Source organism: Oncorhynchus nerka, linkage group LG4, assembly GCF_034236695.1.
Source record: "Oncorhynchus nerka isolate Pitt River linkage group LG4, Oner_Uvic_2.0, whole genome shotgun sequence".
Lineage (NCBI taxonomy): Eukaryota > Metazoa > Chordata > Actinopteri > Salmoniformes > Salmonidae > Oncorhynchus > Oncorhynchus nerka.
This window is the reverse complement of record NC_088399.1, coordinates 42,271,269-42,415,447: the sequence shown is the minus strand read 5'-3', so window position 1 is coordinate 42,415,447 and position 144,179 is coordinate 42,271,269. Positions and strand designations below refer to the sequence as shown.

The 144,179-nt window shown below is 43.7% G+C and overlaps 2 protein-coding genes across 2 annotated transcripts in view; both read right to left on the bottom strand.

The window, feature by feature from the left end:
• The window catches only part of pdlim5b (PDZ and LIM domain 5b), a 66,727-nt gene extending 19,262 nt beyond the window's left edge, over positions 1–47,465 (bottom strand). Inside the window, 3 exon segments of the mRNA XM_029654906.2 lie at positions 12,958–13,109; positions 47,369–47,450; positions 47,452–47,465. Of these exon segments, the coding sequence (XP_029510766.2) occupies positions 12,958–13,109; positions 47,369–47,450; positions 47,452–47,465 (248 nt within the window).
• Positions 47,466–76,347: 28,882 nt separating this feature from the next.
• Positions 76,348–125,053, bottom strand: opn4xa (opsin 4xa). Its single transcript, XM_029654897.2, has 9 exons — positions 124,908–125,053; positions 92,979–93,112; positions 92,568–92,771; positions 92,210–92,381; positions 90,700–90,861; positions 87,375–87,482; positions 85,433–85,607; positions 79,839–79,988; positions 76,348–79,463 (listed from the first exon to the last, which is right to left on the bottom strand). The coding sequence occupies exons 1-9, from the start codon at positions 125,051–125,053 to the stop codon at positions 79,077–79,079; spliced, it is 1,638 nt and encodes a 545-aa protein (XP_029510757.2). The 3' UTR covers positions 76,348–79,076.
• Positions 125,054–144,179: the final 19,126 nt, after the last annotated feature.

Here is a 144,179-nt window from a genome sequence, read left to right as displayed (position 1 = left end):
TCTGGGCCACAAAGTCATGTTTTGAACATATGGCCAAATCCTCAGCTGTTCAGTCATAAAAATAGACAATGGACGCAGTAGTTGGAGCTTGACGTATTGGAAACAACCCAGGATCCCCACATGCCAGTATTTTCAGAGTCCTCTGTCTGTATCCTGTCAGTACGCCTCACAGAGAGCCACCCCACCACACTAAAGCTTCTGGCTTGTCCTGCACTTGGGTTCAATGGAAAAAACTAACAAAAACTGCTCAACAAAGCTATCCTCCATTTGGTGGCCACCACAGACAGAGCAGCAGCCCAAGGCACAACAAGCACTATGTATATCTCCCCTCAGTGTGCGAGTCTCTACCTCTGTGTACAGGGCTACACGCCGGAACGGTGTAGAAGACCTCAGATTTATACTCATGATCAAACCAGCTGCAGGACCTTTATCGCCTCAGGAAGAGGAGGGTGGTCCTGTTGTCCATACTGCTGCAAACAAACACACTATTCAGAGGAAGTGGTTACCAGGATGTGAACCATCAACTCTCTATCCACAAGGATAGTATATTCTGTATATTCCTTCCCGATTCTTTCACTCTGAGGAGTAGAGACAGTCGCAAACGCCAAAGAACGTAGCCTAATGAAGGAAACGACTAAATGCACATCAAGTACACACAGCACCATTCCAAGAAAACACACTCTCCCTCCTCCCCCTCCAGCTCTTCTTGCCCTTCTTCCATGGCGTGAGCTATTCATGACCTCAGTCTGCTGGACACAGTCTAGATTCCGTCTGGTTCGTGTTCTCTCATTAATTAATGCAATTCTGAATAAAGTTCCTGCCCCAGCCTATCATCTGGCTTCATAAACAACGGTGTCTGACAGCCTCCGAGGCCCAGACAATGTGTCCCTTTTCCCCATAAAGACAGTGACTCAGCAAGACAGAATAGTCTCTTCCAGAACATGGGGCATGTTCTCTGTTCTCTGGCATTCGGTCTGTCACATTGTGCCATTTTAGGAAGAGTTGAGGACAGTCTCACAGGTCCTTTTTCTAACAGAGTCGAAGCTGACCGACTAATGGCTCTCTCGCTGGGTGGTTATCGAGGCCCACTGTTACGGATACAGTTATCCTGTGTGTGTGTGTATCCTGTGTGTTTCTTTTCTCTCCTTCTCCCCTCACAGGTGAAAACCATCACTCCCCAATCAGTCAACAATCAATCAGAAGACACACCTCCTCCTATTTCCTACCCTATCACAGTTCCTTCCCCATGGTTTAAAAACCCCATCATTTGTTTGTTCTAGAGCAATCTCTAGCGCAATCTCTAGCGCAATCTCTAGCGCAATCTCTAGCGCAATCTCTAGCGCAATCTCTAGCGCAATCTCTAGCGCAATCTCTCTGTAAAGGCCATGTCTGTAGGTCTCTGTGTTTCACTCTCGCTTTGTGTCTTAACCTCTCTTTTGTTTAAGCACCTCATAGCACTTTGTCATCACCTGTGAGTATTGTTTTTGGTTATGGTGTTTGTGTGTTGCTGGTGGGAAAAGGGGGAAACCAAGACAAGTCGCCCATGGGCATACACTACCCGTAGGTGAACTTTGTTAAATACACTAGTTAGAACTGGGCGGACCACCCACTGTATTTTTGGTTAGTTAGTTAGCTGTTGTTAAAGTAGGCTAGTCTAGCTTAGGGGTGTTTTTGAATACTTATTGTTTCTTTCCTTGGGTCCAGCTCAGCCCCTTTTCCAGCTCCCCCCATTACCGTGTGTTTATAAATAAACCTAGAGTTTGACGGTAGATTTCTGTTGTCGTGGTTATTTCGTGCACACTTTTACTTTGTCACAATAATAATTTGCATGAGTTATGTTACGGGTCTCATTACCATCCCCCCTAGACTGTCGGGCCAAAAGGGATTCGTAACACCCACCCTGCCACACGTTGATGGAATTCATATTGAAAAGTACTGTACCCACACTTGCGGGTGCATATTTTCCAATGCATTCTCCAATGTACTTGTACTATTGTATACACTTCAGGAACGCAGCGTGGGATTGGGCTAAATCCAAACAACCTGTGCCATTACAAACAAGATAGACTCCATAACACCGTGCGTCTGCCATCATTGGGTCTGGGGGAGGCCCCATCCTCCGTTCTCTGTTCCCAGAGCTGACTGAACAAACACAGGCCAGGGTGGTCCTGTGAACATCTGCCCTCTCCCCTCGGTCCTCTCTCTCTAGCCAGATCGCGTGCTGTGCTGTTCAGACTGATGGACAGTGTGCGTGTGTCATTTGACAGCTGTGTGCGGGAGAAAAGGGGGAAAACGGAGTAGCAGGGCAGTGTAGTCTGGTCTGGGGGTAGGCCCGGGGGACACTAACTGGTTCAAACTGAACCATCCAGCTGTTGTCCTGGACCTCAATTGATTCATCATGCACATACAGATGTAGGATCTTAATTTGAGCCCGTTTTCTACAGCAGGAAAATAATCCTGCCGGGTTCGGGAAATGTGACCTCTAAACCTCAAATACACTACACGTTTTAAATGTCCTGCATTGTTCTTTATTCAACAGGGTTATCAACTGAAGATCCTACATCTCTAACCTATAAGTCATCTCGGTATATATGAGCCAGCTAGACGGATCGATGATATATGTCATCCAATTAAGTCAGATGACAGATGATACGGATCAAGAAGTCACGCATTTCTGATTGATGGGGATCCTTCCCAGAAAATACAAAAGTCTGTATACCAAATCAAATCTTCCAGGGCTATCCTTTGAATGTCGTGTCACGTAGGCCTCAAAAGTCAATAGCTCACTGAGAAAAACAACCATTGAATCTTAAACAAATTCCTGTTAAATTCAAGGTGTATGATCCAATTTTGTCTGCGGATATTGCACATAACCACAATATAAATTCTGTCCTGTATATTGTCCATAGGGATGACTTCCCCCTGCTGAGAGGAGCATGGTTGTAGTCAGACAGAGGAGGCCTTTAGATGTACCCTTCCTGCTCACATAGAGAGCCTTCTTCAGCCTGCCTGCATCCCTGTTCCACTCACTTGAACAAAGTCAAGGTCACATTAGCATGGTTATAAATGGTGGGATTTAGATAACGTGTCCTTTACATACTACTGAAGCTAATGTAGTTTAATATGGTGCTCTATTCTTTGCAGGCTAAGTATGAGAGAGATGGGGAGAGGGAGGCATGTGAATAAATAGGCTGGTAGGAAACTGAAACACAAAAACACACTATTGCAGAATAAGGAGTCTGGAAGAACGGGCCTGAGGGCAAAGTAGAGACATATTTCCCCCTCCTGTCTGTCTGAGCCAAGAGCAACAGTCTGGCACATGGCATCTGACTGAGTGATGGAGAGACTGCTAACGCAAGGCCCAGCTCGCTCAGCACCAGGACACAACATGACACACACACACTACTGTGTGTACTGCAGCTAGATATCCAGGCGAGAATTACACGATGACATTTTAAGGACTACTCACTCATGAACTGCCTCACATCTACACGGTATAAAAACTCATTATCAGAGATGTTCTGGAGATTGTTCAACACCACTGCCAAATTAACTACTATCTGGGTAAAGAATTATTCCATTGAAAGAGCAAGTCCTTAACCCTTACATAGCAGTAGAGATCGGCAGTAGTCCACCCCAATCATCCATGTCTTTGCCATTAATCTACTCTGAGGGGAAAATAACATTTGTATGTAAACTACTCTTTAACTGTTATTTCATTGTTATCCAAATAGTTCCCGTGTCACTTTCAGTGTGAGATGTGGATGTCGACATAGGGCTTAGCATGTCACTTTAAAAACTGGTTGGGGAATGAAAACAAAGGGAGATGGATGGCTGTGGAAAAGTTGTTTCTCTGCTCTGCTAAGTCCATCTATGGCTGGCCAGCTAGTGGGGCCTAGGGGCCGGGCCGGGCCCCTGGTGTAACTCACGCGGCTGTCAGGGGCACAAAGCTTTCAACGCTCGATGTTCCTTGCTCTCCTGCTTCTCCCGATCACAGTGATGGGAATGGCAAAGAAATGGCCAGGGAAACAGGAATTCTGACACAGCCTCATTAATCAGAAGTGGGAGAGGAGACAGGGAGTACTGAAGGCATGGATGAGATGAGAGCGAGAGAGAAAGTGAGAGAGAGAGAAAGTGAGTGTGACAGAGGTGAGCGAGCGATGTTGAAAGATGTACTCTAGGGTCAGCAAGGGGAGAGAGAGAGCTCTAATCCTATGGAAAGACAGGAGAGGAAGACGGAAGGGGTTCGTTTTTAGTGTGAAAGCTACTTAACATTCGCAACGGGACAGCCTGTCGCTATTGTCAGTCTCACTCGTATGATGTGTGTGATGACTAACCCCCAGCGCTCCAAAGCAGTGTGCACGTGCTGTGTAGGGGTGGGGTACGTTAACAGCCAAATAATGACACCATAAGCATGAGAAGATCCCAAGTCCCAGCACACTCTCCTCTTTCCACCATCTGCACACACAAACACTTAGAAACCTGCACAAAAACACACAAGCAGATGTTTCCTAATGTCTCTCCCAGACAATCCCGCGTCAATCTGTTCCCCCTGAATGACAGCAGACCAAGGAGTGGTAAACATGAGGACAGGATAATTCATACCAAAGGCACACACACAGAGACAGACAGACAGACCTGAATAATTTATCCCATACTAAAAACGTAATCTGGAACAATTTCCCCATTCTGGATCAGTACATGTAATTGAATGTAAAATGCTTCTAATCCGCTGGAAATGAGAGTATTCCCATCCATTGCACAGAACTTGTTCCTGCTCAAAAGCTACCTTGGGTCCCGCAGTAGCGCAACCAGTCCATTTACTGAATACTAGAACACCTGATACTGTGCAATAGAATGATAACTACCCATAATAAAGATGGCATTTCCAGCCCTAAAGTAGGTTCCTTATCAGGGGAATAAAGATAAACAGCAAAGAAACAGATGGTTTCATAATAATTGAATATGATTGCATGATATGACACGCTCCATGTACATTATGAGGTTAATTATGGCATGTAGAAGTTCCCTCATGTTCAAACGCGCTCAGTTGGAAACATTATGAAACATGATTTAATCCAAAACATTAAAAAACGCAGGTCAACATGACTTTTAAGATAGAGGAAAATGCTGGCCATGTAAGAGAAACGGGAGAATAAATCAATAAAAATACTTCTGGGAATAGCCAGCTAATAGGTACAAAGACTAAAAGCTTCTCAATTCAAGTTAGTCCCATTTCAGAGTGGAACCATGGCCAGAGTAGTTCAAACTCCTTGATGCACCAATCCCGTTAGCGGGATCATTTGTGTCAACCACCACTGAATACTAAAAATATTTACATTTTCATGAAATCACATGTGCAATATAGCAAAACACAGCTTAGCTTGTTGTTAATCCACCTGGCGTGTCAGATTTCAATAAAGCTTTTTGGCGAAAGCATACCAAGCGGTTATGTAAGGACATCTCTCTCAGTAGACAAAATATTACAAACAGCAGCCAAGTAGATTGGTCATGAAAGTCAGAAAAGCAATAGATTAAATCGCTTACCTTTGATGATCTTCAGATGTTTGCACTCACGAGACTCCCAGTTACACAATAAATGTTCCTTTTGTTCCATAAAGATTATTTTTATATCCAAAATACCTCCATTTGGTTGGCGCGTTGTGTTCAGAAATCCACAGGCTCGAGCAGTCACGACATCGCAGACAAAAATTCCAAATAGTATCCGTAATGTTCGTAGAAACATTTCAAACGTTTTTTTTTAATCAATCCTCAGGTTGGTTTTACAATATATAATCGATAGTATATCATCCGGGTATGTAGCTTCTTCAATGAGAGAGAGAGAGAGAGAGAAAATGGCTGCTCCAAGCTGTTGCGCATACAAAACGCTGCTGGCACCCAGCCATACAATGACACAATGTGATCTTTCTCGCTCATTTTTAAAAATAAAAGCCTGAAACTATGTCTAAAGACGGTTCACACCACGGGGAAGCCATAGGAAAAGAAATCTGGTTGATATCCCTTTAAATGGCGCGAAGGCAGGCTATGGAACATGGAGCTTTCGAAATAGAAGCCACTTCCGGGTTGGATTTTCCTTAGGTTTTCACCTGCAATATCAGTTATGTTATACTCACAGACAATATTTTGACAGTTTTGGAAACATTAGAATGTTTTCTATCCTAATCTGACAATTATATGCATATTCTAAATTCTGGGCCTGAGAAATAGGCAGCTTAATTTGGGTACGTTTTTCATCCAAACATCAAAATACTGCCCCCTACACTCAAGAGGTTTTAACACCCAAGAGACTGGCCCCTCTCACCCTCTCTACTCAACATCTGGCCACAGCTAGGCATGAAAGCACAAGCTCTGTATGACATTATAATGTCCTTTTCCTCATCCCCTATCCCCAGTCACACGGAAGTTTGTCTACCAAGGAAACACTGGTCATCTGTGAGTGCGTCTGGTGCTAGGCTTCCTCTCCTGCTAACAGAGCAGCTAGCATATGGTTGACTGGCTGCTATGTAAACAGCAGGCCTGACTATACTGTGCCCTGTCGGTCTGTCTGTCTGTGAACAAGCTGTACCAGCAGGGGGGGGGGGGGGATGAGATAAGCACAGCAGGTGGTGGTACCCGACCCTTGGGGTCACCATTGATTTACACACAACTGATAGGCTGATTGGTCAGACAAACATTCTGGGCATTAAGATGTAAAAGAGAGGCCCTATCCAACTTTTTAGATGAGAGGACAGGACACTAAGGCTAAGGACACTACCGACAGGCCAGTAAAGTCAATTGACAGAGACAAAAATATTTGGTCTCCATTGCTGCTCTATTGATGTCTCAAAAACAGTATTTCTATTTTGTCTCCTTTAAAAAAAAACATTTCACTGACATCTGAGCTCAAGGAAAGCAAAGACGGATAGAAAAAAATGTGTGTGAACCAAAAAGAGGAAAAAGACACTGTGCTTTGATATGTTGCAACTGTTTTTACGTTGGTACATGTCAATTCCACTTAGTCTCCAGTGGACATGCCTGTTTCTCTGGTCTGTGTTGTGAGCTACAGTATATGCTGATGAGAGAGTGCAAGGCCAGCCTGTACTGACCGTCCTGGGCACTGTTAGAACTCAGCCCAAGAGATTCAAGTTTACAAATTCTGAAATTATTCTCTTTCTCTACGCGCCTTCTCAAACTGGGGAAGCCGTCTTGCATGCCTTTAGAGAACATGAGAGGATCTGTTGGGTTTCTGACATCCTGTTTTGTTTTTGTCTTTTGAGGTTTCGGACCCAGGTGCGGCAGCCACATTCTCAGAAGGAGCGGTGTGTTTGACAAATACACAGCAGTTTCCTCATGCTCTTTCCCACACCCTCCTGGCAAAACTCACTGTGTTAACCTGGGAAGACATTTCCATAAAAGCAAAGAGGAAAAGACATGTTGTAAAGTGACTGGTTGTCATTACAATCATAGCACACATTAGGCTCAATTGGCCAGTTTTGCTTATGAAGATGCTTTTCAGTTGCTAATGGCCCAAGCGTGGATGGAAAAACAGTTTTTCTGTTCTGAGGAATTTCTGAGAGAGAAGAATACCACAACTTAAAATTGGATGGTTTCCAAATGTAACCAGTCAATCTAAAAAGGGGAAAATCATGCATAATCCTACTGTAGCGTACCTACAATTACCCTCAGTTATACTACGGCTACAGTAGGTCTGTGCATGTTCTCCATCACTTTGCTGGCAAGTGGAAACACTATTTTTTCCAACCCTCGAGACACGGACATGAACTGCTAGCGTGGGCCAAGACATTCAATCTTTCTTGGATACCCAGTCCCTATCACCTCGTAAAGTCTGCTAATCAAAACCGCATTGTAGCCTAGCATCCCTAGTTAGCGTGTGCTGCTCTGTGGCTCAGGGGGTGTTACTGTGGGGGAGACTGGTAAGCAGCAGCAGTGTCATAGGGAGGCGGTGAGTGATGGATATAATAATCCTGGCAGAGAAAAACTGATGAATCATAAAGTTGTGGATTCTCCAGCATAGGATGAAAATAATTCTTTACTACACTCTTAGAAAAATATTTAAATAAAATGGTGCTATCTAGAACCTGAAAAGGGTTATTCAGCTGTCCCAATAGGAGAACCCTTTGAAGAACCATTTTTGGTTCCAGGTAGAAACCTTTACCAAAAAAGGGACATCTGCCTGGAACCAAAAAAGGGACATCTGCCTGGAACCAAAAAAAGGACATCTGCCTGGAACCAAAAAAGGGACATCTGCCTGGAACCAAAAATGACTATCTTATGGGGACAGCCGAAGAACCCTTTTGGAACAATTATTTTTAAAGAGTAGTATAAGCTATAGGCACTACAGAGGAACTCTCCCTCTTAGCTTTAGTCAGCTGTAGGCTTCCCCTTGAGCAGAGCCATGATGAGTTCAACATCTAATTTCAGTTGACATTTGAATGAACCACAGCCTAAGCTGCAATATGGCTGGTACTGGTTTGTCTGTCAGAAGAAAAACAACTGGTTAACTTCTGTGTCTTCACTCAAACTAGCCCTTCTCATAAAATCAAATCTGAACAGCCTTTTTTGATCAAAGGCAGCACAACAAATTGGATCACACTTTAAACCCAATTATCTGTCCCCTTGCTAAACATTTCGCCAAATAGTCCCCCAGACTCATTCGTAGAGCAATGACTCACGAATGTTGATGTGTACCTTTTTGTGCTCATAGAATATCAAACGCGACTGTATGACATCACACGGCCTGGTTTGACACACGTTAATCAATCCTAGCGCATTGCCACGGTTACGTTAATATCCATAATACGCTTATCACATCAGTCAACAGTAATCACATTGAGAAATCCCACACGGGTACGTGTAGTGAGATGCGTTGAGACAGATCTGCAGCTGGAGGCTAGAGCTGAGACAGATCTGCAGCTGGAGGCTAGAGCTGAGACAGATCTGCAGCTGGAGGCTAGAGCTGAGACAGATCTGCAGCTGGAGGCTAGAGCTGAGACAGATCTCTGCAGCTGAGACAGATCTGGCTGGAGGCTAGAGGCAGATCTGCAGAGCTGAGACAGATCTGCAGCTGGAGGCTAGAGCTGAGACAGATCTGCAGCTGGAGGCTAGAGCTGAGACAGATCTGCAGCTGGAGGCTAGAGCTGAGACAGATCTGCAGCTGGAGGCTAGAGCTGAGACAGATCTGCAGCTGGAGGCTAGAGCTGAGACAGATCTGCAGCTGGAGGCTAGAGCTGAGACAGATCTGCAGCTGGAGGCTAGAGCTGAGACAGATCTGCAGCTGGAGGCTAGAGCTGAGACAGATCTGCAGCTGGAGGCTAGAGCTGAGACAGATCTGCAGCTGGAGGCTAGAGCTGTGGCGGTTCTGCTCACTAAAGACGCATGTAACATCACAAACAAAGTGAAGCACTGAGAAAATGCAAGGGGTGCCTTTTTCTCGAAATTGAAAACAAGACCTAATAATGGGTAACTGTAAACCTCTCCTCCTGTACCAACCCCTCCTGGCGCCATTCTCAGCTCAGTTTCAGCAAAGGCAGTCCATCCTCCCTGCCTGGAAACCAACATTAAGAAAATATAGTCAGGAAGGGAATGCGGTCTAAAATGATTTGATGGAAATCAATGCATTCTTTTCACATTGCTGAATTGACCAGAAGAGGTACACATTTTGGTTTGGGAGACGGGAGGGAGGAACAGGAGGGTCGGGGAGAGATGGAAATGTTGAGCGTTGCATCCACGCTGCCAGAGAGCACATACCGTACCATGATTAAACAACATGGGTGACAAGGAAACCGTGCTTGAAATGCCTGGCTGTTTACAATATCTAAAAAACGGCTAACAGAAAACTGTCTCATTTCCTTATTTTGAATGGTAGAGCTCCCTTCACTTTTCAGTATGCATGTCCCCGAACATGCTACACTCTATAACGCTTAAATTTGCCATGTACTTCAATGTATTATTTAAAAATCGCAAAAACGCATGTACATGTACAGAAATGAAGCACGAGGATTCGCTACGTCGCTGAATCTCATGTGTCGTCATCGTCTAGCATGGCCTGAGTGTTTGAGGTTTCATTGTGCATTTATTACACTTGCTAGATTACAGACAGCTGTGAGATGGGGTCTAATTCTAGGCCTATTTTCTTTTCCATTCGAGGGGAAAGGCTCCTTAATCTAGTGTTGTGGTGGCAGAATGAGAGGACAAGTGAACCAGCCGCTGTGCTGCTCTTTCAACAGCTTTTCCAGCTTGGGCGGCGTAGCACGGCGGACCTGTGGAGGCGTTTTCCCAGGGCTCAACACCTCTACGGGACAGCGGAACACTGGGGCTAAATGCTTTTCACAAACAATGAATAAGAAGGAATAAACCCTCCACTCAACACTGCTTTCCTTAGTGGCTGTACAAGAGCCACAGCTAAGATTGATTCTGCTTTGGAAACACTTTTCTGAAATCAAACAGAACTGAATCTATTAGGACCAAGCTGTGTGTGATTGTGAGATGCTGGAATTAATTGCCTGTCTTATCTCAGGATTGACCAAAGTGTTTGATGTCTTCGACAAATCATTGATAGAAAGCAAAGCAGACAAATCATTTCCTCACATATGGACGTTTTAATTTGCCTTATTCAAATCACCTATAAGGAATAGTATTGTAATGGAGGATTACACGGTATCCATCGGCCTCCTTGCAAATGGAGACGGAAAACTGTTTAAGCAGCACTAAACTGCTGTTACAGCTCTACAGAGAATTTATTCAAATGTACGCTAAACCGATGCCGTGTCTAGTATTCCCTGCTTCCTTTGGAGGTTGGATCAATGTAGCGGGTATTTTAGGAGCTTTCATTAGAAGCTTTCCTCACAGGGGTTCACTTTAACCCGGGCAGAGCCAGCCTTGGCAGCGCTGTGCTTTTTGACAATTATCGACTGCGTCACTCCTCCTCAGAACGCATGGCCCAGTGCAGTCATGTTCTAGGTGGGTTGCTGCGGTGACAGCTAGAACAGTGCTGAAGTAGCACAAAGGGACCTCTAAAGCCCAAGGTCTTTGACAACAGACATCGGTCTGATCTGATGGCTTCCGCAGGTTTCCCGCCAAAACAGCTTGACAGCCATGAAAAGTGTGTGTGAAACCTTGATGAGGAATTCCACTGCGACGGCATAAAGTTCAGTCTCTCTGTTCCCTCGGATTGATTTGACTGAATCGGATGTCCTAAATGCACATCCTGTACATTTGTCCTTAGAGGGAACATTTGCCATGACGCTTGCCCTCCATTGTACACTACCCCCATGCAAAGCCATTGAGCTATTCAATGAGAGGTAGTCTATAAGCCCGATTTAAACTTATCCTGGCCTTCCATGACTGCCTCCTACCGGGGTCAAAGGTCAGGGGTGTACTCCCTGTTCCGCAGGTTTGCTTTTCCCCCCCAAATGGATTCTTATAAATAAAAATGTATACGAATATTTTCAGAGACACCTTTGACCTTGTTCTGATGAATGCAACACCCATCCGTAGCACGCGCTCCAGCAGGTGTATCTCATTGATCATCCCTAAAGCCAACACCTCATTTGGCTGCCTTTCGTTCCAGTACTCTGCTGCCTGTGACTGGAACGAATTGCAAAATCGCTGAAGTTGGAGACTTTTATCTCCCTCACCAACTTCAAACATCAGCTATCTGAGCAGCTAACCGATCGCTGCAGCTGTACATAATCTATTGGTAAATAGCCCAACCATTTTCACCTACCTCATCCCCACAGTTTTTATTTATTCACTTTTCTGCTCTTTTGCACACCAATATCTCTACCTGTACATGACCATCTGATCATTTATCACTCCAGTGTTATTCTGCAAAATTGTAATTATTCGCCTACCTCCTCATGCCTTTTGCACACATTGTATTTAGACTCCCCTTTTTTTCTCTACTGTGTTATTGACTTGTTAATTGTTTACTCCATGTGTAACTCTGTGTTGTCTGTTCACACTGCTATGCTTTATCTTGGCCAGGTCGCAGTTGCAAATGAGAACCTGTTCTCAACTAGCCTACCTGGTTAAATAAAGGTGAAATAAAAAAATAAAAAATGCCCCTAATTGTCATTGGGACAACAAAAAGTGTCCATCTTTATCTCCATCCAGGGCCACTCAATTGATCTGGCCTAACCTCGTCACCCACTGAGTGTGTTTAAGACTGAGTAAATCACACACTGCGTGTTTCCAGCTGTAGTACTTCACACACACACACACACACACACAGAGCATCAGGTTATAGTGTGCTTGTCGAGAGACACATAAACAAAGGGACACATAAACAAAGGGATACATAACGTGTAAGACAAAACACGCCCGAGTGCTGAATCTCAACAGCGTCGTCATGACATCCCTGCATTCTTGAGAGGGCCTCGGGGACAATGACAGGGCACGTACGTAATGCATAAACAGAGCAGGCAAACCAAACCAACCTCAGGGACCGTTTAAAGTACCAGCAGGTTCAAATCAGCTCTCAACCATGGAAGACTAGATTTTGTTTATTTGGTTGATAGAGAAATAAACACACATGGGACATGGTCCAAGTTCTCCTCTGACATGGTAATGACCGGTTACTGCTTTATGTATGTGGTGTTCCATTTGGGTAAATGGCCCAGTGAGGGATAACTAGTCATGTTTTTACCGTAAAGCATTCACATAATCATATTTTACAAGTCCCTGAAATGTGCCTTAAATACAGAGTTTCAGACAGAATCAACAAAGTCGCATGCAAACTCCGCGAAGCTCAACATAAGACACGCTACAGCACTTACCGTGATCTTATATAAACTAGGAGAGTACACAGTACAGCAAACCCCAGGGGAAGGAGTGCAACACTCCGTTCTCTGTGCTGAACTTGTACTGCTGTTAAATAGCAGTTCATTCTTAAGTGAACGATAAGGTGTGTGTGTGTGTGCGCGCGCAGCCTCTTACTTCTGCAGGGTGAGGTTGAGGTCGTCTGTGCAGGCTTTGATCTTGTTCTGGGCCTCCAGGTGGTTCATGCTGTTGGTGGCGATGCCGTCGATCGACAGAACTACATCTCCCACACTCATTCTGGCTTTGGCTGCCTTGCCCCCATCGGTCAGCTGTGAAGACACACAGAACCAGACGTACACGATGAAATGGAAGTAAAATAAACATACACGCATGCATTCATTTACTGTAACAGTATAATAAACAGTAGAGAATCCCAGGAGTCAGGACTAGGGAATTCCGTGCTATATTGAGCATAGCTTAGTGTATTTAACCTCCACACACTGGAGGGTAGAATACACAGACAGACTCCCAGTGACTCCGAAGACGTCTAATCTGTATCTGTCTTTTTATTTATGCGCCTTAGAACAACTTTCTTAAAACAAACAGTACGCATGAACTCATCTCAAACGTTCCATTCAACTCTATTTGTTCAGCTCTCTTATCACAGAAAATCAGACGAAAAGGGTGAGGCCTGATCATGCCTGAAAAGCAACACCAAAACAGGAAATGGCCATGGTATTATGAAACTACGCAATAAAATCCCGCTGTATTATTTTATATAGCATTGTGTTCGGTCCCTGTGGTGTCTTATCTAACCTTTGTTTTATGTAACCGACATTCTCTCTCTCTTTACAACACTGGTCACTTATCAGCTGGGCCCAGAATAGACCAGGCAAACACTCCAGGGACAGAGAAAAAGACAGGCCCTCTACATATGCTGCGTATATACACAGACAGACAGGCCCTCTACATATGCTGCGTATATATACACAGACAGACAGGCCCTCTACATATGCTGCGTATATATACACAGACAGACAGGCCCTCTACATATGCTGCGTATATACACAGACAGACAGGCCCTCTACATATGCTGCGTATATATACACAGACAGACAGGCCCTCTACATATGCTGCGTATATATACACAGACAGACGTATATATACACAGACAGACAGGCCCTCTACATATGCTGCGTATATACACAGACAGACAGGCCCTCTACATATGCTGCGTATATATACACAGACAGACAGGCCCTCTACATATGCTGCGTATATATACACAGACAGACAGGCCCTCTACATATGCTGCGTATATATACACAGACAGACAGGCCCTCTACATATGCTGCGTATATACACAGACAGGCCCTCTACATATGCTGCGTATATACACAGACAGGCCCTCTACATATGCTGTGTATATATACACAGACAGACAGGCCCTCTACATATGCTGCGTACAGACAGACAAGCCCTCTACATATGCTGCGTATAGACAGACAGGCCCTCTACATATGCTGCGTACAGACAGACAAGCCCTCTACATATGCTGCGTATAGACAGACAGGCCCTCTACATATGCTGCGTACAGACAGACAAGCCCTCTACATATGCTGCGTATAGACAGACAGGCCCTCTACATATGCTGCGTACAGACAGACAAGCCCTCTACATATGCTGCGTACAGACAGACAAGCCCTCTACATATGCTGCGTACAGACAGACAAGCCCTCTACATATGCTGCGTACAGACAGACAAGCCCTCTACATATGCTGCGTATATATACACAGACAGACAGGCCCTCTACATATGCTGCGTATATATACACAGACAGACAGGCCCTCTACATATGCTGCGTATATATACACAGACAGGCCCTCTACATATGCTGCGTATATACACACAGACATATGCTGTGTATATATACACTACATATGCTGCGTATATACACACAGACAGGCCCTCTACATATGCTGCGTATATACACACAGACAGGCCCTCTACATATGCTGCGTATAGACAGACAGGCCCTCTACATATGCTGCGTATATACACACAGACAGGCCCTCTACATATGCTGCGTATATACACACAGACAGGCCCTCTACATATGCTGCGTACAGACAGACAAGCCCTCTACATATGCTGCGTATATATACACAGACAGGCCCTCTACATATGCTGCGTACAGACAGACAGGCCCTCTACATATGCTGCGTATAGACAGACAGGCCCTCTACATATGCTGCGTATATACACACAGACAGGCCCTCTACATATGCTGCGTATATACACACAGACAGGCCCTCTACATATGCTGCGTATATATACACAGACAGGCCCTCTACATATGCTGCGTACAGACAGACAAGCCCTCTACATATGCTGCGTATATACACAGACAGACAGGCCCTCTACATATGCTGTGTATAGACAGACAGGCCCTCTACATATGCTGCGTATATACACACAGACAGGCCCTCTACATATGCTGCGTATATACACACAGACAGGCCCTCTACATATGCTGCGTATATACACACAGACAGGCCCTCTACATATGCTGCGTATATACACACAGACAGGCCCTCTACATATGCTGCGTATATACACACAGACAGGCCCTCTACATATGCTGCGTATATACACACAGACAGGCCCTCTACATATGCTGCGTATATACACAGACAGGCCCTCTACATATGCTGCGTATATACACAGACAGGCCCTCTACATATGCTGCGTATATACACAGACAGGCCCTCTACATATGCTGCGTATATACACAGACAGGCCCTCTACATATGCTGTGTATATACACAGACAGGCCCTCTACATATGCTGCGTACAGACAGACAAGCCCTCTACATATGCTGCGTACAGACAGACAAGCCCCCTCTACATATGCTGCTCTACATATGCTGCAGACAGACAAGCCCTCTACATATGCTGCGTACAGACAGACAAGCCCTCTACATATGCTGCGTACAGACAGACAAGCCCTCTACATATGCTGCGTATATATACACAGACAGACAGGCCCTCTACATATGCTGCGTATATATACACAGACAGACAGGCCCTCTACATATGCTGCGTATATATACACAGACAGGCCCTCTACATATGCTGCGTATATACACACAGACAGGCCCTCTACATATGCTGCGTATATATACACAGACAGGCCCTCTACATATGCTGCGTACAGACAGACAAGCCCTCTACATATGCTGCGTATATATACACAGACAGGCCCTCTACATATACTGCGTACAGACAGACAAGCCCTCTACATATGCTGCGTATATATACACAGACAGGCCCTCTACATATGCTGCGTACAGACAGACAGGCCCTCTACATATGCTGCGTATAGACAGACAGGCCCTCTACATATGCTGCGTACAGACAGACAAGCCCTCTACATATGCTGCGTATATACACAGACAGACAGGCCCTCTACATATGCTGTGTATAGACAGACAGGCCCTCTACATATGCTGCGTATATACACACAGACAGGCCCTCTACATATGCTGCGTATATACACACAGACAGGCCCTCTACATATGCTGCGTATATACACACAGACAGGCCCTCTACATATGCTGCGTATATACACAGACAGGCCCTCTACATATGCTGCGTATATACACAGACAGGCCCTCTACATATGCTGCGTATATACACAGACAGGCCCTCTACATATGCTGCGTATATACACAGACAGGCCCTCTACATATGCTGTGTATATACACAGACAGGCCCTCTACATATGCTGCGTATATACACAGACAGGCCCTCTACATATGCTGCGTATATACACAGACAGGCCCTCTACATATGCTGCGTATATACACAGACAGGCCCTCTACATATGCTGCGTATATACACAGACAGGCCCTCTACATATGCTGTGTATATACACAGACAGGCCCTCTACATATGCTGCGTACAGACAGACAAGCCCTCTACATATGCTGCGTATAGACAGACAGGCCCTCTACATATGCTGCGTATATACACAGACAGACAGGCCCTCTACATATGCTGCGTACAGACAGACAGGCCCTCTACATATGCTGCGTACAGACAGACAAGCCCTCTACATATGCTGCGTATAGACAGACAGGCCCTCTACATATGCTGCGTACAGACAGACAAGCCCTCTACATATGCTGCGTACAGACAGACAAGCCCTCTACATATGCTGCGTACAGACAGACAAGCCCTCTACATATGCTGCGTATATAGACAGACAGAAGCCCTCTACATATGCTGCGTACAGACAGACAAGCCCTCTACATATGCTGCGTACAGACAGACAAGCCCTCTACATATGCTGCGTACAGACAGACAAGCCCTCTACATATGCTGCGTACAGACAGACAAGCCCTCTACATATGCTGTGTACAGACAGACAAGCCCTCTACATATGCTGTGTATAGACAGACAGGCCCTCTACATATGCTGCGTACAGACAGACAAGCCCTCTACATATGCTGTGTACAGACAGACAGGCCCTCTACATATGCTGTGTATAGACAGACAGGCCCTCTACATATGCTGCGTACAGACAGACAAGCCCTCTACATATGCTGCGTACAGACAGACAGGCCCTCTACATATGCTGCGTATATACACAGACAGACAGGCCCTCTACATATGCTGCGTACAGACAGACAAGCCCTCTACATATGCTGTGTACAGACAGACAGGCCCTCTACATATGCTGTGTATAGACAGACAGGCCCTCTACATATGCTGCGTACAGACAGACAAGCCCTCTACATATGCTGCGTACAGACAGACAAGCCCTCTACATATGCTGCGTACAGACAGACAAGCCCTCTACATATGCTGCGTACAGACAGACAAGCCCTCTACATATGCTGCGTATAGACAGACAGGCCCTCTACATATGCTGCGTATAGACAGACAGGCCCTCTACATATGCTGCGTATATACACAGACAGACAGGCCCTCTACATATGCTGCATACAGACAGACAAGCCCTCTACATATGCTGCGTACAGACAGATAAGCACTCTTTGATCCGACAGACAGACAAGCCCTCTACATATGCTCCCACAGACAGACAAGCCCATCTAATATTTGCTGCGTACAGACAGACAAGCCTCTGACTTTAATATGCTGCGTAGAACATATACACAGACAGACAGGAACACATTCCACATATGCTGTGTATAGACAGACATTCCACTCTAACTACATGCTGTGTGTGCTGGCCTGTTTGATCCGAGAAGGATGGAAGCATGTCCTTAAATCTCTCCCAACTTAAAAGACGCCCGGACATCTAATGATTTTACGGTCTAGGTGGCATGCATGCCTCTGACTTTAATCAAACAGTGTATCGAAGTAGAACACATTCCACTAGTAACTAATGTATCGAAGTAGAACACATTCCACTAGTAACTAATGTATCGAAGTAGAACACATTCCACTAGTAACTAATGTATCGAAGTAGAACACATTCCACTAGTAACTAATACACTCTGTCCTTCTAACCCACTTGGATTGGTAAACGTTAATCTACTAGATCCTCGATGTGTCTGCTATGTACTGAGAAAGAGTGTGTAAATGACTATCGTTTGCCTTCTCAGGTCATCTTTGAGAGGTTGATGTAGGGCCCGAGAAACTAATGAGGGCCGTTGCTCTTAGAGGAAGGATGTGATCTTATCAGAGCTCCAGTAATGAACAAGCTGACTGCCTGGTCTTCTCTGTTGTGGAGGAGAGGAAAGGCTGGGGGGGATAGAAACAGGTACTGTAGATCCTCGCTTCGGTCTGTTTATCTATGAAAGTGTAAGACGCCAGCTCTAATAGCCTCATGTCACATTAGATTCATGTCATTTATGAGGGGTTGTGGGAAACTATTAAAGAGATTTGAAACACTTTCTATATAAAAAAAATATATATTAAAAATCATGAGTTATACAGTTCATACAATTCCAGAAGAACCGTGGAACTGGAGGTTATGGATGGAGACCATCTTGGAAATATTTTGGTTTTAATACATTTTTTTTTTTTTGTTTTTTTTTTTTTACAAGCCGTTGACTGAAGACAGGACCTCCAGGCATTCGTGTGTCAATGTGATGAACTTGGTAAATTTGGGAAAGGCATGGGTAAACTCACAATGGCTGCGTGGGATGGTGATGCAATAATTGATAGTAATTTTGAATGTTCATTTAACTGATGTGGCTCATGCAATCAAATGTATTTTTTGTAATGCCTGTTGAGTTGAATCAACAAATCACAGCCTGCTCTTACTTCCTGCTTTGCTCCTCGCAATGGCCGCCAGTCCATCTATGATATGATAGTGACTTGAACGCCCGTTCTCATTCTATTTCTATAGCAGCACATGAAGTCAGGAGCAGAACAGAGGAGAAAATCAACGTCAATTAAAAATATAAATATATTAAACGTTTATCACAGTGACCATGGTCATTTGGCTGGCCAATTACAGTCATCCAAAATTCCATGACCATCACAACCCCATATACAGTAGCCTAAGAGTCTTAGCCTTCGACTTCTAGTAAACCGTAAAGAACTCAAACTATAATCTGTCAAAACTGGGGAAAAAAGCAACACTTTTTGTGATGCAGCTTTAATCTTTTCATTCCCTTTGCAATGACATCCATTACACCCTAATACATTTAACATTTAAGTCATTTAGCAGACGCTCTTATCCAGAGCGACTTACAAATTGGAGCGTTCACCTTATGACATCCAGTGGAACAGCCACTTTACAATAGTGCATCTGAAATACACAGAAAACCCACATGAGTAACCTACCGCCCTGGTTTGTCTGACTCCCATAATGCCCGTCTTTTTCCCAGGCAGCAGGTGGGGTCCTGCGCGTCACATTTTCCCTTCCACCCAGCCAGGCGGCCAGCCAGCCTGGAGATGCATGCTGACGCTAACACAGTAGCACAGGATATGACCCGACAGGATACAGCTTGATGAAACCATGACAGCGGGGGATGACTCTCTCCCAGGTGTTGCGCGAGGAGATTACACAAGCCTGCCTGGCGTTCACCTCGTCAATCACTCAACAGTCACCCCCTGCACACAACACCTGTGGAGTCATTGCACAGGAACAAACAGAGCTCAGGGCCGCCTACATTCATAAAATAACGTGGCCAGCTTTATTATGCAAGGATCCTCCCCAGAACTCACAATTTGTTAAAGGGGTCTAAATGCCTGTGGTTTAAAAACACACACCAAAGCATTATTTAACACGCTACACATATTGGTGTGACACTGTTCAACGTCTATTCTTTATATTTTTTATTATAATTTGGCAGAGTTCTCAACGGATGTGAATTCAACATGACATGTCCACATGACATTGGATTGAGGTAAAGGTTGGATGAAATCCCCGTACCTTGATGACACTTTGCACATTCAAATCAGTTTTCCACATTGATTCAAAGTCATCACGATGAAACTTTTTAATGAAATGACGTGAAAACAATGTTGATTCAACCAGTTTTTGCCCCGTGGCTAGTGTGCTGATTGTGTGGGAGACCTGCAGGCCATTATGCTGAAGTGTGACGAGACAGAGAAGCAACATTGTATAGAGGGTGGACCTCATTTCGGTCTTTGTCAGACCTGTTATTTAAAAGGTACAGTACACATTGGACCATAATAATGGATGGGCTAGACCTCAATCGGTGGTTACATCACAACATTCAGCAACAAAAAATGACTTCAAAACGTCCCGAAAGATGAAGAATGCCTCTCGTTCCACAGCAACAGCAACTGTTTCTCGGCCACCTCATCACCGAGTCGGAGTCACATTCGTGACTCCTCAGCCAGAGGAGAGAGACTGCTTTGGCTGTCAATGAAGTTCTTATTCACAGCATTGTGTGAGAGGCAGCATAAAGCCTGCAGTGGGAGTAGCATGACTATGTAAGGACCTGTTGCCCAGGAATCCCTCCCATCAAGGAAGTTAGATAATCTCAGTAGGTAGACACAAAAGAATCAAGAGCATACTGTACTGCCTGGAAGTCAGGAATGCTATTGTGTAGGCTTCATTATAGGGAGGGAGAGCGAGAGTAAGGGCAAGAGGACAGCCGGTCTTTGTTCACTGAGACCTCACAGTATGAGAGAGGGAGACCCAATGACAGTAGGGTCCATGCTGACACATGTTCCTTGTTTCAAGGAGATCAGAATGCAAAAGGCCTGCGGGAAGTACAGGAGGCATAGGTCAGGCATACTGTATGCATGCATACCATACATTCACAGGCATATTATACTGTTAGGTACAGGCACACACTTACACATTCATGAACGTACACAACACAGTAGTCCAGTACACTCACACAGCCTCGCCTCATTTCTCTTGAGGACTAAGTGAAACTACTTAAGCTGCTCTCTGGGGTTTAACTGCTGGCCAATCTGAGGGATGATAACTACCATACAAACGCCATTAAATGTGAGTCTGAACACCCCCTGGGGAACAGCTAGTCCTCCAGGCTCCATTCCCAAGACCAGAAGAGAAGCAGCTAGTTCTCAGTCTGACCCACACAAATCAGCCTCCTCTCATCCGCCTCCGCTGCCCTGGGGGTCAATGACAGAGTCAACAACAAGGTTATGGGAGGGAGCACAGCCCAGTCTAAGCACTTAGCAGGACTCAGGATTCCAGTTGGTGGGTTAGAAGGAATGGGCATGCGTGCGTCTGAGTATGTGCTTGAGTAGAACAGCCACATGTGAGGTGCACAGGCCGGGGTCAAATTTCTCAGTTTGGAACAGCCTTACCCTTTAGCCATCTAGAATCCCACATAAAGGAAGACAATGCTACATACCATATAGTCTATATTTGGTAAGAGACGCCAAACCCTGATCATCTCCAGACACAGTCCTTTTAAGAGGCTGTTCCCTTCATCTTTCCTTGTAAAGCTCTGATAAAAGTATACTGTCTGTGCAGTTTACTCTGTTAAATAAAATGGCAGAGAACAGAGAGCACTTCATCAGCTTGCCATCCATCTAGCACACACAGCCTCTCTCACACACACACAAAACCAATACATACCAGGCTAGGAATCCCTAGCATCTCCTCTCTCTGTAAATATCACACAACTAGAAAAGAGCCCAGACACTAAAGGTGACGGAGAACAGACAGCCACACAACCTAAACTCTCTGTGCACCATTCAACTCTACAGTACAGAAACTACTGCACAGCACACGTTATCGCACACTCAAAACACAATCCCATTATGGGTTCATATGATGAGCGGCTAAATAAATCTGCCTTGCCATGTAAGATCCAATTGGTGAAAGCGTATTATTTTAACAGGTCACCGGTTCCTCCTCTACCAAACGAGAGCACAAAATACAACATTTGGTTTCAGAAGCACCACCAGAAAATGACTCATTACATTTGTTCGGCAGATGAGAAAGTGGCAGCTGCCCCAATGGACAAAATATCTTTCCTCTTCTTTGAATGTGACCTAACCACATAATGCATGCTGCTGGTTGCTGGTGTAGGGCTGTCCGGACACTGATAATGAATGACTGTTCCACCAGGATGACACGAGAGTTCTGAGCGTTTCCGTTTACAGATGAACAAGCACACCAACTCATGCCACAGTTCTCTCCGTGGGCTTATGACCGAAACCGAACAGGGCCACCTGGCCAGGATTGGTGAGTAGTTAGCGGTTGGAATCAATGACAGATGAGGTTGAAGTGGGACTACCAACTTAACCAGTGGAAACGCTCGTCCCTCTCATCTCATGAGCAGAACACGTGACGAAACGACATGCCGTCTTTTTGCGTTCTTACTAGGAGTACTCTCTGGCATTCGCTTTGAGAGTAGTGGCCCTTTCACAGAGGAGAAAAGGGACATCTATTAGACTGTGGTTTTCTGACACAGTCTTCACAAAATGGTGCTAATTGAGAGTTCTAAATGAAGATGGATGAAGTGAGAGAGGAGCGGTATCTCTTCATCTCCACCACTGTGACTCTCCACACATAGAGAGTAAGCCAGGAGCGGTATCTCTTCATCTCCACCACTGTGACTCTCCACACATAGAGAGTAAGCCAGGAGCGGTATCTCTTCATCTCCACCACTGTGACTCGCCACACAGAGAGAGTAAGCCAGGAGCGGCTTTGCCTTCTTTTCAATAACCCTCCACAAATTGCTTCCATGTGCCTCCCATCTGCCTTTTACAAGAAACGTAGCCCTTGTAATCAAATAATCAAGTAACAGCAACCCAGTCACACAAATCTAATTCAGGTCGAATAAAAGTGTGCAGATTAAAAAGTTGACTGATAAATCACCGTATGGTTACGAGGCTAATTGTTTGATAAGTAAAGCAGGATATAACAACAATGGAATAGATACCAGCAGTAGATTCATTCCTATTCTCATAACCCGATGACAAGGGGATGGGAGGGACAGTGAGGAAGATGTGTGGAGCGTCAGGAGTTCTCTGATGTGGAGAAGAAAGGGGATGGGAGGGACAGTGAGGAAGATGTGTGGAGCGTCGGGAGTTCTCTGATGTGGAGAAGAAAGGGGATGGGAGGGACAGTGAGGAAGATGTGTGGAGCGTCGGGAGTTCTCTGATGTGGAGAAGAAAGGGGATGGGAGGGACAGTGAAGAAGATGTGTGGAGCGTCGGGAGTTCTCTGATGTGGAGAAGAAAGGGGATGGGAGGGACAGTGAGGAAGATGTGTGGAGCGTCAGGAGTTCTCTGATGTGGAGAAGAAAGGGGATGGGAGGGACAGTGAGGAAGATGTGTGGAGCGTCGGGAGTTCTCTGATGTGGAGAAGAAAGGGGATGGGAGGGACAGTGAGGAAGATGTGTGGAGCGTCAGGAGTTCTCTGATGTGGAGAAGAAAGTTGCTTACAAAAGACAAAGAGCAGCAGTTTCAGATGTGTCAGTGTTCCTTGATTCATTGCTCTAGAACTACTCCCAGAACCGTTCTTGGTACAATATAGTCTAAACGGTCAAAATGGGTGAATATTAAATAACTCACATGGATGTTCTAGTTAAACTGATTTGGTCGATTTTTTCCAAACATTATTATTACAATACATTTTAATCTTGTGTACCAACTCAGCAATGCAGACATAAGTCAACAGGCTTGGTATACCCAACTCCCATTTCTACCTATTCCAACCCAATGAGGCAGAAAGAGATAGACTATCTGAAGTAACTAACCAGATTGAGAAAATCGTTGCGATAAGCATCTTCGTCATTGAGCAAATTCTGCTTCACCCAAAGCTCTGAGTACCAGTGTATCTTCAAGAAATGCCTATTAAAAGGAGTGAGGCAGAGTGTTTGTGGTTGTAGCATTTCTGAGGAGTCAGGCCCGAGGAAGTGAGTGCTTGTGAAATGGATGTGACGTCTGAGGGCCACGCAGAGAAAGGCCTTGTATGGGGTTGTTACTATTAGCCTCTTATCTGCCTGCTAAAGACAATGCAGTCTGGGACAGACAACCAGATTCTCTCAAATGGCAAACGATATGCTGCAACACCTGAACAACACGTGGCTGTTGTAAAATGTCCACTGGGTTCAAAACAGAGTTCATCAGATTGCTTTACAATGTTAACAAACTGAAATAAGAATTGATCTGTTACAGTGTGGAGTCAAGACTTGCCTAGTTAAATACAAGGTCAAACAAAGGTTAAATAAATACATTTAAAAAAAGGCAGCCTCAGCATGTCCATATAAAAGCTGAGAAAAAAAAACAAGGCCCTGAACCCTCTGCCTTGTAGAATCACTGGGATGAATCCGTGGAGGTAGCATTCCTTGATCGTGCGTGGTTCAGCTAAACCACAATCTGCTGGGCCAGTACAAGCAGGACAAATGGCCCAGAAAGAACATGGAGTAGTAGAGAGCTGAGGTGCAGGTGGTGTCTTGCCTTTTATAGCTGCACACCGGTTTCAGCCTGCAAAAGACTGAGTGGGAAAGAACATGAGCATGAAAAGAAAAGCAAATAGAGGAGAGAAGGGAAGTGTCTGGGCAGGAGAGAGCAGAGGAAGAGGTACAGTAGAGGACGATATAAAAGAAGAGGGGGGGAATGAAAAGCAAGTGTTCTTTCATTTTGAGGAAAACATCTAATTAACAGCCACTTGAACAGAGACGAGCTATTGTCCCCGTCTAGGGCTCGGTTGTCATGGTCTAGCAGGCTCTTGCCCCAGTCTACAGCTTGGTTGTCATGGTCTGGTTCCAGCCATCTCCTCCTGCAATCACACTGCTGCTGAAAACCAGGACACTGCCTTCTGGCCCAAGACTGGCACTCTCACAACTAATGCCATGACAACACAAACAAAACATTCCAAAAGCAGGACAAGTACTACAGACTGAATACTGAATGCTCTACTCTGTCCAGAAACAAAATGCCAATGCCGAGCGGTGATATAAAATGAATAAATTAATGATAGTAATCAAGTGATTACTATGTGTCACACTCAACAACAAATGTCATAAGGGTTTTTCTTTATTTTTACTATTTTCTACATCATAGAATTAGTGAAGACATCAAAGCTATGAAATAACTAATATGGAATCATGTAGTAACCTAAAAAGTGTTAAACAAATTAAAATATATTTTAGATTCTTCAAAGTAGCCACCCTTTGCCTTGGTGACAACTTTGCACAAAAATCTCAAATTTGGACTCAACAGACCAAAAGGACAGATTTCCACCGGTCTAATGTCTATTGCTCCCGTTTCTTGGCCCAATCAAGTCTCTTCTTCTTATTGGTGTCCTTTAGTAGTGATTTCTTTGCAGCAATTTGACCATGAAGGCCTGATTTACGCAGTCTCCTTTGAACAGTTGATGTTGTGATGTGTCTGTTACTAAACTCTGAAGTATTTACTTGGCCTGCAATTTCTGAAGCTGGTAACTCTAATGAACTGGGTCTTCATTTCATGTCATCATAGCGCTTGATGGTTTTTGCAACTGCACTTGAAGAAACTTTCAAAGTTCTTTACATTTTCCAGATTACTTTAAGGTCAGACTGTCGTTTCTCTTTGCTTATTTGAGCTGTTCTTGCCATAATATGGACTTTTTTTATCAAATAGTGATATATTCTGTACACCCCCCCCTCCCCCTACCTACCTTGTCATAGCACAACTGATTGGTTCAAACTCAAGAAGGAAAGAAATTCCAAAAATTACCTTTTAACAAGGCACACATGTTAATTGAAATGCATTCAAGGTGACTACCTCATGAAGCTGGTTGAGAGAATGCTAAGAGTGAAGAGCTGTCAAAGGAAAATGTTGGCTACTTTGAAGAATCTCAAATATAAAATACATTTTGATATGTTTAACAGTTTATTGGTTACTACATGATTCCATATGTGTTATTTCATAGTTTAGATGCCTTCACTGTTATTCTACAATGTAGAACAGAGTAATAATAAAGAAAAACCCTGGAATGAGTCGGTGTCTAAACTTTTGTCAAGTGCTGGATTTTCACCCACAGCGGCCAGTCCACCATTTATTCGGATCTTTTTGGCTGACAACTTTCAGTTCTTGTTAAATGTAGCATTTTGTGGTGGTAGGTAGCGTGAGTCGTAATCAAAGTCAACTGTTTTAAATTGTTCAAACCCAGAATAAGATCACAGACCAACTGATTTCTCCAGAGCAGACATTCCTGTCGTCCTGCCATTTTGTTTGTCTTCGTAGCCAATGATTTGATCTTAAACGTTTTACATTTTTAACAACCAAAAAAGCAAAAGCAGGGGAATGAAATATATCAAAACAGAGTGATGTTACTGGATCCATAGATCTCATTTCTTTCTTTTGCCATGCCATCAGGGTAGACTGGAAACAGCTGCCCAACTACTGAATACTCAGACTCACTGACCAAACAGATGTAATCTGGGCTGATATATTGCATTGCTACGAAACCCAGTTTTATTTAACTATGCATATTGTAGATCAGAAGACTGAAAGATGTGTGAATCTGGATTAATTGATGCAATTCAGGTTGTCACACCCAGTCGTCACATTAACCCCTTCATTTCCAACACAGTACCTTATTATTAAGTCTATTTTTCCATTATGATTGACCGACTGCCATTTCCACTCCATCTGTCATTCATCATCAGACACTGAGTGGACGCGTTGATGTGTTTCTGGCTCAGTATTCTGGCCCGTTTTAAAACGTCTGCTCTCACTCAACCTTCTGCTGCACATTCCCTCCTGCCATTTTAAGGGATGGTTAGGATTTTGGGGGAAATCATAATGAAATACAGTACATTATTAGGTTCTCCTTTAATGAGGAGTGTGGGACTTCAAGGCAGTCTGGTTCTATTGATGATATCAAATATGGACTGGGTCATCACTGGATTCACAGGGTCACTCACAAGGAGACTGAAACCTACGTTAAAACAGTCAAATATGGACTGGGTCATCACTGGATTCACAGGGTCACTCACAAGGAGACTGAAACCTACGTTAAAACAGTCAAATATGGGGGAAGTATGAAAAGAGGACACTGTGGTATCGGATGGAATATGGAAAAACATTTCCTCCGAGCATTATGTATTTCAGTTTAATCTAGAGAGCACTAGGAATATACACACCACCTAACCCCACAGTGACGGGAAACTTCCAATCGTAAACTGTGGGTTTCATGCAGGGAGACCAGACCACGCTAGGTAAATGCTAGGTAAATGAGGGGTGTAAATATCCCTGATGCAGACCTAATGACTAGAGCAGGGACTTGCCAGGGACCTCACAATACTTAGGTGCCGATATGATATGTATTGCGATTCTCACGATACTATATGCATTGCGTTTCGATACTGCAATATTATTGCGATTTGATGCTCCAAATATAGTGCTCACCATGCCTGCTACAGATGGACAAGAGAGAGCCATGAGAAAACTAGTTTTGATCAGTCATGGAAATAAAAGTGCTGAAATCATGTTGGCTCACCCTTTAAAAAGAAGATGGATAACAAGATTGGTATTTCTCCTTGAGTTTTGGCACAGGTACAGCCGACTGGCGCTAGCTACCTAGCATATTTCTTTTATACAGTATATAGCGCTACTGTATCGATCCCCCCCCTATCACTACTAAAGACCCACTTGTAGATGGTGTGTTTCATGGGGTGTGTTGACGTACTGTTGGGTGTCCATTAGTATCTGAAACGGGTAGAAACGTAACCACACATTATTTAACAAGGCCACAATCACAAACCACAGGACCTAAATGTAACATTTGAACAATCTGGACGTGCTTAGTCTCCCCACTGCACTTCCAATCGCAATGAATCATCATCTTCCCCATATGGTGCTCTCGTCCTCTCCCTTTGTACCTCTCTATACCACACTTTATCTCCACCGGTCCCTGGTCCCGTCCAAGGCGCAACACAAATCACAGGCTGATAATACAGCATTCACACAAATCTATCCACACTCTGATAACTGGCATCAAGAGAGGACAATAACCATTGTGCTCTCTGACTGAATAAACCCTGCAGAGCACTACTGAGCTTTCCCATGTAGACACAGGGAGAGGGAGGCCAAAAACCCTATATTAGTTCAATATGACACAGTATCTGTATAAGGACTTGTGATGTGTTCCATTTCAAAACTCTCATTCTTCGTGGAAATATCCATATAAAACCTAAGAGATGAATTAACATGTTAACACCGGAGATAACGGAGGGAAACATTATTAATAAACCGTTAACATTTGAATGTATATCGTTTGGCCTCTGCTACACAAACCATCTTAATGGTTCCTTGAAATACCAGAGGGGGCGTTTGGTGGGTTTTATTTATTTTCTCTGGACCGGGATTCTGGTGAGAGCTCAGCTCTATGTCAAACAAAGTAGAATTTGAGTCAAGTTCACGTTGTTCCTGTTAATCTGAAATAAACATTAAAATAGTTTACAACTTCAGCGCAACAAGAACAGTATGTGCAGTAACAGACTGAGGTTGAATGCGAAAATGAGAAAAACCCAAGCAAGACTTAATGTCTATAAAGAAGATTGACTGGGCAGAATATAGATGTTTAAAGTGACATCAAAGAGCTCTGAAAAATTATCCAGACCCAAAGGAACTGCTCTGTCTCCCAATAATAACAGCTCTGATTGGCCCAGAGTCAGCAACACTCAAAATAGCCCTTGTGGTTGCTGCAATACACTAATAATTGACCCGAAAATATAAATCTCAAAAACAAAATGAAGAATGCGTTCTCTAAATCATGCCACTGTTCTGGTGCCAAATCCACACAACCCAATACAGATTGAGGTACCCTGTGAGTGAGTCTCGCATAATGGTTTACTGGGAAAAGCCGGGACAATCATGGAACGTAACCTGATTCCCGCTGATAGCTTGACCTGAAAAACTGTGGTTAGTTTACTCACTGAACTATCAATCCGTGACAACAATGCCTAAATTATTCCTAATAAATAGTGTGTTGCCTAATGAGTAAAATAAGTTAATTCAAATATAGGGCATAAGGTTTTAACAATGTTACTGGTTTAGAAAGATAACTTCCCATACTATTAATCTTTGGGCCACAACCAACTGTGAAACATGAGAATCCGATAAAGACTGAATGTTTTTGGACAGGGTATATTTTACCCACAGCGTTCATCTGCCATCTTAACCCTGCCCTTTGAAATGTAATATTTGTGCTTTGTGTAGTTCAGGCCTCATTCCTCCTCTCATAAGAAACAGAGACATAGCCTGACAAAACAAACACACACTGTGTATATGCCTATCTATAACGTGCAATCCAATGCCATGTGGGTGACCTGATCTTGATAATGGCGCCGAAGGAGATGGCTGCAGTTTTACAATCCTGTTACCAATTGTGCATGTTTTTTCACGTTATTTGTAACTTGTTTTGAACATTATGTTTCTGCCACTGTGTCTTATGACCAAAAAGAGCTTCTAGACATCAGGACAGCGATTACTCACCCCGTACTGGATGAATAATTTTTCTTCAACTAGTCCAACAGGGCCCTCATCCTTGCCATTCGCAGGAGGAAAAGACTGCGATATCGTGGACGACGGTCCGGGTGCCTTGTAAGGATCCTTCACCGAGAGGGTAATCTACCTCGACCATCAGTCCTATTAGCCAACGTACAATCATATCGATAATAAACACTGACAAACTACAATCACAACTGCAATATCTTATGTTTCACCGAGTCGTAGCTGAACAACGACATGATTAACATACAGTTGGCGGGTTAAGCTTTATCGACAGGATAGAACAGCACTGGTAAGACAAGGGGTGGCGACCTATGTATATTTGTAAACAGCAGGTGGTGCAAGATATCTAAGGAAGTCTCAAGGTTTTGCTCGCCTGAGGTAGAGTATCTCATGATAACTCTTGGTAAGTAGTGTGGTAAGTAGTGTGGTCTACAGGTTAACAATCTATATTTTTCGTAGCTGTCTATATACCACCGCAGACCGATGCTGGCACTAAGACAGCACTCAATGAGCTGTATTCCGCCATAAGCAAACAGGAAGACATTCATCCAGAGGCGGCACTCCTAGTGGCTGGGGACTTTAATGCAGGGAAACTCAAATCCGTTCTACCAAATCTCTACCAGCATGTGAAATATGCAACCAGAAGAAAAACAATAATTCTATACCACCTTTACTCCACACACAGAGACACGTACAAAGCTCTCCCTTGCCCGCCATTTGGCAAATCTGACCATAATTCTATCCTTCTAATTCCGGCTTAGAAGCAAAAATTAAAGCAGGAAGCACCAGTGACTTGGTCAATAAGAAAGTGGTCAGACGAAGCAGATGCTAAGCTACAGGACTGTTTTGCTAGCACAGAGTGGAATATGTTTATTTCCTATTTTTTTTATATATTTTAAAGCATTTTTGGTTAAGGGCTTGTAAGTAAGCATTTCACTGAGGTCTACACCGATTGTATTCAGCACGTGACAAATACAATTTGATCTTAGTGTCCAGTGATGGCATGAGATTTCAACAGCTATGGATTGCCCTCCGTCGTAGAATGGAATCACATTACCATAATAAGACGTGGGGGTAGAGAGACATTGGGGAGTTCTGACTGAAATGCAAACAGACAGCTAAAAATAGTTTGTATGTGTTCACCCAATGTATCGCATGTCCTGGCTAAACAAACCATAGGGAAACCAAGGTCGAGAGGGGAGAAGAGTGGGTGGGATGGAGGTAACCTAACGTAGCAGGAGTCAAATAAATGCCTGAAACTCCCTTACATACGGTTTAAGATTTTAAAAAATAAAATACAAAATTATAACCAATCCAGTAAAATGTGGAGGAGTCAAATAAATGCCTGAAACTCCAGAACCCTTACATACGGTTTAAGATTTTAGGGAAAAATAAAAAATACAAAATTATAACCAATCCAGTAAAAAAAGAGAGAGATGGAGGAGTTAAGATGGAGTGTCACCTTGTTAGGGACGATCCAAAATGGGAAGATCACGATCAGACTCAAAGAGGGATAAAGAGAGGGATCCATTAAAAGAGAGAGGGATAAAAGAGAGAGAGATAAAAACCAGAACATCCGGTTGTTGTGGACTAGAGAGAGAGAGATAGATAGATAGAGAGAGATAAAGAGAGAGAGATAAAAGAGAGAGAGATAAAAGAGAGAGAGATAAAAGAGAGAGATAAAAGAGAGAGATAAAAGAGAGAGAGATAAAAGAGAGAGAGATAAAAGAGAGAGAGATAAAAGAGAGGGATAAAGAGAGAGATAAAGAGAGGGATAAAGAGAGGGATAAAGAGAGATCGATAAAGAGAGATCGATAAAGAGAGATCAAGATAGAGACCTACACTATGCTACAGTGAGCAGACAGGCACATGTAACTCAATCTAGCCATTGTTTAGCCTGCACTGCCCTGTAGGAAAGAAACAGGAGTTCTTGACCCTCCTTCCTCTCTGACTATAATTAATGGTTCATATGCTCAATAGAACTAGGCTTTGAATAAAAGCTGAGCTGATATTACCCAAAAAGGAGTGTTGGAGCAGAGAATTTACAGATGAATGTGACAGAGACAAAGGAGATGATTGTGGGCTACAGGAAAAAAGAGGACAGAGCACACCCCCATTCTCATCAATGGGGCTGCAGTGGAGCAGGTTGAGAGATTCAAGTTCCTTGGTGTCCACATCAACAAACTAACAAGGTCCAAGCACACGAGATAGACATGAAGACGGCATGTCTCCCCTCAGGAGACAAAAGATTTGGCATGGGTCCACAAAAGGTTCTACAGCTACACCATCGAGAGCATCAATGCCTGGTCGCATCAATGCCTGGTATGTCAACATCTCAGCCTCCGACCGCAAGGCACTACAGAGGGTAGTGCGAACGGACCATTAAAGCACTGGGGCCAAGCTTCCTGCCATCCAGGACCTCTATACCAGGCGGTGTCAGAGAAAGGCCCTAAAAATTGTCAACGACTCCAGCCACCTTAGTCATAGACTGTTCTCTCTGCTACCGCACGGCAAGTGGTACCGGAGCGCCAAGTCTAGTTCTAAGAGGCTTTTAAACAGCTTCTACCTCCAAGCCATAAGACTCCTGAACATCTAATCAAATGGCTACCCAGAATTTTCATTGCCAACCCCCCCTCTCTTACACCGCTGCTACTCTCTGTTGTTAACATCTAGTAACTCTACCTACATGTATATATTACCTCAACTAACCGGTGCCCCCGCACATTGACTGTACCGGTAGCCCCTGTATATAGTCCATTGTTATTTTACTTCTGCTCTTTAACTACTTGTTACTTTGATTTCTTATTACTATTTTTTTTTTACTGCATTGTTGGTTAGGGGCTAGTAAGTAAGCATTTCACTGTAATGTCTACCTACACCTGTTGTATTCGGCACATGTGATTAATACGATTTGATAGAGGGATTGAGTCTCAGGCACCTAGAGTACTGTAACGCTCCCTTTCTCTGCTAACCCCTATTTGGAACCTTAACTCAGACAGCAGACTGGCCAGCACCAGATTCAGTTACATAGCTTAACGCTAAACACACAGAACAGCACAGCGGGCTACACTAGTATAGTGTGCAATTTCCTGGTGTAATGTGCACTTTTACTAACACTATCACTTCTGAACATCATATCAGGCTAGACGCCAGCTCACATTTCAACTGGAGCGCTCAACTCATAACTAAACGGAATCATTTCAAAAGGACAAGTCTTGCCATCCATCTGCTAAATGTGACAATGCAAATTATGTAAATAAATCTTTACTCTACATCATGTGTCTCAAGGCCCATGAGCCCATTCAATGTGGCCCGCGGGTGGTTTGAGTAAATAAAATAAATTAAAAAACATGTATTTATATTGGGGGGGGGGGGGGGGGGACAACCTCAGTCTACATTGACATTTTTATTTAACTAGGCAAATCAGTTAAGAACAAATCCTTATTAACAATGACGACCTAAGAAAGGACTAAAACCAAATTGAAACAAATGATATTGGACCTACATTTATACAGTCTCTTCACTCTTTCAGGTTGCTAAGAATCACCCAAATAAAAGCTAGGAGTATCAAAAATTCCAAAAACGATTAATAGAAGACTATTTTTTTGCTAATTTTGACACAGAAGATAGGTAACTTAGGGTGTCACCCAGGCTGTCACACCCGGCCGTGACCGGGAGCCCCATAGGGTGTTGCACAATTGGCCCAGGGTTGTCCGGGTTAGGGGAGTGTTAGGCCGGGGGGAGGGGGTTCCTTGTCTCATCGTGCTCTAGCGACTCCTTGTGGTGGGCCTGCAAGCTGACCTCGTCATCAGTTGGACGGTGTTTACTTCGACACATTGGTGCGGGAGGCTTACGTGTTAAATGAGCAGTGTGTCAAGAAGCAGTGCAGCTTGGCAGGTCATGTTTTGGAGGACGCATGGCCCTTGACCTTCTCTCCTGAGTTCATTGGGGAGTTGCAGCAATGAGACAAGATCATTACTACCAATTGGACATCACGAAATTGGGAAGAAGGGGGTTAAAAAATATGTGTTTGCCACCCCGTCTTTCTTCTTAGACTCAATGATCAGAATCATTTAAGGGACTCCAAACCCTTTGTTTGGTTATAACACCCAGAACACCATAGCATAACCATGCTACTTTCAAAATCATATTTATTTTACCTTTATTTAACCAGGCAAGTCAGTTAAGAACAAATTCTTATTTTCCAATGACGGCCTGTTCAAGGGGCAGAACGACAGATTTGTACCTTGTCAGCTCGGGGGTTTGAACTTGCAACCTTCCAGTTACTAGTTCACTCTAACCACTAGGTTACATGCGCCGAATACAACAGGTGTATGTATACCTTACAGTGAAATGCTTACTTACAAACCCTTAACCAACAATAGTTAAGAAAAAAATACAAACAAATAAAGTAACAAATAATTAAAGAGTAGCAGTAAAATAACAATAACAATTCCTCCTTTGACTGTTACTACAAAGCCAAACCTATTTCATGGCCTCGATGAGAACAGAGTCAAGCTACATCGCCCCTTCAACCTCCAAACTTTTATGAAAATACATCAAATGTGGCTAGTAGAAAAGCCAAGTAAAACAAAAACTACAAGCACAGGACACACAAACGTTCACAGAGACGGGCATTGATGTAGCTAGCAGACTACAGGCCAGACTCGAATGGCAACCCCATCCCGTAACTAAGCTAGCCACTTCCACCTGCAGTTCTAACATTGTGTGAGAACTAAGGCAAGCCATCAATGGCTGTCAGATTACAGAACCAAAACACTCCATCAGGAAAGCAGCAGACAGTGTCGGGATTAGAATGTAATCAACCCTGGCCTATTACACCTTCATTATGCCTTGATTACACAGGGTATAACTAAAACACTATCAATCATAACAGTATGTCGTCTCTTTATCATCACAACCATAAAGGCAAAAATGCACCAAATTTGCCCTAAGGAGTTCAGTACATTTGATTGATCTGCACTCAGACTCTCTTGTAATCTCTTGTAAGTGTCTAAATGGTGTTGTTTTCTCCACAACCTATTAATAGAGCAACCAGTGGTCCTGGAGCCAGGACTAATGTGTTGACTGATGACTTTCTAAAGTAGTGTACGCTCCGAAATTTGCGCTGACAGATCTGGACGCCAGTCTTCTATTCTGGTACTGAATATGTTCAATGGTGATATACAAATATAGAGAAAAAAATGTTCAATAGCTATAATATGTTGTGTACAATAACAAGCTCCCCATTGGATCCAGCGGTGGATTAGGGGTAAACAGATTATAACTGTAGTCTCCACAACTAGGCCTTCTGTATGAAGAACTTCCAGCTAATCCGTCTCTGGGCGGAGTGAGGGAGGGATTGATGGGAGAGTAGAGCGGGAGGGGTATGGCCCATCAGTGGAATGACAGACAGACGAGAAGAATCACAGAATCACAGTAGGACTGTTTAAAATAAATAGTGGACTTCCATTCCTCAGCTGAGAGAAAGCGGGCTGGGCTGGCTAACAGAGAGATGCTTGGTTCGTCTCCGTCCTAGAGAAACTAAGGAAAGGATCCAGGCCATTCTTTCACACAAAAACTCACAGATATGATTGATTCTACATGCCAAATCAGTAACCATACATCGCTCCCACCTCAACATCTCTGAGTTATAAAACGTCGCTCCCACCTCAACATCTCTGACCCAATGTTTTCACATGTTTATTAACATATCTCTTTGGAACTTCCAGAAATGTACTATTTCTCAACTTCATATGAAGAACCGATTCTACCTAGCTAGTTCCGGCTGGCTAACATTAGCTACTAGCCATGCTAGCATGTAACTACATTCCAAAACAAAGTGTTGGCGCTGAAGAAACCATATAAATTAATGCAGAAAACGGCAACTGCTTTTCTCCTGTGTGCTTGGTGTCGGTCGTTGAGCGAGCAAATTAGCGTTGTAGTAGTTTGTCTTTTGTAGATCTTTTGTCTTTTGTGCAGTAACACCCACATAGTGCAGTAATACTCACATGGATGGGGTTACGACTCATTTGTGGCCCAAAAACAAGAAGCAAGCTTTGAAGGGGGAACGGTTTGTTCGGTTGAAGCAAGGGGATTGGGGTATAGGAACCGTGTACACGTCTACTGTATGCGGTGCTTATTTCTCCCCAGGACTTCGGTGGCTTAGTATAACCAGTGGAAGGCAGGATTCGGAAAGAGACTGACAAACTAGGTGCTGTGCCGAGCGTGAATGTAAAGCCTGCAACCTATTTCCTACTGACCTACGGTTACATCGTGAGCATCAGCAGCGAAGGAGATAATTTACCCGGTTTCAATGTGGATTTACCTAAATCAAATCAAATTTATTTATATAGCCCTTCGTACATCAGCTGATATCTCAAAGTGCTGTACAGAAACCCAACCTAAAACCCCAAACAGCAAGCAATGCAGGTGTAGAAGCACGGTGGCTAGGAAAAACTCTAGAAAGGCCAAAACCTAGGAAGAAACCTAGAGAGGAACCAGGCTGTGGGGTGGCCAGTCCTCTTCTGGCAGTGCCGGGTGGAGATAACAGAACATGGCCAAGATGTTCAAATGTTCATAAATGACCGTTCATAAATGACCATACCTCACTATATTGCCATTGGATTAGCTAGCCGACTTCTCATCAGCCAGTGAAACAGCCTCTCCCTCTGAAGGCCTCTCCTTGGCTCTTCTTTGACTTTGGTAGCTAATTCAACTGTCAAATCGGTAAGTCTCCGCTCTCTCTAATTAATATGTGCTGGCTTTTTTTGTTGTGTTCTGTGGGTTCCTGCCTGTACTAGACTATTTGTTCTCTAGCTTCCTACTGACCAACCTTTACATCGTGAGCATCAGCAGCGACGGAGATAATTTACCCAGTTTCAATGTGGATTTCAGTAGAGAGAGCAGCTTACTTCTTAGATATGTTGACTGTGGTGGTTTGCTAGTAAGGCTAGCTAGCTGGCTAGGCTAGATGGCTAAAATTTTGGCTGGCTGGCTTGCTGGTTAAGATAACATTATTTGATAACTGGTTAGATGCCGTTATGCATTTCCAAAACATTGGTTTACTTTAATGTAGCTGTAAGCTAGGTGTTGATAGCAACTAACTCACGCAGTAATAACGTAACATTAGCAGGCTGGTAGATAAAGTTATGCAGGCTAGTTGGCGAGCAACCTTGCAATCTGGTTTGTAACAATAAATTCAAAGTATTTGCATGTAAATTGGCTGAAACTGGAATTAAAATCAGTGGTCATGAGTGCAAATGATTTGAAGTTATATTTGAGAAGTTATTTCTGGTTGGAGTTATAGGGAATAGGCTGGCTTGTCGGGTCCTCCATATAACGTCACACCCCACAAAAAAAAAAAATTCTCCCAGCATGACTTTGGCATTCTGATCAGTTTTATGTAACAACTCAGAAAATAGAAAAGAGAGTTGTAACTTTGCATTGGGAGTTTAAATGTGTATACTAATGCAAATCGATATGTTTAATCTATGCTAAAAAGAGAACGCCTCGATGGCAGCAGCAGTATGTTGGACAGAAGGTTCTGACTGTGTCCCCATCAGAGTATGTGAGCGAAGCTGGAGCGTGCCCAGTTTGACTGGAGCATGGAGCGAGATCCCCAAAAGGCTGGAGCATCTGCCTTCCCGCCCGCTCCAATTTTCACTCCAGTAGCGCTCACTTCACGAGCTCGGGGCGTGCCTGCCCCAGCATGCATTTCTAGTCTACTTGTGTGTTCCTATAGCTCCTTGCTTTAACTACTGTCATGGAGTTCACTAAATATTTGCAGAAGGAAACTGGTAAAACACAGGTGCTTAAATCAAGAGGACTTACAAAGATGAGGACCAAGAGAATCATTGTGGAATTTGAAAAAGATAGGTATCCCAAAAGCATGCTGTGTGTACATGCTATGTGTACATGTTAAAAGGAACAAACGAGGTGGGTAGATAAATACTTTGCTACAATTAAACACTTATCAAATGTTTTTTAAATCTTAAAACATTTCGTTGAATTATCTATAGAATAGGCCATAATTGGTTTTGGCCCAATAGGCCTGGCATATTCCTACGTTCAAGGAGCTTTCCGATTTGATTGGGTTATAAAACCTTTAGGTCTACCTATAGAAAAATTTAAAAAACAACTGCATCTCTCCCCAGCCTGGCAAGAGTGGGCAAAAGGGTGTTAAGCATCCCCAGTGGCTCTGCAGGTGTGGAGAGGATATTAGCAACTGCTGACCAGCTCTCCAGACATCGTCGTATGAACCTGAAACCAGACTGGCCAAACTCATCTTTCTAAAAATTAATTCAAAAAGGCACCAAGTCATTTTTCATTCATTTGTATTTAATTCTAAGTAAGTCAGCCTATATGCACAATTTATAGACTATAATAATGTAATACAACAAAATTGTGTTTAAAATGTTGAGAGCTTTACATCCTTACCAGCCTATTGAGTCACATTGTGAAGCAAGTGCATTTTTTGCAGGCTATAGCCTTGAAATAATATAGCCTAAATCATTCATTTTTGCTCCATATTAGGCTCCTTGTCTGGCTCCTGGCCCATTTAGTGTTTATATTCTGTTTAATATGACATGTAGCCTGTTTGAAATTATGTTCGCTTCTTACATTCACCGTTTCATGTTTATTCAAATACTTTTCCATACTTTAAAAAAACAGTTGGTAGCTCCAGGTAGTCACAAAAATGGATAGGTGTCGGTTAAATTGTGATTTGAATTCAAACGGAGTGAATTTGGAGCGGCAACTGTTTTGTGCGGAGCGGTTTTTAGCAGAGCGGTAGGAAGGCACAAGGAGCGCCGAAGTGTTGAGCAAGCACCCAACTCTGCTCACATGCTCTGGTCCCCATCGAATAAGAGTGGGATGTATCGAAGTGAGTTTTCCCTTTGCTTCGAAGGAAGAATGCCAACATAAGGTGGACACAAAGACAGCTAAACCAATCATCATCAAGCCTTTCTTTCCCTAATACACGCCACTGTCTGAGTTAAAACCCATCTTCAGCTGTGGGACACAAAAGGAAAGCTGTCTCCCTCCTACAGAGTTTGGAGCACGGATGTTATGTATCAACTTCACACCAGCGTTCCAAGAGAAACAGCAGCGGTCTCAAGCTGCGGATGTTGGCGCCTGCCGCTGCTCTTTGTCAGAATGGGATTTCCAGTCAGTGGACTGAGTGTGGACCAGCACATACAGCCCAGGGCCCATACCTCCTGATCGTAACGTCTGGAAGCAAGGCTGGAAACATGACACAGTGATGCCATCGCAGTCTCTCTGCTGGCCATGTGATGGGAGAAATATGCCCCAGGAATGTCACTGTCCGACCAATGAAGTGTTCACTGGTCACGCTGGAAAAATGACAGAGCAGTTTGTCGCTTTGCTCACCGATCCTGCGGTGTTATTTTGACCACCAGTGACTCATAACAAGTCTTTTCGTCACGGTAATGACGGTCACAAGAGGTCCACTTTTACAGCCTGTGGAAAAGCTAACATAATAAATGGCCCACAGAAGTACAAAAATACATATTTCACAGTGCCTGAACTTGGTGATTTTATTGGCATTCACAGCACTGTAACACTGGCTTTGACACTGAAACAGTATGAATGCTGTAGTGTTTCAGAGGCATACTTTATCTTTACTGTAGTAGACAACATGTTCTGGTTTCATGGCTCTAAAGCATAAATCAGACATTGTTTTCACTGAAAACACAAAATACCTGGTTCTAGTGTGTAAGCCAGGTAACAAATAAGGCAGGTTATTTCAAACATTCAACTGCCAAGCCCACTGTGGTTAATGGAGTAGGGAAGGAGAGTCTGTTTTGTGTTTATTAAAACAGTAACATTCCACTAAGTCCACATGCCAAGATCAAAACTAAATGTTTCTCTTGGAGTCTCTGGGAGATTCAATACTGGAGATGCAGCAGAATTCAAAACAACTTATTTTCAAATGGATGGTTGTTAAAAAATCTCTGGAACTATGAAAGTTGTATTTCTCCCTCATGTATTGCCTGCATGACATGCCTCCTCCAAAACACATAAAAAGTCAGACTTCCACAAACCATTTTTAGCCTATTGTAGGTTGTGAAATCCTTGATCCCATAATAACAGGAAAGAGCAATGACATCAGTGGCATAACTGCAGACAGTAGATTTAACTGTATATCGACAGTTATATCATGCAGCATACAGTGCCTTTCGGAAAGTATTCAGACCCCATTACTTTTTTCACATTTTGTTACGTTACAGCTTTATTCTAAAATTCCCCTCACACAATACCCCCATAATGACAAAGCAAAAATAGGTTTAGAAAATTGTATAATTTATATATTTTTTAAAATTACATTTACATAAGTATTCAGATCCTTTACTCAGTACTTTGTTGAAGCAACTTTGGCAGCGATTACAGCACCTAGTCTTCTTGGGTCTGATGCTACAAGTTTGGCAGCGATTACAGCACCTAGTCTTCTTGGGTATGATGCTACAAGTTTGGCAGTGATTACAGCACCTAGTCTTCTTGGGTATGATGCTACAAGTTTGGCACATCTGTATTTTGGGAGTTTCTCCCATTCTTCTCTGCAGATCCTCTCAAGCTCTGACTGTTCGGATGGGGACTGTTGATGTACAGCTACAGTGCCTTGCGAAAGTATTCGGCCCCCTTGAACTTTGCGACCTTTTGCCACATTTCAGGCTTCAAACATAAATATATAAAACTGTATTTTTTTATGAAGAATCAACAACAAGTGGGACACAATCATGAAGTGGAACGACATTTATTGGATATTTCAAACTTTTTTAACAAATCAAAAACTGAAAAATGGGCTGTCATCAAATCAAATGTATTTATAAAGCACTTCTTACACAAGCTGATGTCACAAAGTGCTGTACAGAAACCCAGCCTACTGAATAGTGCCTTCCATCTGACCACCCTATCATAAAGGCCTGATTGGTGGAGTGCTGCAGAGATGGTTGTCCTTCTGGAAGGTTCTCCCATCTCCACAGAGGAACTCTAGAGCTCTGTCGGAGTGACCATCGGGTTCTTGGTCACCTCCCTGACCAATGACCTTCTCCTCCGATTGCTCAGTTTGGCCAGACGGCCAGCTCTAGGAAGAGTCTTCGCAGTTCCAAACTTCTTCCATTTAATAATGATGGAGGCCAATGTGTTCCTGGGGACCTTCAATGCTGCAGACCTTTTTTGGTACCCTTCCCCAGATCTATGCCTCGACACAATCCTGTCTCGAACCTCTACGGACAATTCCTTCAACCTCATGGCTTGATTTTTGCTCTGTGGGATCTTATGTAGAAAGGTGTGCCTTTTCATATCAATTGAATTTACCACAGGTGGACTACAATCAAGTTGTAGAAACATCTCAAGGATGACCAATGGACACAGGATGAATCGGAGCTCAATTTTCATAGTCTCATAGTGAAGGGTCTGAATACTTATGCAAATAAGGTATGTTTTTTATAAATTTGACAAGTAGCATAACTTATACTATACATTTGTAACAGCCTAAATGTTACAAAACATATTTTCAATCAAATAAGCCTTGCGTAATTCAACACTCTCATAGACCTCCGTACAATAAAAAGCTCATCTCAGCTCATACTCCTCAGTCTTTCCCCTATATCATTAAACTTTTAGCTAGACTATTAGTGCCGGGTCGGCCTCTCCTACGCTCCCTTTTTCTTTCACGCCAGAGCAGTCTCCCCCCCTCGCTTTTTCTCCCCTGCATAAATGTGGTGGGTATAAATAACCTCCTCTTCCTCCCAGAAGGCTGTGCTGTGGTGGGCGCTCTGCAGCTCTGGTGCGTCACTGAGCTGACTGACCGTGTCCTTCCACGTGTCCCTGGACTGGCCTACATGACACAGGACAGGGAGACCTGGTCCAGAGGCTACTTCACAGGAAGCACCGCTGCCACCCACCACACCACTTAAAATGACTGAGGCCAGCTGGGCAGCTAGCTAGCACTCAGCATGCCATGGACATTCTGTTAGACACGTCAGGATGCTGTGTGTTCACACAAGCCCCGAGACCTGCCCTCAGGAAACGTTTATAAGACTATAAATACCCCAGGAGAAGAGCAGCCAGTCTCAGGTCCCACTTAAGGCCCATCAGGGAGACCACTCAGCCTCTCAGCTAGACAGGCCATCTGAGACATGTGACCGATACTGACCGCCCTGATGCCTTGTAAAGAGTTCAGACAGTTTACAGCATCTAAGTAAATATAGTTTAAATCTAGTGCACCTTAAAAAACTAAGTCTGCAAAGGGAGAAGTATAACATATGGTGTGTACTTGTAGTGTAGAGATGAACTATAGTATGGTGTTTATGTTGATTGGGGCTGTGGGGCTGTGGCGGAGCAGGTTATGTTGTGTTGTTCAGTGTTGTGTTGTTCCCCCTGGGTGGATACAGTGATGGTTTCCATAACTATCCTCGCGTTATCTCCTGCCATGTAAAGAGATCAGAACAGTACAGACAGTTTCCACTGGGCCTACTGACGCTGACAACTGAGCTACCCCAGCCAGCTGAACAGTTACAGGGCTAGTAGGTGTGTGGTTTGGGCCATGGGTGAAAACAAAGCCTTTTACAGACACTGAGAAATACAGTGTGTATATCTGTATGGGTGGCCAGGCCACCACCACCCCCCTGTGATTATAGCCTCTTCCATTCTCTACAATGGATCGGTCTATTCCCACAGCACTGTATGTATACCATAACGCAAAATGCCTCAAGATGTAAACATACAGTAGAGTACAGTCTGTATTTCTCTCAAAACAAAATGCCTCTCCCACAACGTGCTTCTCAGATTAATGAAATAATTTAATGTGGTTTAAATTCTTTATGAATTGGCGTTACCTTTAAAGCTGAGATCCACAAAAGGGGAAACAGCACCAACAGTTGCATTTGTTATCGTTGTTTTTGTTTTTGTTTTTTTAAACAGAGGAGATGAGCATCCCGCAGTGTAAAAAAGGAAATGTGTAGTGCATACATACTCTGCTGGTGTAATGTGTAGTGCATACATACTCTGCTGGTGTAATGTGTAGTGCATACATACTCTGCTGGTGTAATGTGTAGTGCATACATACTCTGCTGGTGTAATGTGTAGTGCATACATACTCTGCTGGTGTAATGTGTAGTGCATACATACTCTGCTGGTGTAATGTGTAGTGCATACATACTCTGCTGGTGTAATGTGTAGTGCATACATACTCTGCTGGTGTAATGTGTAGTGCATACATACTCTGCTGGTGTAATGATGTTCAAGGGAAGAAAAAAAAAAAACTGTTCTTGTTTGAAGATACGTCTTTGTTTTTTTTGTAATATCCTGCTATGGATTCCAGCTTCAAGAAATCTATATCAGTATAAAATTCTGTCTGAGAAATGCATGCCCAACAGACCCAGCCATACATTCGCTACGGAGCATATAACTTCATTTTATGTACATTTATGGAGTTGTCTGTGAAGTGGATGATTTATCTGTTTTCATATTCAGACACTTGGACAATTCCCAAAGTGAGATTAACCCAATGCTGCCAAACCACCAAGCTCAAAGCTGACATTTTCGATTTGAGTGTGTATCAATCTTTGAGGTGATATGTAACTTGGCCAGACACCTTCTCAGAGGATTTCTTCCCACTTGATTTATTCAAATGTGTGCTGGAATAAATATTTAAAGCGCCCAAGAACTGAAAATTCCATAAACAAATCTCATTTGTGGCTCAGATATCATCCCTTTACTGTTGAGTGTCTTACTGTAAATACAGGGATATTATTGGGATTTGTGATTTGTCCTTATGTACCAAATTCAACTTTCTGAAAACATGTATTCAAATGATGTTTTAGCAGTTGCATGTCCAGATAGGTCTGTAGCGTTACATTTCATGAACTGATAAACATGGCTACGACCACATTTAGTTTCATAGTTCATATCTTTTGTTTTACATCTATACTGGGATTCCTTCCACTGAGAAAATAAGGAAACTGGCCCCAGCATCACTTACCAATTTCACTTTCAAAAACAGGGAAGTGCAAATCTCCTAAACAAACATGGACCTACATCAAAACTGGTAACAAGGCTGAGGGACTGAGCAAATACTGTACAAGAGCAAAATACTGCTTTGCTATTGACAAAGGCACTTCAACAGACATTCACCAATTTAATAGCAGTATAAAATGGTTAACTGGAGTCATACACTGACGAGAGTGGCTTGTCTATTAGCCAAGCATAGTCACTATCAAGTGATAATTAGTGTTAGTGAGAGTCCCAGCCTCCTTTTCACAGCAGCAACACAAACCGTGTGTACCTGTGGTGATTCAGAACCATTCATCACACAACAGGTCTGCCACTAGGCTTGGGCGGTATACCGTATATACCATATAAGGGGCTATTTGGAAAAAGCCACAGGATGGTTTTTCAATACCGTCCAAACGATTTATTTGAAGTTTTTTTCAATAAATATTTGAAGCTACTTTTTAATACGTGCATTCAACTTGTGCAATACCTTGGGAGATAAAGCAATACCTTGGGAGATAAAGCAATACCTTGGGAGATAAAGCAATACCTTGGGAGATAAAGCAATACCTTGGGAGATAAAGCGGATTGCATTTTCATTTCACCTGTCAAATTATTTAACATTATGAATCTTACCTTAGTTCCCCAGAACAGTGGAGTCATCATGTGTTTGTAAATAGCACGGAAGAAAGCAGGAGCTGGTGTATTTGATTTAACTTGCTAGTTGGCCAAGTAAGTGGTTGAATTAATAAGGAGACGGGGCATCAGATAGTTTTATCTTTTAGATTTTTTTCTTACATTTTCTTGAACCTTTATTTAACTAGGCAAGTCAATTAAGAACAAACTCTTATTTACAAAGACAGCCTACCCCTGGTCAAACCCGAACCAGGAACTGTAGTGACGCCTCTTGTACTGAGATGCAGTGCTTTAGAAAGCTGCACCACTCGGGAGCCGTGTTTGAGAAGTCAAAGCTCTTTGGAAGGGTTGTACAGCTACACACAGATCCACAGCGTGTACACATGCTGCTCCATAGCCAGTACTGTTCATCCTTCAGACAAGCATGAGTCAGAACTGTTTTATTTTGAACAATGTCTCTCTTTCACATTTGCTTGTAAATGTCAAAACTCACAACAACAAAAATTAGGTAGCTACTACCTATACTTGTATAACTTTATGAGCTGGTTTTAACATCTTTGCAATTAATTTATTTTCGTTTGACCTCATTAGAATGTTTATCTAGCAGCCTCTATTGAAATTCGCTATTAGTTTGTGCTAATTTTGTTAGCATTCTGGTAATAGACACCCAATGGGCTTTTGTTTTTAGCACCCCCTGGTGTATGAAGACAGTAACAAATACCGTGATGAGAGAAGGACAGTATGACGATATGAAAAACTACCTGCCACCGTACGGATCCTCTCCTGTCCCAGATATCAGCCTAGGCCTCTCAGCCGAGCCCCAGACCAGGCCAGACCCCAGCCAGTGCCAGACATCAGCATAACATACGGTGCCCCAGACAGATATTACACAACTACTGCTTCTCCGTAGGGTTCCAGAGAACTCAGAGGAGTCTCTGGCATTCGTAGACAGATTCATCTTTTGCTCTGTGACAAGGAAGACGGCCCCACTGTGTCAAAGCCAGAGACAGAGGTAAGAGCCAGCGCTATCTCAGACTGACTGACAGAATATCAAATGGCATGCAGATTGGTAGAACAAAGTCTATACTCTTCACAGAAATTGTGGAAAGTTCTGGAAATATGTGAATACGATGGTTGCTATTTGTATATGTCAGATAAAAATGGCATGAGGCACAAAGATAGAGACAGAGGGAGATTTACAGAGGCCATTAAAATGTCAGAGGGGCCTTTGCAGTTAAAGCCGTCAGAAGAGAGGTTGTGTGGTTGAAAGCAGCAGTGAGTGGCACATACTGGATCTACGGCGCAGGCTCTTTCATCACTCTGGAGCCAGATGGCATAGTGAGCATTAATGCCATTCCTGTGAGGTGAGTGTCGTGGCTGAGAGGACACTTGTCTAAGTGTGAGCTTGTGTAGGGCTCTAAATTTAAAAATAAATAAATAATTGGTAGTCCTGGTGCTCCCAACTTAAAGTTAGGAGCACCAGGAAATAAGATTTTTACAGCCTATATTGGGCCTATATTAATTCTGTGCCCTAAAAACTAATATGTAACACTTAATCCATTACTTTATTATAAAAGCTAACATTGAGATGAATACCTTTCATTGAAATGACATTTGTGGAACATTAAGTTTCTACATTGCATAAACACACTTTCTCAATTGAGATGCATTACATAAAGTGTACACTGTCTCTTTAAAAAATGTCAGGTATGTGATGAGACATGCAAGAGATTGGTCATTCATTTATTTATGAGATCATGGATCTTCTGAAAAAGCCATCCCTTCTCCTTTCTTTCTGTGTCCCCACATGTTTGGATACACTGCTAAAGTTACCAGGTTGTTAGCTAGCTAGCCAATGAGGTAACATGACTGAACAAAGTGTAAACAAATGGTCAACGACGTCAATAGTAGATTTAGAACGGCCCACGACATTGCTTTATGAATGTAAAATGCAGTCCCGGCAGATAGAAATGATGTGCTGGTAATATGGGTCAGAGATTTTGACCTGGTTGGACTAGAAGTAAGCCATTTTCACTGTAGTAATGGTTCAACCATAATGCTAACGGATCTGTACTCACTTGTTTCTCTAGGGCACTCTGAAACAACGCTACAGTGCAACCTTATCACGCAGTGCTTCCAAAATAAAAACTCTTGGTCGCACAGTAAAATATGTTCTCGCACTTTAGAGCCCCGAGTGTGTGCAATGCGGGGTTTTTTTGGGGGGGGGGGGGGCAGCATCCCAGAGTCGCCTCTTCACTGCTGACGTTGAGACTGGTGTTTTGCAGTTACTATTTAATAAAGTCTGTTTCTCAAACTAGACACTATTGTACTTGTCCTCTTGCTCAGTTGTGCACCGGAGCCTCCCACTCCTCTTTCTATTCTGGTTAGAGCCAGTTTGCACTGTTCTGTGAAGGGAGTAGTACAAAGCATTGTACAAGATCTTCAGTTTCTTGGCAATTTCTCGCATGGAACAGCCATCATTTCTCAGAACAAGAATAGACTGACGAGATTCAGAAGAAAGTTTTGTTTCTGGCCATTTTGAGCCTGTAATCGAACCCACAAATGCTGATGCTCCAGATACTCAACTCGTCTAAAGATGCCATGTTTTATTGCTTCTTTAAAATCAGAACAGTTTTTAGCTGTGCTAACATAATTGCTAAAGGGTTTTCTAATCATCAATTAGCCTTTTAAATGATAAACTTTGATTAGCTAATCCACTGTGCCATTGGAACACAGGAGTGATGGTTGCCAATAATGGGCCTCTGTACACCTATGTAGATATTCCATTAAAAATCTGCCAATTCCAGTTAAAATAATCATTTACAATATTAACAACGTCTACAATGTATTTCTGATCAATTTAATGGACAAAAAAAGTTGCTTTTCTTTCAAAAACAAGGAAATGTCTAAGTGACCTCAAACTTTTGAACGGATATAAACACACGTTTATGTCACTCCCCCAACAAAATATAAATAAAACATATGAGAGACTCACCCGTGAGATTGTGAGGGGCAGACAGAAGTCCTTTCCTCCCTGCAGTCTGAAGCCCCAGGGGGCGGGGCCAACCAGAGACACTGTAGTTGCTGCTCATGATGCTCCTGCAGAAACAAAAAAAGCAGACAAAACATTAATAAAATCAGGACCTTTATGGGTTATACAGAAGACACAGCAGTCCAAAAGTTATCCCATCTGCAATGTGTGATTGGTTACAGGATCTGAGGCGTTTGACGCCATCTCCTGCACCACAGTAGGGCTGTTTAACTATATATTTTTTAATATGTATTATTTTTTTCAATGCCTTCTTGAACATGTGAACTTCCATGTGCCTTAATTAAACATGTATGGGATTTGTAAATATGAACACACATTTTTATTACGAGTTTAGCCAAGTGGAGAAAGCACAGCTATACAGGGAGAAAGACAGGATTCTTCCTGGCTAGTCATGATTGGCTGAGATAATGGATTTGGTTGGACATGAGATGACATACCAAACAGGACTCATGTCACAGGCTTCTATAATAACAGAATGAGATTTTCCCTAGTCAGTATATACAGTAGATCATCTTTGCTACCCCGGATTAGAGGTCGACCGATTAATCGGAATGGCCGATTAATTAGGGCCAATTTCAAGTTTTCATAATCGGAAATCGGTATTTCTGGGCGCCGATTGTTTTAATATTTTTTTTTATACCTTTATTAAGTTAAGAACTCAATGAAGGCCTAGGAACGGTGGGTTAACTGCCTCGTTCAGCGGCAGAACGACAGATTTTCAACTTATCAGCTCGGGGGATCCAATCTTGCAACCTTACATTTAACTAGTCCAATGCAATAACGACATACCTCTCTCTCGTTGCACTCCACAAGGAGACTGCCTGTTACGCGAATGCAGTAAGCCAAGGTAAGTTGCTAGCTAGCATTAAACTTATCTTTAAAAAAACAATCAATCATAATCACTAGTTAACTACACATGGTTGATGATATTACTAGATATTATCTAGCGTGTCCTGTGTTGCATATAATCTAACTGAGCATACAAGTATCTAAGTGTCTGACTGAGCGGTGGTAGGCAGAAGCAGGCGCGTAAACATTCATTCAAACAGCACTTCCGTGCGTTTTGCCAGCCACTCTTCGTTGTGCGTCAAACATTGCACTGTTTATGACTTCAAGCCTATCAACTTCCAAGATGAGGCTGATGTAACCGGAGAGAAATGGCTAGCTACGCGCTAATAGCGTTTCAAACGTCACTCGCTCTGAGCCTTCTAGTAGTTGTTCCCCTTGCTCTGCTTCGATTGTGGCTGTTGTCGTTGTGTTGCTGGTTCGAGCCCAGGGAGGCACGAGGAGAGAGACAGAAGCTATACTGTTACACTGGCAATACTAAAGTGCCTATAAGAACATCTAATAGTCAAAGGTTAATGAAATACAAATGGTATAGAGGGAAATCGTCCTATAATTCCTACAACCTAAAACTTCTTAACTGGGAATATTGAAGACTCATGTTAAAAGGAACCACCAGCTTTCATATGCTCTCATGTTCTGAGCAATGAACTGAAACGTTAGCACATATTGCACTTTTACTTTCTTCTCCAACACTTTGCTTTTAAACCAAATTGAACATGTTTCATTATTTACTTATGCTAAATTGATTTTATTGATGTATTATATTAATTTAAAATAAGTGTTAATTCAGTATTGTTGTAATTGTCATTATTACAAATAAATAAATAAAATAAAAATTGGCAGATTTAAAATCGGTATCAGCTTTTTTTTGGGGTCCTCCAATAATCGGTATCGGCGTTGAAAAATCATAATCGGTCGACCTCTACCCCGGATATTTGGAAAGATACAGTATAGCTATGCACAACTGAAAAAGTGTGGATGCAATTCAAAAACATTGCTGCCCTGTATTTAGCTGGGTTTAAGTAGAGACTGCTTTCTGGAGGACAATGCCATGCTTACTCACATAGATGGGTTGGGATATAGCTTGAGAGGGTGTGAACGATGCTGAATGGGCATAAACAAAGAAAGGCTCTCTCCCTAGTGTGAAAATCTCAATCTTTCATAGGGCATTTTATCCTATTTGTCTTTTGAGTGGGATAACAATTGTATCAACTTTTAAAGCAGCATAACTATGAGTATGTACTTTTATAACGTGTAAAAAAAATAAGCAAATCACATACATTTGACATAAACCTCAATAGAGAAATATGGTCACATCTTAATATTGAATGAAAAACATAAAATGTCAGCAAACCCACGAGTCTCAGCTGTTCAGTGGGTCACCGAATAGGAGTACTATAAGACAAAAGATTGTCAAGCTCCAAATACCTGCAGTATTGCTTGACTCAGCCGTTTCCATGGAAGCCAGATGGGTTACAAGTTAGGGCTTACTTTATTACAGTCTTGTTATTAGTCAGTTAAATTTGTACTTAATGATAACACATGGTGATATAAATCTGATCTACACAGGGGTTGACATTTTAACCCTCTTCTTCCGAACCATCTGTAGAGACAGTGGATATGAACGTTTGGACATGGGTCGAGTCTTTTGACGCTGGAGCTTAACCAGAATCAACACCGCTATTCAGAGAAGTGAAGCATATTTTCCTCTGTGAGAGACAGACACATTCAAGTTGTATTTTTGTTCAAGAAAAGATGGATCAATGAGGTCCGGAGGGTATGAGGTCAATGAGGTCCGGAGGGTAGCACAGAATTAATTGTATATTTCCTTGCCGTCAGTTTGCAAAAAACAATATTCTGGAGCTGGACACCGTCAAGACTGTATGAATGTACGTCCATTATAATTTCTACACAGTTTAGATGTTTTTTTTGTCCTTTCTTGTTTTTTTTTGGTGGGGTTGACCAACTTCAATATTGCAGACTGGAACTTCCATAATTGTCTGTATCATTTCCAATCCCCCATATATTTTGTGTACGCACACACACCTTTTAAAATATATTTTAGTTATTATTTTCCACTAACCATACCACCCCTCTCATAATTGGAGTAAACTAATGAACACTTAGGCTTCTACCTCCAGCTTATACAAACTATATACATTTTATGAACACAATCCATTTTACAAGTTAGTGCCTTTGAATACTTTCCAGGCTCCTTTGACTTTTTCTACATTTTGTTACATTAGAGCCTTATTCTAAAATAAATTACACACAATGACAAAGTGAAAACAGGTTAAAACATTTTTGCTAATTCATTAAACCTAAAAAACAGAAAAATCTTATTTACATAAGTATTCATACCCTTTGCTATGAGACTCAAAATTGAGCTCAGGTGCATCCTGTTTCCATTGATCATCCTTGAGATGTTTCTATGACTTGGAGTCCACCTGTGCTAAATTCAATTGATTGGACATGATTTGGAAAGGCACATACCTGTCTATACAAGGTCCCACAGTTGACAATGCATGTCAGAGCAAAAAAACAAACCATTAGGTTGAGGGAATTGTCCGTAGAGCTCCGAGACAGGATTGTGTCGAGGCACAGATCTGGGGAAGAGTACCAAAAAAATGTCTACAGCATTAAAGGTCCCCAAGAACACAGTGGCTCCATCATTCTTAAATGGAAGATGTTTGGAACCACCAAGACTCTTCCTAGAGCTGGACGCCTGGCCAAACTGAGCAATCGGGGGAGAAGGGCCTTGGTCAGAGAGGTGACCAAGAACCTGATGGTCACTCTGACAGAGCTCTAAAGTTCCTCTGTGTAGATGAGAGAAACTTCCAGAAAGACAACTATCTCTGCAGCACCCCACCAATCAGGCCTTTATAGTAGGCTGGCCAGACAGAAGCCACTCCTCTGTAAAAAGCACGACAGCCTACTTGAAGTTTGCCAAAAGGCACCTAAAGGACTCTGACCATGAAAAACAAGATTCTCTGATCTGATGAAACCTACATTGAACTATTTGGCCTGAGTGCCAAGTGTCACGTCTGCAGGAAACCTGGCATCATCCCTACAGTGAAGCATGGTGGTGGCAGCATCATGCTGTGGGGATGTTTTTCAGCGGCATAGACAGGGAGACTAGTCAGGATCGAGGCAAAGACAAACAGAGCAAAGTATAGAGAAATCCTTGATGAAAACCTGCTCCAGAGAGCTGAGGACCTCAGATTGGGGTGAAGGTTCACCTTCCAACAAGACAACGACCCTAAGCACACAGCCAAGACAACGCAGGAGTGGCTTCGAGACAATTCTCTGAATGTCCTTGAGTGGCTCAGCCAGAGCCCGGACTTGAACCCGATCAAACATCTCTGGAGACTTGAAAATAGATGTGCAGCAACGCTCCCCATCCAACCTGACAGAGCTTGAGAGGATCTGCAGAGAAGAATGGAATAAACTACCCAAATACAGGTGTGCCAAGCATGTAGCGTCATACCCAAGAAGACTCGATGCTGTAATCGCTACCAAAAAGGTGCTTCAGCAAAGTACTGAGTAAAGGGTCTGAATACTTACGTAAATGTGATTGTTTTTTTTTGTTGTTTTTTTAACAAATGTAAAACAATTTCTAAAAACCTGTTTTTGCTTTGGCCCAACATTCCTACCCACCAGGCTACCTGCCGCCCCATATGGCATTTGGGGCGACAGGTAGCCTAGTGGTTAGAGCGTTGGACTAGTAATCGAAAGGTTGCAAGATGGAATCCCCGGGCTGACAAGGTACAAATCTGTCATCCTGCCCCTGAACAAGGCAGTTAACCCACTGTTCCTAGGCCATCATTGAAAATAAGAATTTGTTCTGAACTGACTTACCTAGTTAAATAAAAAAGGTTAAAAAACACCGCTGTACATTTTTTGGTGCTTAAATTAAACTGGTACACTTTATTTTTCACAATTTTCTTCCCCCTTCCACTTTTGTGGTAATGCTGCAATTAGTAGGTTGAAATTTTGGGTACAGCAGACATTTCTATATATTTTTGTTAACTGCATGTGGTCTACACTGACAAATCCACCAGTTATACCTTTTTTATTTTATTGAAAAATGTGTATATTTGAGTATAAAAACAATATCTTTTGTATTATTTGTTCTGTATTTTTCTGGTGGATTTAACAGAAATTGCAACCAACTTCCTATGGCTTGTTTTAGATGATTGATTTTAGATGATTTCGTTTTCAAATAACCGAAAGTGAGAGGTTGTAATCTGAATAAAGGGGAAAAGGCCATTCTTGAACATGTGGTGAGACATTCTTACTAATTTGCTAGAAAACCAGTTCGGATTGAACTATACGTTTTGTATAACTGCCACCTTTAGTGAGAGGTGTAATGCTTTAATATATAATCATGTCTGCCCTCTGAATTCATATTCATTATATAAATAGGCCCATTTAATTTTGTCTGGGTTGCCATTCTAAATAAAATCAAATTGCTCATATAATATATATATATATTTTTTTTTTAAACGGGTCACTGGGTGTAGGCAAGACCATAAGCAAATAGGTAGACTGATATGACTAAAGAGTTAATCAGGGTGATTTTTCAACAAATAGACAGGTAGTCTTTTCCATGGTAGCAAGATCTTATCTATTTTTGCTAACTTTTTCTTCAAATTTATTGGAGTGAGATAATTCATTTCTTTTGGAATATGTATACCAAGTGTGTCCACATCACCGTCAGACCATTTTATTGGTAAACTACACAGTAATGTAATTAGATTTGAGGAATCTTGAAGTATATTCAGTTCATCTCCAGAACAAACAAAAAAATATCTCTGTTGCCAGAGAATTTAATGTTCATTTCTCTACCATAAGCTGCCTCCAACATCGCTTTAGAGAATTTGTCAGTACGTCCAACCAGCCTCACAATCGAAGACCACGTGTAACCACGGCAGCCCAGGACTTCCACATTCTTCACTGCGTTGACGTCACCCGGACAACTGATGAAAATGAGGAGTATTTCTGCCTGTAATAAATCCTTTTTGTGAGGAACAACTCATTCTGATTGGCTGGACCTGGCTCCCAAGTTGGTGGGCCTATGCCCTCCCATGGCTGTGCCCTGACCCAGTCATGTGAAATCCATAGATTAGACCTACATGAACTAACTCGCATGTTGCATTTATATTTTTGTTCAGTATAATAAAACAGACCCAGAAAAAAAACTTACGTGTCAAAATAACCTTCAAAGCAACAATAAATTAAATGAGAGCAGATTTATTTTATTTCACAAAAGTGTCTTCCCTACTGAGGTCACAAAGAACAATCAATCCACAACTGAAATATCATTAGCGGGTGAAAACGGACCGTCCCACAACAGTGCTGTGCCTATTTAAGCTTTGTGTGTGTGCGCCACCGTGTACATCAGCTTACACAGAGTGTAGTGTGCAGTCAAGTATTTAAAGAGTAGGAGTTGGGAAGGCTACTGCTGATAAGTGGAGTGGAGTGCTATGTAGATCCAGCATAACCCAAACAAACATTCCTCCTCAACAATAGATTACAGACTAGCAGTTTACTGAGGAACCCCAAAACTAGCCACGAACAATTCTAGCTTATATCGAATGAATTTCCACTGTTTGTCATTCTACCAATGTCATCAAAACCTGCCTAGATAGATGGCTAAATAACTAACTTCTCTCTTGTAGAGCCCAAACGAAATATCAGTTTGCCGATATTATCCTTTTAACAACTGCTCTTTTGGATGGCAATTTATGAGAATTCAGTGTGGGAAAATGACACTTTGTAACTTACCCACTGTAAAACAGTATATCGGTAGGTTTTGCCTCCCAAAAAAAAAAAATCTGAATCAGACCCAAGAAAACATCTTGGTAGGCTCTACCCTCTTGTATTCCATCGACTGTTAGTGTGGAACAGGCCCAGGTGGACTAGATTATAGCACAGCACTCAATGTTCCAGACAGTAGAACTGAGCTAATTATTACTTCTTGATCCAGCTCTCTACAGGAGCAGGCCACTGGCAGGAGAGGAGAGGTACATAGGTCATAGGTCACGAGACCAGCGAGGTAGCCTAGTGGTTAGAGCGTTGGACTAGTAACCGGAAGGTTGCAAGTTCAAACCCCCGAGCTGACAAGGTACAAATATGTCGTTCTGCCCCTGAACAGGCAGTTAACCCGCTGTTCCTAGGCCGTCATTGAAAATAAGAATTTGTTCTTAACAGACTTGCCTGGTTAAATAAAGGTAAAATACATTTTAAAAAACTGAGGTAGGCCAAAAATCTATACCCACGTAAAAGCAAAAGAGAGAGGATCCAGCTGTGTTTGTAGTGAACTGAAACTACACTTTGAACTGAGAACGTTTCCCCTTCACTGAACACACTACTGAGTTGTTAACACTGTCCTACTTTAACATGGGCCAGGGCAGGGGGTGGAGGGGAAGACTATTGGCTCCTGATAAGATATCATCTAAAACTTTTCCCACCATGTTATTAAGGCCCAATCTACTTTTTATTTTTTTAATCCTTCTTATCTTTCCGCACAATAATAATGACTTTTACATCACATCTCAGATTTCTCTGTGGCAAATCTTACCATATCCTGTATCAAAACTGTCCTTTGTGAAAGTGATCAGGACAGAGATATGGAGTCATGCCAGCAGCATCACACCTCACTGACACAACAGGCTACGACACACCCAGGAAGTTACATATTTTTGTAAAAAGCGTTATTTTTTTTGTTGTTGACTGAGAACACATTCTCATTTACAGCGACGACCTGGGGAATAGTTACAGGGGAGAGGGGGCAGAATGAGCTAATTGTAAGCTGGGACGAGAGGGCAAGGCACAGATGGTGAGGACAGACCACCCATAAACATACAAACTCAGTAAGAGATATGAAAGAAAAAGAGAAACAATCTAGAGGAAGATATTGCTTAATTCATGCCCTTCATTATAAAATTTCAACTGATAGGCCAATTAGGTGTTCTTAATAGAAATATATATACATACACAAATATATACATATATATATATATATATATATATATATATATATATATATATATACACACACACATATATTAAGTGTTTCATACACTCTTAGGGGAAAAAAAGGGTTCCAAAACAGTTCTTCCCCTTTTTGGTTCCATGTAGAACCCTTTCCACAGAGGGTTCTACATGGAACTCAAAATGGTTCTACCTGGAACCAAAAAGGGTTCTTCAAAGGGTTATCTTATGGGGACAGCCAAAGAAACCTTTTAGGTTCTAGAAAGCACCTTTCTACCCACTAGCTCATCTCTGAATTTTAAGCTAAACTGAGGTGATTAAGGTATTGTACTGTGATTACCAGCGATATCCATCAACTAGTGAATCCCCAGTGTAAAACCGTGTAAATGCTGTCAGATCTTCAGACTGATCTCTCTATAGGGGTTAGTACTGTAGGCTGGTGCTTGGGCTGGTGCCACTGCCTGTTGCGGAGAGAGCAGCAGAAACAGACAGAGCCAGAGACACACCCTGGAAGGCCAGGGACACGTTGGAACTCAATCCAACACCACTTCCCCGTGACTGAGCCGTTCACTGGAGCCCCGAGGGCTTGTCTGATTGGAGCTGCCACATTTGTCAACCACCTGGCAAGAATGTACTATACTGTAGGACTTTGGGGGGGGGTACAGGACAGGACTAACAGTGTGTCCTACTGACTCATAGACTCACCCCCCTGTTGCTTTACCTGAACGGACAATACCAATCGTCAGACACACATTATGGCATGTATGGTGCCTTTCATGCGCTGTTGAATTTCATTGGTTTTGACCCTGCCTATTTTCACATTCCCTTTCCATTGAAAATAAGCAGAAGTATAATTATTGAACAACTAAATCATTGTGAGTTGAGACGTGACACAGGAGTGAGTGAGCTAGCAGAAGTCCAGACTGAGTTTTCATGTCCAGGAAGGAAGAAGAGGTTCTGAAGGAGAAAAACTCTGACTGGTGAAGAGAGACCTCAGGCATCTCTCTACCACACACACACCTCCGTGAAGGAAAAAGTGCTGTCAAATGGTTGGACTAAGGGCTTTGTGAGTACAGGTCCACACATGCCCATGTGTACATCTAGTGCACTTTAAACCATGTTGCAGGTTAATGTGTACACATGACCTCTGCCCGCGCACATAAGTTAGACGTTGACACAAAAACACAATGAGACTGATTGAGTGTATAGACCATAACACTGTTGCAAGAGCAGTTAGTCAATTAGCCCCATTATGCAGGTGAGATTACCCACTATTGTAGATAAAATCAGTGTGAGGTCGGATTGGTTCTGCTTCCAGACTAAGTATTGTCACCCATGGTTCCTTATGGAACGTGCACAGATGTTAGCTTTTTTAGCACAGTTTCCTGGGACATCAGTAAACACCATAGAAGATAACAGGTTGAGGATGATGTGAACCACAATGATTCACCACAGCTTCTAAAACAGACATTGCCAATAAATTGTATCCGTATCCGACAGGGACACTCATTTCAGTTGAAAGGGGAGAGAACAAATGTTCTGCTGGGGAGGAGTTCATGAGTAATACTGCCTTGTCATCCAAAACATAATGTTTCAGTGGTGTAAGTCATGCCGTCAGTCATACCTCCACACTGTGGCCTGGGGAGTAAATGGTGAACCCCTGAGGGTCAGAGCACCACCTGCTCCAACATGTCACCTGACCTCTACCGTACACCCCTCCCCTCTCCTCTCCTACCTCAGTCAGACTTCTTGCCCACTGTTTATGTGGCTGACTGATCACAACTGGAGCAGGTGTGGCAGACTCTTTGACACAGGTAGTGGTGAATCACTGGCAGCCAGGAGAGGAGAGCAGTGGGACAGAAGGAGATGAGGGAAGGGGGGGGGGGGGGGGGTCACACACCTGGAGAACAACAGGACACACGCCCCTCCAGCCTCAGACACACACGTACTGATGTACTCATTATAGGCACCCTTCTCAGTTCTCCAGTGTGACCTAGGGCTGAGGTGAGCTAACTATGTCCAGGGCTCAGGGGAAATTACAAACCCAACAGCACCAACCTAGAGTTCACCAAGAGGACAATCTGGCACTAACCATCTGGTAATCAACATGTTTTCAGAGTACAACAAATTGGGTGGGTACTAATTATATGCCACTTTCCTAAGGAAGCAAAAACAACAGAAACAATGGGGAGTGACCTTTAACTCAGACTTCCTTCCTAACCTCTCCAAATCAATAGTGGGTCAAGGATCAAGTCTTTCACACTGCACATCTGAGTATAGGTCAAGGTCTGCAGTTCAATTTGCACAGTTGATGCATGGATTCTTTTCTAAGTACGCCACACTAAACGGTCATCATAACTTCAGAAGTTCCTGTGATCATTTCTACGGTTTCAGGACATGAGGTTTTCCTCGGGTGATGAAAAACAAGCCACTATCCACTCAGAAATGCCGGTCGGCATTTAGCAAACAGAAGTAGATTATTTAGTTTGTCCAAAACAAACGTTACCCGTACAAGACACAGACTCCCTCTAAACTAACTCCACCGCAGCGTAATCTCTGTCCAACATAAGGCTGTTTAGAAATGCTCATGACAAAAACACATAGCTGTCGATTGTTACAAATGTGTCTACTCTGTACACCTGTCACCTGATGTAAAAAATAATTTAAAAACCGCTTCAAAAGTTCTGACCTTCACTGATTAGACATTTAAAAATAGCTCCTGTAATTATAGTTCATGTCAACAGAGCAGTCACGCAAACTGGACTAGAGACACATGACAACGTTTCTTTTTTTTTTACTGAGCCTTGGTAGTACCCAAAGCACACTATCCTCAGTGTAATATTGAACTAAGTTAACTTCCTTCATGTCAATGCATGCCTGTCTTACACACCATATTCTGGTACAATGCAAAGGAAATAAATACCTTTCACAATTTTTCACACAGATCTCAACACGTTCCCTTTCCTTGCCAAGTATTAGACTACATTGCTGTAATTGGCTACATAATAGTACACCAAGTATTAGGCTAGAGTAAATTCACATTCAAATCTCTTCCTCTCTCTGTAGGACAGTGAGTGTATTTGTGCCACCAGTGTCTCAATAACTGTAACATGTTATATCAACCTTTAAAATTGTCTATAAAACGAAACATTACTTCAAACAACCCTTTTTATGAATATATATTAAAAACTTGGCTACAGTATCCTCCACCACTATTGTTTTGTGGGTGGGTGTGACTACGCACACTAGCTCGTATCTCCTTTAAACAAAAATAAAAGTAGCCTAACAATTGCCTATCCATCTATTTCGAATAGTTTTCCCATTCAATGTATGTGTCTGTCCCCCTCTGTATGTTTTGTGCTCACCTTTTCGTGGATGAGGCAAAGCCGGTTTGGTCGAGGTGTTGAGGTGTGAAAGCGTGTGACCGTTCTGCGGCTACCACGAGTTTCAGACTGAACTGAAGTGAACGGAACTATGACTTCCGCATCGCCCTATCTCATCTGACTGGCCCATACCACGGTAGGCGGGCAATCCCGGTTACTTCAGTAAACGCGACAATGTTCCAGAGTGTTAATATCATATTGGTACATTTTACTTGCAAGATGGTTACATTTGTACCCACTTGTTAAGAATATCTGTACAATTGTAAAGGATGAAAAACGTATAGACAATTCAATGACTGCCTGCCTATGCCTAGCCTATAGATAGATATGTTTCACAAATCATCTATAGTCCTACTAGCAATCATACTACATAAAGGGTCATGTAAAATGTCAATGATCAAAAAGGTCATCGACCAAAGGTCCTTGGTCAAAGGTCATTGGATCAGAATATCATACCGAATGTAATAATAAAGTGTATTGTTATCGACTAAACAGAAAATATCCAGTTGTATTCATTTCAATGTGGTTTCATTTGAATTATGTCTGGATGTGTCTTGATGAACAGAATGAATAGGCTTTTCCTCGGGTGGATGAGAGTCAAAGAGAAAGGGAGTGTTTATATTTGTTAAATAAATCAAATAAGGGAAATGGGAAAAGAAAGGGAACAGGGAAGTGAAAGGATCGGGGAAGAGGGGTTCACGACACAATGAGGGTTGGCTACAAATAGAGAGAAGGGCAATAATTGATTGAATTTCGAACTACATGTCCCCTGTCAGTGACGGCTTAATCTAAAAAAGGTGGTTATTTGGGTGGTCTGGACAGAAGGGAAGTTGGTGGTCAAGTTGACTGCTGGTGTATTGTGACGGTACTATCATTATTCAAAATAAATTTGACTCAACTGAGCATCTGTCAACTTGACCAATTATCCAAGAGTTGTCCTGATCTTTTTTTTAATGTAACTTTCACATTACGTTTGATTGTTAATTGGTACTCATTAGTTTGAGTGGTCATAATGATGATACTGTGGTGAAGCTGTGAGACAGCTTGTAAGGGAGGACGTCACTAAATCATGAACTAATTGCTCGCACCTGTGCCTGCTTCTGCCCGGGAATGAGCAACTGATATAAAGCAGAGCTGAGAGCGCAGGGGAGCTGTACCTTGACGGACGACGTTGGTCTTGTAGTTTGCAATCCCTTTATGCCTCGAGCACACCGACAGTGTTTTTGCGCAAAAAAATGGTACAGAGCATCATCTGGATATGTGTGCAACAAAAGTTCAACTTTCACCTTCTGCCTCCATTTCTGTCAAGCCGTCAAAGGGCGTACAGTTTGATGCGAACATTCGATGAATCCAATTTATGCCCCGATCACACCTACAGTGTTTTGCATTTTGGTACATCCGAAGTACATTCATTGCCAATAAAATGCTGCGTTTGCCTTTTTGCAGAAGCAGTTGCAGTGTGTTCTGTGTGGTGCATACGTTGGATTTATCATACATGCGCGTCAAACTGTATGAGTCGAGGCTTGACAGAAATGGTAGCAGAGGGAGAATATTGAACTGTTGTTGCACACATATCCAAATGATGCTACGTCCTATTTTGCGCAGAGCACTATCGGTGTGATCAAGATATTGTCCACCACACAGAACGCAATGCAACTGCCTTTGCAACACAATACTGCAAGGCCAACGCAGCGTTCCATTGGAAATGAATGGTGAAACAAAATGCAATGAACAATGGGTGTGATCTGGCAGCCTGCGAAAGACAGGTAGTGAGGGAGAATTTGGGGAACCAGAGTAGATAGTGGGGTTGCTAGGAGTGCAAGCCATCTCCCCAGTTTTTAGGAACAGAGCAGTTGCATGTTGTATTGTGTTCTTGGACATGCGAATTAAGAACCTGGTCTCATAGCATTTCGTATTATTCTGTATGTAAATCTAAGACACTCCATTTAGTATAATGAGGTTACGTTTCATATGGTATTAATTTGTGGATGTCCATCACCCATTTCGATGATATGTTACGAATTCCAAAACGTATAATATGTTAAGAATTCCAGCTAGGTTGCTAACGTTAGCTAGGTTAGGGTTATGTTTAGGAGTTAGGTTAAGGGAAGGGTTAGGGTTGGCTAAAAGGGTTACGTTAGGGGAATGGTTAGCTAAAATTGTCTGTGATGAGATTCGAGTACACAACCTTTGAGTTGATAGACGTTCAAGTTATACATCTACCCCAACCAACCACCCTACTTTCATTTTGCCTTAATTAATCATCTGTCTTATTTAGCCATACCAAAAATAACATATCATACTAAATGGGACTCCCAATCACGGCCGTATGTGATACAGCCTGGATTTGAACCAGGGACTGTAGTGATGCTTCTTGCCCTGAAAAGCAGTGCCTTAGACCACTGCGCCACTCGGGAGTCAAACTGATACAGTTGTCTCACCCCATAGTGAAGTCATTATCCCAGGCGTGGGTCTTCCCAACAAGTATACCAAAGGTATGCTGGAACCCTCTTCCTATCTGCCCAACCATTGCGATGTCCTGGTGGCTCTCGTCATGAGTACAGATGATCAGGGGTTTTGCCAATGCATGTAATTAATGTGACTGATCGGACACTGTTGCTTATACAACTCTTTTAGCTAGATAGCTAATACTACAGAACTGGAAGATGGCAGCTCCCCCATCTTATAAATATTGGGTGAGGGATGTGTTGTGCTCTCTGAAACTAGAAAAAATTATATTCAATTCACGTGGGAACCCCAAACTGTTTGATGAGGCTTGGGCTCCATTCTGGTCTTACTTTAAACAGTCCATCCTCTGATGGCATTCCAATTAATACTAAAATAAGTCTGTGACTTAAGGGTTGGAGGAGCTTCTCTCTGTGTTTTTGCTGGGGGGCATTAAGGTCCATGTGCTTATTGATTGTTCTCCGCAGATGCCTTGTTCATCTTGCCCGGGCAGAGACTGAAGTGTGAGCTTGTTTTTCCCAGTTATTTTTACATTTTGTTCACGCCTACATGAATAATCATTCTATTTTCTATTTATTTTAATTTTAAAGCATTGTAAACTTTTTTTTTGGTCCAGTGGATGGTCGGTCTGTGGCCATGACTCTCTGTGAGTGGTTGCATTTCTCCACCCTTATCCCTTGACTGTTTACAGGAACAATGGTGAGGTGTTTGCTCTGTCCCTGTACTATAGATTGCCCTTTAACCTCTGTAGCCTTCTGCCTGGTGTGTTTAACTTGTCTAAAGTATGGTATCTTTAAAGCTATTTTATTTATTTTTTTTGTATTTTTTTCTGGTTGAGTATATTATTTATATTGCTTTGTCTTGTCTGTGTGTGTGTGTAAAACTTAATAAACAGAGTTTAAAAAAAATGTGACTGACGAAGACCAAAATCTAAAATGGGGCATGAACATTGGCACTCTGTTCAATCAGATGGAGGTAGACAGTGAAGTGGTAGACTACGAAAAGCAGAGTGAAGAGAGCATGTACTTGCCCTGGTCTGTAAATACCCTTGTGGCGTAATTGGGTTTGGAAGAGAGAGTTTCTTGAGTGTATTTTTGTATTTTACCCCCAATTTCAATCTTGTTTCATCGCTGCAACTCCCCAATGGTCGAGTCATGCATCCTCTGAAACATGACCCGGCAAACGACGCTTCTTAACACCCGCCTGCTTAACCCAGAACCCAACCACACCAATGTGTCGGAGGAAACACCGTTCACCTGACAACCAAGGTCACCCTGCAGGGGCTCATCCCGCCACAAGGAGTCGCTAGAGCACGAAGAGCCCTCGGCCAAACCCTCCCTAATCCGGACGACGCTGGGCCAATTGTGCGCCACCCTATGGGACTCCCAATCACGGCCTCTAGCACTTAGACCGCTGCACCACTCGGGAGGCTCAAAGAAGAGAGGTTTTGAACCCATCGAATTTTCAGTATAAGATTGTGCACCACCTCAGAAAGCAGCATGTGAATGCAGATTCAGTATTCTCTGCCATGTTGCGTCAAGCCCCCACTCTGATCAGTGCCCTGTGATTCATTTACATTTACATTTAAGTCATTTAGCAGACGCTCTTATCCAGAGCGACTTACAAATTGGTGCGTTCACCTTAAGACATCCAGTGGAACAGCCACTTTACAATAGTGCATCTAAATCTTTTAAGGGGGGTGAGAAGGATTACTTTATCCTATCCTAGGTATTCCTGAAAGAGGTGGGGTTTCAGGTGTCTCCGGAAGGTGGTGATTGACTCCGCTGTCCTGGCGTCGTGAGGGAGTTTGTTCCACCATTTGGGGGCCAGAGCAGCGAACAGTTTTGACTGGGCTGCGCGGGAACTGTACTTCCTCAGTGGTAGGGAGGCGAGCAGGCCAGAGGCGGATGAACGCAGTGCCCTTGTTTGAGTGTAGGGCCTGATCAGAGCCTGGAGGTACTGAGGTGCCGTTCCCCTCACAGCTCCGTAGGCAAGCACCATGGTCTTGTAGCGGATGCGAGCTTCAACTGGAAGCCAGTGGAGAGAGCGGAGGAGCGGGGTGACGTGAGAGAACTTGGGAAGGTTGAACACCAGACGGGCTGCGGCGTTCTGGATGAGTTGTAGGGGTTTAATGGCACAGGCAGGGAGCCCAGCCAACAGCGAGTTGCAGTAATCCAGACGGGAGATGACAAGTGCCTGGATTAGGACCTGCGCTGCTTCCTGTGTGAGGCAGGGTCGTACTCTGCGGATGTTGTAGAGCATGAACCTACAAGAACGGGCCACCGCCTTGATGTTAGTTGAGAACGACAGGGTGTTGTCCAGGATCACGCCAAGGTTCTTAGCGCTCTGGGAGGAGGACACAATGGAGTTGTCAACCGTGATGGCGAGATCATGGAACGGGCAGTCCTTCCCGGGAGGAAGAGCAGCTCCGTCTTGCCGAGGTTCAGCTTGAGGTGGTGATCCGTCATCCACACTGATATGTCTGCCAGACATGCAGAGATGCGATTCGCCACCTGGTCATCAGAAGGGGAAAGGAGAAGATTAATTGTGTGTCGTCTGCATAGCAATGATAGGAGAGACCATGTGAGGTTATGACAGAGCCAAGTGACTTGGTGTATAGCGAGAATAGGAGAGGGCCTAGAACAGAGCCCTGGGGGACGCCAGTGGTGAGAGCGCGTGGTGAGGAGACAGATTCTCGCCACGCCACCTGGTAGGAGCGACCTGTCAGGTAGGACGCAATCCAAGCGTGGGCCGCGCCGGAGATGCCCAACTCGGAGAGGGTGGAGAGGAGGATCTGATGGTTCACAGTATCGAAGGCAGCCGATAGGTCTAGAAGGATGAGAGCAGAGGAGAGAGAGTTAGCTTTAGCAGTGCGGAGGGCCTCCGTGATACAGAGAAGAGCAGTCTCAGTTGAATGACTAGTCTTGAAACCTGACTGATTTGGATCAAGAAGGTCATTCTGAGAGAGATAGCGGGAGAGCTGACCAAGGACGGCACGTTCAAGAGTTTTGGAGAGAAAAGAAAGAAGGGATACTGGTCTGTAGTTGTTGACATCGGAGGGATCGAGTGTAGGTTTTTTCAGAAGGGGTGCAACTCTCGCTCTCTTGAAGACAGAAGGGACGTAGCCAGCGGTCAGGGATGAGTTGATGAGCGAGGTGAGGTAAGGGAGAAGGTCTCCGGAAATGGTCTGGAGAAGAGAGGAGGGTATAGGGTCAAGCGGGCAGGTTGTTGGGCGGCCGGCCGTCACAAGACGCGAGATTTCATCTGGAGAGAGGGGAGAAAGAAGTCAGAGCACAGGGTAGGGCAGTGTGAGCAGAACCAGCGGTGTCGTTTGACTTAGCAAACGAGGATCGGATGTCGTCGACCTTCTTTTCAAAATGGTTGACGAAGTCATCTGCAGAGAGGGAGGAGGGGGGAGGGGAGGAGGATTCAGGAGGGAGGAGAAGGTGGCAAAGAGCTTCCTAGGGTTAGAGGCAGATGCTTGGACTTTAGAGTGGTAGAAAGTGGCTTTAGCAGCAGAGACAGAAGAGGAAAATGTAGAGAGGAGGGAGTGAAAGGATGCCAGGTCCGCAGAGGCGAGTTTTCCTCCATTTCCGCTCGGCTGCCCGGAGCCCTGTTCTGTGAGCTCGCAATGAGTCGTCGAGCCACGGAGCAGGAGGGGAGGACCGAGCCGGCCTGGAGGATAGGGGACATAGAGAATCAAGGGATGCAGAAAGGGAGGAGAGGAGGGTTGAGGAGGCAGAATCAGGAGATAGGTTGGAGAAGGTTTGAGCAGAGGGAAGAGATGATAGGATGGAAGAGGAGAGAGTAGCGGGGGAGAGAGAGCGAAGATTGGGACGGCGCGATACCATCCGAGTAGGGGCAGTGTGGGAAGTGTTGGATGAGAGCAAGAGGGAAAAGGATACAAGGTAGTGGTCGGAGACTTGGAGGGGAGTTGCAGTGAGGTTAGTGGAAGAACAGCATCTAGTAAAGATGAGGTCGAGCGTATTGCCTGCCTTGTGAGTAGAGGGGGAAGGTGAGAGGGTGAGGTCAAAAGAGGAGAGGAGTGGAAAGAAGGAGGCAGAGAGGAATGAGTCAAAGGTAGACGTGGATTCATGCATTGAGACCAGCTGGCAGGCCTAGAACAGGAAGCAGGGCTGGGGGTGACTTGGTACAGGCCCAACAAGAAGATCATAGTAGTCAGAGACTATTTCTCAAAATGGACACAGGCATTTCCTCTTCCCAACCATTAAGCCTACTCCATCACCAAGGTTTTGGCAGAGGAGTGGATTTCACTCAGATCAGGGAAGCAATTGTGAATCCAATCTTTTGAACTTGGACTTTCTTCTACCGTATTTCATGATGGTCTATCGCAGTAGTGTTCTTGCAAGGACCAGGTTTTCCCGATACAAATTGCTGTTTGGTCAAGAAATTGTGACCTGTTTCAGGAAACCAGGCGTGTGTCGCAAGTTGCGACTTCACAGGGGAGCCATTTTAACGTTTTTAAATGATCTTTTATCAAAATGCGTTTTTTCTTTTCTTCAGAAATGCCTTCTGGAACATGTAAACTTTCATGTGCCTTAATAACAAACTTGTATGCCATCTGTATATACGAATACAATTGTTAAATTACGAGCCTTGTTGGTTAATGTCCAGTGGGCTGGACATGAAGAGAGAGGAGTTTGGATTGGTCTGCCATATAGAGGGCTTCTGTCTATTTGAGTTGGTCAGTCTGTGTTGGTAATCATGTCGATCGCTGCTTTTGTTATGTATTGTGTAGTGGAGCTGCATACGTTTTGCTCTCCACTTTCTGGAGGATTGACTTTTAAAATCAGTGGAATTAGAGTATCATAGCTAAAGAGATGGAGAAAACACCTGTCTCTGAATTATATCTTCAAACTAAGGGCAACCATGGCATGGCATCCGTGACAGGGAGACGCTTCTATTATGCATGATGATGTCTAGCATTAGCTAGCTACATTTTCAGATATTACACGTTTCTAATTTTGACAGAAAGTGATTTCATTTCAAGCTAAAGTGTTGAATATGACCGGTGTCAGTAAACGTGGGCAAAAAAGCGTAATGAAATTGTTGGCTGCAGAGCTGGTTAGGCAGTTTTCATGTTATCCAGAGGTAAACAAATCATTGGCCAGAGCATCAAATGTGCACTATGAATGCTTCGAGAGCGAAACGAGATGGGTGGGGCTAATGCTTAAGATGGTGTGGACGATGCTGAATGGGTGTAGACAAAAAAATTGCTTTTCACTAGATACCAAAACATTCAAAGGACATTTTCTCAAAACTGAGTTTACAAGTTGATCAACTTTCAAAGCAGAATTACTTTCTCATTGTTCCTAAATAAAATGCAGTGTATGGTATACCATTTTGTAGCTCTGAGTCTCTACTTTTATCCAATGTAAAAGACACAATTTCAAATTTTGCTATATAAGATCGAATCCAGGTGGTGAGTTCTTCCAGTCAATGTGATGCTAGACATAGATCACAGTGGAAAAGTTGACATCTGTGAATATATATCGAGGCTGGTTGACACTTTGGGGACAGTGAAAAGACACCAAGCTAGAGCCTCTGGTCAACAGAAAGCTAACTTTGATTTTAGGGACAATTGTCAATATTGTTCTGTGGGTGACATTGGTTTGGGTTTGAAATAAGGCTAGGAAGTGGGGGTATGTCGTAGTTAGAGGCACTACAAAGGCACTTTCAAAGTGCTAGAGCGGGTTTCAGATGTCCTGTATCAGATAGCACTGGCGGATGGAGGTCCCGAAACTGGTGCATTTCAATCAACTTAAACCCTTCGTTCCTTGTTAGTTTGCTGGGGGGGAGAGAGATTTAGCAACTCCTGCCCAACCACCCCAGGCCTTCCTGTCATCCGGAATTCCTTCCGGAAAACCACTCATTCTTGAATTTTCCATTTCCAACTTGTTGTGCAATGTTTATGTTCAATGACCGATATCTATCATTTCTCTTCATTTGACAAGGATTAAAAAGGATTTGCCAATAGATTGTCAACCTGATTCATGAGGATGACTGCTAGCTAAGATTTTGAAGGTATGATGTTGACGTGATCAGTCCAATCAAAGCTACTATAGATATGTGATTTGACGTAATTTCATCTGTGGCCAATGACCTTGAGCCTTCTTGGATGGGCACTTCTAATGTAACTATATGGCAGCACCCAAGGGGTAATAATTTTAGAGCTCTACCCTTAGACTTGGCGGTGACGTAGTGTCCCCAGGTGTGACAGAACACTGAACCAATCACGGTGCAACGCTCCGTATTTTTTTCTGCTGGCTTGCCCCACCAACACCACAGAAAGCACTGAGCTAGGCTGAAACACCTGTATTTTGGAGCTGCCTTACTCAAGAAAACAAAAAAGAGACAATGTTTATAATGCAGTGTACAAACTGATATGTGACACATATTAATGCATTGTCCCTTTTTGGCGCGTTATCACATTTAATAGCCTGTGTGCCTTACACCTTCTTTGGGTCATTTTAACAACTCCTGATTGGGGTACAGACTAAAGGTATTTAGCAGGTTGCCTAGAATTTCATGCACGCTGTCTGATTGAAATCATGTATTTAATAAAGATCAATGTGTTGAGTTTTGGTGTGTCCTATCCTTTGATGCTGGACCCTACCGGTCAAATAAAGATGGTGGCAGCATCAGGCCACTCTGCTCAATCCAGTTCTTTCCCCACATCTCGGAAGATCTAGGCGAGCTTCATTACAATACATATTGAATTTTGAAGTCTCCAGTTGAGTGTTCACAAAGCCACGGTATGTTATGAGGTTATACAGAAACAAAACACAGCATGAGTGAGAGTGTGATTCACCAAATGAAATATTCCCACTGATTTTATCAAAGAAGTATGCGGTGGGCGTTTCTGTGATGTCAGTCGGTGACAGTGTATCAAATTGTTGAGTTGCATCAGTGGGTGCTGATGTCATTCTTTCCATTGCATGCCTGCAGGGGAGTGAGAGGCTCATGCCAGCAGATGGCTAGGGGTTTATTTGAACCACAATGGAAATGGTAACATCTGAGAATGTCCTGTCTGACTGAGTAAAAATAGACCAGGAATGATGTTTAAAGCAGGACTAATGCATGTTTTGCATGTGAGGTACCCGTGCTTTGTTCAGTGCAGTGTTGCATGACTGGATGGCTTTACTGTTGCCAATTGGCCTCAGTATCAGGCTAGAAAGGTGTTGTGAGATGCTGAAAATAGGATCAGTCTCTTGTCATTAGGACTATTCTTTGTAATAATTTCAAGCTGGCAACCCAAAGGTTTTCAAGTAACTAAGATTTTGTATTTTCTCATTTCCAGTCATAAGCTGACACAGTTACCAACCACAGATGAGGACCTATCACACACGTTTCCTCTTGCCGTTAGTTGAGCTCTTGGTTGAGGGACCTGTGTAAATGTGCAGTTTGTGCCCTCTGGTGGTCAAATAGAAAACATACACATTTGTATTTCTTCTTCAAGGCACTGATTGTAGGCCAGGCTCGAAATTAACCCCACCAAACGAACAAACAAGGATCGCATGCAGTAGTTTTAAAGTCAGAGAAACCCTTGTGATCTTAGTTCAGGGGTTCCCAAAAATGTTTGGCCCACTCCCCCATTTTGATATCTGAAAAGTTTTCTCGACCCCAACCATTTTTTTTATAGCTATGGTAGTCAATTGAAACACATTGTAACAGTATTTCTGATTCTCTCCTCAACTCACCATCACACACTTGTATGTGGGCCTATGACAGCCAATTGCGAATTAGTCTGCCATAATGTCTCTTATCTCACCACCACTGATGCTTGGTGCATGGGGCGCCCCGTCGGATATTCTGAAAGTCAGGTGGCGCGGTCGACAGTGGGCACCTCACCTCTGCTGTCATATACAACCTGGATCGATATTTGGTTTTACTGCAAACTAGACCAATTTATCCAGCTTCACACCGATCGTTCGTTTTATGATGCTTTCAAGACAAATAAGACGTCGGAAAAATACGAGGTCAATTCGAAAAGTGGGGGCTTTAGAAAGAGGCCTCAGTTCCCAAATTGGAATTCTGAGATGGATTTTTCCCAGTCTTGAGTTATTTTTTATCCGATTTCTCAGTTATTGAACGCACTGAAGTCGGCGATTTCGGAGTTCCCAGTTATTTTGAACACGGTATTAATGCTCAGAGGGAGACGGCAGGGTATTCCTTTTGAGTAAGGAACTCAAATGAATCAGTAGTGACCCGTGAACCCTTGTCTGCAGCCTTCGATTTCACTTACCGACATGTCAACTGAGCCATGATCACAGTCAAACGGATTGAGAAGTAGGTTCCAATGTGCTCTCCCAAGCGTTGGAGGTGAGCAGTCGACACTTACAGATGCTGTTTTCTGTTAGAAACATGCACAGCCGAGGGAAGGGGGCATGGTTCTATTTTGAAGACCCTGTCAATAATTATTATTTCCTCTGAATCCACTGATTCGGTCACTAATCTATAGAATATTTTATTATTTGGTCAGCATGCTTTCGTTCAGTTTATCAAATATGTATGTTACATAGGCAAGGAGACACATATTTTCATTACAGAGTCAACACTCCATTGTTAATGACAACAGTTTTTCTCTCAATGCGAAAAATCTTTCCAACTTTCCCCCTCGACAACCACCAAGCCTCTGTGTGAAATATACTGAACAAAAAAATATAAACGAAACATGTAACGTATTGGTCCCATGTTCCATATTCTGAAATAAAAGATCCCAGAAATGTGCCATATGCACAAAAAGTTTATTTCTCCAAAATGTGTTTACATCGCTGTTAGTGAGCATTTCTCCCTTGCCAAGATAATCCATCCACCTGACAGGTGTGAATAGCATCCCCCGAAATGTATAGCGAACAAAAGTCAATGCATGAGAATCACGGCCCACACCGCTAACGTCCATTTGGAGAGCATACGCTGGGGAGTTTGGGTCTTTCAGTCAGTGTCCTCTTGATTGCTAGCAATATCATACATTCTTAGTTTAACAGTGTTATCTGACAAAAGTGTTTATGTGAGTTTCTGTGCCTCTGCCTCCCCACACATTGATTTCACCATATCAATTGCTTCTGGTAATATCAAAGTCTCCGCAATAGTGCGTGGTTTCACAGCGTAGCGGGCCAAGCCATTCACCGTGGGAATGAATGATTCGAGGGCGGCCTTTTCCCATGATCTAAGGGCGATCTCTGTTAGAATTGTATCTTTTAGATTTGAATAAAACATATTTTTTTTATGTGAACCACATTACAATGATTTTGAGATACTCTGATTGAGGAGTTAATGAGCAATGTCAACGGACTATATATTTTCTTCCCACACAGCAATGCCAACAATGCCCTGTACTGTATAAACTGAAAGGAGGGAGAAGCACACCCTGACACTGCTGACCCACTACTTTACATAACCTCTTGTTAAAGGCCAGAGCCATATAACCTCTGTATGCCCCACATATTCATGATTAGGGCACATAAAGAAGTGCCTGGTGAGGCTCAATAGAGCTGAACTTGTTGTTTTCATCTTATTTTACCTTCAATGCAGATGTGCCTTCTTTCTCTGCTTCTTTGCTCTAAATAGTACATTTTGTACATTTTTTCTGCACCTGTGAAGGGATTTATACACATTGTTTACAAGCAGTGAAGACCACAACCCTCAGAGGACACCCTTGGAGATATTCAACGACAGTGCTTAAACTAGTAAAATAATCCAGGTATAATAGTTTTGTCTTAAAATTTAATTCAGCAGGTTCTAGGTGTTTAAAGTGCCTGCCATCAAGTCAAACTACTAGGCACACCCTCAAAGGAAATTGAGAACCAAACATGGAGATGGACCTAATTTATTGGAAGAGCTCAAGGAGGATCTTCAAAGAGGCTAATGGAGTGGAGCTGGGGGTAACCTGGGGCTAGGAAGAGAGTAACAGGGGAAGTGTTTAGAGGTGATGTGCACTGAAATAGAGTATCTGCTCAGAAGTTTGAGGAAGTATCCAGGGGATCATGTACTGTTATGAGTTGAGATTCAGGTCATCAGCTGATAAAGTCATGCTTTAACCGCAGGGGTGCAAAGGGCAGCATTTTTGTATTTTTTTCAGCTGATTGCTCCTACAGCATAACTGATCAATGACACCCAGTGGAGAGAGAGAGAGAGAGAGAGTTCATTCACCTGGTCCTGGTCCAAAACATCAGCAGACTACTGTAAATGTTAAGAGAAAAGTCACTACCCAAAAACCTCTGCTCTAAAGGAATGGATTTATAGTTCAACCTTATTGCTGGAAAAGAGAGTCGTACCCTTCATCGCTGTTGTACTGTACCTTCATTAAAGATCTAGACAGAGATTAGCAACAGGCACACTTACTGTACAGTATAGAGGCCATAGCACAGTAATATCTGGAAATAAAAGCACTGTATGATCGGTGTTACATCATTTCTATGGTAGAGCTGCATTAGCATCAGCAATCGTTCCAAGTAGTTTTACCTAGATAAATGTGCTTAATCCCGAAGAAGATCAATGATTAATGTGCACACAGCTCAGCATTTATTCACTATCACTCAGCAGTGATTCACATTTATCGAACATGATTCAGGAACAGGTGTCTATGCCGACCGAATGTATACTTTAGTGAACTGAACTAAGGATAACGGAAAGCACTGGTGTCTTTTAACCCAGTCAATGGACCATTTCTACCACGGCAGACACGAATACATCTCCAAGATCAGTGAACCTAATACTCAAACCGACGTGGTAATTGAAAATGATTGTGAGCATCACAACATATCCACACTGTACATATAGACAGACACACACACACTCACACACTTTACCTTTTGAGTAATGCATGTTGTATGGCGTGCCCCCCTTAAGCTCTCTGATTCCACTGAGGGCATCTTGCATTCTGCTGTATGACAAGGTAGAGCTTCTCATTCAGCTGCCTCTGTGCCTAAGTTGGAACCATCGATCTGCACAAGTCCACCATGATGGGACACTCTCATATAATGTATGGTGTAATTACATAACTGTATACGCTGTAAAGTACTCAGGAAATTCTGGAGCAAGAAGTTCAAAGAAGTTCAGAGAATTTAGATGAGAAGGTGCCTTGCTGTGTCATGCCTCAAATCGGTTAGTCTTGTGTACCATGTACTTGAAAGAATTTCAAGGAAGTAGACATGGGTGCAATTTGAGTTTATGCAGTATAAGTATTGCCTCATCTAGGTAAAGATACCCAAACAAATATCCCTAGAGTTCTGTTAAGGGAATTTTTTTATCAATAATGACTAATTATGTATACATTTCAATCACGACTGACTAATCAGAATACTATTATATTACTGTATATGTATGAATTTTCTTTATAATCCTAGTACTTAATATAATGTGTGTAAATATAATCAAGAATTAGAACAATGACTGTCTGTTCCTTGGTAGAAATGAATGAACTTATAGCCAGACTGGCTAGAAGGCTTATCTACACAGGCAGACCTTGGCTCGGTCGTATATTATCTAAATTAGGATAGATGTGGGAAGGCTTGAGAACTATACAGCCTTTGTACCAGTGTCAAGAAGAGACGGAACAGTTAGAAAACGCTGACGTCATTTTCAGTTTATAACCTGTGGTAAAATGTATCATGGCCAGTACTCTCGAGAATAAACGCTGCTGGTTGATTTTAAAGACTGGTCTCTGTCCATTTTATACAAATAAGAGTCTTACAAATTCTTATGAATTGACAGAGTGTTTAATTTTAATTGGGTATTAAAACATAGAGGAATTTAATTCCTGTAACAAGTTCCCTTCCAAAATATGAATTTAAGGTTCGATCAGGGTTATTCCGGGTTTGGTATAGAAACCCCCACCCCTCTTCTCAAAGCCCATATACAGTAGCAGAAGCACCATGCCAATTTGGGGGCACAGGGGCACGTACCACCTCAGATTTGTCCTGTTTTATAAGAAATACATTAATTGTTGTTGTTTCTCTGTAGTACCATTAACCACTGAGCAGTTTTATGAAGTTGGCTTTAGCCCAGATACACTACATGACCAAAAGTCATGACCGAACATCTCGTTCCAAAATCATGGGCATTAATATGGAGTTGGTCCCCCCTTTTCTGCTATAGTAGCCTCTACTCTTCTTGGAAAGCTTTGTACTCGATTTTGGAACATTGCTGAGGGAACTTGCTGCCATTCAGCCACAAGAGCATTAATGAGGTCGGGCACTGATGTTGGGCGATTAGGCCTGGCTCACAGTCGGCGTTCCAATTCATCACAAAGGTGTTTGAATGGGGTTTAGGTCAGGGCTCTGTGCAAGCCAGTCAAGTTCTTCCACCCCAATCTCGACAAACCAGTTCTGTATGGACCTCGCTTTGTGCACTGGGGCAATGTCATGCTGAAACAGGAAAGGGCTTTACACAAAATGTTGCTACAAAGTTGGAAACACATAATTGTCTAGAATGTCTTGTGTGCTGTAGTGTTAAGATTTCCCTTCACTGGAACTAAGGGGCCTAGCCCGAACCATGAAAAACAGCCACAGACCATTATTCCTCTTCCACCAAACTTTACAGTTAGCACTATGCATTTTGGCAGGTAGCGTTCTCCTGGCGTCCACCAAACCTAGATTTGTCTGTTGGACTGCCAGATGGTGAAGTGATATTCATCACTCCAGAGAATGTGTTTCCACTGCTCCAGAGTTTTTTTGACAAACTGACTGGTTGGAAAGGTGACATCCTATAACGGTGTAAGGCCATTCTACTACCAATATGTGTCTATGGAGATTGCATGGCTGTGTGCTCAGTGTTATACACCTGTTAGCAACGGGTGTGGCTGAAATATCAAAACCCACTAATTTGAAGGGGTGTCCAAGTTCCCAATCTCTCAACTTCATAACTAGCTACCAAGAAGCCATTTCTGGCTATCAATCAAGTTAGAGTAGCTAGCTTGTCTATATTAGATGGCATGCCTATTGGCAAGGTTGGTATACTTTAGAAAAGCAAGCAATTACTAAACTGAATAAGACTCACATTTCTTTCATTCTTGTACCCAGATTTTAGCAGAGAAGTATATTTAGTTTCTTTAATAAAAAAATAAACACCAGTCAGGAGGATACAGACAGCTCAAGAGGTATGCTTGGATAAAAAATAAACATATATATATTTTTTTTTACATAGAATTAAGCATAGTGATTATGGCTCTAGATTGTAAAATTCTCCAATTTGGGACTCACACCCCAGCCATCATGTCATTTGCTCCCCTTCAGATTTTGGGGGTTTATGACACCCCTACCATGTAGTAAACTCAGCAAAAAAAGAAACGTCCCTTTTTCAGGACCCTGTCTTTCAAAGATAATTCGTAAAAATCGAAATAACTTCACAGAGCTTAATTGTAAAGGGTTTAAAGACTGTTTCCCTTGCTTGTTCAATGAACCATAAAAATGAATGAACATGCACCTGTGGAACGGTCGTTAAGACACTAACAGCTTACAGACGGTAGGCAATTTAAGGTCACAGTTATGAAAACTTAGGACACTAAAGAGGCCTTTCTACTGACTGAAAAACAGCAAAAGAAAGATGCCCAGGGTCCCTGCTCATCTGCGTGAACGTGCTTTAGGCATGCTGCAAGGAGGCATGAGGACTGCAGATGTGGCCAGGGCAATAAATTGCAATGTCCGTACTGTGAGACGCCTAAGACAGCGCTACAGGGAGACAGGACGGACAGCTGATCGTCCTCGCAGTGGCAGACCACGTGTAACACCTGCACAGGATCGGTACATCCGAACTTCACACCTGCGGGACAGGTACAGGATGGCAACAACAACTGAATGAGTTACACCAGGAACGCACAATCCCTCCATCAGTGCTCAGACTGTCCGCAATAGGCTGAGAGAGGCTGGACTGAGGGCTTGTAGGCCTGTTGTAAGGCAGGTCCTCACCAGACATCACCTGCAACAACGCTGCCTATGGGCACAAACCCACCGTTGCTGGACCAGACAGGACTGGCAAAAAGTGATCTTCACTGGTGAGTCGCGGTTTTGTCTCACCAGGGGTAATTGCCGGATTCGCTTTTATCGTCGAAGAAATGAGCTTTACACCGAGGCCGGTACTCTGGAATGGGATCGATTTGGAGGTGGAGGGTCCGTCATGGTCTGGGGCGGTGTGTCACAGCATCATCGGACTGAGCTTGTTGTCATTGCAGGCAATCTCAACGCTGTGTGTTACAGGGAAGGAATCCTTCTCACTCATGTGGTACCCTTCCTGCAGGCTCATCCAGCATAACAATGCCACCAGCCATACTGCTCGTTCTGTGCATGATTTCCTGCAAGACAGGAATGTCAGTGTTCTGCCATGGCCAACGAAGAGCCCGGATCTCAATCCCATTGATCATGTCTGGGACCTGTTGGATCGGAGGGTGAGGGCTAAGGCCATTCCCTTCAGAAATGTCTGGGAACTTGCAGGCGCCTTGGTGGAAGAGTGCGGTAACATCTCACAGCAAGAACTGGCAAATCTGGTGCAGTTCATGAGGAGGAGATGCACTGCAGTACTTAATGCAGCTGGTGGCCACACCAGATACCGACTGTTACTTTTGATTTTGACCCCCCCCCATTTGTTCAGGGACACATTATTCAATTTCTGTTAGTCACATGTCTGTGGAACATGTTCAGTTTATGTCTCAGCTGTTGAATCTTGTTATGTTCATACAAATATTTACACACGTGAAGTTTGCTGAAAATAAACACAGTTGACAGTGAGAGGACGTTTCTTTTTTTGCTGGAGTTTATAAACCCGTCATGTAATAGGACTCACGTACCTACAGGAAATACAAGATTATGTGCACATACAACACAACATACAGTACTTGTGACAGATGATAAAGACATTATCTACAGTCCACGGGGGCTTACAAACCCAGTTGTAGACTGTTGGGGGGAAAAGGAAGTGTCCATTAAAAACAGTCTAATCACGCACAAATACAACCGAAACATTTCAATAATGTTTTTTTCCCAAAGGTTAAATCACAGGAAATTACTAAATGTTTTACACCCTAAGTAAAGTGTAGTTTATGCAAAAGTAACAGTGCTTGAGTCTAGATTATTTGGATTGGGCAGCATCATTTGGTTTGAATCAAGCGCAGTGAGCGCTAACCAAGGTTGCCAGGTACACAGTGTTTCCTCCGGCACATTGGTGCGGCTGGCTTCCGGGTTGGATGTGCGCTGTGTTAAAGAAGCAGTGCGGCTGGTTGGGTTGTGTATCGGAGGACGCATGACTTTCAACCTTCGTCTCTCCCGAGGGAGTTGTAGCGAGTTGTAGCGATGAGACAAGATAGTAGCTACTACAACAATTGGATACCACGAAATTGGGGAGAAAAAGGGGTAAAAATTCAACAACAAAAAAAGATAAATCGCACATCCTCTGAAAGTTGTGAAAAAGTTAGTATCTGATTGGCTACACACAAAGACCAGATGATTGGCTAGCTACCAGTGGTGTAAAGTACATAAGTACAAATCATTTAAAGTACTACTTAAGTCGTTTTCTGTGGTATCTGGACTTTAATTTACTATTCATATTATTGACAACTTCTACTTCTACTTCACTACATTCCTAAAGAAAATCATGTACTTTCTACTCCATTCATTTTCCCTGACTTGAATGCTTAAAATGGTGCAATTCACACACTTATCAAGAGAACATCCTTGGTCATCTCTACTGCCTCTGATCTGCTCCCTTTGTAAATTATGTCAGAGTGTTTGACTGTGCCCCTGGCGATACATACATTAAACAAGAAAATGGTGCTATCTGCTTTGCTTTATATAAGGAATTTGAAATGATCTATACTTGTACTTTTGATACTTAAGTATATTTAAAACCAAATACTTTTACTTTTACTCAAGTAGTATTTTACTGGGTGATTTTGACTTTAACTTGAGTCATTTTCTATTAAGGTGTCTTTACTTTTACTCAAGTATAACAATTGTGTACTTTTCCCACCACTGCTGGCTACACACAGTTGCGACTGCGAGAACAGTAGTGATTACAGCTGATTGTATTTAACAGACATTGTAAAGGTGTTCCTTTAAATTGGACAGTAGCTTACATACAGTATAATTCTGTATTTCATATTACAGTACACTTACTTTAATATAAATATGGTATCAAAGCAAGTACTGCCCAATGACACAGTACAATACTGTAAATTAACTGTATTATACTGTTTAAAAAGTATGTGCTACCGTAATCGGAACAAATTAATGAATGGATGAATAAAATTGATCGAAGGGAGGGGTTTGTATTTCACAGTGTTTTACTGTAATTACAAGGGATTGGTGCAAGCAGGTTGGTTGCTAGGTAAAGTGTTTACACATTACGGTATATTTAAGCAATAAGAGGAAGAAGAGGTGTGGTATAATGCCAATATACCTCGGCTAAGGCAAAGGATCGTGGACTACAGGAAAAGGCGGGCTGAACAGGCCCCCATTAACATCAACGGGGCTGTAGTGGAGATTCAAGTTCCTTGGTGTCCACATCACCAACAAACTATCATTGTCCAAACACACCAAGACAGTCATGAAGAGGGCACAACAAAACCTTTTCCCCCTCAGGAGACTGAAAAGATTTGGCATGGGTCCCCAGATCCTCAAAAAGTTATACAGCTGCACCATTGAGAGCATCCTGACCGGTTGCAACACGACCTGGTATGGTAACGGCTCGGCATCTGACCGTAAGTCGCTACAGAGGGTAGTGCGAATGGCGCAGTACATCACTGGGGCCAAGCTTCATGCCATCCACGACCTATATAATAGGCGGTGTCAGAGGAAAGCCCATAAAATTGTCAGAGACTTCAGTCACCCAAGTCAAAGACCGTTGTCATAACCGTGGTATATGGTCTGATATACCATGGCTGTTAGCCAATCAGCATTCAGGGATCGAACCACCCAGTTTATAATGATAAATATTTGGTGTTTTACATTACTTGCACTTCTGGAGGCTTTAACAAAGGCTTCCAAACTGGCAGCGACTACAGGGCAAAACAGATCAAAAGGACATGGCAAAATGCTCAACCATTTAAGGTTTAAAGATGCACTATGCAGAAATCGCACCGCCATTTCCTGGTTGCAAAAATTCTAATAGTTTGTTTTGTCATATAAACTGAAATTAGGCAAACAAGTATAGTGTATATAGAATCACTGTACCATCTAAACTGCTGTGAAATATATTTTCCATAACCAAAACTATTGTATTTTCAGCTGTTTGAAGCTGGTATACAAAACCGAAAGTAAAAGATTCAAAAACACAACTTATGAACAGGAAGCATAGAAATAACACACATATAACATATCTACCACTTCTTAGACATGCTTTCATTGAGAATGACAAATCTATAAATTACATTTCTCTGTGAATTTGGTCAGGTTGCCCAAAAAGTTACAAATTGCAGCTATAATCTGGCCCCTGTACAAGTTGTAGGGACACTATAACCACATATTAGTTAAATTGGTGCAGCATTCTCACTCACGGGTGCAACAAAAATATATTTTTACAAGGCACACCTCAAAATATGTTAATGAGACAGAAACAGCAGTGCTGTGCACCCACTAGTGGTCAAAAGGTTTTTTGTACAGATGGAACGCTCCAAAGATACTGTACGGTACTGTATTCTGTGGGGTGGAATTACAGTACCATTTGAAATACAGCAACTCTTTCCCTGCCCACAACATTTTCCCACAATGCACCACAATTTACAGTATGCTGCAGAAAAATGTTTCAGATTATTTTACTGTTGATAATACCCAAAATGTGCATATAATTTATAGTTTTCAGTTACAGTGTATGTGTAACCTCCTTGGACCATAACAATCCTCACTTGCTCTCCTCACTTGCTTGTCTGTATTGTACAGTAATGTGACAGTAACACATCCACACATCACGCATACACCACAAAACCTTCAGACAGACTCAACAGGGGTGTTTCAGGAGAGGAATTTCTCTACCGACTCCAGCAGTTCAGTGGAGCAGTTTAAACTCTGCAGGCCCAGTAGCAAGTTCTTCTCACGGGTCTGTGCTCCATGCTCCTCCCCCTTATAGTCCCCCGTCGTCTCTGACGAGGGGATGATGATGATCTGGGAAACATTAGAGTGTCTGTGTTTGTTGTGGATCAGGGTCCTGGGGATCCTAGGGGGTGAGGCTGGCTCCACCTCAAGGGCTGACTGGGGGACTCTGTCCTGGGTCTTCTCCTTGTCCTGCTCCTGCCACCCCTCTCCAGCCTCCTCTCTGGTCATAAGGAGGGGCACGGTGGCCATGTTGACAGATTCAGACACCAGGTCGTGGTCACAGCTGCTCATGGAGCCCCTCTCACACTATGAGAGCACCAAAATAAATGGGTCGTGAATTACATTTTTACCATCCTCATAATTTTCAAGTGGTGACTTCTCAACTATATAACATTTTGAAAAACTCCTATCTATGCCTCTGTTCCATTGCAAATGATTGCAAATTGCGTAAATAATGTATAAATAAATAAATACATCATGTGAAAGCACCTGTGAACCTGAGTATACCAGGTACCAGCTGTTATTTAAATGTTCTATTACACTGTCATCCTGACAGATTCGTTTCATGTTCAGAAAAAGCATTACAGCGTCCCCCAAATGTGTATTTGAGTGACAGTTCGCCACAGAAACCGTGCAAAGTTCTACCCAGCCACCAACTCCTAGCTGGAACTCCAACCTTACCTTTTCCTGACTGTTGCTGTTCCTTATCTTGGCCCGCTGCTGGGATGACTGTCTGCACTCCTTCACCCTCAGAGCTCCAGAGGAGTGGCTGATTCTCAGAGACTGGCCCTGCTGGTCCATGGGGTCCAGCTCGACATCACTCCTCATCTGCTGTGGAGTTTACACACAATACGGGTCCAAGTCAGCCAGGTCCAAGTCATCCAGGTACAAGTCAGCCAGGTCCAAGTCAGCCAGGTCCAAGTCATCTAGGTCCAAGTCAGCCAGGTCCAAGTCATCCAGGTCCAAGTCATCCAGGTCCAAGTCATCCAGGTCCAAGTCATCCAGGTCCAAGTCAGCCAGGTCCAAGTCAGCCAGGTCCAAGTCATCCAGGTACAAGTCAGCCAGGTCCAAGTCATCCAGGTCCAAGTCAACCAAGTCATCCAGGTCCAAGTCAACCAAGTCATCCAGGTCCAAGTCAGCCAGGTCCAAGTCATCCAGGTCATCCAGGTCCAAGTCATCCAGGTCCAAGTCAACCAAGTCATCCAGGTCCAAGTCATCCAGGTCCAAGTCAACCAAGTCATCCAGGTTCAAGTCATCCAGGTCCAAGTCATCCAGGTCCAAGTCATCCAGGTCCAAGTCAGCCAGGTCCAAGTCAGCCATGTCCAAGTCATCCAGGTCCAAGTCATCCAGGTCCAAGTCAGCCAGGTCCAAGTCAGCCATGTCCAAGTCATCCAGGTCCAAGTCAGACAGGTCCAAGTCAGCCAGGTCCAAGTCAGCCAGGTCCAAGTCATCCAGGTCCAAGTCAACCAAGTCATCCAGGTCCAAGTCAGCCAGGTCCAAGTCAGACAAGTACAAGTCAGCCAGGTCCAAGTCAACCAGGTTTTTTTGGGGGGGTCCTTTGTGTTTGGACAGAACTGTAGGAGGTCCAGTAGGTCCATATGTAGGAGGTCCAGGATATAGACCTCCTGCTGTTCAGCTGTGATTGTGCAGACTTAGCACTTCCAGACGGTCTAAAGTGGAACCGGCAGGTACAGTAGTGCTGAATCTGCCCAGGGCACCCTCCCCAGACCAGTGGACCACTGGACACACAGCTCTGAAGGGGCTCAGAAGGACACCCATTTCCCCTACAGACCTCTCCGATGGGTCCACAACATCAAACACACACCGCATCAGAGCATCATACCCAGAGCTCCTGGTGTGCTGCTGGATGCATGTGTGTGTTAACCAGTTAGTCAAGAGCCCTGGGGTGTGTCAGGGAGTTGTCTTGGCACCTAGAAGGCATTTTGGTCTTTGTCCTCACTCAGCAGCTGAGCTCTAATTCAGCATGTAAACACAAAGTAAAGTTATTGTGTGTTACGCCAATGACGCATGAGACACATCATAATGCTGGAATCCATAGCGGTGAAACTGCCACGTCTGTTTGCTATATTACAACAAAGACGTTACTTCAGACATCATTACACGTGAGATAGAACAGCAGACTGTACAACCTTTTTTTTTTACCATGAAGCTGGATGTTCATCTCAAAACAAAAACAGTAACATATGTGCCTGGGGCAGCCAATGGGGCTATTTCACCTTTCGCAGCTTTAATCAGTTTAGGAGAATACATCTTAATACTGCTCCATTATATGGTATTTGTCTTGTGATATTGTTTACATAGTAACGTAGTGAAAAGATCTCACACGTGATGGTTTAGTCCAGTTCTCTCTAGAGCAGGTATTCCCAAACTGGGGTATGTGTACCCCCAGGGGTACGCGCAATGCTTCCGGGGGTAGGCCAAATAAAAATGTGAACGATTTTTTTCATTTTTTTTCCCTTCACATTTTCAAACAGTACATTTTTATTTTACAACGGGGCTATACATTTGGGTGAGTTTTTTTTAAATCGCCTGAGTAGCCTCGTTTCACTGCCAAAAATCAAATTAAACCATCTAGTGTTCAGCGAAATAACAAGACAATGTAAAATACAGGTAGCCTAGTCAAATAATTAACATCCAATCACATTAACCGTTACTTTCTTGCGGGAAACCTTCACTCATGTGCAGACATTTAGAAACGAAACATGACAATTAGAAAAATTAGCCACAGAAGTTTTTTGAGCGAGAAAAAAAGAGGACTTTTGAGTAGTAAGACATGTATAAAAGAAACAGATACCATTAATAAAGAAGGGGCTTGAAGCATCTTATATGGTGAGCTACCGAGTGGCTGGGACAGGCAAACCACATACTATTGTGGAGGACTTCATTCTTCCTGCTGCCGCGGATATTGCTGGCACAATGCTGGGGAAAAAGGCCAAAAAAACTATACAGACAATGCCTTCATCAAACAAACACTGTTTCACGACGCATCAGTGACATGGCAGGAGATGTTTTGAAACAATTACTGCTTCGCATACAAGCCAGTGAATTCTATGCGCTACAGGATGAGTCAACAGACGTGGCGGGCCTGGCACAGCTCCTGGTGTATGTCACTTTACGTTTATGGGGGGTCAATTATAGAAGACATCCTCTTCTGCAAACCATTGGAAATATTTTTTAAGTACTGGACAGCTTTGTGACATCAAATGGACTTTGGTGGTCAAGATGTGTTGGTATCTGAACTGATGGCGCAAAAGCCATGACAGGGAGACGCACATGCAAGCAGTTGCTCCCGACGCCACTTGGGTACACTGCAGCATCCACCGAGAGAGAGGCTCTTGCTGTCAAGGGAATTCCTGACAGCTTGAAAGACGTTTTGGACACTACAGTGAAAATGGTTAACTTTATTAAAGCAAGGCCCCTGAACTATTTTCCTCACTATGCAATGATATGGGCAGCGACCATGTAACGCTTTTACAACATACAGAAGTGCGCTGTTTATCGAGAGGCAAAGTATAGACACATTTTTTTGAATTGAGAGACGAGCTTAAAGTTTTCTTTACTGACCATCATTTTCACTTGTCCGACTGTTTGCATGATGATGAGTTTCTCACACGACTGGCCTGTCTGGGTGATGTTTTTTCTCACCTGAATGATCTGAATCTAGGATTACAGGGACTCTCCGCAACTATATTCAACGTGAGGGACAAAATTGAGGCTATGACTAAGAAGTTGGAGCTCTTTTCTGTCTGCATTAACAAGGACAACACACACATCTTTCCATCATTGTATGATTTTTTTGTGTGCAAATGAACTCAAGCTTACGGACAATGTCAAATGTGATATACACTGCAGTGAAGCACCCGAGTGAGCTGGGTGTGCAATTACGCAGGTAATTTCCCGAAAGAGACGACACAAACAACTGGATTCGTTATCAGTTTCATGCCCCGCCACCAGTCCACTTACCGATATCTGAACAAGAGAGCCTCAACGAAATTGCAGCAAGCAGTTCTGTGAAAATGTCATTTAATCAGAAGCCACTGCCAGATTTCTGGATAGGGCTGCGCTCAGAGTATCCTGCCTTGGCAAATCGCGCTGTTAAGACACTGATGCCCTTTGCAACCACTTACCTATGTGAGAGTGGATTCTCGACCCTCATTAGCATGAAAACTAAATACAGGCACAGACTGTGTGGAAAAGGATTTAAGATTGAGACTCTCTCCAATACAACCCAACATTGCAGAGTTATGTGTATACTTTCAAGCACACCCTTCTCATTAACTTGTGGTGAGTTATTCACAATTTTCGATGAACAAATAAAGTTTTATATGTAAGATGGCTAAATAAAGAGCTAAATTATTGATTATTATTTGTGCCCTGGTCCTATAAGAGCTCTTTGTCACTTCCCGTGAGCAGGAATGTGACAAAAACTCACACGCATTCTTATGTTTAATAAATGTATCGTATAGTGTGTTTGCGGCTGGCTTACAATGATGGAAAAAAATTACATTTGAGAGTGATCTGACCCTGGTGCTAGAGGGGGTACAGCTGGAGGTTGAATGTTTGAAGGGGTACAGGACTATAAAACGTTTGGGAACCACTGCTCTAGAGCACTGTGCTTTACAATGTTTTTCTTTTTTGTGATCAACATTTTAATACATTTTCTCAGAAACATACTTACAAAATAACAGATTGCAGTACAGAATGCAGTACATTGTTGCATTGGAATGTTTCTGTTTTTGTAGACTTGACTCCAGCCTTTGTGTATGCCTGGCAACATGAGACATCTATTCTTGTGCAGCATCTATCCACCCCTCTACCCCTACTCTCCAAACCCTCCACCTCTACGCTCCACCCCTCTACCTCTACCTCTTCCTCTACCCTACACTCCTCTAACTCTACCCTAAACCACTCTACCTCTACCCTCAACCCCTCCACTCCTACAACTCTACCCTCAACACCTCCACTCCTACCACTCACTCCTCTACCTCTACCCTCAACCCCTCCACTCATACCACCCACTCCTCTACCTCTACCCTCAACCCTTCCACTCCTACCACCCACTCCTCTACCTCTACCCTCAACCCCTTCACTCCTACCACCCACTCCTCTACCTCTACCCTCAACCCTCCACTCCTACCACCCACTCCTCTACCTCTACCCTCAACCCCTCCACTCCTACCACCCACTCCTCTACCTCTACCCTCAACCCCTCCACTCCTACCACCCACTCCTCTACCCCTACCCTCAACCCCTCCACTCCTACCACCCACTCCTCTACCTCTACCCTCAACCCCTCCACTCCTACCACCCACTCCTCTACCTCTACCCTCAACCCCTCCACTCCTACCACCCACTCCTCTACCTCTACCCTCAACCCTCCACTCCTACCACCCACTCCTCTACCCCTACCCTCAACCCCTCTACCCCTACCACCCACTCCTCTACTTCTACCCTCAACCCCTCCACTCCTACCACCCACTCCTCTACACTAAACCACTCTACCTCTACCCTCCACCCCTCTACCTCTACCCTCAACCCCTCCATTCCTACCACCCACTCCTCTACCTCTACCCTCAACCCCTCCACTCCTACCACCCACTCCTTTACCTCTACCCTCAACCCCTCCACTCCTACCACCCACCTCTACCTCTACCCTCAACCCCTCCACTCCTACCACCCACTCCTCTACCTCTACCCGCCACTCCTCTACACTAAACCACTCTACCTCTACCCTCCACCCCTCTACCTCTACCCTCCACCCCTCTACCCCTACCCACCACCCCTCTACCCCTACCCTCCACCCCTCTACCCCTACCCTCCACCCCTCTCCTACACCCCCTACCCCTACCCTCCACCCCTCTCCTACACCCCTCTACCCCTACCCTCCACCCCTCTCCTACACTCCTCTACCCCTACCCTCCACCCCTTTCCTACACCCCTCAACCCCTACCCTCCACCCCTCTCCTACACTCCTCTACCCCTACCCTCCACCCCTCTCCTACACCTCTCTACCCCTACCCTCCACCCCTCTCCTACACTCCTCTACCCCTACCCTCCATCCCTCTCCTACACTCCTCTACCCCTACCCTCCACCCCTCTCCTACATTCCTCTACCCCTACCCTCTACCCCTCTACCCCTACCCTCCACCCCTCTACCCTCCACCCCTCTACCTTACACCACTCTACCCTCTACCCCTACCACCCCTCTACCCCCCAACCCTACCCTCCAACACCACAGAAGCACACTAACTCACTGTGTCTCCGGTGGACATAGAGGACACTCTATGGAACTTTGTCCTGGAGGTGGAGGACTGTCTGCTGAGCATGGAATCCCTGAAGGAGGACTCACTGTTGGACACAGAGATAAAGTCCTTCCTAGGGGTCTGGGCCAGGCAGTGCAGACAGGGAACCTTCTCTGCCAGGGTGTCTCTGTATGGGAGAGTCAACAAAAAATAAAGGAAAGGAGAGGGTAAAAGGAGGAGAGAGGCAAGAGGAAGGAGGGATACAACATCAAGCATATAGTACACCAAATCTCCCTATTGTCATCACCAAAGTCAGATGTAACAAGTCAGTTGTTATACAGTGCATTCGGAAAGTATTCAGACCCCTTGACTTTTCCCACATTTTGTTACATCACAGCCTTATTCCAAAATGGATTACATAAATGTTTTTCCTCATTAATCTACACACAATACCACATAATGCCAAAGCGACAACAGGTTTTTAGAAATTGTTGCAAATGAAAAACAAAACGAAAACAGAAATACCTTATTTTTGTAAGTATTCAGACCCTTTGCTAGAAGACTTGAAATTGAGCTCAGGTGCATCCTGTTTCAATTGATCATCTTTGTGATGTCTCTATGACTTGATTGGAGTCCACCTGTGATAAATTCAATTGATTGGACATGATTTGGAAAGGCACACACCTGTCTATATAAGGTCCCACAGTTGACCGTGCATGTCAGAGAAAAAACCAAGCCACAAGGTCGAAGGAATTGTCCTTAGAGCTCCGAGACAGGATTGTGTCGAGGCACAGATCTGGGGAAGGGTACCAAAACATTTATGCAGTTTTGAAGGTCCCAAAGAACCCAGTGGCCTCCATCATTCTTAAATGGAAGAAGTTGCGATCCACAAAGAGTCTTCCTAGAGCTGGCCGCCTGGCCAAATTGAGCAATCAGGGGAGAAGGGCTTTGGTCAGGGACGTGACCAAGAACCCGATGGTCACTCTAACAGAGCTACTCTGTGGAGATGAGAGAACCTTCCAAAAGGACAACAATCTCTGCAGCACTCCATCAATCAGGTTTTTATGGTAGAGTGGCCAGATGGAAGCCACTCCTCAGTAGACAGCCTGCTTGAAGTTTGCCAAAAGGCACCTAAAGGACTCTCAGACCATGAGAAATAAGATTCTCTGGTCTGATGAAACCAAAATTGAGCGGTCCCTTTGGTGAAGCATGCTGTGGGGGTGTTTTTCAGTGGCAGGGACTGGGAGACTAGTCAGGATCGAGGGAAACATGAACAGAGCCAAGTACAAAGATTCTTGATGAAAACCTGCTCCAGAGCGGTCAGGACCTCAGACTGGGGTGAAGGTTCACCTTACAGCAGAACAATGCATGAGTAGCTTCGGGACAAATCTCTGAATGTCCTCTGAGTGGCCCATTCAGAGCCCGGACTTGAACACGTTCGAACATCTCTGAAGAGACCTGAAAATAGCTTGTGAGGATCTGCAGAGAAGAATGGGATAATCTCCCCAAATACAGGTGTGCCGAGCTAGTAGCAGCATACCCAAGAAGAATAGAGGCTGTAATCGTTGCCAAAGGTGTTTCAACAAAGTACTGATTAAAGGGTCTGAATACTTATGTAAATGTGATGTTTCAGTTTATTTGTAAACCTTTTTTACCTGTTTTTGCTTTGTCATTATGGGGTATTGTGTGTAGGTTAATGAGGGGGGGGGGGACTATTTAATCCAGTTTAGAATAAGGCTGTAACGTAACAAAATGTGGAAAAAGTCGTAGGGGTCTGAGTACTTTCATAATGCCCTGTAGGAGAACAATCTGGACGGCCAAGCCCAATCACACCAAAGGATCCCTAGGGCAACTTGCCAAAACAACCGTAGGTTATGAACGGTTAGGAAAGTAGATAAAATGGTGTTTTGAGTTCTAACCTAGGGGAGGGACACATTAAGACGACTATACTCACCGGTATTTGGAGTGGATGATGGCATAGATGAAGGGGTTATAGATGGCTGAGGCTTTGGCTATGACAGCAGGGACGGCCTTGGAGTAGGGACTGAGGGCACTTCCATAGCTGAAAGGAGAGGTAACATTTATAGGACACTACAAGCCTCACAGATAAAGTAATCGAACCTCCTCAGGTCTTACGGACATTTGGCAGTAACTTGTTCTGCTCTGCTTCCACCCTCTAAATAGAAGACTGGAGTCTGAACTCTGTGTTTGTTCAGTATGTCAGCGAATGGTCAGTCATGCGTCAGTCCACGCCTGTCTGTGCCTTGGTCAGTCAGTGGGTGTCTGTTTGCACTGCCTGCCTAGTTGGCTCCTGTGCAGCCTGTTCGTATGGCTCGGCAGTGACCCAAAGGTGTTGTGGAGTGAGCAGGAGGAATCATATGCTTGATTATCCCTCCTCTCCGACAGACTGCACTCCATCACTTCACATCCACCCTCTTCACCTCTACTCTCGCTGCAGTACGTACAGTACGTTCCCCACACAAAACTCAAAAAAACATCTATTTAAACTGTCTCTGACCCTGACAGCGTTTAAAAACTCTCAAAACAGACCCTCACCTCGTCAACCCATGGGTGCCTGCCATTCCGAACCAATCCAAGCCTCACTTTAAAATAATTTGTGGGATTCGGAATGAATGTATCCCATATTTTTCTGCATTAACCAAAGATCTGCAGTAACTACAGTCCAATCCTAAACTTCATATCTGAATCAACAGTCAGAAAAACATTTTCAAGACCCCTGATCCTCCATAATGTCCAGATCACATATGCCCTCTAACCATTGCTCAAGCATCTCCACAACTAGATCTGGGCTTCATAAAGCATCTCAGAGGAGAAGTGCTGATGTAGGATTAAGTTTCAAGTTTTAATTTACACATTCATTAGCTATTTAGCAGTCTTATCACATGAGGACAGAAGCTGTTCAGAAGCCTGTTGGTGTCAGACTTGATGCACCGGTACTGCTTGCTTGCCATGAGGAAGTAGAGCGAACAGTCTATGGCTTGGTTGGTTGGAGTCTAACGATCGACGTGGATGGGGGCTTGCTCGCCCCCTCGTTTCCTGTAGTCCACGATCGGCTCCTTGGTCTTACTGACGTTGAGGAGAGGTTGTGGTTCCCGGGCCCACACTTCCAGGTCAGCGACGTCCCTTTAGGCTGTCTCATCGTCGCTGATGATCAGGCCTACCACAGTTGTGTTGCCAGAACTTTCAGTCCCAGGGACCTAAACTTGGTGACGAGTTTGGAGAGGACAATGGTGTTGAACGCTGAGCTGTAGTCAATGGATAGCATTCTCACATATATACGTATTCCTCTTATCGAGGTGGGTGAGGGTAGTGTGGAGTGCAATTGAGATTGTGTCGTCTATGGATCTGTTGGAGCGATATGCAAATTAAGTGGGTCTAGGGTGTCTTGGATGAGGGAGTTGATGTGTGCATAACCAGCCTCTCTAAGTACTTCATGATTACAAATTAGTTCTTGGGAACAGGAATGATGGTGGTCATGGGGATTACAGACTGGGACGAGGAGAGGTTGAAAATGACTGTGAATATACTTGCCAGCTGTTCTGCACATGCTCTGACAACAAACCCTGGAATACCATAGGGCCCGCGGCCTTGCGGGTATAGACCTGAATAAAGACTTTACTCACGTCGGCCTCAGAGAGCAAGATCACCCTATCTTCTGGGTTGGTGGTGGCTCTCACACCCGACACATGTTATTGTCAAAGGGTGTATAAGTTTCTCTGGTAGAGCGGCATCGTTGGGCAGATCATGGCTGGGTCTTCCTTTGTAATCCATAATGGACTGTAGTCCCTGCCACGCTCGGCGGGTGTCGGAGCCTGTGTAATATGATTCCACCTTATTCCTATATTGTCCTTTTGCACATTTGATGACTCTGCCGTAGCCTCAGGGTTGTCTGCCGTAGCCTCAGGGTTGTCTGCGATAGCCCTGTGCGCGGTAGCCCTATACGTTAGTTTAGCTCCAACCTCAGTGTTAATCCAGGGCTTTTGATTGGGTAACTAGCAAACCTTAACTGTGGGGACAACGTCGCTTATGCATTTCCTAATGAAGCTGGTGATGGAGGTGGTTAGCTTATTGACGTTATCGGCAGAGTCCTGAAACACAGTCCTGGAGCATAATCTCTGATTCTGGAGACCATTTCTCAGTGGAGTGAGTCACAAGTAATTCCTGTTTGAGATTCTGCTTGCAGACAGGAAGCAGGAGTACAGAGCCAATATCTGATTTGCCGAATGGTGGACAAGAGAGGGCCTTGTATGCTTGCTTGTAGGTAGAATAACAGTGGTCTAGGACTTTATCGCCGTTAGTCGTGAGGGAGACGTGTTGATGGAAGTTGGGCATCACGTGTCTTAAGGACACAGAATTAATATCACCCATAACCAGAAAAGCAGCTTCTGGATGTTTTCCTGCTTGGTTATACTGTAGCCTCGTACACTTTATTAAGTGCCAGCTTGTTATTTTTCTTGTCCTGAGGTGGAATGCATACAACAGTCATGATAACAGCTGACAACTCCCTCGGGAGGTTAAATGGTCAGCATTTGACCATCAGGTATTCCAAGACGGGTGAACAATTGAACAAACTTCCATCACGCTTGAGTCAGCACACCAGTTGTTGTTGAGAAAGCGGCAAACCCCTCCCCCCTCGATTTCCCTGACTCCTCTTCCTGTCGGCACGGCAAATGAAGAATCCATCGAGTTGGATAGCCATGGGGGGGTGTCCGAGAGCCATGTTTCAGAAAAGTGAGTCCCCTTGGTAGCAAATCCGCGATTGGAGGTTATCCATCTTATTATCAAGTGACTGTACATTGGCCAGTAGAATGGGCAGAGGAGGTGGCCAGTTCACCCTTCACCTTCATCTCTCCAGGATCCCCCCTCTTGCCTCTGTAACGTCTGCATTTCCTCTTGGCCCGTAAATTGGGTCGGATCTAGAGAAAGAGCCCAGGGCAGATGAGTTGAAGTTGAAGCCGGAATTGAGGTAAATAACTGCAGATCTGATGTTCAAAAGTTCTTGTCGGGTCGTAAGAAAGGAAAAAATTAAGTAGATATTAACAACAAAAGAATCACAAAATAGCAAAGTTGGATTGGCGCTTGCAAAACGGCCGCCACCCAGGACAGAGCCATATTTCATCAGATACCCCCGTCCATGTAATCGTATTCATAATTATCGAAAAACAGGCAAAACCGATCCTAGATCAGCCCTCCTACTGAGACACTTTGTGATATGGGAACTGAACCCCATTCAAATTCATATGTAACACCATAGTTACCCAGCCCAGGCGATGAGGGTGACGCAGGCGTAGGGAGACCAGGACATCACATACACGATGATGACTACAAAGGCAATCTTGGCCAGCTTCCACTCAGTCTTGATGGACTGCTGCTGGATCAGGGTGGACTTCCTTACCTGACTGCCCAGCTTCTCCATGTCTCTGTGGGTATCGGAGAGGGGATGTTCAGGGTGTCAGAGGAAGATAGACAATCAGAGGGCCCCATCATCTGGATCTGTGTTTTGATGGTGTGTGTGAGTGCATGTGAGTGTGTGTATGCGTGCTTGTGTCCATGCGTGTGTGTGTGTATATAAGTACAGTATACAGTTGAAGTCAGAAGTTTACATACACCTTAGTCAAATACATTTAAACTCAGTTTCTCACAATTCCTGACATTTAATCCGAGTAAAGATTCCCTGTCTTTAACTTCCTGACTGATGTCCTGAGATGTTACTTCAATATATCCACATAGGTTTCCCTCCTCATGATGCCATCTATTTTGTGAAGTGCACCATTCCCTCCTGCAGCAAAGCACCCCCACAACATGATGCTGCCACACCTGTGCTTCACGGTTGGGATGGTGTTCTTCGGCTTACAAGCCTCCCCCTTTTTCCTCCAAACATAATGATGGTCATTATGGCCAAACAGTTCTATTTTTGTTTCATCAGACCAGAGGACATTTCTCCAAAAAGTGCGATACTTGTCCCCATGTGCAGTTGCAAACCAGTCTGGCTTTTTTTTATGGTGGTTTTGGAGCAGTGGCTTCTTCCTTGCTAAGCGGCCTTTCAGATTATGTCGACATAGGACTCGTTTTACTGTGGATATAGATACTTTTGTACCTGTTTCCTCCAGCATCTTCAGAAGATCCTTTTCTGTCGTTCTGGGATTGATTTGCACTTTTCGCACCAAAGTATGCTCATCTCTAGGTGACAGAACGCGTCTCCTTTCTGAGTGGTATGACGGCTGCGTGGTCCCATGGTGTTTATACTTGCGTACTATTGTTTGTACAGATGAACCTGGTACCGTCAGGCATTTGGAAATTGCTCCCAAGGATGAACCAGACTTGTGGAGGTCTACATTTTTTTTCAGAGGTCTTGGCTGATTTCTTTTGGTTTTCCCATGATGTCAAGCAACGAGGCACTGAGTTTGAAGGTAGGCCTTCCACAGGTACACCTCCAATTGACTCAAATGATGTCAATTAGCCCATCAGAAACTTCTAAAGCCATGACATCATTTTCTGGAATTTTCCAAGCTGTTTAAAGGCACAGTCAACTTAGTGTATGTAAACTTCTGACCCACTGGAATTGTGATACAGTGAATTATAAGTGAAGTAATCTGTCTGTAAACAATTGCTGGAGAAATTACTTGCGTCATGCACAAATTAGATGTCCTAACCGACTTGCCAAAACTATACAATAAATTTGTGGAGTGGTTTAATTGACTCCAACCTAAGTGTATGTAGTATTCCGACTTCAACTGTATGTCTATGTGTGTGAATGTACCAACTGACCTACTACCGGTGCGTATGGCCAGGAACATGCAGAGGTAGCAGTAAGAGATGATACCCAGAGGGATGAAGAACACAAAGACGCATAGCATTAGAGTGTAGCTCCTATTGGCTGGTGTGGAGGTCACATAATCCCACGTACAGGATGTCATCAGGCCCTCCGGGATATAGGAACCTGGATAGGAACAATGGTTTAAACGGTTGCTAGCCTGGTCCCAGATCTGTTTGGGCTCTTGCCAACTCCACTGGTGTCATTGTCTAGCAAAACATGGTATGACAATTCCCTAAGGAGTTGGCAAGAGAGTAGAAACAGTCAGAAAACTGGCACCCAAAAGGGCGGTGTTAGGTGGAGGGAACTCACTCCACCCCATGAGAGGCGCCAGGCTCCAGGCCAGCGAGTAGAGCCAGACTATGACGATGACGACGGAGGTGCGGCGTTTAGAGGTCCAGTGGAGGGCCTGCAGGGGCTTGGTGATGACGATGTAGCGGTCAATGGAGATAGCCAGCAGGTTGATCATGGAGGTGATCCCAAATAAGGCCCCACAGAAGGCGTACATCTTACAGCCTGAGCATTAATCAATTCACAGAGACAGATAACAGAAATCTTACCATCTCAGAGATGGAATTTCCACAGAATTACTTTGGTGAGTGTTTTTGTTCGGTGTGTACAGCATAATTCATCTCAAAATACCAAAGTAGCTGAAGCCTTCAATTATGACAATTGATCTGATGCGGTTATTTTACCACATTTATGGAAGGAAGGTAAAAGTACCTGTTTCTCCAAACACCCACTCCTTGTAGAGACAGTTGACAAAGAAAATGGGGGACTGTGTGACGGCCATGAGGAAGTCACTCACTGCCAGGTTCATGATGAAATAGTTGGGAGGCGTCCGAAGCTTCTTGTTGCTGAAATATAGAACAAATAAACATATGCAGTGTTTGTTTAAAAAATGTTTTATTCATTGTTATTAGCTTACCGCTCATTTAAGCTTCTACCTTTCACTTTATCACTAAAGCTTAATCATTATCAAAGAATAGTTTCTATCCAGATAATGAAGTAAAGATCAGGTCAGAAGGCAACGATGCGATGGTGTACTTTCACGTTAGTTCAAAGTGAAACCACTGATTTAAGGAGAATTTCCCCTCTCTGATGCAAAAACTCCAGGCAAACATACCATTTTGGAGAACTCTCCCAATTTCTCTGATCAGGAAGAATTAATGCCATTAAAATGGTCTTCCTCCCACAACTGCTCTACCTATATCAGAACATCCCAGTATTCATACCTAAATCCTTTCATAAACAACTGGACTCAATTATCAATCCTTTCATCTGGGATTATAAAACACACAGGATAGGTAAAAAACACCTCTGTAAATCCAAGATGGAAGGAGGATTGTCTCTCCCAAATGTTATATTTTATTACTGGGCCGCTAACCTCCGCGCTGTTACGTTTCTGCTGGATGACGCACTTCCGTCATCCAGCTGGCTTAGTATGGAGCGTGAGGAGTGTCACCCCTTCTCTATTGGTGCTGTGATTCTGTCGCCTGTCAATCTGGAGATGTCACTTTATCGTAAAAATCCTATTATACATAGCACAGTCCGAATCTGGAAGCAAATTAAAGTCAACTTTGAGCTTAGACCAATGTCATTCATGCTCCCTGTCGCCAGGAATCCCTCCTTTGCCCCCTCTAACCTTGTAACACCTTTGAGCGATGGGGAGAGCCGGGGATAAGTACCATAGGGGATTTATACATAGAAGGGACCTTTGCTTCCTTTGAGTTGCTGAGGGAAACTTATAATCTTCCCAGAAGTAACTTTTTCAGATACCTACAAATTAGAGACTATGTTAGAAAACACCTCCCAACATTTGGGAATGCTAAACCTTCCATGTTTGACGGATGCATAAAAATATGCCCCACCTCAGATAAACTGATATCTTGTCTATATGATGCTTTTCAATCTGTTAGCACACCCTCTACTGATGCCATTAAGGCAAAATGGGAGGAAGAACTAGGGACTGACATTTGGGTGGCAGACTGGGAAGATATCTTGGAGTATATACACACACACATGCTCCATTAATTCCAGACATCGTCTCATACAATTCAAGGTATTACACAGATTACACTATTCCAAAACTAAACTGCATAGGATATTTCCTGATACATCCCCTACATGTGATAAATGTCAGGCTACGCAGGGTACACTACTCCACTGCTTTGCCCTATGCTCTAGCTTGTATGGTTATTGGTGTGGAATTTTTAGGATCCTCTCTGAAGTTCTGGAGACTTCAATAGATCCAGACCCGCCTCTGATAATCCTGATTTCCTAAACGGATTAACCAGCCCCCAAAAACAACTAATCTCTTACAGTCTCATTTCGGCAAAAAAAACGAATCTTGTTGTTTTGGAAAAGGAGGGAAGCGTCCTCTACCAAATTATGGCAAACACTGTACACTTAGAAAGAATTAGATATATTCTGAACAATAAATTATCAACATTTGATCAAATCTGGCAGCCTTTCCTCTCCTACTTGGACCAGTCGACGCTGTGAATATGTACTTTTTAACGCACTCTCAATTGTAATATTTTAATCTACCTTTGGGCAGCATGTACTGGCCTCGCCACCCGAGCAGTCGGGAGGGGAATAGCGGGGAATAAGTGGGGGGTGACATCTGCCCTCTTTCTTTCTACCTGTCCTTGTTCTGTATGTCGTGTTTTGTATTATCTGTTTTGTACCCAGAACTCTGGGTCTTGTTGTTCCTGTCTGCTCTTTTATGTTTAGATACGAATGGTATACCTGTCTTTTATACCTATACACCATTCTTGTGTGTGTTCAATAAAAATATTTGAAACCCTGTCTCAGGATAGGTGGTTGAAGATATCCCTCTGGGGTCTCCAGTATTTATGCTATAGTTTATGTGTCGGGGGGGCTATGGTCAATCTGTTATAGCTGGAACATTTCTCCTGTCTTATCCGGTGTCCTGTGTGAATAAAATCTCTCTCACTCTCACACTCACACACAGCCCTAGGACCATGCCTCATGACAACCTGGCTTGATGACTCCTTGCTGTCCGGCCATGGCAACCCACATTGTCCACCTGGTCGTGCTGCTGCTCCAGTTTCAACTGTTCTGCCTGTGGCTATGGAACCCTGACCTGTTCACCTGGTCGTGCTGCTGCTCCAGTTTCAACTGTTCTGCCTGTGGCTATGGAACCCTGACCTGTTCACCTGGCTGTGCTGCTGCTCCAGTTTCAACTGTTCTGCCTGCGGCTATGGAACCCTGACCTGTTCACCTGGCTGTGCTGCTGCTCCAGTTTCAACTGTTCTGCCTGTGGCTATGGAACCCTCACCTGTTCACCGGACATGCTACCTGTCCCAGACCTGCTGTTTTCAACTCTCTAGAGACAGCAGGAGCGGTAGAGATACTCTGAATGATCGGCTATGAAAAGCCAACTGACATTTACTCCTGAGGTGCTGACCTATTACACCCTCTACAACCACTGTAATTATTATTATTTGGCCCTGCTGGTCATTTATGAACATTTGAACATCTTGGCCATGTTCTGTTATAATCTCCACCCGGCACAGCCAGAAGAGGACTGGCCACCCCTCATAGCCTTGTTCCTCTCTAGGTTTCTTTCTAGGTTCCGGCCTTTCTAGGATGTTTTTCCACTTGCATTTGCTGTTTGGGGTTTTAGGCTGGGTTTCTGTACAGCACTTTGTGACATCAGCTGATGTAAGAAGGGCTATATAAATTCATTTGATTGATTGATTGATACTCTCACTTTATGTCTCCGAAACCAACGTTTCCCACTTTCTGCCAACAATTGTAATTCAGTATGTAGAGTCTGAGTGGGTGAATTATCATTACATGCATGCATGACTGTTATTTTGATTACAGTTTCCCATTAATCCCACCACAAACACAATTCGGCATAAGTGATGTTCAGCGATCAGCCATCACCTGCTGACAGCCAGCCCCCTCCTCCTCCCTACCAGACCAATCCCTCGCGCTCTCGCCTTGCCTCGCTCAGAGTCCATGCATTCACTATTATCCCGTCCTAGCAGCATGGGTCATCCCCCTACCTAGAAATACCTCCCATTTTCCAAGAAACTAGACAGGCTCACAGCATGAGGGGAAATCAGACCGGTCAGCCCAAAACAAATACAGAGGGTCAATCAAAGAGAGTATTTCAAGAAATGTCCCATGGCATGAAAACAATCCCTGATTTGGCTTGGGGTGAGTGAGTGCCCTCTGCCCTCCCCACTGTGAACATGGCCTTATTTTGTACAAATCAAAGAGGAGATGTGATCCAATCACCTCAATGGTCTCCACAGCCATCTTTCTCACAAAGGAACCCACGGCCTGTCGGTCACTCACACATTACTAACAGAGAGGACTTTGGTGTTTGGTGTTTAGAAAAGTAATAATGCTGTCAAGCCTATTCCTGCTCCCTCCCTCCGGCGCTCGACGTCGCCAGTCTTCTAACCACCGGCCATGGCAACCCACATTGCTTACACCTGGCAACTATCATTGTGCACCACTGCTCCCTATCGTTAGGCACACCTAGACTTCATCACCAAACTGATTACTCTCCCTTCATATTATCCTCACCAACCTCAGTCATCAGGCAGTATTGGTTCTGTTATCATGTCCTATGTCTTATCACTGCGCTTGTTTTGTAACGCGTTGGTTTTGTTATTAAACTCACCAGCTGCAGCTGCTTCTTGACTCCTTGCGTCTTCGTTACAGAATACTGCCTCAGAAATTATGGAAGCAGCAGATAATTACTTCCAGACGGTCGAGGAACAGGGTCATCCACAACCACCTTGACTACAGTGCTCTCTATTTTTTCCTATCAGACGGGAGCCCCCACTACCTAGAGGTCCAAGGTTGTCCCAATAATTTCCCTGCTGTGGAGTGGGCTACGGCCGCCTGGGAGAGAGGAGGAGCTGGGTTCCTATGAGATGTTCTGTTCAGTGCGGTCTTCAACCATCCTCCAGAGGGCAGAGAGGGAGGTGAGCGACTTTTCCAACTCCGGCAGGGTGCCCAGACTGCTGCAGTGTATGCCATCACCTTTCGGACTGTGGCAGCCTTCGGCTGATGGAATGAGCCCGCTCTCCAAACTCTATTCCTCAGTTGACTGCGCAAAGAGGTCCAGACGGAGTTGGGATGACCACATATCCTTTGATGCTCTCATAGCGATGGCCATCCGTCTGGATAACCTTCTTCGGGAGCGTCGGTGTCCCCCTCGCCACTCACCTCCCTCCTTTGGTTGTCCTGAGGCAGAGCCTGAACCCACCGAGGTGGGGGCCACACACCTCTACGTGGTAGAGGGTAACACCACGATCCTGGTTGTTGTGGATCGGTTTTCTAAGTCCTGTCGTCTCCTCCCTTTGCCCGGTCTCCCTACGGCCCTACAGACTGCGGAGGCCCGGGGTGCCTGAAGACATAGTTTCTGATCGGGGTCCCCAGTTCACGTCCCGGGCTTGGTGGGCGTTCATTGAGCGTCTGGGGGTCTCGGTCAGCCTGACCTCTGGTTTTCACCCCGAGAGTAATGGGCAGGTGGAGAGGGTAAACGAGGATGTGGGTAGGTATCTGCGGTCGTATTGCTAGGACCGGCCAGGTGAGTGGGCGAGGTGCATTCCAAAAGGAAGAGATGGCCCAGAACTCACTTCGCAACTCCTCAACTAACCTTTTGCCCTTTCAGTGCGTGTTGGGGAATCAGCAGGTCCTGGTACCGTGGCATCCGAGCCAGACCGAGTCTCCTGTGGTGGAGGAATGGGTGAAGCGCTCGAAGGAGACCTGGGAAGCCGTCCACGGACACCTGAAACGGGCCGAAGGGCGGCAGAAAGCGAGCGCTGACCGCCACCGCAGTGAGGCCCCAGTGTCGACCCGAAACCTGCCCCTCCGCCTGCCCTGCCGAAAGCTGGGTCCGCGGTTTGTGGGGCCAATTAAAGTCCTGAGGAGAATAAACGAGGTGTGTTATAGGTTACAGCTCCCCCTTATTAGCGTATTAACCCCTCGTTTCATGTGTCTCTCCTCAGGCCGGTGGTAGCTAGTCTGCTTCAAGGAGCTGAGGTGCAGGAGGTCCCTCCGCCCTCCCCTGGACATCGAGGGGGCCCCAGGGTGCACAGTGCGATTTATACTGGATTCCAGGCGTCGGGTGTCACGACTTCCACTCCTCTCCCTTTTCGGGCGGTGCTTGGCGGTCGTCGTTGCCGGCCTACTACCTGCTGCCACCGATCCATTTTTCCTTTGTGTCTGTCTGTATTGTTTAAACCTGTGTCCTATTAGTTGATTTCGGTGGGTTTATTTACCTCCGCTGCCTGTTAGTCTTTGTGCGGGATTGTTTGCTGTGGTTACTGTGTTAGGTTTTTTTCCTTTCACACGGCAGTTGTACCGGTTTGGTATGTGTGTAGGAGTAGGGGTTTCTCCCCCGTGTGTATCGTTTATTTTCCCTGTGTGTGGCGACCTTGTTTGGGCATATTCCCCCCCATGTTGTTGTTGAGTTGGGACTTTCGGAATAAACTATACTGGGATTTCCTTGCTCTCCTGCTCCTAATTCCTGCACCTCCCTCCTTCAAGGAGGCACTTAAGAGATGTCATGGCTTTAGAAGCTTCTGATAGGCTAATTGACATCACTTGAGTCAATTGGAGGTGTACCTGTGGATGTATTTCAAGGCCTACCTTCAAACTCAGTGCCTCGTTGCTTGATATCATGGGAAAATCAATAGAAATCAGCCAAGATCTCAGAAAAAGAATTGTAGACCTCGACAAGTCTGGTTCATCCTTGGGAGCAATTTCCAAACGCCTGAAGGTATCATGTTCATCTGTACAAACAAAATTATGCAAGTATAAACACCATGGGACCACGCAGCCATCAGACCGCTTACGAAGGAGACGTGTTCTGTCTCCTAGAGATGAACGTACTTTGGTGCAAAAAGTGCAAAACAATCACAGAACAACAGCAATGAACCTTGTGAAGATGTTGGAGGAAACAGGTACAAAAGTATCTATATCCACAATAAAACGAGTCCTATATCGAAAAAACCTGAAAGGCCGCTCAGCAAGGAAGAAGCCACTGCTTCATAACCGCCATAAAAAAAGCCAGACTATGGTTTGCAACTGCACATTGTACTTTTTGGAGAAATGTCCTCTGGTCTGATGAAACAAAAATAGAACTGTTTGGCCATAATGATCATCGTTTTGTTTGGAGGAAAAATGGGGAGGCTTGCAAGCCGAAGAACACCATCCCAACCGTACAGCATCATGTTGTGGGGGTGCTTTGCTGCAGGAGGTACTGGTGCACTTCACAAAATAGATGGCATTGTGAGGATGGAAAATTACGTGGATATATTGAAGCAACAGCTCAAGGCATCAGTCAGGAAGTTAAAGCTTGGTCGCAAATGGGTCTTCCAAATGGACAATGACCCCAGGCATACTTCCAAAGTTGTGGCAAAATGGCTTAAGGACAACAAAGTCAAGGTATTGGAGTGGCCATCACAAAGCCCTGACCTCAATTCTATAGAAAATGTGTGGGCAGAACTGAAAAGGTGTGTGCGAGCAAGGAGGCCTGCAAACCTGACTCAGTTACACAAGCTCTGTCAGGAGGAATGGGCCAAAATTCACCCAACTTATTGTGGGAAGCTTGTGGAAAGCTACCCGTAACGTTTGATCCAAGATAAACAATTTACAGGCAATGTTACCAAATACTAATTGAGTGTATGTAAACTTTTGACCTACTGGGAATGTGATGAAAGAAATAAAAGCTGAAATAACTCATTCTCTCTACTTTTATTCTTACATTTCACATTCTCCAAATAAAGTGGTGATCCTAACTGACCTGACAATTTTTACTGAGATTAAATGTCAGGAATTGTGAAAAACTTTGTTTAAATGTATTTGGCTAAGGTGTATACAAACTTCCGACTTCAACTGTATGTGAGAATGCTATTCATTGACTACAGCTCAGCGTTCAACATCATACTCCACTCAAAGCTCAACAATAAACAACAAAACCTTTTCCCCCTCAGGAGACTGAAAATATTTGGCATGGGTCCTCAGATCCTCAAAAGGTTATTCTACAGCTGCACCATCGAGAGCATCCTGCCTGGTATGGCAACTGCTCGGCTTCCAACCACAAGGCACTACAGAGGGTTGTGCGAATGGCCCAGTACATCACTGGGGCCAAGCTTCCTGCCATCCAGGACCTCTGTACCAGGCAGTGTCAGAGGAAGGCCCTCAAAATTGTCTAAGACTCCAGCCATCATAGTCATAGACTGTTCTCTCTGCTACCGCACAGCAAGCAGTACCGGAGCGCCAAGTCTAGGTCCAAGAGGCTTCTAAACAGCTTCTACTCCCAAACCATAAGACTCCTGAACACCTAATCAAATGGCTACCCAGACTATTTGCATTGCCCCTCCCCCTTTTACACCATTACTACTAGTCACTTTAATAACTCTACCTACATGTACATATTACCTCAACTAGCCGGTGCCCCTGCACATTGACTCTGTACTGGTATCTCCTATATATGGTCTTTCTATTGTTATTTTACTGCTGCTCCTTATTTACTTGATACTTTTATTTCTTATCCGTATTTTTTTTAAACTGCATTAATGCATAGGGGCTCGTAAGTAAGCATTTCACTGTTGTATTCGGATCAGGTGACTAATACGATTTGATAGATATATTGTCCTTGTTCAGCCACAACTCTGAGAAACAGTATATTACAGTTCTTCAGGTCCCGTTGATAGGACGGGACCTGAAGTTCCAGTTTGTTCTCAAGTGATTGTAGGTACGCCAATAAAAGGCAGGGTGGAGGTGGTTTATGTTCTTGCCATTGTAGTTTGTCAGGGTCCCAAGCAAGTCGACCTTTCTTACGCCGCCTTTTTCTTTTCCTAGTCTCTGGGATTAGGGCCTAGTCTGAAATCTTCATCCACATAGATGTTAGTGATCACTGTTCTGACGTCCAGAAGCTGTTTTCCGTCATAGGATGCGAAACATTATGTAGAAAAAAAAAAGACATAAAATAGCAGAATTGGTCAGGAGCCCGTAAAACAGCAGCTATCCATCCCAGCGCCATTCTGTCTGGAAAAGGAGGAAACGACGAGGTAATTCCACCAAGGGTCCCAGCAACAATCTTTGACAACAACCAAAGCAAAAATTGAATCAAAACATATACATCACAATCAGGACGTTGGGGCCCTTTGAAATAAATAAAAAAGAACACATTCTTAAACCAATTTTTATGTCCTGTCCCCAGCAAACAGGGGACATCCGGAGAACATTTCCATTAGGTCCCTTAAGGGTTTCGGCGTGACGTTGCGTGATCGTCCCAAGGGAATGTTCTCTGGGACTCTTTGTCTAGTTCCCAGGACGTCATAGAGGACCATGTATGGATCTTTTTAGGGTGTTAATTTTACTAATCCTTAGGACATCGCATTATGGTCCCAAGGGAATGTTCTCTGGGGGACTTTTTTCTAGTTCCTGGTTTTGGGCAAATACAATAAAACACATGACTGAGTACCACTCTCGATATTTTCAAGTATAGTGGTGGCTGTATCATGTTATGAGTATGCTTATAATTGTTAAGCTTCTGACGAGCGCTCAGGTAGAAATAGACAACATATTAGAATGGGATATCACTGTAGAGCTATCAACCGAACAAAGTGGATCACACATTTTTTAAGCATTCATAGAAGTAGTCTGTGGATATGACTAGCATAGGTATGTCATACCTAATTGGAAGAGAAAAGATATCTGCGCTCTTAGATCAGATGCAAATTTCTGTCATTTGATGTGCTAAGCTTTCAGTCAAAGCAGTAGTAGACCTAGCTACTACCTCAGCTCTGTCAAAGGTCTGTGATGGCAGAAAGCTTAGCACATGAAATGACTGGAATTTGCATTTGAACTAAGAGTGCTGAGAATTTCTTCTTCACTGGTCTCTTCTGGAAGTCTAAACGGTATCCTGCGACGTCTCAACTCTGTCACCCCATCGAAGTTGAAATTGAAAACGGTTAAGGTAAGGGTTAAAGTATTCTGTTAACTCATACCCAAATAATGGATAAATTGGAGAGAAAAAAACACTTAAAAACCCCCACCTCAAACAGACTTTAAAAAATGAATTACTATTGTCCATTAAATCTATTTTCCTACTGCATTATGGCATTAAAAAAAAAAAAAAGGTTAAAACATTTAAAAAGACAATCAGTGGGCTACATTAATATTTAAAATGACTAGTATCCGCCCACATCATTCTGTTAGGGTACTCCCACACCATTCTGTTAGGGTACTCCCACACCATTCTGTTAGGGTACTCCCACATCATTCTGTTAGGGTACTCCCACACCATTCTGTTAGGGTACTCCCACACCATTATGTTAGGGTACTCCCACACCATTCTGTTAGGGTACTCCCACATCATTCTGTTAGGGTACTCCCACACCATTCTGTTAGGGTACGCCCACATCATTCTGTTAGGGTACTCCCACACCATTCTGTTAGGGTACTCCCACACCATTCTGTTAGGGTACTCCCACACCATTCTGTTAGGGTACTCCCACACCATTATGTTAGGGTACTCCCACACCATTCTGTTAGGGTACTCCCACACCATTCTGTTAGGGTACTCCCACATCATTCTGTTAGGGTACTCCAACACCATTCTGTTAGGGTACTCCCACATCATTCTGTTAGGGTACTCCCACATCATTCTGTTAGGGTACTCCCACACCATTCTGTTAGGGTACTCCCACACCATTCTGTTAGGGTACTCCCACATCATTCTGTTAGGGTACTCCCACACCATTCTGTTAGGGTACTCCCACATCATTCTGTTAGGGTACTCCCACATCATTCTGTTAATATACTCCCACACCATTCTGAAAAAGAAAAGCTGCTTTTTAACATACTTAATTACCATTTTGTGGAAGGAAAACTATTTAACTCATATTGTAATTCATTATAGGTCATATTTCATAGAACTCTGGAAACACTGGATAGTTACTTTAAGGTTAGGTAAGGGTTATGGTTAAGGTTAGGGTAACTGTAGGGGTTAAGGGTTAAAGTATGTATGTCCCAAGGATCCCGGCTACCTTACCGTCCTGCACCTTAGCTACTTTACCCGTGTAGTAGAATATGTACTGTAGATTTATGTCATGCCTATGAAATGTCACAGTTCCTAGAGGAATGTATTCTCTCGTAGGTACGACTCTTGCCTGGCTACATAAAATGTATGCACGCACGACTAAGTCGCTTTGGATAAAAGCGTCTGCTAAATGGCATATATTAAATTATTACCCAGCAAGGTTGGGGAGTAATTTACTACATGTAATCAGTTACATCTAATTGGATTACGAAAAAATGAATTAATCAATTACGTTCCCAGAAAAACATTATAATTAGATATTTTTGAAAAACTAGATTACTTGTTGGTTTACTTTTTAAATTCAGAAAGGATGCTTGTGAAAAACATGACACAATTCTGTTTTCTAAATAACCAGGTTTCCATCCAACCTTTTTATGCCAGTAAAGTTCACATGGAAACTGCTAATCAATTTGTCGGTAAACTTTCAAATGTCTATAACTAAATATGCAAGACACGGTGGGTTCCTTTTGTCTCGGTAAAATTAATTATACGAGAAATGGCGGCGGAAACGCCTTTATGCGCAAATGTAGATATAATAACCTTCATATTGAAGTAAATTTGAGTCATTCTGATGATATGTTGTGTGGTCGTCCCACTACGACTCGGGAAAGCATAGTTTATTAGGTTACAGATTAAATGCATTAGGATGAACGTCACAGGGTGGTGAAAGTGCGCGGTGAAGAGCTTGACGCTCCTTTCCAATAAATATTGAGGGTCTTAATCTGGTGACATAATCATCGATGCTTGGCTGCGGTTTTAATTTGTCAATCTCTCTCTTTTGTCCGTAACAATCTCATCATGTAGGCTATACCCGCACGGTATTTGCGAGCTGTTGCATAGAACGCACGTGCCGAGACCAGAGTGGCACATTCTGTATATAACGCAAACCTTTTTGTGTTTAAAACCATAAATTGAGTTGAGAATGCAGTGGATGACCATATCAATTATATTTATTTTATTCGGTACATGGGGGTTTAACTGCAAAAGTACATTTTTATGCGCACTACGCTATCACGCAGAGCTTTCTATCCAAAACACGTGCATTTGATGGAAGCACATCTCTGGTGGGAAAATGCGCATATTGTTTTTATGCACCTTTTTGAATATGTGCACGAAAATCTGTCTGCAAATGTAATTCCAAGCTAGATATAGACATTCAATTCATAATTGAAAAAAAGTGAAAGTTTAAGTTTGTTCCACCTGAGCGAGTCTGACCAAAAGTCAGAGACCACTATGATGATAGACCAAATGCGTTTATTGGATCCTTTTTTGTCTTGTTCTGATGCCGCTTAAAGGGAAAGTAATCCGATTACTTTTGGGTAATCAAAGTTAAGTAACTGATTACAATTTCAGACAGACCGCTGTGCCAATCGGGAGTTACCTAAGGCACTGCATGTCAGTGCAAGAGGCGTCTCTACAGACCCTGATTCGATTCCAGGCTGTATCACAACAATTTGCCCAGTGCCGTCCGGGTTAGGGTTTGACTTGCCTAGTTAAATAAAGGTATAAAATAAAAATGACTATAACCAATGACATTTAGAAAGTCACCGACCCAACCCTGCTACCCAGACTAATTGCTCCGGCCAAATGCCACACCACGCCCTCAAACCTTTATTTCTTCTCCGCAATCAGTCTGGATTTTACTTCCTCCCCGATCCTTCTAGAATTAGAACACATTCGGATCGTCTGATTAGTCACAGAACCTGATGGGTTGGGACAGAGCCAGAACACATGTGGGTAAAGCGACGTTTTGAAAATGACCGGAAATAAAGCGTGTGACGCGACTTCCACTTTTGGACGTTAACAACGCTGCATTAAGACATGAACTCCTCTCCACATTTAATGGATTAGTTGAACAGTGCAGAAAACATCCCAGGACAGTTTTATTTTTTCTTGTCAGGACCAGAAAGAAAAAAACGGCTGTTACATTAGGTTCATTCGATTCCCAAACCTAATAAGGATAGTCTTTATATAGACAACTGGAGACCCATTAGTCTGTTGAATAATGATGGGAAATTATTTGCCCTTGTATTTGCTAAGAGGTTGAAACAAGGCTTGCATCATATAATTGATGAAGAACAATCTGGTTTTATGAATGGGCGATACATTAGTAAAAACATCAGGCGGATCTTATATATGATTGACTATAATGACCTCATCCTTGATGATAGTTTTCTTATGTTTGTTGATTTTTTATATAAAGCTTTTGACACTGTATAACATGAGTTTATGTTCAAATCAATACGTTTTTTGGGGGTTTGGTGACTTTTTTTTTTAAAGCAGTCCAAACTTTATGTAGTGGTTGTACTATCTCTGTAAAATTAGCTCACGGGACATACCAAAGATTTGACATTGGGCGTGGCATTCAGCAGGGCTGCCCAATTAGTCCATTTTTATTGGTTACTCAAATTATTGCTCTTCATATCAAGAAAGGGAATTTAAGGTGTTTCAGCACTTGGCAATTCATTTAAACAATGTCAACTGGCTGATGATACCACCATATTTTTGAGAGACAGGAATGAGGCTTCTAAAGCAGGTTCCAGTATTGAAGTTTCTGTTTTGAAACAATTTTTAAAAAATTTTTCTTATTTCCACTCAAGGATTGTGTTTTACAGGAAGTATATGGTATCCCAATTAAAGATAAGGTCACTTGTCTTGGAATTGTTATATTCAAGGATGAAAAACAAAGGAGTGAATTAAACTTTATCCCCATTGTGGAGAAAACAAAGAAGAAATCGAACCTCTGGTAGATGAGATATTTCGTTATATGGTCTGGTTTAGTCCAAAGCTGAAGGGTTATGTCTCATTATCACTGGAATTATCCCCTAAAATTGTAAAGGACTTAGATAAGATTCTTCATAATTTTATTTGTCGGAATAAGCCTCACTATCTACGAAAATATATTCTCACTAATACCCAAGAACAAGGAGGTTTTAGATTGCAATACTTTAAATATTACTTTTAAAATAAATTGGATTCTGAAGTATATTAAGAACCAGAACAGTATTTGGAATGTCTGCTCTAAGTATTTATTTGACTCTGTTGGTAGTTTAGAATGTTTGCTTCGATGTAATTTTGATGTTGATAGAATCCCAGTCAAATTTGCCAAATTCCATAAGCAGGCAATTTTAGCTTGTCTGTTAGCATATAAACACAATTTTCCACCTCACAGATACTTTCTATGGTACAGCAAAGATATACAATTTAAAAATAAGTATTTTCCATAACTGGATTGAGAATTAAATTATTTTGGTTGGTGAGGATGGATATCTACTCTCATATGGGGAATTTCTTGATAAATTAAACATTTCAATAACCCCAAAAGAATATGCAATTGTTTTTGATGCGATTCCAAGTGTCACGTTGTTCGTAATAATGATGGTCGGACCAAGGCGCAGCGCACTTCGAGTTCCACATATTTTAATGAAAGTGAAAAAAATGCTACTTAAGTATGATCCCCAATTAGAGACAAAGATAACCAGCTGCCTCTAATTGGGAATCATACAAATCACCAACATAGAAAACCAGACCTAGAACCCCACATAGAAAATATAAACTAGAACAAAAAACCCTAGTCACGCCCTGACCTACTCTACCATAGAAAATACAGGTTTTCTATAGTCAGGACGTGACAGTACATCCCCCCCCCCCCTCCCCCAAAGGTGAGGACTCCGACCTCAAAACCTGAAACAAAATGGGAGGGTTAGGGGGGGTGTCTAGTGTCGGTGGAGGCACTGGTGCGAGGCGAAGTACCCGCTCATCGGGGGTGGCTCTGGGCTGGTGACACGGAGTCTAGTTGATAGGTAATCGACTAGCCGGACTGTTCCCCGGGACTCCAGTTGTAGGGATTTGTACAATGCACAAACAAGGCTATTGAACCTAACATCAGTGTCTGTCTTTATTCTTTTATCTAACATATCATACTGAAACATGGTGTCAGAAGTGGCTCGGAAAACACACGTTTGTTATTTTTGTAGCTAAGTACAGTATAGGCGCAGTTACGTTCCATATGCGAACACACGCCGCCGTTTCCTACTCACAACACTGATCAACTCGTTGTTAGCTGGCTAGCTAGCATCACTACCTACGTCGATGACTGAAGGCAAAGAAATCTCATATTCCATTGCTATGGCAGCGAACATTCCGCCACCAAATCCCATGGTTCTCACAGGGGACTGGAATACTAATTGGGACAACTTCAGGGATGAATTCGAGGACTATGCGCTGGCGACCAGTCTACGTGAGAAACCCAACGAGGTACAAGCTGCAACTCTGAGGAGTTTAATGGGCAGCGAATGCAGGCATATCTACCGGCACAATCTCACCCTCACGGCACAATCTCACCCTCACAGCACGACAACAGTGTGATGCAAAGGCTATATTGGATGCATTGGAGAATTACTTCAAACCCGCCAGAAACGTAATTTATGAGCGGTTCGTTTTCGGAAGCTGTAAACAGGAAGAGGGTGAGTCAGTACACAACTTTGTAACCCGTTTGAGAGAAAAATCTGCCACTTGTGAATACGGGGGATTGAAAGATGAATTGATTCGTGACAAAATAGTGCTGGGAATTGCAAATGAGGATACACGCCGGCGTCTACTGAGAGAGAGAGACTTAACATTAGTAACTGCCATTGAAATGTGCCGCACTGCTGAAGTCACTGACATGAGAGCAATGGAAATCGAAACCCCACGCGCCGACGTTGATACCGTTCACGCTGTTGCTAGGCAGACATTCAGACTAAACCAATCGAGCCAGAGCAATTCACCACGAACGGTGAACACAGAGAGCCCCGTAGCATGTAAATACTGTGGGAATACACACACACGTGGCAAAGAGCACTGCCCTGCCTACGGAAAACCATGCAGAGCTTGTGGAACTAATAATCATTTTGCAAAAGTGTGTCTCAAAAGCAAAAGAAGGGTGAGTGAGGGCAAGATTCACTGTGTTGATGATGTCACTCAATGTTCAGAGCTGAAAAGTGAAAGTGACATTTACATGCATGAATCCATTGGGGCTGTACACTCAAGGGGGAAGAAATGGTTTGTGACACTACGATTACACAACAAGCAACAACAATGTCAACTGGATTCTGGTGCTACATGCAACGTAATGAGCTACAAAGACAAAATCAATCTGGCACCTGACACACATCTATTGCCCAGCGATACTAGACTAAAGCTCTACTCAGGAGAGCTAATGAGCTCTATGGGCACCTTTGAGACCGAATGTGTTATTCGGGGACGCAAACACAAGCTGGAGTTTGAGATTGTAAAAACCAGTCAACATCCTCTCCTCTCAGGCTCTACATGCGAACGCCTGGGACTGATGCAGTTCACTGTACCAAATGACCTGCACATTGTGGATCATGTCCAGCATGGACCCCTGTCCAAACAACAACTACTCAGCAGATATGACGATGTATTCAACATGCCCGTTGAATCAGTGCCTGGGGAGGTACACTTTGAAGTGGATGAGAGCATCACTCCAGTCCAGTGTGCTCCTCGCAATGTGCCCATTGCAATGAAAGTGGCTGTGAAGGCCCAGCTGGACAAGTATGAGGCCGATGGCCACATGACATCTGTGACTGAACCAACTGACTGGATCAGCAATATGGTCATAGTGAAAAAAACAGAGAAGCTGAGGGTCTGCATCGACCCAAAGCATCTGAACCAAGCACTGAAACGATCCCACTACATCATGCCGACACTAGAGGATGTCCTCTATAAGCTTCCCAAGGCCAGGATTTTCACCTTGGTGGATGCCCGAGATGCATTCATTCAATGCAAGCTGGATGAAGAAAGCAGCTTCATGACTACCTTCTGGACCCCCTGGGGTCGGAAACGCTGGCTCAAGCTCCCGTTTGGTGTCTCAGTGGCGCCTGAGATATACCAACGTAAGCAGCACGAGTTACTGGCTGGGCTCAAGGGCATTGAACCCATCGCCGATGATGTCCTGATCGTAGGCTGTGGTGACACAGACGAAGAAGCAGTACGCGACCACGATGTGAAGCTCCTGGCACTGATGGAGCGCTGCCGATCAGTTAAGCTTCACCTTGGCCTGAAGAAGATGCAGTTCAAGGTGAAAGACGTCCACTTCCATGGCCACATTCTCTCAGCAAAAGGCCTGAAGCCGGACCCAGACAAGGTTAGAGCGATCCTCGACGTGCCAAACCCGTCTGATGCAAAAGGAGTACAGCGTCTCATCGGTTTTGCAAACTATTTTGCAAAGTTCATGCCACACCTATCAGCAGTCTGTGAGCCTCTGCGCCGGTTGCTGGACAAAGACACACCATGGCACTGGCTACCCAAGCACGAGGCCGCAGTGCAGGAGATGAAATCTCTGGCTTCATCCATGCCAGTGTTGCGCTACTACGACGTCATGAAGCCTGTCACAATCCAGAGCGACTTCAGCCAAAGGGGACTTGGATGCTGCCTTATGCAGGAAGGCCAGCCCGTTGCGTTTGCCTCGAGAGCGCTCACCCCCACCGAACAAAACTATGCACAAATTGAGAAAGAGTGCCTCAGCATCGTCTTCTCCTGCCAGCGATTCCATCACTACTTATATGAGCGAGAGCTGGTCACCGCTGAAACTGACCACAAACCACTCATTGCCATATTCAGTAAACCTCCCCTGAACGCGCCCAAGAGGCTTCAAAGCATGCTCCTGACTCTGCAAAACTACAGCCTGAAGGTTATTTACAAGCCAGGACCAGAGATGTACATCAGCGACACACTGAGCAGGGCAACAACACAATGTACAGGCAGAGGCACTGTCTATCAGCGGCAGGCCATCTGTTCGCTACAGCAGGAACAACAAGATGTTCAACAGATCAATCAGGCAGACTACTTAAACGTCACAGATCACCGCCTAGCCCAGATAAGGCAACACACTGACAAGGACGAACGCCTACAGTCACTGAAGTCCATGGCTCTCGCAGGTTGGCCATACCTGAAAGAGGAGACACCTTTCACAGTGAGAGAATACTGGACCTTTCGAGATGAGGTCAGCGTGCAAAATGGCGTCTTGTTCAGAGGTCAGAAGGTCATTATTCCCAAATCACTACGTCCAGAGATGCTTACCCGCATACACTCCAGTCACGTTGGAGGTGATGCATGCTACCGCCAGGCTCGTGAAACATTATACTGGCCAAACATGCAAGCAGAAATTAAAGACTTTGTCAGCAACTGTACCACATGCAACGAGTACGCTCATGAACAGCAAAAGGAAACCATGATGTCACACGAACTGCCCACAAGGGCCTGGCAAATCGTCAGCATGGACTTATTCAGCCACAGACAAATGGACTATCTTCTCATCGTTGATCACTACTCGGACTTTGGGGAAATTGAACTGCTCCCTGACTTGTCTGCAGAGACGGTCATAAAGCGCTGCAAGGCGCAGTTTGCAAGGCAAGGTCAGCCTGACAAGGTAATCACGGACAATGGCCCACAATTCACTGCACAGTTCAAGTGTTTCGCCTCAGAATGGGAGTTTCACCACGTGACCTCCTCTCCAAGACACCCAAAAGCAAATGGCAAGGCAGAATCAGCTGTCAAGATTGCAAAAAACCTGTTAAGCAGGGCCTTGCGCGACAGCAACGACCCATGGAAAGCGATCTTACAGTGGAGGAACACACCCACCGAAAACATGGACAGCAGCCCAGCACAACGCCTTCTGTCCAGACGTCTGAAGACTACCATCCCCGTAGCTAACAAGCTACTTGAGCCCTGCGTCATGGTTGGCGTCACGGACAAACTGCACAGAAAGCAGCTCGCTAAGTGCTTCTACGACCGGACTGATCGAGACCTACCAGAGCTGGAGGTGGGTGAAACGATAAGGATGAAACCGCTGCCGGGAGACCACACAGGACTTTGGAGGCTGGGCACATGCCTGCAGACAGTTGCACCACGTTCTTACCTGGTGGATGTTGGTGGCTCCCTCTATCGTCGCAATCGGGTGGATCTGCGCGTAGCAGAGCAGACAAACCAGAACACGCCATACATTCACCTAGATGAGCTGGATCACAGTCCAGGCCTAAGGGTAAAGGGTGCAGAATTGAGACATGGGCCAACTGAAGGTGAGGCTTCTACCCCACCAAGCTCTCCAGCTCGTGCCCCTAATCCTACCCCTGTCAGAGCCAATACTTACTCACGGGTGGGTCGGCTGTGCAAGCCACCGGACAGGCTTACTCTGTAAGCAAGGGACTGTTAACTTGCCCTCGGTTAATTAAAATCTATATTTTTTCTTAAACATTGAAATTTAAAAAAGGAAGATGACAACTGAAGTAAAAAAGAAAATGTAATGCTTTTTCTATTGTTATGACCTGACTGTTAAAAATGTTATGTTATGCCTTTATGTTTGCACTTTCTATTGAAAAGGATGATGTTACGGAGTCTAGTTGATAGGTAATCGACTAGCCGGACTGTTCCCCGGGACTCCAGTTGTAGGGATTTGTACAATGCGCAAACAAGGCTATTGAACCTAACATTAGTGTCTGTCTTTATTCCTTTATCTAACATATCATACTGAAACAACACGCACATCGGGGCGAGCGAGAGGAGCAGGCACAGGATGTACTTGACTGGGAAGACGCACTTGAGGGATAGTGCGAGGAGCAGGAACAGGACGCACCTGACTGGGAAAGTGCACTTCAGGGCGAGTACGGGGAGGAGGCACAGGATGTACTGGACTGGGGACACGCACTTCAGGGAAAGTGCGAGGAGCAGGCACAGGATGTACCTGACTGGGAAGACGCACTTTAGGGAGAGTGCGAGGATCAGGAACAGGATGTACCTGACTGGGAAGACGCACTTGAGGGAGAGTGCGAGGAGCAGGCACAGGACACCTGACTGGGAAGACGCACTTGAGGGAGAGTGCTCCAGGAGCACACAGGACGCACCTGACTGGGAAGACGCACTTGAGGGAGAGTGCGAGGAGCAGGCACAGGACGCACATGATGGGAAGACGACTGAGGGAGAGTGCGAGGAGCAGGCACAGGACGTACCTGACTGGGAAGACGCACTTGAGGGAGAGTGCGAGGAGCAGGCACAGGACGCACCTGACTGGGAAGACGCACTTGAGGGAGAGTGCGAGGAGCAGGCACAGGACGCACCTGACTGGGAAGACGCACTTGAGGGAGAGTGCGAGGAGCAGGCACAGGACGTACCTGACTGGGAAGACGCACTTGAGGGAGAGTGCGAGGAGCAGGCACAGGACGCACCTGACTGGGAAGGCGCATTTGAGGGAGAGTGCGAGGAGCAGGCACAGGACGCACCTGACTGGGAAGACGCACTTGAGGGAGAGTGCGAGGAGCAGGCACAGGACGTACCGGGCTGGGAGGCGCACTGGAGACACGGTGTGTAGAACCGGAACACATTGCACCAGAATGATGACACTGTTCGCACGGCAAGTGCGAGGAGTTGGTACAGGACGTACTGGGTTGTGAAGGTGCACTGGAGACCTGGTGTGTATAGCCGGCATCAATTGTTCCGGAACTTTAACACACTTCTCAGGACGAGTTTTCTGTGGCCTTCCTCCCCGACTTCGTCGCTGTCCCTCCTTCAGTGCTTCCGCCTGCTTCCATGGCTGGCTCTTGTCTCCTGCCATTATGTCGTCACAAGACTAGGATGCCATTATCTCCCGGGCACACTGCTTGGTCCTTTGTTGATGGGATATTCTGTCACGTTGTTCGTAATAATGATGGTCGGACCAAGGAGCAGCGCACTTCGAGTTCCAAATATTTTAATGAAAGTCAAACTTAAGCTAACACAAAACAAACCTTTATTTAACCAGGCAAGTCAGTTAAGAACAAATTCTTATTTTCAATGATGGCCTAGGAACAGTGGGTTAACTGCCTGTTCAGGGGCAGAACAACAGATTTGTACCTTGTCAGCTCAGGGGTTTGAACTTGCAACCTTCCGGTTACTAGTCCAACGCTCTAACCACTAGGCTACGCTGCCGCACCACTTGAACCGTGATGACAATGTAGTGCAAACAGGCAACTGAAGATAAACAATATCCCATAACCCACAGGTGGAAAAAAAATGCTACTTAAGTATGATCCCCAATTAGAGACAACGATAACCAGCTGCCTCTAATCGGGAATCATACAAATCTCCAACATAGAAAATCAAACCTAGAACCCCACATAGAAAATATAAACTAGAACAAAAACCCCTAGTCACGCCCTGACCTACTCTACCATAGACAATACAGGTTTTCTATAGTCAGGACGTGACACCAAGGGGGGTTGTATCTTTTTTTAAATTCCTCTGTGGTTGATGTAAGTAACAGGTTTACATGAAAATATATTCATTGGCAATATTAACATCAAAAATAAATGTAGTAATAAACAGATTAGGAATATTGTTTGTTATACTACTATTTCCTCAGCCAGATTATTTTGGTCAAATATCTATGGTGATATACCATGGGGGAAAGCATGGAAAATTGCTAACAAATATTATATCAGTAACCAGGTAAAGGAAGTTTCATTTAAAAAGTTACATAGAATTTATCCTGTGAAACATGTTTGGAAAGATTCAAGCTGAATATTGATTATAATTGTGATTTCTGTGGAATGGAGGAGACCATTTTGCATGTATTTTTTGCCTGTGTTTTATAGTAGAATGTTTTTGGGATTGACATACAGAATTGTATTCCAAAAGAAATATGACCGGTTGTACAATTGAATGGTTTTGATATAATGATTTATTTCAGAAATTCTGACATTGATAAAGATGTATTATATTTAATTCAACTGCTAATAATATTAGGTACATTTTCGTATTCATAAACTCAAATGGTCTAAATCAAAACTATACTTTTCACTTTATAAATGAATTTAAACAATATGGCACTACTTGAACTAAAATGAAAAACAAAGGCAATTAAAATGTGTTGTATTATTAATGAATATGATTTGTTTGTTTAGGATTCCTGGCAATGTAAATAGTTTGCATGTGACTAATCCTCTTTTGTTTTATATTTGTTAATAAAAAAATACATGTTTGGGTAAATTCCTCATTGGCTTGTTCATACTCTGATTGGTTATAGATGATCCAATCGCTGATGACTTTGTTTTGTACAATTGCTCTCATCACCACAAATGACATTAAAAGATGGCAGATTCAGACTGAAGTGTGTAGCGATCGATAGAGCAGCGGAAGAATTCCCTGTGAGTCGTCAGGCAAGTATGTATGCACACCAATTATAAAACACTTCCTGATTTGAGTTTAGGGATAAGAACTAGCTGGACAATGCATGCCCACTGTCTGACACCCATCATTAGCACGCTTCACTCTGTCGCTCCCAGCACCAGCAAAAATAAGTATTGGTGTCAGAGCAGTACCATGTCAAAACACGTAACACTCAAGAGCACACCACCACCACTCTTCATATTGTTCAATCAAACATGAAAAAACAACACCTGTCATCCTGCTGCAAGCGTTGAGATTCCCTTTCACTCAGTTAGCCAATGATGAACCAGGTCCAGTGATTTATGAAAAGTGACTATTCTATTAGGAGGGGAATTCAGACCCATGTTACACACGTGTAAATGGTAGTCAATTCCCTTTTTATTGGGCTCCTGAGTGGTACAGCGGTCTGCATCTCAGTGCTAGAGGCCCATAGGGCAGCGCACAATTGGCCCAGCGTCGTCCGAGTTTGGCCAGGGTAGTCCGTCATTGTAAATAAGAATTTGTTCTTAATATTTTTAAAAACACCCTTTTTTAAAAATTTTCGCCTAAAATAACATACCTAAATCTAACTGCCTGTAGCTCAGGCCCTGAAGCAAGGATATGCATATTCTTGGTACCATTTGAAAGGAAACACTTTGAAGTTTGTGGAAATGTGAATTGAATGTACAATAGATCTGGTAGAAGAAAATACAAAGAAAAAACCAACCAGTCTTTTTCTACCACCATCTTTGAAATGCAATGGAAAGGTCTTAGTTCTAGCTATCACTCTGGTTGTAATTCCGATAGTGTCCACAAGATGGCATCAGTGTATGTGCAAAGAATGATTGACCTACAAGACTTTTAGTGTGAAATCGACATTTAGTCAAATCGTGAATGCGAATGTCTCATTTTTCTGCAAGAATATCGTCAAATCTGTATACTTGGACTTTTAATTTTTTTTAAAATTGTACCTTTATTTTACTAGGCAAGTCAGTTAAGAACAAATTCTTATTTTCAATGACGGCCTAGGAACAGTGGCTACCAATACTGCCTGTTCAGGGGTAGAACGACAGATTTGTACCTTGTCAGCTCGGGGATTCGAACTTGCAACCTTTCGGTTACTAGTCCAACGCTCTAACCACTAGGCTACCCTGCCGCCCCTCAGTTCCAAGTGGACTAAACTTTGATTTAGCTTTCCAAGTATTGGTAGCCATATTATAAGTTCAACATTTGCAAAACAACCAGTTTTCATAACTCTGAATACCCTTATAATTTTTTGTCCAAAATGAAAAGGCATGCTGTCGTACAAGGTTATTACCTACATCTTATGACATATACATGGTTTCCAGATACTTCCGTAAAGCCCAGCTCATTGGCTATCTAGCTAGCTTTGTTTGATTGGTGCTTATACAAAGATACAGCCATTCAAGTGATGGCCGCCCGCGTCATCAGCGTGCCATGAAGTCGTCGCTCTCTCACCAAATATGGTGTCTTATAGGCTATACTACACCCCTAATGAAATAGTGAAGTCTTGTTACCTTCTAGGATCCATGAGGAATAGATATTAATGTGATTTGACTCGTTCAAACAACGTTTAGGATGAGATTTTCACAGATTTCTTTCTTTGCAAATTGAACGAGTGGAAATACAAAATCCATCGTGCGTGCTATATGGACCTTTTTTAGGATATGAAAAATGATTTTATCTAACAAAACGACACTTCCTGTTATCTCTGGGACCCTTTGGATGATAAATCAGAGCAAGATTTCAGAACACATTTATCAAAACTTTCGCATTAAAAAAAGGGTTTTGTTGTTAGGAGCCCTCCTCAAACAATAGCATGGCATTTTGTTCGCAGTAATAGCTACTGTAAATAGGACAGTGCAGTTATATTAACAATAATTTAAGCTTTCAGCCGATATAAGACACTGTATATGTACCGATGTGTTGTTTCTCTAAAATCTGCGATCTTGAAAATAACGCGCTGCATGATAAACAACTGTCCCGTTGACGGAACGCCGATCCTTGACGTGCCTAGTTCATTTAAAAAAAGCACCGTTCTCTCTATGCATATTGTCACCTTGAATGTAAGCATGAGGAAATGCATGTGCCAGACAGTTCTACATTTGGGGTGGAGATCCCAGAAATGTAGGTGTGGCAGAGGTATCTACAGATACGCATATTTTGACTTTAAATTAATTCCCTCATAATTACACCACCGTTACATGCAAGGAAAACATGAATAAGGTCGAACAACCTATCAGTTCCAAGTGGACAAACATAAACTTGATTTTTTTCTGATAAAAATAACACCGATCTCCATGTACTGTATTTTATAAATTTGTAACAGCTATTGATAAAGCTAAGTAAATCTGTTTGGATAAGGGGATTGTACACTGAACAAAAATATTAACTCAACATGCAACATTTTCAAAGATTTTACTGAGTTAACAGTTCATATAAGGAAATCAGTCAATTGGAAATAAATGCATTAGACCCTAATCTATGGACTTCACAATGACTGGGAATACAGATATGTATCTGTTGGTCACAGATATATTTTTAAAAAGTAGGGGCGTGGATCAGAAAACCAGTCTGTGTCTGGTGTGACCACCATTTGCCTTATGCAGTGCAACACATCTCCTTTGCAGAGAGTTGATCAGGCTGTTGATTTTTTTGCCTGTGGAATGTTGTCCCACTCCTCTTCAACGGCTGTAGAATGTTGTCCCACTCCTCTTCAACGGCTGTAGAATGTTGTCCCACTCCTCTTCAACGGCTGTAGAATGTTGTCCCACTCCTCTTCAACGGCTGTAGAATGTTGTCCCACTCCTCTTCAACGGCTGTAGAATGTTGTCCCACTCCTCTTCAACGGCTGTAGAATGTTGTCCCACTCCTCTTCAACGGCTGTGGAATGTTGTCCCACTCCTCTTCAACGGCTGTAGAATGTTGTCCCACTCCTCTTCAACAGCTGTAGAATGTTGTCCCACTCCTCTTCAACGGCTGTAGAATGTTGTCCCACTCCTCTTCAACGGCTGTAGAATGTTGTCCCACTCCTCTTCAACGGCTGTAGAATGTTGTCCCACTCCTCTTCAACGGCTGTGGAATGTTGTCCCACTCCTCTTCAATGGCTGTGGAATGTTGTCCCACTCCTCTTCAAAGGCTGTAGAATGTTGTCCCACTCCTCTTCAATGGCTGTGGAATGTTGTCCCACTCCTCTTCAAAGGCTGTAGAATGTTGTCCCACTCCTCTTCAACGGCTGTGGAATGTTGTCCCACTCCTCTTCAACGGCTGTGGAATGTTGTCCCACTCCTCTTCAACGGCTGTAGAATGTTGTCCCACTCCTCTTCAACGGCTGTGGAATGTTGTCCCACTCCTCTTCAACGGCTGTAGAATGTTGTCCCACTCCTCTTCAACGGCTGTAGAATGTTGTCCCACTCCTCTTCAACGGCTGTAGAATGTTGTCCCACTCCTCTTCAACGGCTGTAGAATGTTGTCCCACTCTCTTCCTCTTCAACAGCTGTGGAATGTTGTCCCACTCCTCTTCAACGGCTGTAGAATGTTGTCCCACTCCTCTTCAACGGCTGTAGAATGTTGTCCCACTCCTCTTCAACGGCTGTAGAATGTTGTCCCACTCCTCTTCAACGGCTGTAGAATGTTGTCCCACTCCTCTTCAACGGCTGTGGAATGTTGTCCCACTCCTCTTCAACGGCTGTGGAATGTTGTCCCTGTAGAACTCCTCTTCAACGGCTGTGGAATGTTGTCCCACTCCTCTTCAACGGCTGTAGAATGTTGTCCCACTCCTCTTCAACGGCTGTGGAATGTTGTCCCACTCCTCTTCAACGGCTGTAGAATGTTGTCCCACTCCTCTTCAACGGCTGTAGAATGTTGTCCCACTCCTCTTCAACGGCTGTAGAATGTTGTCCCACTCCTCTTCAACGGCTGTGGAATGTTGTCCCACTCCTCTTCAACGGCTGTAGAATGTTGTCCCACTCCTCTTCAACGGCTGTGGAATGTTGTCCCACTCCTCTTCAACGGCTGTGGAATGTTGTCCCACTCCTCTTCAACGGCTGTGGAATGTTGTCCCACTCCTCTTCAACGGCTGTGGAATGTTGTCCCACTCCTCTTCAACGGCTGTGGAATGTTGTCCCACTCCTCTTCAACGGCTGTGGAATGTTGTCCCACTCCTCTTCAACGGCTCAACGGCTGTAGAATGTTGTCCCACTCCTCTTCAACGGCTGTAGAATGTTGTCCCACTCCTCTTCAACGGCTGTGGAATGTTGTCCCACTCCTCTTCAACGGCTGTGGAATGTTGTCCCACTCCTCTTCAACGGCTGTGGAATGTTGTCCCACTCCTCTTCAACGGCTGTAGAATGTTGTCCCACTCCTCTTCAACGGCTGTAGAATGTTGTCCCACTCCTCTTCAACGGCTGTAGAATGTTGTCCCACTCCTCTTCAACGGCTGTAGAATGTTGTCCCACTCCTCTTCAACGGCTGTAGAATGTTGTCCCACTCCTCTTCAACGGCTGTAGAATGTTGTCCCACTCCTCTTCAACGGCTGTAGAATGTTGTCCCACTCCTCTTCAACGGCTGTAGAATGTTGTCCCACTCCTCTTCAACGGCTGTGGAATGTTGTCCCACTCCTCTTCAACGGCTGTGGAATGTTGTCCTTCACTGTAGAATGTTGTCCTCTTCAACGGCTGTAGAATGTTGTCCCACTCCTCTTCAACGGCTGTCCTCTTCAAGAATGTTGTCCCACTCCTCTTCAACGGCTGTGGAATGTTGTCCCACTCCTCTTCAACGGCTGTAGAATGTTGTCCCACTCCTCTTCAACGGCTGTAGAATGTTGTCCCACTCCTCTTCAACGGCTGTAGAATGTTGTCCCACTCCTCTTCAACGGCTGTGGAATGTTGTCCCACTCCTCTTCAACGGCTGTGGAATGTTGTCCCACTCCTCTTCAACGGCTGTGGAATGTTGTCCCACTCCTCTTCAACGGCTGTAGAATGTTGTCCCACTCCTCTTCAACGGCTGTGGAATGTTGTCCCACTCCTCTTCAACGGCTGTAGAATGTTGTCCCACTCCTCTTCAACGGCTGTAGAATGTTGTCCCACTCCTCTTCAACGGCTGTAGAATGTTGTCCCACTCCTCTTCAACGGCTGTGGAATGTTGTCCCACTCCTCTTCAACGGCTGTGGAATGTTGTCCCACTCCTCTTCAACGGCTGTGGAATGTTGTCCCACTCCTCTTCAACGGCTGTAGAATGTTGTCCCACTCCTCTTCAACGGCTGTGGAATGTTGTCCCACTCCTCTTCAACGGCTGTAGAATGTTGTCCCACTCCTCTTCAACGGCTGTAGAATGTTGTCCCACTCCTCTTCAACGGCTGTGGAATGTTGTCCCACTCCTCTTCAACGGCTGTAGAATGTTGTCCCCTCCTCTTCAACGGCTGTAGAATGTTGTCCCACTCCTCTTCAACGGCTGTAGAATGTTGTCCCACTCCTCTTCAACAGCTGTGGAATGTTGTCCCACTCCTCTTCAACGGCTGTAGAATGTTGTCCCACTCCTCTTCAACGGCTGTGGAATGTTGTCCCACTCCTCTTCAACGGCTGTGGAATGTTGTCCCACTCCTCTTCAACGGCTGTAGAATGTTGTCCCACTCCTCTTCAACGGCTGTAGAATGTTGTCCCACTCCTCTTCAACGGCTGTAGAATGTTGTCCCACTCCTCTTCAACGGCTGTAGAATGTTGTCCCACTCCTCTTCAACGGCTGTGGAATGTTGTCCCACTCCTCTTCAACGGCTGTGGAATGTTGTCCCACTCTCTTCAACGGCTGTGGAATGTTGTCCCACTCCTCTTCAACGGCTGTAGAATGTTGTCCCACTCCTCTTCAACGGCTGTGGAATGTTGTCCCACTCCTCTTCAACGGCTGTGGAATGTTGTCCCACTCCTCTTCAACGGCTGTAGAATGTTGTCCCACTCCTCTTCAACGGCTGTGGAATGTTGTCCCACTCCTCTTCAACAGCTGTGGAATGTTGTCCCACTCCTCTTCAACGGCTGTAGAATGTTGTCCCACTCCTCTTCAACGGCTGTAGAATGTTGTCCCACTCCTCTTCAACGGCTGTGGAATGTTGTCCCACTCCTCTTCAACGGCTGTGCAAAGTTGCTGGATATTAGCGGGAACTAGAACACGTTGTCTGTCTTACATGTTGATCCAGAACATCCCAAACATGCTCAATGGGTGATATATCTTGTGAGTATTCAGGCCATGGAAGAACTGGGACATTTTCAGCTTCCAGGAATTGTGTACAGATCCTTGCAACATTGTGCATTATCCTGCTGAAACATGAGGTCATCTGCAGTTGAAACCGGGATTCATCTGTGAAGAGCAAACGATGCCAGTGGCCATCGAAGGTAAGTATTTTCCCACTGAAGTTGGTTACCATGCAGAACTGCAGTCCGGTCAACACCCCGGTGAGGACGACGAGCATGTGGATGAGCTTCACTGAGATGTTTTCTGACAGTTTGTGCAGAAATTCTTCAGTTCTGCTAACCCACAGTTTCATCAGCTGTCCGGGTGGTTGGTCTCAGACGATCCTGCAGGTGAAGAAGCCGGATGTGGAGGTCCTGTGCTGGCGTGGATACACGTGGCCTGCGGTTGTGAGGCCGTTGGACACACTGCTAAATTCTCTTAAATGACATTGGAGGCAGCTTACGGTAGATAAATTAACATTTAATTATCTGGCAACAGCTCTGGTGGACATTCCTGCAGTCAGCAAGCAAATTGCACGCTCCCACAAAATATGTGGCATTGTGTTGTGTGACAAAACTGCACATTTTAGAGTGGTGCACCTGTGTAAGTATCATGCTGTTTAATCAGCTTCTTGATATGCTACACATGTCAGTCGGATGGATTATCTTGGCAAAGGAGAAATGTCCACTAACAGTGATTTCAACAAATTTGTGCTCAAAATTTGAGAGAAATACGCTTTTTTTTTTCAACTCATGAAACATGAAACCAACACTTTATATGTTGAGCTTATATATTTGTTCAGTATAAATATACAGTACCAGTCAAAAGTTTGGACACACCTATTCATTCAAGGGTTTTTCTTTATTCTTACTATGTTCTACATTGTAGAATAATAGTGAAGACAACACAACTATATGGAATCATGTAGTAACCAAAAAAGTGTTAAATATATAAAAATATATTTGAGATTTGAGATTCTTCAAAGTAGCCACCCTTTACCTTGATGACAGCTTTGCACTCTTGGCATTCTCTCAACCAGCTTCATGAGGTTGTCACCTGGAATACGTTTCAATTAACAAGTATGCCTTGTTAAAATTTCATTTGTGGATTTTTTTTCCTTCTTAATGTGTTAGAGCCAATCAGTTGTGTTGTGACAAGGTAGGGGTGGTATACAGAAGATGGTATTTCATAAAGTCCATAATGGCAAGAACAGTTAAAATAAGCAAAGAAAAAGTGACAGTCCATCATTACTTTAAAACATGACCGTCAGTCTATCCTGAAAATGTCAAGAATTTTGAAAGTTTCTTCAAGTGCAGTTGCAAAACCATCAAGCGCTATGATGGAACTGTCTCTCATGAGGACTGCCACAGGAAAGGAAGACCCAAGAAGAAGAGATTTGCTTGGGCCAAGAAACACGAGCAATGGACATTAGACTAGTGGAAATCTGTCCTTTTTTGAGTCCAAATTTGAGATTTTTGGTTCCAACCGCCGTGTCTTTTTGAGAGGTAGAGTAGGTGAACGGATGATCTCCGCATGTGTGGTTCTCACCGTGAAGCCAATAAGTAAAGTGATGGAGTGCTGCATCAGAGGACCTGGCCTCCAAAATCACCCAACCTCAACCCAATTGAGATGGTTTGAGATGAGTTGGACCGCAGAGTGAAGGAAAAGCAGCCAACAAGTGCTCAGTATATTTTGGAACTCCTTCAACACTGTTGGACAAGCATTCCTGGTGAAGCTGGTTGAGAGAATTCCAAGTGTGTAAAGTTGTCATTAAGGCAAAGGGTGGCTACTTTAAGAATCAAAAATCTAAAATATATTTAGATTTTTGATTACTACATGATTCCATGTGTGTTAATTCATAGTGTTGTTGTCTTCGCTATGTAGAACATTGTAAAAATAAAGAAAAACCCATGAATGAGTAGGTGTGTCCAAACTTTTGACTTGTTCTATAAATGACAATTGTCTTGGATCCATTTTACCTTATGAATGCTAGAAACAGATTTCAGCATAATGAAAAGCATGTAAGCATGACAGATATTTCAGCCTCTTTTCCACAGTGGAATATAAATAGTTTTTCATTCTAGGCCTACGGCTTCATAATTGTGGGGGGTGAAATTCAAAGACCCAAGCCAAGGCTGTATCTTATGGAAATCTGTGTGCACTGACCATAGCACAGAACCTACCGAGTTGATTTATACTGTCTAGAATGTATTCCCAGGCTTTTATTTTTTCATGTGAAATATTAGTCACTATTGGAAGCCACTGTCAGTAATACCCACATACATAATAATGGTCCCTTTCGTCTTAGTGTCCTTCAATTTGTAGCCATTTTTTTTTTGCATTACATCATTAGATTACTTTCTTTCTTCTGTCATGTCCCAGATAGCAATGAGGAATCAGCCTAGAAGCGGCCCTCTCCCGAAGGGTGGAATTTGTTTAATTGGCCCGGAATCAGGTGTCGGACTCGGCACAGAATCAAAATGAATGACTGCCCAGAATCGGCCCAAGTACTACATCGGGCTGTTTCCATCTACCGGAATGTAGCAGACTTTTCCAGGCATCTCACCAGCATCCCCCCAGAAGCAGCCCGATGCTAATTTAAATAAATGCATACAAAATTACACAATTTAGTCATTTTAAATATTACTATTATACATTTAATGCATACAAATTATATCCATCCACCCCCCAAAAAAATATGTCGGAGGAAACACTGTACACCTGGTGACCGTGTCAGCGTGCATGCACCTGGCCCGCCACAGGAGTCGCTACAGCACGATGGGACAAGGACATCCCGGCCGGCCAAACTCTCCCCTAACTCGGACGACGCTGGGCCAATTGTGTGTCGCCTCATGGGTCTCCTGGTCGTGGCTGGCATGAGTATCGAACTAGCATCTATCGCAACGCAGTTTGCACTGCGATGCGGTATCTGAGACCACTGGGTCACTCGGGAGGCTCCCTCCACAAAGTTTTTAATGCCTTGCACAAAGTATCAAAATACTAATATACTACTTAAACAGGACTGTTAAAGAATGTAATTTAAATATGTATTGTATTTTTTGATCAAAGAAAATATGTGAAAATAAATAAATAATGAAATGTTATATAAAGCAGCCCGTGTAATCATGTCAGAGAGTAGCACCCAACGGCCCGAGCCCCAAGTAATACATTTGGACCAGATAACTCACACCGGAATCGGCCCAAGCTCAATCCCGCATTCTAGCCATAAGTAATACTGCTGAAGGCGGCCCAGACTCGGGCCACATGACGTCTGCCGAGTCTGACTCTCAGCCGCGTGCCTCGACTCTCAGCCGGGTGCCCCGACTCTCAGCCGAGTGCCCCGACTCTCAGCCGGAATCGGCACACATCCGCTGTGCTAGCTGGGGTTCGTGTGGTTGTTCGTCAGAGTCGCCAGTAATAGTGGATAATATTAGGTAAATGTTTGAGACATGTAGTCTATTTGAGTCATTATGGAACCAAGATCACACATAGCAGTTTAATGTACTGGAGACCCTATGAAAACTCCACCAGAGAATCTGTTGGCCAGCAAATGGGAGGATTTTCGGCAGTTGAATTACGTTTATTCAGTGCATGCAAGGGAGCCACACCTGCACAGCCCATAACGTACTTGTATAAGGTAAGTCTGAGTACCAACTACTGAGAAGTGCTTTAAATCAAAATGTGAAAAAAATGCATTGATTTCCTAAGTCTGAATCGGGCCCTTACTGAAGAGCTGAACACAAACAGTTTTGAGGAATTTAAACGGACAGGATGGCACAAAGAACAGGCATATGAGGACAAATCGGGGAGCTAGAACCAAAGGGTGTGAAAATCTGCGATGATGCCTATTCTCATGCCTGTTCCCACAAAGATCTTCAAATGTCCTCTTTAAATACCTTGCATGGTCAAATCTATCCTGTAAATAAACACTTCGTTATTACTTTGGTGAATCAAATAAGAGGTTTAGTTAGAGGAGAGAAAAGGAAACACTTCAGCCTGGGTGCCAGTCTGAAAGAGAGCAGAAACAGACTGGTACCCAGGCTAGAAACACTTGCCCTCTCCCCTCCAACAGGTGATTTTCCCTCCTTCATTCCCCTTTTCCCTCAGGTACTTGGGCCTACCTGAAGAAGGCGTACATCACCAGGGCGTTCCCACCGACCCCTACTGCTCCAATCACCACGACAAAGCAGGCCACGATGTAATGAGCGTGGTCTGGCACATCCACCTTCCGGAAGAAACCTCGGTCCATGTTGTCCATGCCTGACATGCCTGGGACAAAGAGAGACGCAGACCTGACTTAGTCCATATGAACAACGTAATGGACAATACAACACTTTCACTAAACCACTTTCACCACAGAGCTCTCCCTCTCTTTCACAACATCTGTCTCTCTCTCTCTCTCTCTCTCTCTCTCTCTCTTTCTGTCTCTCGCTCTCTCTCTCTCTCTCTCTCTGTCTCTCGCTCTCTCTCTGTCTGTCTGTTTATTACATAACTGTCTTCCATGGTTTGCCTTGGCTCTATGATATCAGTAGTAAACATTGACTGTTTTCCATCCGATAGAGGATGGAATAAGGTAGTAAGACAACAGCTCTCAGAATGAATCCAAACATCATATCTGACCTCCCATCATCCTCCAGGTGAAATTTGTCCTGTGGTTCAGATATTGATCCCTTCCAGGTAGAGCCTTGTGGCTGAGCTGCTGAGGTGTAGTCAACATACTGTAGCTCTGCCCAGACAGGGGTTCCTTACTCATTGGTGTGAAAGCATTGATCGGCTGCAAGCCACTGCACAACAATAACAATCAAAAACCTTTAGTTATCATGGATCTAAGTGCTTGTGACAAGCAACCATTTGGAAAGAGAATTTAGGAGAGACTGCACATACTATGAACAAAACTTCATGTTTGGGCATTTTTGTCTTATAAAAGTTTGTTACTTTTGGTGATAAAATTCTACAATATGTGAAATCATAGACGTATGAAGTCATATACTATTTACTTTAATGCAGCATTTTTTGTCACTGTTAATAAATTATAATATTAATCACTGGGTTATGTCCATCCATAAAGCGAATGATTAAAGGAAGTGATTAAGCGGTGGCATTTTGTGATGATGAATATAGCCATGCAGACCCTGCAGTGTGTTGGCTTGGCTCTGGTTGACCGCAACCCCATTGAGGTACTGATTATAAGAGGATTTGTTTATTTATGTTAATGTGATCAAATCAAGACTGCCCAAAGAGTCACGCAATGTAAAGCCATGTCTAGGGTTGGGGAGTAACGGATTACATGTAAGGGATTACAAAAAAACGGTAACTATGTTACCAGCAAAAAATATTTTAATCAGAGTACAGATACTTTTGAAAAACTAGATGATTACTTCGAGGATTACTTACTTTACTAAATTCCGAAAGGATGTTAGCGAGAGAAAAAAAATCATTGACACTTCTCTGTTTTCTCAATGACATTCAAATCACTATTGAAAAAATGCGCAACTTTAAATTTATACCACCTGAGCGAGTCTGACCACAAGCCATAAACCACTTAGATGACACCAATGTGTTTGATGGATCGTGGGAAAAGAGCAAGCTTCAGTCCAAGATATGTCTTCCAATGGTGCGACTGCTGTCGGCATCCAAAGATTATCCAATTTGAATAAACGCTTGGGGGTCAGGATGACAGCAGTGGTGTAGTCTACGGCGATACGGATATCACTTATCATTGCTGTCTACATAGCGCATTGATGTGAATCACACTGCTGCTCTCTCATTTATCTATCTGCCCCTTATGGATTGTGGTTGTTGTAGATCGCTGTTCACAAATCTAACTGTGTATTTGAACCCAATAATGGTTGAACTCAAGAAGTTTAAACTGCCTATCAATCATTGTTTTTGAAACCAGTGGACAGCCAGTGAAAAATGCGCTCTTGCAACTGCTGCATAGTGAGGATTCCAGCCAATGGAATAAAAGTGGGGTGTTCAATCTAATTCATGCTGATAAAAAAAAATCCATAGGCTTAATGGACACATGCTCAAACTCGCACACTTATGATAGACTTAAAGGGGCAATCTGTAGTTGCTACATACATTTTTGGATTTATAAATTATACATATACAGTGGGACAAAAAAGTATTTAGTCAGCCACCAATTGTGCAAGTTCTCGCACTTAAAAAGATGAGAGGCCTGTAATTTTCATCATAGGTACACTTCAACTATGACAGACAAAATGAGAAGAAAAAAATCCAGAAAATCACATTGTAAGATTTTTAATGAATTTATTTGCAAATGATGGTGGAAAATAAGTATTTGGTCAATAACAAAAGTTTATCTCAATACTTTGTTATATACCCTTTGTTGGCAAGGTTTCACAAGGTTTTCACACATTGTTGCTGGTATTTTGGCCCATTCCTGCATGCAGATCTCCTCTAGAGCAGTGAATTTTGGGGCTGTTGCTGGGCAACACGGACTTTCAACTCCCTCCAAAGATTTTCTATGGGTTTGAGATCTGGAGACTGGCTAGGCCACTCCAGGACCTTGAAATGCTTCTTACGAAGCCACTCCTTCGTTTCCCGGGCGGTGTGTTTGGGATCATTGTCATGCTGAAAGACTCAGCCACGTTTCATCTTCAATGCTCTTGCTGAAGGAAGGAGGTTTTCACTCAAAATCTCACGATACATGGCCTCATTCATTCTTTCCTTTACACGGATCAGTCGTCCTGGTCCCTTTGCAGAAAAACAGCCCCAGAGCATGATGTTTCCACCCCCATGCTTCACAGTAGGTATGGTGTTCTTTGGATGCAACTCAGCATTCTTTGTCCTCCAAACACGACGAGTTGAGTTTTTACCAAAAAGTTATATTTTGGTTTCATCTGACCATAAGACATTCTCCCAATCTTCTTCTGGATCATCCAAATGCTCTCTAGCAAACTTCAGACAGGCCTGGACATGTACTGGCTTAAGGGGAAAGTAATTTAAAAGTAACTGAATGTAATCAGATTACGTTACTGAGTTTGGGAAATCCAAAAGATATGTTACTGACAGTTTTGGACAGGTAACTGGTAATTGTAACGGATTACATTTAGAAAGTAACATACCCAACCCTGGCCATGCCCCCTCCCTTAATGTGTAGCCATTCAGCTAGTAGAGCAGAGTGGTGTGGGTGGGCACCATTCAACTGCTGTTTATCTGACTGACTGACTGACTGACTGAAGCCCCCTCATCAGTGTGGCTGTCCAAGAGTGTTTCACAGTAATCTCAAGAGGCAATGGTTATTTTACTAATAGCGCAATCGGCAAACCTAATAGCGCAAACCTTTTGTTTGTGTTTTAGAAGCCATGTGTTTCAGAAGCTCTCCAAAGATCTGTTTTGGGGGAGGTGGGCAGATGCGTCACGCCCCCTCAGATCTGTCCTGTTTATTAAAAATATTTTTGTTGTTGTTTCTCTGTAATATTACTTTCCACCTAGCAATTTTATGAAGTTGGCTTTAGCTAGCCCAGATAGGTTCCCAATCTCCCAACTTCATAACTTACTACCAAGAAGCTATTTGAGGCTGTCAAATTAGAGTAGCTAGCTTGGCTAACTAGCTTAGCTGGCATGCCTGCTGGCAAGGTTGGTAGCGAGCAATTACTAAACAATTACTAACCAGATGCCTCACAATTCCTCAGCTGGCAGCTTCATTAAATAGTACCTGCAAACAACCAGTCTCAACATCAACAGTGTAGAGGCGACCCCGGGATACTGGCCTTCTAGGCAGAGTTGCAAAGAAAAGCCATATCTCAGATTGGCCAATAAAAATAGAAGATTAAGATGAGCAAAAAAAACACAGACACTGAACAGAGGAACTCTGCCTAGAAGGCCAGCATTCCGGAGTCACCTCTTCACTGTTGACATTGAGATGGGTGTTTTACGGGTACTATTTAATGAAGCTGCCAGTTGAGGACTTGTGAGGCGTCTGTTTCTCAAACTAGACACTCTAATGTAGTTTTCTTCTTGCTCAGTTGTGCACCAGGGGGCCTCCCACTCATCTTTCTATTCTGGTTAGGGCCAGTTTACGCTGTTCTGTGAAGGGAGTAGTACACAGCATTGTACGAGATCTTCAGTTTCTTGGCAATTTCTCACATGGAATAGCCTCCATTTCTCAGAACAAGAATAGACGAACGAGTTTCAGAAGAAAGTTATTTGTTTCTGGCCATTTTGAGCCTGTAATCAAACCCACAAATGCTGATGCTCCAGATACTCAACTGGTCTAAACTAGTCAGTTTTATTGCTTCTTTAATCAGGACAACAGTTTTCAGCTGTGCTAACATAATTGCAAAAGGGTTTTCTAATGATCAATTAGCCTTAGCTAACACAACATGCCATTGGAACACAGGAGTGATGGTTGCTGATAATGGGCCTCTGTACGCCTACGTAGATATTCCATTAAAACTCAGCCATTTCCAGCTACAATAGTAATACAACATTAACAACATTAACAAAACATTAACAAAACATTTACAACATTAACAATGTCTACATTGTATTTCTGATCAATCTTATGTTATTTTAATGGACAAAAAAATAGCTTTTCTTTCAAAAACAAGGACATTTCTAAGTGACCCCAAACTTTTGAACGGTAGTGTGTGTATATATATATATACAATACCAGTCAATAGTTTGGACACACCTACTCATTCAAGGCTTTTCTTTATTTAGACTATTTTCTACATTGTAGAATAATGGTGAAGACATCAAAACTATGAAATAACACATATGGAATCATGTAGTATCGAAGAAAAGTGTTAAACAAATAAAAAAAAGTAATTATTGGTAAGGGTAGGTAAGGGATTGTGTTTTTTTTGTTAATTTATTTGCAACTTATTTTTTAACTTATTTTGTACATAATGTTGCCGCTACCGTCTCTTATGACCGAAATGAAGTTCTAGACATCAGGACTGCGATTACTCACCACGGACTAGCAGAATCCTTTTTTTCATACCATGACTCGACGCGAATGATATACTGCTTCCTCGGGAACAGGCCCCGATCCCTGTGACCTGCGTGAAGAGGAGGTTGAGAAAGAGGGGCTGAAGGTCGGGTTGCCTTCTGAGAATTCATAGGCGATCGAATAAACCCCCACTTCCCTCCATTCTGCTAGCAAACATGCAATCTTTGGAGAATAAAATCGACGAGTTACGCGGAAGATTAAACTACCAATGGGACATTAAAAACTGTAACATCTTAAGCTTCTCGGAGTCGTGTCTGAACGACGACAATATCAACATATAGCTGGCTGGTTATACGATCAGAAGAACAGCGGCGTCTGGTAAGACAAGGGCCGGCGGTTTTGGTATTTTTGTAAACCACAGCTGGTGCACGATATCTAAGGAAGTCGCGAGCTATTGATCACCTGAGGTAGAGTATCTCATGATAAGCTGTTGACCACACTACCTACCGAGAGAGTTTTCATCTGTATTCTTTGTAACTGTTTACATACCACCACAGTCAGAGGCTAGCACTAAGATAGCATTGAATGAGCTGTATTCCGTCATAAGCAAACAAGAAAACACTCACCCATGAGGCGGCACTCCTAGGAGCCAGGGACTTAAATCAGTTTGACCAAATTTCTATCAGCATTTTAAATGTGCAACCAGAGAAAAAAAAACTCTGGACCACCTATACTCCACACACAGAGAAGCATACAAAGCTCTCCCTCGCCCTCCATTTGGCAAATCTGACCATAATTATATCGTCCGGATTCTTGCTTACTAGCTAAAATTAAAGCAGGAAGCAACAGTGACTATAGCAATAAAAAAGTGGTCAGAGGAAGCAGATGCTAAGCTACAGGACTGTTTTGCTAGCACAGACTGGAATATGTTCTGGGATTCCTCCGATGGCATTGAGGAGTACACCACATCAGTCATTGGCTTCATCAATAAGTGCATCGATGACGTCATCCCCACAGTGACCATACGTACAAAGCCCAACCAGAAGCCATGGATTACAGGCAGCATCCGCACTCAGCTAAAGGCTAGAGCTACCGCTTTCAAGTGACACGAGCCTACCAGATGAGCAAAACTACTTCTATGCTCGCTTCGAGACAAAAACACTGAAACATGCATGAGAGCACCAGCTGTTCCGGAAGACTGTGTGATCACGCTCTCCGCAGCCGATGTGAGTAAGACCTTTAAACAGGTCAACATTCACAAGGCCGCAGGGCCAGACGGATTACCAGGAGGTGTACAGCGAGCATGCGCTGACCAACTGGCACATGTCTTTACTTGTGTCTTCACATTTTCAACCTCTCTCTGTCCGAGTCTGTAATACCAACATGTTTTAAGAAGACGACCAAAGTCCCTGTGCCCAAGAACATTAAGGTAACCTGCCTAAATGACTACCTACCCGTAGCACTAACATCTGTAGCCATGAAGTGCTTTGAAAGACTGGTCATGGCTCACATCAACACCATCATCCCAGAAACCCTAGACCTACTCCAATTTGCATACCGCCCTAACAGATCCACAGATGACGCAATCTATACTGCACTCCACACTGCCCTTTCCCACCCGGACAAAAGGAACACCTATTGACTACAGCTCAGCGTTCAACACCATAGTGCCCTCAAAGCTCATCAATAAGCTACGGACCCTGGGATTTAACACCTCCCTTTGCAACTGGATCATGGACTTCCTGATGGGCTGCCCCCAGGTGGTAAGGGTAGGTAACAACACATCTGCCACACTGATCCTCAACACAGAGACCCCTCAGGGGTGCGTGCTCATTCCCCTCCTGTACTCCCTGTTCACTCATGACTGCCGGCCAGGCACGACTCCAACACCGTAATTATCAGTCCGAGATGGCATAGCAGTTCAGACGTCTTTTGTCCTCGTCTTGTCGTGTCCTGTATATATATATATTTACAACTTTTTTCACATACATTTTATTTTTATTTTTCATCAACTCATCTTCAAAACACTCTCCTGCAACCCGCCTCACCAATTTATACTTATAAATAAGTATTATTTACCTCAAATCTGCAATCCTCCAAGAAGCTAGCCAGAAACTCCAAGAAGCTAGCCAGAAACTAGCCAGAAGCTAGCCAGAAGCTAGCCAGAAGCTAATCAGAAGCTAGTTCAGAAGCTAGTTAGCTTCTTTACTGGCAAATCGTTAGTATTCAGCTAACCACGGTTTGTGGTCATCAGCTATCCTTTAGCTCGAAAATCTATCGCCAGTTTTGTACGGGCGCAGCGCGGCTCGGAACGGAACATACCGGACCAATTTTTCTCTCCATGTCCCTGGATTTCAACTGCTCTGGACATTCATTCCCGGATCTCACAGCTAGCTAGCTGCTATCCGTGTGTCTATCTGCTTTCGTCGATTCCGGAGCAAACATCAATTACTCCGGAGCTAGCCAGCTCCGTCAATCACTCCTGGGCTGCAGTCACCTATCCGGACCCGTTTTACTGCCTACGCGGAGCCCCCCTGGGCCTTCACAACTGGACTGCCGACGTTATCTACCCGAAGGAGATCCGGCTGGCTCCTCCGTCGCAACGTTACCTGAACGCCCATTTGCGGCCTGCTAACCGTTAGCTGTCTTACCGGCTGCTCTCAGAATAGACAATCGGACAATTTATTTATTTTTATTATTATTATGTTTCTTCTTGGGCCTCTATAACTATATCTATTGTTTTTATTTTATTTTTTGTTGTTGTGTGATTTGGACTAATCCCTCTACCACACGGAACCCCACTAATCTACTGACGGAACGCAAGAGGTGGCTAACAACAGACCTCCATCCTATGCTAGCTTGCTACCGATGTCCTGGCTAGCTGTCTAAATCGCCGTGACCCCCAAACCAACCTCCCCACTCACTGGACCCTTTTGATCACTCGACTAAGGATGCCTTTCCTTAATGTCAATATGTCTTGTCCATTGCTGTTCTGGTTAGTGTTTATTGGCTTTTTTCACTGTAGAGCCTCTAGTCCTGCTCACTATACCTTATCCAACTTATTAGTTCCATCACCCACACATGCAATGACATCTCCTGGTTTCAATGATGTTTCTAGAGACAATATCTCTCTCTTCATCACTCAATACCTAGGTTTACCTCCACTGTATTCACATCCTACCATACCTTTGTCTGTACATTATACCTTGATGCTATTTTATCGCCCCCAGAAACCTCCTTTTACTCTCTGTTCCAGAAGACCAATTCTTATTGCTTTTAGCCGTACCCTTATTCTTCTCCTCCTATGTTCCTCTGGCGATGTAGAGGTGAATCCAGGCCCTGCAGTGCCTAGCTCCACTCCTATTCCCCAGGCGCTCTCTTTTGATGACTTCTGTAACCGTAATAGCCTTGGTTTCATGCATGTTAACATTAGAAGCCTCCTCCCTAAGTTTGTTCTATTCACTGCTTTAGCACACTCTGCCAACCCGGATGTTCTAGCTGTGTCTGAATCCTGGCTTAGGAAGACCACCAAAAATTCAGAAATTTTAATTCCAAACTACAACATTTTCAGACAAGATAGAACTGCCAAAGGGGGCGGTGTTGCAATCTACTGCAAAGATAGCCTGCAGAGTTCTGTCCTACTATCCAGGTCTGTACCCAAACAATTTGAACTTCTACTTTTAAAAATCCACCTCTCTAAAAACAAGTCTCTCACTGTTGCCGCCTGCTATAGACCACCCTCTGCCCCCAGCTGTGCTCTGGACACCATATGTGAACTGATTGCCCTCATCTATCTTCAGAGCTCGTGCTGCTAGGCGACCTAAACTGGAACATGCTTAACACCCCAGCCATCCTACAATCTAAACTTGATGCCCTCAATCTCACACAAATTATCAATGAACCTACCAGGTACCCCCCCAAAGCCTTAAACACGAGCACCCTCATAGATATCATCCTAACCAACTTCCCCTCTAAATACACCTCTGCTGTCTTCAACCAAGATCTCAGCGATCACTGCCTCATTGCCTGCATCCGTAATGGGTCAGCGGTCAAACGACCTCCACTCATCACTGTAAAACGCTCCCTGAAACACTTCAGCGAGCAGGCCTTTCTAATCGACCTGGCCGGGGTATCCTGGAAGGATATTGATCTCATCCCGTCAGTAGAGGATGCCTGGATATTTTTTTTTAAATGCCTTCCTAACCATCTTAAATAAACATGCCCCATTCAAGAAATTTAGAACCAGGAACAGATATAGCCCTTGGTTCTCCCCAGACCTGACTGCACTTAACCAACACAAAAACATCCTATGGCGTTCTGCATTAGCATCGAACAGCCCCCGTGATATGCAGCTGTTCAGGGAAGCTAGAAACCGTTATACACAGGCAGTTAGAAAAGCCAAGGCTAGCTTTTTTAAGCAGAAATTTGCTTCCTGCAACACTAACTCAAAAAAGTTCTGGGACACTGTAAAGTCCATGGAGAATAAGAACACCTCCTCCCAGCTGCCCACTGCACTGAAGATAGGAAACACTGTCACCACTGATAAATCCACCATAATTGAGAATTTCAATAAGCATTTTTCTACGGCTGGCCATGCTTTCCACCTGGCTACTCCTACCCCGGTCAACAGCACTGCACCCCCAACAGCAACTCGCCCAAGCCTTCCCCATTTCTCCTTCTCCCAAATCCATTCAGCTGAAGTTCTGAAAGAGCTGAAAAATCTGGACCCCTACAAATCAGCCGGGCTAGACAATCTGGACCCTTTCTTTCTAAAATTATCTGCCGAAATTGTTGCCACCCCTATTACTAGCCTGTTCAACCTCTCTTTCGTGTTGTCTGAGATTCCCAAAGATTGGAAAGCAGCTGCGGTCATCCCCCTCTTCAAAGGGGGGGACACTCTTGACCCAAACTGCTACAGACCTATATCTATCCTACCATGCCTTTCTAAGGTCTTCGAAAGCCAAGTCAACAAACAGATTACTGACCATTTCGAATCTCACCATACCTTCTCTGCTATGCAATCTGGTTTCAGAGCTGGTCATGGGTGCACCTCAGCCACGCTCAAGGTCCTAAACGATATCTTAACCGCCATCGATAAGAAACATTACTGTGCAGCCGTATTCATTGATCTGGCCAAGGCTTTCGACTCTGTCAACCACCACATCCTCATCGGCAGACTCGACAGCCTTGGTTTCTCAAATGATTGCCTCGCCTGGTTCAACAACTACTTCTCTGATAGAGTTCAGTGTGTCAAATCGGAGGGTCTGCTGTCCGGACCTCTGGCAGTCTCTATGGGGGTGCCACAGGGTTCAATTCTTGGACCGACTCTCTTCTCTGTATACATCAATGAGGTCGCTCTTGCTGCTGGTGAGTCTCTGATCCACCTCTATGCAGACGACACCATTCTGTATACTTCCGGCCCTTCTTTGGACACTGTGTTAACAACCCTCCAGGCAAGCTTCAATGCCATACAACTCTCCTTCCGTGGCCTCCAATTGCTCTTATATACAAGTAAAACTAAATGCATGCTCTTCAACCGATCGCTACCTGCACCTACCCGCCTGTCCAACATCACTACTCTGGACGGCTCAGACTTAGAATACGTGGACAACTACAAATACTTAGGTGTCTGGTTAGACCGTAAACTCTCCTTCCAGACCCATATCAAACATCTCCAATCCAAAGTTAAATCTAGAATTGGCTTCCATTTCCGCAACAAAGCATCCTTCACTCATGCTGCCAAACATACCCTTGTGAAACTGACCATCCTACCAATCCTCGACTTTGGCGATGTCATTTACAAAATAGCCTCCAATACCCTACTCAACAAATTGGATGCAGTCTATCACAGTGCAATCCGTTTTGTCACCAAAGCCCCATATACTACCCACCATTGCGACCTGTACGCTCTCGTTGACTGGCCCTCGCTTAATACTCGTCGCCAAACCCACTGGCTCCATGTCATCTACAAGACCCTGCTAGGTAAAGTCCCCCTTTATCTCAGCTCGCTGGTCACCGTAGCATCTCCCACCTGTAGCACACGCTCCAGCAGGTATATCTCTCTAGTCACCCCCAAAACCAATTCTTTCTTTGGCCGCCTCTCCTTCCAGTTCTCTGCTGCCAATGACTGGAACGAACCACAAAAATCTCTGAAACTGGAAACACTTATCTCCCTCACTAGCTTTAAGCACCAACTGTCAGAGCATCTTACAGATTACTGCACCTGTACATAGCCCACCTATAATTTAGCCCAAACAACTACCTCTTTCCCAACTGTATTTAATTAATTTATTTATTTTGCTCCTTTACTCCCCATTATTTTTATTTCTACTTTGCACATTCTTCCATTGCAAAACTACCATTCCAGTGTTTTTACTGACTATATTGTATTTACTTTGCCACCATGGCCTTTTTTACCTTTACCTCCCTTCTCACCTAATTTGCTCACATTGTATATAGACTTGTTTATACTGTATTATTGACTGTATGTTTGTTTTACTCCATGTGTAACTCTGTGTCGTTGTATGTGTCGAACTGCTTTGCTTTATCTTGGCCAGGTCGCAATTGTAAATGAGAACTTGTTCTCAACTTGCCTACCTGGTTAAATAAAGGTGAAATAAATAAATTAAATAAAAAATTAAATTTGCGACGAGACGAGACAGCCTATAGGGAGGAGGTCAGAGACCTGGCCATGTGGTGCCAGGACAACAACCCCTCTCTCAACGTGATCAAGACAAAGGAGATGATTGTGGACTACAGGAAAATGAGGACCGAGCACGCCCCCATTCTCATCAAAGGGCTGCAGCAGAGCAGGTTGAGATCTTCAAGTTCCTTGGTGTCCACGTTACTAATAAACTAACATGGTCCAAGCACACCAAGACAGTTGGGAAAAGGGCATGAGAAAACCTATTCCCCCTCAGGAGACTTGGCATGGCTCCTCAGATCCTCAAAATGTTCTACAGCTGCACTATCGAGAGCATCCTGACTGGTTGTATCAATACCTGGTATGGCAACTGCTCGGTCTCCGACTGCAAGGCACTACAGAGGGTAGTGCGAACGGACATTGGGGCCAAGCTTCCTGCCATCCACAACCTCTATACCAGGCGGTATACCCGCTTCATGAGGTAGTCACCTGAAATGCATTTCAATTAACAGGTGTGCCTTGTTAAAGTTAATTTGTGGAATTTCTTTCCTTCTTAATGCATTTGAGCCAATCAGTTGAGTTGTGACAAGGTAGGGGTGGTATACAGAAGATAGCCATATTTGGTAAAAGACCAAGTCCATATTATGGCAAGAACAGCTCAAAAGAGCAAAGAGAAACGACAGTCCGTCATTACTTTAAGTCATGAAGGTCAGTCAATCAGGAAGATGTCCAAAACTTTGAACGTTTTTTCAAGTGCAGTCGCAAAACCATCAAGCACAATGATGAAACTGGCTCTCATGAGGACTGCTACAGGAAAGAAACACCCAAAGATACCTCTGCTGCAGAGGATAGTTAATTAGAGTTAACTGCACCTCAGATTGCAGCCCAAATAAATGCTTCACAGAGTGCAATTAATAGACACATCTCAACATCAACTGTTCAGAGGAGACTGCATGAATCAAGCCTTCAGGTTCGAATTTCTGCAAAGACACCACTACTAAAGGACACAAATAATAAGAAGAGACTTGCTTGGGCCAAAAAACACAAGCAATGGACATTAGACCGGTGGAAATCTGTCATTTGGTCTGACGAGTCCAAATTTGACACTGTGTCTTTGTGAGACGCAGAGTAGGTGAATGGATGATCTCCGGATGTGTAGTCTCCACCGTGAAGTGTGGAGGAAGAGGTGTGATGGTGTGGGGGTGCTTTGCTGATGACAGCGTCAATTATTTATTTAGAGTTCAAGGCACACTTAATCAGCATGGCCACCACAGCATTCTGCAGCGATGCGCCATCCTATCTGGTTTGCGCTTAGTGGGACTATCATTTGTTTTTCAACAGGACAATGACCAAACACACCTCCAAGCTGCGTAAGGGCTATCTGACCAAGAAGGAGAGTGATGGAGTGCTGCATCAGATGACCTGGCCTCCACAATCACCCGACCTCAACCCAATTGAGATGGTTTGGGATGAGTTGGACCGCAGAGTGAAGGAAAAACAGCCAACAAGTGCTCAGCTTATGTGGGAACTCCTTCAAGACTGTTGGAAAAGCGTTCCAGGTGAAGCTGGTTGAGAGAACGTCAAGAGTTTGAAATGCTGTCATCAATACAATAGGCAGCTACTTTGAAGAATCTAAAATCTATTTTGATTTGTTTAACACATTTTTGGTTACTACATGATTCCATGTGTTATTTCATAGTTTTGATGTCTTCACTATTATTCTACAATGTAGAAAATAGGAAAAGTAAAGAAACTTCTGTGTCCAAACTTTTGACTGGTTCTGTATATTATTATTTTTGTAATTTTTTTGTGTGTGCCTGCTTTGGATGTTATTTTAGCATTAATATGTGTCACACATCAGTTTACAAACAATGTAAAAAAAAACTAAATAATTGAGTTAACAAAGCCGCATGCAAAGATTGTCTCTTTTTTGCTTTCTTGAGTAAGGCAGCTCCAAAAGCAGGTGTTTCAGCCTAGCTCAGTGCCTGCTGTGGTGGTGGGTTAACCAGCAGATAATACAGAGCGTAGGAGTTGGTAATGTTCTCTCATTGCGCCATGATTGGCTCAGTGATCTGTCACTTATGGGGACACTATTTCACCACAAAATCTATGTGGAGAGCTCGAAAATAGATTTACATTAGGAGTGCTCATTCAAGAAGGCTCAAGGTCATAAAATGACGTCAAATCATGTTATATCTACATAGCTTTATGTGGACTGATCATGTCAACACGATACTTTCAAAATGTTAGCTAGCAAGCTAGACAAGCAGTCATCGTCATGAATCAAGTTGACAATCTACTGGCAAATCCTTTTCAATCCTTGTCATATGAAGATAAATTATGGATAAAATGTATTGGTGCTCATTGGCCATTGGACATAAACATTACACAACAAGTTGTAAATCGCAAATTCAAAAATGAGTGGTTTGGAAGGAATCAGTGGCTAACTGCAAGCTTTCCAAAGCAATCCCTAGCATGATATTCAGTGGAGTGGGTGTGTGGTCCAAGTCTGGGTTTAAGAGTCTCTTTTCAAAGCTTAAAAGGATAAACATTCACATACAACACCATGGGCCAGAAAATGTTGAATACTTTGGCCATGCTGTCAATCCATCATGACTTCTGCCGCATTCAAACTGAAGAACACTGACGTCACGATTCAACCTTGTTTTTTTTCAGAGTTCCCAGTTGTCTTGAAAGCACCATAAATCCAGAGAACGCCAGATTTTGATGACAAAATGTGCCCACATGAAGGACCGCCGCGCCACCTTCCTGTTCAAGTGAGCACAGAACAACAAGGTGAGTCCAAAAATGTCTTGTAGGCTGATGCATAATGGTGTAATATGCCAGGGAGATATGTATACTGTAGCTTAGAAAGTAATACTAAGTGTATGTTGTGTAGTAAGCTGTTAGTAGCCCATGTGCCTCACCCTAATAATACTGTTCTGACTTGGTGGTGCACATGTAACCTATAGCCTGTTTTAGATAAATGTAGTCATTGAATATTGTAAGAGCTTTCATTGTCTACTTATATGCCCCCTGTATTTATCCCACAGCTCTGACTTGGTGTACAGGGAGAATACTCTAAGAATGGCCCATGTTCTGAATTATGTCGCTGTACATTTCAAAAGTGCTGAATAAATAGTTATATTGACTACATCCGTCCTAACTCGCTCATTAATGTCTTGTTCAAAATTAGGGATTGCCTCTTATCTGCTCGTCGTTCCCTCATGCCATAGTTTCTATGTCTCAAATTGTCAGTAGAAACCAAATTTGTTTAAGCAAGTCAGCCATATCATTTATGTTTTTTATATTTGACATTTTTTTAATTGAACCTTTATTTAACAATGCAAGTCGCAGTCAGTAAATGACGCTGAATGAACTGTTTCGCTGCCAAATCAAATTTTATTTTTCACATACACATGGTTAGCAGATGTTAATGTGAGTGTAGCGAAATGCTTTTGCTTCTAGTTCCGACCATGCAGTAATATCTAACAAGTAATCTAACAATTTCACATCAACTACCTTATACACACAAGTGTAAAGGAATGAATAAGACATATGAGATGAGTAATGTAGGGTATGTAAACATTATATAAAGTGTAATTGTTTAAAGTGACTAGTGATACATTTATTACATCCAATTTTTTATTATTAAAGTGGTTAGAGATTTGAGTCAGTATGTTGGCAGCAGCCACTCAATGTTAGTGATGGCTGTTTTTCAGCTTTAATGCACCTGTACTGACTTCGCTTCCTGGATGGTAGCGGTGTGAACAAGCAGTGGCTCGGGTGGTGGATGTCCTTGATGATTTTTCTGGCCTTCCTGTCACATCAGATGGTGTAGGTGTCCTGGAGGGCAGGTAGTTTGCCCCCGGTGATGCGTTGTGCAGACCTCACTAACCTCTGGAGAGCCTTGCGGTTGTGGGTGGAGCAGTTGCCATACCAGGCGGCGATACAGCCCGACAGGATGCTCTCGATTGTGCATCTGTAAATGTTTGTGAGTGTTTTCAGTGACAAGCCAAATTTCTTCAGAGGTTGAGGTTGAAGAGGAGCTGTTTGCACCTTCTTCACCATGCTGTTTGTGTGGGTGGACCATTTCAGTTTGCCCGTGATGTGTACGCAGAGGAACTTAAAACTTTCCACCTTCTCCTTTGCTGCCCCTTTGATGTGGATAGGGGGGTGCTCCCTCTGCTGTTTCCTGAAGTCCACGATCATCTCCTTTCTTTTGTTGACGTTGAGACACCACACTCTAAGGTCCCTGACCTCCTCCATGTAGGCTGTCTCGTCATTGTTGGTAATCAAGCCTACCACTGTAGTGTCGTCTGCAAACTAGATGATTGAGTTGGAGGCGTGCATGGCCATGCAGTCGTGGGTGAACAGGGAGTACAGGAGAGGGCTGAGAACGCACCCTTGTGGGGCCCCAGTGTTGTGGATCAGTGGGGTAGAGATGTTGTTTCCTACCCTCACCACCTGGGGACGGCCCGTCAGAAAGTCCAGGACCCAGTTGCACAGGGCGTGGTCGATACCCAGGGTCTCAAGCTTAATGACGAATTTGATGGGTACTATGGTGTTAAGTGCTGAGCTGTAATCGATGAACAGCATTCTTACATAGGTATTCCTCTTGTCCAGATGGGTTAGGGCAGTGTGCAGTGTGATGGCGATTGCGTCGTCTGTGGACCTATTGGGCGGTAAGAAAATTGGAGTGGGTCTAGTGTGTCAGGTAGGGTGGACGTGATATGATCCTTGACTAGTCTCTCAAAGCACTTCAGGATGACGGAAGTGAGTGCTACGGGGCGATAGTCGTTTAGCTCAGTTATCTTAGCTTTCTTAGGAACAGGAACAATGGTGGTCCTCTTGAAGCATGGGGGAACAGCAGACTGGGATAGGGATTGATTAAATATGTCCGTAAACACACCAGCCAGCTGGTCTGCGCATGCTCCGAGGACGCGGCTAGGGATGCCGTCTGGGCTGGCAGCCTTGCGAGGGTTAACACGTTTAAATGGTGTACAGATGATGGCGCCGGAGGAGATGGCTGCCCCTTCTGCGGTGCCGTTGTTTTGGGTTGCCTACTGGGATCCGATCCATTGTCCTGGGTGGTGGTCCAAACATAGGATCCGCTTCGGGAAAGTCGTATTCCTGGTCATAATGTTGGTAAGTTGACGTTGCTCTTATATCCAATAGTTCTTCCCAGCTGTATGTAATAAGACTTCAGATTTCCTGGGGTAGCAATGTAAGAAATAATACATTAAAAAAACAAAATACTGCATAGTTTCCTAAAAACGCAAAGCGAGGCGACCGTCTCTGTCGGCGCCATTCTATTTACTTGCACAAAGTGTTGCTTTTTCTATATCTGCCCACATTGACCGAAAAACACAACATATTACAAAACCCCATCTGTTACAACACTGAACACAGTGAGTGATGGTCTGACTCAAGTGTGTCACATCAATTCAGGGCTCCATGCTGTGCTCATTGATGTTGCAGCACATCTCTACACTCAGGTTGACGTCAGAGACACTTTCTATCACCTTGACACCTTCATCCTGCTCCTCCTCCTCAAAACAAAACATTAGCAAGCCAGTCTAAAACCCAGGCTAAATGTAAACCAAAATATTTAGCAAACCAATCAAAAACCCAGGTTAAAGGTAAACCAAAACATTTAGCAAGCCAGTCTACAACACAGGCTAAAGGTAAACCAAAACATTTAGCGAGCCAACCCAGGCTAAAGGTAAACCAAAACATTTAGCTAAAGGTAAAACCAAAACCAGTCTAAAACCCAGGCTTAAACCAAAACAAGTTAAAGATAAAACCAAAACATTTAACATTTAGTTAAAACATTTGAGCCAGTCTAAAACCCAGGCTAAACCCAGGTTAAAGGTAAACCAAAACATTTAGTGAGCCATTCTATAACCCAGGCTAAAGCTAAAACCAAAAATATTTAGCAAGCCAGTCTAAAACCCAGGCTAAAGGTAAACCAAAACATTTAGCGAGCCAGTCTAAAACCCAGGTTAAAAGTAAACAACAACAATTGAGTACTTCATTGAAAGAAAGTCTGTATTTGTTTGAAGAAAATACTCACATGTAAAAGTTTAATTCTGTTTCAATTAAATTGTTTTATAAAACATAGTTTACGAACTTTCTGTTGCATGACAGTGGGCAGAGTATGTGTATTCTCACTGAAAGGCAAATACAATAATGGTCATGGAAAGCAGTTGAAAGCAGAATGTACTGTGCTTTAAACATGACTTGTCATTTTACTGGGGTTGGTGTTAAGCTTGAAGCAAATTGATTAGATCAGTGGGAAACAAGCAGGAGTACTAGGACCCCTGGGGGTACTTGGCCTATACATAGGAGGTACTTGAGAAGACTCATGAGATCATAGGCCTACTGGTAAAATGCACATGAGGGGATACTTCAGGGGTATTCTGGACAGAGCATTTGGTTGTACAGTAACTGAAAAAAGCTGAATTTATCTATGATCCTAAATGAATTTGGGAGCAATTGAGATACATTGTCTAGATATAGTAAAATATTGTCTGCGTATAATGTGAAGTAGATCAGTAGATTTGAAGGAAATGTATGTTATTTCCTTCGCTTGATGAACTTCCTGGGCTAGCGGTTCCATGGATAATAAAAAATATCAAAGGTGAAATTAGATCGCCCTGTCTGCTGCTTCTAGTGATTCCGAATGGAGCACAGCAGATATTTCCATTATGTTCCAAGACAGACCAGAGATATGACCATTATAGATATCAAACGTTTTTTCTGCATCAAGAGATAATACAGCTCAAGGAGCTGTTGTTTCTGATGAAGCATTTAAGACATGTAATTATCCGCTCCCCCTCTATGGCACTCGAGGGCGCCAAGCGGCCCATCATTACGCACACCTGTCACCATCGTTATGCGCATCAGCGCTTCATGAGACTCACCTGGACTCTATTACTTTATCGATTGCCTCCCCTATATCTGTCACTTCCTCAGTTTCTTCCTCATGTCTGCCTTAATGTCGTTTTATTCCCCGTCCAGATGCTGTCATTGTTTTGTTTCATGTCCGTAATTGATTAAATATCCACTCCCTGTACTTGCATCTGGTCTCCCAGAGTCTGTCCTTACAGTAATAGTTGGTGGAGGTTATCCCGAAAAGAAATGTTTTTTAACAAACCCGCTTTAGTCCGTGTGGGCCAATTTGGGTAATTAAGTCTCGAGACAGGACAACAACATTTTGGAAAACAGTTTTATATCTGTGTTTATCATAGATAGGGGGTTATAGTGAGAACACAGGGTGGCATCCTTAACTTTTTTAAATAAAAGCGAAATTAGTGCTGTATTCACGTCTTTCCAAAATAAAGCTTTGTGAATGGCTGTATTCATCATTTCGAACAATAGTGGACCTTATTTATTTAAAAAAATGAAATTTGCCTTTATTCATGCTATCCAATGCCCTTTTGAGTTGAGAGAAATTTGGGTTCACAGCGATGTGACTTCTTCTGTTGTGAGAAGAGGAGTTCTTAATTATTTTAGAAAGGACTTATTCTGGCTTGGTGTGGATTTACAATCAGAGATGTACAGTTTTTTAATAATATTTTAATGATTCATTTGGGGTCTGACAGTAATTCCCCTGTTTTAGATTAAAAAATAAACGACTAGGACGATTACCATGTAAGTAATGGCTGAGTCTAACTCGATGGATGGTAAATTCTGCTTTATGTCTCATCAATAAATTAAGTTCTGTCTTGATTTTGAAAAGAGTGTGTTGAGAACGCTCTAACAGAGTTAACGACATTTCCATTTCAGATGTATTTTTTAATTGCAATTTATTCAACCAGGTGC

Excerpts from the sequence above, each read along its gene's own strand:
- opn4xa (XM_029654897.2), bottom strand. The coding sequence starts at position 125,053 with ATGTCAGGCATGGACAACATGGACCGAGGTTTCTTCCGGAAGGTGGAT. Across the intron at positions 93,113-124,907 it reads GTGATGTACGCCTTCTTCAG|CAACAAGAAGCTTCGGACGC; the intron begins GTAGGCCCAAGT and ends TCTATATTTCAG. Across the intron at positions 90,862-92,209 it reads GCCATACGCACCGGTAGTAG|AGACATGGAGAAGCTGGGCA; the intron begins GTCAGTTGGTAC and ends CGATACCCACAG.